This window comes from Trachemys scripta, chromosome 1, assembly GCF_013100865.1.
Source record: "Trachemys scripta elegans isolate TJP31775 chromosome 1, CAS_Tse_1.0, whole genome shotgun sequence".
NCBI classification, from domain to species: Eukaryota; Metazoa; Chordata; order Testudines; family Emydidae; genus Trachemys; species Trachemys scripta.
Genome location: NC_048298.1, coordinates 268164135 through 268308313, shown reverse-complemented (window position 1 = coordinate 268308313; position 144179 = coordinate 268164135). Strand labels below are relative to the sequence as shown.

Sequence of the window (144179 nt, the reverse complement as noted above, 5' to 3'; positions counted from 1 at the left end):
CTTTGATGAAGGCTTCACACACCATGCTAGTAAACATTTAAGAGTTACTATGGCTCAGGGGAAGCCAGCATTTTGTGAAATGGTTAGCATTGTTTTAAGGTTTTTCACATTTGGTTCTTATAGCACAAAACACACTCACTATATTTGAAAGTCCAGCTTTAATGAAGACACTGACTATGTGCTCTTGGGATCTGAGATGGCAGCAGACTGATCAGCTTTAGAGACAGAAAGGTATTAGCTGCATTCAATTATTAAAGTGAGTATTGTCTAAACTAGTTCAAGGTTTTATTTCCCCATGAGGAAGGACCCTAGGAGTCAAGGGAAACTAGTTCTATTCCCAACCCTGGTGCTGACTCTAGGACTATAGGCAAGCTAATAGAATGAGGCTAAGAAATTCAACAGTCTGTAAAAAGGGAATTACATCTGCACGCTTTAAGCTCCTCAGACCCTTTGTGACAGTGAATTATTATTTCAACTGTTATCTGAAAACAAAAGATGAAACACCCCAACTTTGTTAGTTGCTGAATACCCTAATGAACATAGTAAAAAACAGGTCAGTGCATTTGTACTCCAAATATGCTTTTCTTCCCAGATATGTTTGTAGACCATTAAAGAAACACTTCCACAACAATCACTTCTAGCTCCATTACATGCCTCAGCATAGGTGACTTAAGTACAGTGTAACAGTCATCAGCATTTGAACAATGAGTTTGTCTTTAGAGGCAGAGACTGACATTTGGGGGTGGGCTTCTACATACCCTTTGTTTTCACACACATACTCTTCCCACACTTACTGCATTTTTGAAGTTACCCCACAGGGGACTCCAACAGAAGAGAATTGTTCCTATACTGCTTGTTTTACTATTATTCCTATGCTGCTGGCTTTATCTAGACAGGGAAATTGACTGGTAAAGCTATTGCAGAATAGCTCCTCCTGTGCACACTGTATTCCAGAATAAGTCACTTTATTCCCAAATAATTACTCCTCTTTTTGAGCAATCACTCTGTAATAGTGTCTCCGCAGCGGGACATATGGGGAGCTATTGCAGAATAGCTCATTCCACAATAGGTATTTAAATAATTTCTCCATCTAAACAAGGTCATAAGGACACATCAGCAGGCGAACAAACAGGTGACTGAGAAACAGAAATAAAGAGAAAGGTAGAGAAACAAATGGAGATAGGGGTTCTAATTCCTTGTTCAGCCATAGATCTCCTTCAAGATCTTGGGGAAAGATTTTCTTCATGCCTCCATTCCCTCATAGGACTTCTATCCTTCACAGGTGTGTTGCCAGGCTAATATTAACTCTTTACAAAGCACTTTTAAGAACTTTGCATGGGATGTGGCATAGAAGTACTAAAAAGACAGAGGTAGATGAAAGCAGTGGGGAAGATGTCCCACTATTCTAGTGGTAGCTCATAACCACAACCAAGTTTGATCCCTGCTGCTTGCACCAGCAATGGGAGAGGGAGGGTTGTCAGAGTTCTGCAGAGGCAGTGTGCATAGCTCTGGAGGTTAATAAAAGAAAGCTATGCTTTCAGTTAGCTAGTGGAGTTGCTGAAGGAGTAGCACAGAGAGGCTCTGAAGGAAACAGCTTCCAGTTCACTCCTCCAAAGGAAAAGTCACTATTATGAAGAAGAAAAGAGAGGGAAAAGTAACAGATCCTGGCAGCAACCACTACAATTGAAGAGAATTAAAGCATGAACAACAGCTCTCAAACTAACAGGTGGGGGAGAACGCTGAAATGAGAAGAGGCTAAAAAATACATATAAAGTAATGAATAAAGGGAAAACTAGACATTTACAGAAAGAAATTTTTAAAAAGTGCTTAGAAAAGTGTATGCAAGTGTCTTGGATACTAATCTCCTTAGTCATTTGGAATGGCTGATTTCTCTCCTCTTTTTTAAGTCATACATGGTAAAGGGAAGGGAAAATCCCACTGAAGTTAACAAGATGAATTGTAAGGAAGCATTCCCCAAATAGTCAGCTATTTTGCACTTCATGTTTTTATTTAAAACAACATTAACGGGGGGGTGGGGAGGGAGAGAATGTATAAAGCTTTGAAGCTCCAAACTGAGAGAAGTTAAAACTATATCAATGTTTTATTTATTTTGCAGCTAAGATTAGCAGGCTTTGGATCAGGTTGTTGGGAGGTGTTTACCCTTCCCCTCTTTCTTTTGAGCGGGGGGGGGGAGGGAAGGAGGGTGCATCAATGTGAGAGTACAAGACAAATCACACTGAGGTGGTGTTATTCTTTATCAGCTGTAGTTGATAAAGGATAAGTTAATTAACAAGAAAAGTTCCACCATTAATTTGCCAACAAGCAGAACACTTTATACTAAATACTTGCTCAGTTGAGATGACTACCATAAACTGATACATTTCCCCCCTAATCTGTATTATCCTTCATAGCTTTATAGGTATCATACTCAAACATGGGATACCAGAGCAAGTAGATATTTAAAAACTTACATTAGGGAAAGCTCTTCTTCTGTTTCTGGTTACAAACTGAAATATAGCATAAGCTTCCATCTTATTCACGAGGATAAATAAATGTAGACAGGCTCCTTTTTATGGAAGTTTACTTTTACAGAGCATGCCCAGTAGGTTCTCCATGGTCTTCTGTGGGAATGCTGGTACTGGACAGACCCTAAAAGAGGTGGAGCTAGGGTCCTATATATACAGCACCAGGCAGCAAGTCCCATGTCAGTGTAAAGGTAATATGTGAAATAAGAGAAATTGATGTTTTGGTTAAAGGAAGACTTATGAAAAGGAAGATCCTTAGAGTTGTTTAGCTATTAATTTTTCTTTCTGTATGCTGTGTATTTTTACATTTGTTGTATGTAGTTTTCTAGATACTAGAGTTATATCAGAAACAACCTGACCTGCAAGCTTATTACTTAGTGTATTTAGTCTTCATGCTTATGTTACAAAAACACAAAACTACTGTTGTTTTTGTGGATTTTACTGAGGTTTCCTTCTTAATGTTTGGATGACTGCAAGTGAGAGAACTTATTTTGCTTCCTCAGATTTTTGTGCAGATGCCACCTGATGCAGTAAACTACTTCATAGTAATTGGTCCTTAAGTTTGCATGAAATAATTTGCAGTATAAGGGCCCACCATTGTCCCTAGAGATGGACTAAAACTAGTGTTAGGTGTGAAAGTCCTAAATCCATGTCTCTCTTAAAAACACTAATTCTTACTATCTTTAAAAATGAGTGTGTCTAAACTCTGAATAATACTTGCTCATCTGTAAGAATTGGTGTTCATGCTCTGGTTCTTTATGACTTCTTGTTTTATTTCTCCATATCACCCTAAATTGCCTCCAGCTTCTACAGTCAAGGTTACAAGAACTCCAGTGTCTTAGCTGGTTAGACTGCTCTGAAAAAGCCTCTGTTGACAATGAATTTATTTAACAGTTTTAGTCATGTTATCCAAGACTTTGCTTGGCCTTTTATCTAGTTGCTTATGAGACATGATTTGTAATATTGCATATATGTTTGTTCTCTGTTTTGGCTGGTCATTGGAGCCTTTTGGCTCCAGACTTTTTAAATAGGGGTCTCTCAAGGGAAGGGCCAGTCTTAAATTTTTGCTTGTGTGTGACCCCCCTGAAGAATTATTTTCTTAAATGTACTTTTAATCAGCGTTCATTGGTTTGATATGATTGTTAGTATTGTTAAAACACTGTTTTGTGCCTGTAATAACTGCACTGCATAAACTTGAGTGATAATGAAAAAACTCAACTTCTAACAGCCTAAAAGTTAGAATAACTCTAGTTTGCCTTTTTCCCAAAGGTACAATGTTTAGACCAGGGATCGGCAATGTTTGGCACGCGGCTCACCAGGGTAAGCACTCTGGCGGGCCGGGCCAGTTTATTTACCTGCTGACACGGCAGGTTCGGCCGATCGCGGCCCCCACTGGCCACGGTTCACCGTCTTGGGCCAATGGGGGTGGCGGGAAGCCGTGGCCAGCACATCCCTCGCCTGCGCCGCTTCCCACCGCCCCCATTGGCCTGGGACGGCAAACCGCGGCCCCTTGGCCGAACCTGCCACGTCAGCAGGTAAATAAACTGGCCCGGGGTGCTTACCCTGGCGAGCCGTGTGCCAAACATTGCCAACCCCTAGTTTAGACAAACTGATTTAATCCCCATCTTGATACATAAGACCCCAATCATGCAAACAGTTTGTGGCATGCTCATATTTACTACCATAAGCAGTCCCAATTATTTCAATAGTCTCTTGTCTTGACTTCCATGTCAGGAAATAGGTGGTCACTGATTTATACTTGTTTGTATTATAATAGTTTAGGTAATAAAAAATGGACACTTCAGGGTTAAAGAGAGAACCAGGCCTAAGATTTGATCATTAGCTTACAGAAATTTTACATAGAAAAATCTGGCTTTGGAAAATTGAACAACTATGGAACAGAATTGGTAAATGTGGTGTGGTGTTTTTTTTTTTTTTTTTTTTACGATAAATTAAGTATGTATAAGCAAATTGTTGAAGTCAGACTTTAAAAAAAAAAAGTAACACTACTGTTTTGATTTTTTCAGAATTGTTGACTACCACAAACCCTATGAGTCAATGGAAACTGGTGCAAGTCTTTATTTAAAAAAAAAAAAAAAAAAAAAAAAAAAGACTGTATTATTTTGTTTAAAGAGTTTATTCTAACATCAAGCAAGAGATGGGAAAATTTTAATCACTTTCAATCAAAAAGGCAGGCTACAGCTTTGACACTTCAAATACAAATTCAAGTTTCCATAACCTACAGTAACTCTAAATAAGGATAGTTCTGGCTCTAGTCTCATTCAATTTTAGACAGCAGTTTCTGAAATGGATTCTCTCAATTTAGAGGGAAAGAAAATTATGTAGTCCTGATGGAAATGGGCTTGATTTCTTCTGGGGAAGGGAGAAGGCTTTTTGTTATCTCCTATTATTTTTGCTCCACTTAGTTTCTGTCAGGTTCTTCCAACTACTGAAAGATCCACCTTTAGGATCCTGCAATGAGCTTGTGACCCCCAGAACCTCTCAATGCCAATGGGCAAAGGGTGGATTCACTGTTCTAGAACAGCAACTCTTATCAGACCTGACAAGCTCATGCACATAACATTGCTCTCATGGCATTTATCCACAAGGAGGGTCATATAAGATCTTAAATGAAAGCCAAGAGCATGCTGGTCATTAATATCATTGCACAATGTATGTACAGATGTATGAAAATATATCCTGAGAATCTATATCAAGGTACGAATCACCAGGAGAGACAGATTTTCTCTCAGGCTAGTAGTGTTTGTCCATACAGTGAACTGACATGTAAATTAAGCATTGTATTGTTTCACAATGGGCCTCTGATCACTGTTTTGAACTGAATGCCAATAACGATTCTCTCACAGGGATGTGAAGTCAACATGAAAAACAAGCAATGGAGGAGAAGAGATGTATCTGGAGGTGCACTTAAAAGGTTTGCTGGACTATAATTGGGGGACAGGACATTTTGGGATCCATTTACCAAAAAAAAAACAACCACCCTTGAAGGGCATGGGTTGTCTATGAGTGCTTGGATCCTGGTTTTGACTGAAGACCAGTACCTCTGTCAAAGAATACTTGGGAAAAACTCTACTTTATTAAATAAGAAAGGTAACCACTGATAAGTATAGACCCAGGATTGTGTTTTGGTTTATGGGTGTAATCATTTGTTTCCATGTATTATCCGTACTCACTATCTCTTAAATCTTAACCTTTGATGATAGACTTACAATTGTTTCAATATAAATATATTTGTGCTGTGATATTAAAAAGGTCCTGAGTTGTACCAGTGAAGCTGTGAATACACTGTTCCTTTGGGGACAGCTTACCTGGTAATTTGTGAGTGTGCAGTGACAGGATACTGCAGGGGGACACTTCAGAGGCGCTCATGGGTAGGGATGCCCCTAGTGTTAACCTGCAAGACGATCTTAGGGCTGGTATAAGCCCAGTGAAGACTGCTTGAGTGACTGTGACAGTGTTAGGGAGCTCATACTTAGCTGCCACAATAAAGGTTCCCTTTTTCTGGAGACAAGGTGGTAATATGGTGACAAAGTCCGGGCACCCCAGGAAAGCACCATAGAGCTCTGTTTGCCCCAATATACAGCCACACTGGCTTCACTGGGTCCTACTACTCTAACTACAACCTTAAAAATGCAAAGAAAATCAAAATTGCTCTGCTGTATTGTAAAAGATCCTGTTTCAAATACTGACCCCTAACAGCTAGTCTAAATGACCTTTGAACTTAAAATGATAAACTATGGAGATGTAACTCAGATTTGTTTCCTAGAAATTCACTGAAAATCTTGGGATATTTTCTAGTATTCAACCACTAGATTTAATATCAGAGGGGTAGCCGTGTTAGTCTGGATCTGTAAAAAGCGACAAAGAGTCCTGTGGCACCTTATAGACTAACAGACGTACTGGAGCATAAGCTTTGGTGGGTGAATACCCACTTCATCAGATGCATGTGGGTATCCAATACGTCTGTTAGTCTATAAGGTGCCACAGGACTCTGTAGATTTAATAGTGTACTGAACTGCTCCACTTCAGCACTGATAGGTACCTGCCACATTACTTCATAGAGATGAAGTGCCAATTTATATTAAAATCGTATGCATGCTTGCGTCAGCAATGGATCATCTAAGAGTTGATTTTACTTGTCAATTACTCTTAAAGAGCAGCTATATTCTGAAAAATGGTTCTGTAAAAATAGCATGAGTTGACTCTCTGTAATTTCAATATGGAATGTACTCTTCTTACAAATCAGGCTGTTACTTCTAATTGCTAATCCTGCAAACTCAACCTGGGATTTAAAAGTCAAGTTGTGGTGTTCCTGGCTTTTACATTTTATTAAAAAGAAAAATCTGCAGGCAAACTTCTGCTTTAAATTATATCTGTACAGCCCTCTGGTCACCAATTCTACCTTCAGTCACGTATTTATTATCTGTGTTACTACTGCAGCACCCAGGAGCCTAGTCATGGTCCAGGACCCCATTGTCCTATGTGCTGTACAAAAAGGACAAAAAAAAAAAAATCAGTCCCTGCCCCAAAGAGCTCACAGACGAGTAGTACGAGGAAACAATGAGACAATATTAGTAAGCATGATAGGCTGTGGTCTCAGCACCCCAACCATTGTCAAGGAGAGTTTTGAAGGAGGATAATGAGGTAGCTTTGCAGATGTTTGTAGGAAGCACCCCACAAGCATGGGGGGGGAAAAGCATTAAGATACTGTTTGAAAATTTAATAAATGGATGTGATCATTGACAGCTTGATAACGAATGAGAGATGATCAGTGGAGTGGGGATAGACCATGAAAGGCAGTGAAAGTGAAGGCAAATAGCTGATGTTTGATGTGATATAGAAAGTGTAATTAGAGTAGAATTAGGCCTTGCTATTTGAATTCAGCTAATTCTGCTGATCTGTGCGGGAGAACTGACTCCAACTCACTCTCCCACAGCCTTTTTGGCTCTTTGTTGGCTAACTGGAGTAAAATAAAAAAGTATATTTGTTTTTGTCACTAAATAAGCACATAGGGCTCTAAATACAAACCGGGAGCAGATCAGTTGACTGAACTGGTGCTATTTTTCCATGGTCACTTCCTCCAAAGTAAAACCACATTTTCAGGTTTCCATGATCTCCACCAGCTAGCCTCCTGAATAAATGCAGCAGTTGTGAGTTGGAGCGTTGGAATATAATTTAAACCAACTGTTTCTATCAGTGTCCTGTAGTTGTTAAAGACCTGATCAGTGTGACCTTAACTTCCATCTGTGAGACAGTACTGTAGTTGATCAGGGCCTGGAATGGAACTCCTAGACCCAGGATTCTATACCCCGATCTCTTTCACTTGATGTCAGACCTGGAACAGGTCAAATCCTGCTTCCCCGTTCAGTAAAAATAAGGAGTGAAATTTCTTGTGTTCTCAGGCTACATTTTTTTTGTTTTTAAAGCACGTTAGGATCCTTAAGTCTTCTGTCAACCTAGCTACCGCCTCTCGGGGAGATGGATTACCTACAATAGTGGGAGAATCCCTCCTATCGGCATAGTGTATCTATACTGAAGCACTACAATGATGCAGCTGTGCCACTGTAGCGGTTTAAGTGTATATATACCCTTAAATGAGAGATGCTATGGTATAAAAGTAAAGTTTTAAGCTTGTGGTTTAAATCATTGATTTATGTATTGCAGTGTGTTTAGGAGGTTTCCATATCTATCAGCAATACAACATACTGTAAATCACAAGCCATCGTGGTCAGGTTACCGCTATAAATGAAAATGTCTTAGGCAGTGGTAATTGGAAAAGCCACACTCTCTCTAGCTCAGTTACCTGAATCTGGCCCAGGTGGGGAGGGACAAAGTAATTCTCATTGCAGATTTGCTCATCAACATGAAAGAAGCTGATCTCAGTCAAGTTTTTTGTGGATAAATATTTACATCTCTCCTTTTCCTCTGAGCCTCAACTCAGAGGCCACGGACTGAATGAAGTTAGAGAGAATGTCAGTTCACCTCTTTATCAGATTTGAGGTACTGTGGGGTAATGTAGGAAACCTGATACAGCTGCTGACATTCTACCGATTCTGTGGACAGAGGATTTCAATCTCTAGAACTACAGCATCTTTTTAGGAGCACAGAGTTTATTTGAAAATGAGGGTCTTGTACGGAATGGATATTTACCTCGCAGCATTTTGTGATTAAAAGTGAAGAGTACAGGGAAAAATAAACATTCCTGGTTTTTGTTTTGGGGTAACTAATAAAATGCACATCTTGATTTGAACTTCTTCAGTAAGTTACATGGTACACCTCTACCTCGATAGAACGCTGTCCTCAGGAGCCAAAAAAATCTTACCGCGTTATAGGTGAAACCGCGTTATATCGAACTTGCTTTGATCCGCCGGAGTGCGCAGCCCCGCCTCCCCGGAGCACTGTTTTACCGCGTTATATCAGAATTCGTGTTATATCGGGGTAGAGGTGTACTTTGCATTATAAAATACTTGTTAGCTAACTAGTTTTGAGAGCTACTTTTAAAAAATATTTCTTAATCTAGTATAAGAAATGTATTGGCGTAAACTCCTTTCAACAAGTAGTCTTCACAGTTGCAGAGATTGAATAGGGAGAAAGCTTTTTACAATTTTATCCTGCAAAACACTAACAGCATGTATTCACATCCAAGCCCAGATTTTTTCAGAAAACTGGTTGTTTCTGAACAAATAGCCAAAAATTCACTGTAGAGATCCATTTCCCTTAATTGCAGTTTAAACATAGTTATGTTATTTTTCCAGGAACTAATTTCAATATAATATTGCTAAAGTATTGTGTGTCATCTTGTAGCTGTATGCAGGAACTTAAGTTGCAGCACACAACTAAATATAGAAGCGAATTGAGTATAAATAACTTAAATGGAATTATTTTACCAGAATCATCTTGCATACTGGGTATGTCTCAATTTGTGCTTCTTTGATTTAAAAAGAAGGCATTCTTTACATTTATTTAGCTTAGGTTTTATCTAGCAGGAAGATGTTCTGATGGTTCTTGAACTTGTGAAATGACAAGTGAAAGCCAAAAAAATGAGAGAGGAAGAGATCTGTACCAGATGCAGAAAAGTTACACCAGTTTAACAAAAAAAAATTTTTTAAAAGATTCTGTTAAACTTTTGCAATTCTAAGGCCTAAAACTTTGATTTTTTTAAAAAACACAGATTTAACTTCAAACAGGTAAAATTTTGGAGAAAGGAAATCTTATTCAAAGAATCCATGCCTTGCCCCTTCAATGAGGGTGGGAGAGCTAACATATATCTCTTGACACTGAAAGCTCTGCCAGGCAAGCCCAGACTTGGAAATATTAAGAATTTTAAGGTTGCTTTGGTCTCAGAACAAAATGAGCCTAAGCCTATTTTTTTAATCTTTTGCATGTCATCGTTTTAAATTAGACATCTCAAAAGAACTTTACAATGACCTAATCAATGTTTTTCCACGGCAAACTGAATTACCAACAATTTAGAGACATTTTAAACTAGATCTACAGGGACTATCAAAATTGTGCATGCACTGGTTTGCAGGGCTCCTTGAGAATTTTTTTTTTTTTTTTAAGCAAACACACTGATACGTTGAAGAAACCATAAATTACATGGACTTGTACATATACTGGTAATATGAAAAAGGCAGACTAAATTTTGGTCCTCCTAGTGTTCAGTCAGTCTTTTAAAGCACCAAACCGGTACAAAATAAATATGTCACAGGATCATGGCATCTAACTTGTAGCTATGATGGAGGAAACACTTTCATTTTAATCCTTTATCACAGATTTACAACCTGGGGCAGGCGATGAGTGTTTGAGCTGAAACTTTTCTTTTTTTGTTCTTTCCCTGAAGGTGGTGAAATTTTGTCCTTGATCTAATTGCCTAATTTGAGATTTCTGCTTAAAAATGGTTTTGCCTATTTAAAAAGGTGTGCTGTTTTTATGCTAACTCAAACAGCTTTTTAAAATATAATTCTCTATACTTAGTTCTCAATGCTTTTGACTTCTGAAGAAATGTGGCTTAGAAATAAGTGCACTTGCTGACCAATTGTATGTTGTGATCTTATTGCTTGTGTGTGTGGTGGGGGGGGGGGGAGGGATTTTCACCTTTTACATGAGAAAATTTCAAAATTAGAACTTTTCGACCAGTTCTATTTCTTACTGTTACTCTTCTTCACGTTCCTCCCATTTTTCTCCTATTTTTACACTAATTTAGTGCATCTTATTTTAAAATTACATTGAGTTTACAATGGGACCCTTATCCTGACTGGGAGTATAGCGAGCTACCACGATGTAAACAATCAAAATGAAAAAAATTCCTTCAACCTCTGGACTTCTCTGGTGTACATGAAAGGGTATTCCAATAAATGGCTGTGTTTTTTCAGTATTTTTCTGTTTCCTAATTAATGGATGTTTAAAATTTCAAATATAGCAATACATTAATAGTCCCTGCACCTTTCTTTTGTTTTGTTTTAAACTAAAGTTTGTAGTATACTCCTGGAAATTCCACACTGAAATTGTCTCTGATGACTGAGTAATTATGTTTGCATAACTTTTTCCAGCATTTCTTATGGAACAAACTATTATGGCTTTTAACATTCTACTTATGTAGTACCTTATGGTCTTAATCCTATGACAAGTTGTGCTTGATTGGTCTCCTGCACCTGTGCTGAACCCCAGTGGTACTCTGTGTATGCACAGCAGTCCACTCACATGGAGTTCTTTGGAAGATCAAATGCTTAGTGTGTGTTTGTGTGTGTTGCTATTATTTGATTTAAAAAATAAATGCAGTTTATGCCCAAAGGAGTTTTTATTCTAAAGATGTACCATGCCAAGCTTGCCATTCCAAAACATCTCTATCTATTCATCATCTTAATTGATAATTGTTGCTATGCAACCAGCAGACATGCAACAATGGTAGGGTGGAGGGGATTTAAAAAAAAAATTCCTCATCAAATCATTGTAATGAGGCAAATCAAATTTCAGAACTAAAAACACTTACTTTAAACTCCAAAGCAATTTTTAAAAATATTTCTCCTCTTACACTAGGCTTTATGTACCAAGTTTTGGCCAACAGCAGATTTTTATAGCCGATTCAGGAGCCCTCAGAAATAGAAGTAAAAACCAAATGCTGGGAAACTCTTAAGGGTAAACAGAATTTTTATAAACACGTGAATACACAACAGGCAGAATTAAAGGGGATTTAAAAAAAAAAAAAACAAACAAACTACACAACGAATGGATTCTCCATCACACTATAAATTCCCTAATTGGGCAGCTCCGTAGTTGTTGATTTCTCACTCACAGGCTTCTTAGCATACAATGGACCCGTGACAAGTGTAGCATCAAGAGAGCTCAAATGGAGGCTGCTTGATGAAGAGAAGGGAAGAAAGGCGAGTGAGGTTTTAGGTAATACTGATTACAGTGCTCATACTTTCTTCTTAAATGTTCTGTTTGATAGAATATTTTAAGTCTTTATTAGTAACAGAAGTACCAAAATAGTCACATTTTCTTTTAAAGTCTTTTATTCATATTTGGTGCCAATGAAACCAGTTACTACAATATCCATCAGAACCAAACAAGATAAATATGCAAATTTCAGAAGGGAGGCAATATAGAGTGAAATGATTATGAAAAACTATACAAATAGGTGGATTCTGAAATTGATCATCTGAAAATATTTTTTAAAAATATTTATTAATGGCCATAAGCACATAGCTGTCTTGGGACTAGAAGAATGAAGAACCCTCAGTTGTGGGCCATGACTCTATGCTGATGGGTATGGCTAATGGAGAGAGACTGAAGTCAGCTGGAGCCCATCAGTCTGTCCCTTTCAAAAACTCCAGGCTAAAATCCTGGAAGACAAGCTGTCAGTTGCTGGGAGTGTCTTGAAAGTCAAGACAGACTACAGAGAAATCTTAAATGAGAGATTTTGGGTTCCTTTATATTTTTTCAAATCCTGCTGAAAAGGAATTTAGGACTTACTTTGATTCCCTCTTTTCAGGGTTGTGCTCAGCTTTTCTTAATCATGAGACAAGTGAATTTTGGGAACTCTCTATTTCTGAAGAGGAAACTTTGGGAACGTCACTATTAATGACACACACAACTTATATTTGTTTGGGTTTTTTTGTTTTCCCATATTGGTTTGCTGGGGATTCTTTTCATATGCAGAGCCATTCACCCACTAGACTAATGCATTAAGTAAGGAGGAAAGAATAGTAATTTGTACTTATGTAAATTACATCTACTGGAAGCTAGTACAGAGTAACTGAAGATATCAATACATTTAGCAAAGGTTCTATCGAAATACTGCTCTTCCATGAAAGAGCCTACTCCCTTGTCCCAACCTTAACTCAAATGACAGTTTCTAATGAGGAAGCAGAGTGCTCAGTTTCAGAAATACACTGAATCACCCAACAAGCTTCTATAATTTGAAATGGGGAGTCTGAAGTTTTTCCTACACTGAAAGGGTTTCTAAAATGTCAAATTCTGTAGCACATCAATGTGCTACTTTATCATCAAGACAATTAATTAATTTTTGATTGTTAATTCTCTATGGTCTATTCTTTAGATTAATATCTGAAATGCAATTTCAATAATCTGCTCTATAGAAAAGGAGCTTGCTGTGTGAGAAAGTGAGGAGATGCATGTTTTACTGCAAGAATTTCTCCACCCACTGCTATAATGGAAGTATTTAGAATATTGCTTTTCAAATTCCAGAATAATGCAATCCCAGACAATAGTGGGATACAAAAACTAAACATGCCACATGTATAGGATATAGCTGCATAGGTTCAACCACACACAAGCTAGTGTCTCCCTAAAACTAGAATGACTAGAGATTCATCTTTACTATGCTAATCTCCAGACTATGCTGCACTATCTAGGCATATCTGATGAGAGAGGAATTGAATTCAATTTCACCACTGAATGTTCATTTTGTTAGTTTAAATTTGATTTTTTTAGGCATAGTTCAATGCTGTAATTGTAGAGGTTTGTAAGAAACTTCACTCAAAGACCCGAATAGCTTAATTAGAGCTGTTGGGCAAATCATGTTTTTTAAAAGCCCAAGACTAAAATTGGCTGTAGTCTATTGTGTACTGGAGGAGTCAGCTGTGTACATATTAACATAGTCAAGCTAAACTCTAAATATTGCATTAGAAATCCACTGAATGACTCAGAACTAGAATATGGACCATTTTATCTGTTCATTGTTCAAATTCAGCCTTAGTTACTAGTAAGTAAAAGCTATTAGATTCTGACTGCTCTGTAACGTGTGTGAAAATAGTGACTGGTCTCACATTTGATAGTGTACATATACTCACTTCAAACACTGCTGGCAGTTCAAGTAGGAAAAAGACTGAATGTAGAGATGACTAAATTGCCCTCTCACCACTACGGGTGATCACTCAAAGTCTGAACTGAAATATTTTTACAAGTTTAAATTGGAAACTTTGCATGGCTGCTACCTATGACAACCTGTGTTGTGGATAAATGGAGGCTTTAAGATCTGGCAGTCCAGCTCCTTTCACAAGAACTAAATTTAACTTTTTAAAAGATATAGGTATATACACATGCACACACCTGCTTTTTAGTATATATTAGGCTAAATTCTAGGGAGCTAAACTATATAGACTTGTTTTATATTTAAAAATATACTAAACACAATCTTTTCCTTTCTGACCCTCTGTTTGCAGCATGGAAAACTTTTCCAGTCACATTGGAAGGATTTAAAAATGAAGTTTGTAATGTAAATGCTAATAATCTTATGTAAAATTGCATTTAATATAATTATTTAAAATTTGTTTTGCCTTGAATGTAAAATTAAGATGCTTTGGTAACAGTAGCGATGCATTGTCTAGTAAACCTGCCAGCATATAAAATTTAACAGCTCTACTGTTGCAGAAAATAGTGTGTGTGTGTGTGTGTGTGTGTGTGTGTGTGTGTGTGTGTAAGTAAAGAGAACTGGGGGACACGATCTTACACATTTAAAATATCCAAATATCCTCCGAGCCCTCAACATGAAATCAGGTGAATGGGGACCCTTGCATCTGGCGCTCATCATCAAACCCATATCGCCTACTTTTTGTTCATAGCTGAATTTTTAACTAGGGCCTTCAACAATGGCTCTTTAGAGGACCTCACCCAATTTACATGCAAGTTTTCTTGACTGCATAGAACAAGTGCTGAGATTACTTTGCCTTTGATCCATAGTCGTAGGCCACAGCTTGAGTTACAGCTTCACTAGGGATGACACAAAGACGTATGGTGTTGAAACTTGCTCTACAACATGGAACATTTGCCTGTCCTACAAGGTCCTCAGCCATCTACTCCTTGTTCAGCAACAAGCCAGAAGGCACTTTACCCTCCCCCTCTCTGGAGATGTTCTCACCTGGTACAAAAGCCTCCATTCTTGGAGCCTCTCCTATCCATTTGGACAGTTTTTCTTTCCCAGTCAATCTTCATGGTCTGTCACTCGCGGTGGCTTGCTGTCTGCAGAAGCTATAAGCTGTCTTGGCTGAAAGCCATCGTTATTAAGTGTGAGGTGGTCACTGCTTGAGGTGTCTGCAGAGACCATGAAGCCTTTACCTGAAAGAGTATTACTGGAAACAATACTTCTTAATAATGACATGGGAGCGGTGCTATCTGCTCAATGTTTACAGAAGATTGGAAGCAGCTCCTCCCTGATGTACATCGGTAATTAACATGAGGGAACTGTAAGATTGCCTCCATCACCCATGTTTAGGTGGTGTGTGTTCAGATGACAGTTCTTTCTGCTGCCTGCTAGTTCAAAAAACAGAATCTAATCACGGATAAGTGAAACTTGGTAGCTGGGAGTCACTGATACTGAAAGGCTTTGCCTCTTGCATGAAAAACAATGTGGCTTTTATTCCCTTTTTTTCTGTTCATCTTCAGAACAGTTAACTCTGAATGAGGTATACAACGACATTTAATCCCCAACTCTTCTTTATCCAAAGGATGTTTACATATATTGCTTTCCCACAGTTGGGCACACATATCTAATCCTCTAGGCTTTGGCAAAGGTAAATTGCTACTTTCCTTTTCTTGCAGAAAGAGGACAGCTTCTGTGAACCAATGCCCCAGGAGAGAAGCCAAAAAGATAAATCACACTTCCTTCTAATCTGCCCTACTGTCTTCCCACAGGACCCTTGCCTCATTCAGTACACAGGATGGATATTGCTCCCTTAATTAACCTATTCAGTATTTTGGTTTGTTCTCACTGTTCAGTGTGTGGCCCCTAGGCCTTATTTACTGCACACTACTCACACACTGTTCTGAAAAAAATAATTTTCTCATTTCCTTTTCAATGTCACTAATTACTATTGTTCACAAATATGAATTTCCATGAGATGTGAGGTGGTATTACCCCTATTTGTACAGATATGGAAGTAAGGCACAGAGATTATGGTCAAAATTATCCATTAAGTTTGGGTGCCCAATTTGAGATACCTAGGACCGGATTTCTAAGCGTACTTAGCATTATACAGCACTTCATATATACAAAGAACAGCTCCCATTGACTTCAGATGCAGTTGTAAGTGTTAAGCACTTCTGAAAAGTCTGGTTTAAATGACTTGCCTACCATCACATAGGAAATCTTTGGCAGAGGCGGGGATAGAATCCAATTCTCCAGGGCAGCATTCTACTGCCTTAATAATTAAGCCATCCTTTCTCCTCCTACACTCCCCTGCCTCAGTCACTACACACCTTCTACAAGCTGTTGAGGGTTCTCTACTTAGTGTTCCCTGATTTCTACCCTATGACCTTCACTCCCATCCCTGTTTTTTTTCCATTTGTTGTCCTCACAAATCAGCTGTAGTCTGGGTTTGACCCCATTAGCTGATGTAGGGGAGCTTTAGTTTTGGGCAGGTGTAGACTTGCCTGCCCCAATACTACAAAGAATACATACCTTCTCCAAGCTGCCAGGGATTCTCTCCATGTTCCCTCTGGGTTCCCTGATTTTCTCCCTTTGACCTTCACTCCCGACCCTGTTTTTTCCATTTGTCCCTATTTATTATTTGTGGTTTGGGTTCAATGTTCCCTTCCACTCATTTGAGGGGGAGGGCCTTTAGGTTTGGGCAGTCTTAGGCCTGCTATCTCCTGGCAAATACAATAGGTACACACCTTCTACAACAAATGAAGCAGGTGTCCTATAGACAGTTCTCTTTCACTACATAATCTTGATTCATCCCCAGCATATGTCAATCCTGTGCACTGAGGCAGTGGTCATGTAATTAACAGCACAAGTACAAGGGAACTTATCTGGATTCCTGGCATTTCTTAATTTGAGTATGTTGAGATTGCAAACTCAAGCTCTTAACAGCTGTGTGTGTATATGTGTTTAATTAGTTACAGAATATGGAGGAAGTGAAACACAGGAAAAATTTTGTCTAGCTAAAGTTTTATTTCCATGAATGTTACATCTTTGACTCTTCTCTGCTTGTTTTGCAATGAGGAAAGGGATTTTCAGTACAAGAGAGCATGACAATGTTGGTATAATCAACATGAACAAAATCAAAATATAGAACATACTACTTGTGTGTCTGATCTCAAAAGCTACTAAAACTGTACAATATCATTGTATACAAAGACACATTTCACAATGAAGAGCCCAATTCAAGATTAGGCCCAAAATTAGATCATTGACCACTGCAGGCAAGTCAGTTGCTCATTGCCAGGAATGAGCAAGGTGTTCATAGCATCAGATAAATCATCAATTAACAGCATTTTTTTGGAATATTTTTCATAATTAGTTGAATGCAGGACTACATAATTAAGTGAAACACATTTCTTATTCAGTCGGGGAGAATGATTCAAGAAGTGTCCCCAACTAAACCATGTTTCAGAACAGCTGATAAATGGATAAAAACATGAAAACAGAGATCGATCTTCATGTAGACTCCTAAAAAGTTTTGCCTAAGGGAATTAAAACTGGCAATAGCATGTCTTATGCTTTTGTAAGACTCATCTAATCACAGTAAGCTCATGTGGAAGTTCATCTTTTTAAAATTATTCCTCAGCAAAATTCTAGCTTTAAGTCTGATCCTGCAAGCCTTATTCGCATGTGTAACCCAACTGAACATCAATGGGACTAGTTGTGCAAGTAAAGCTTGACAGCACAGGCGCTGACTTTTGTTTTTGCCAGTGGGTGCTCCTCTCCGCCTTGTCCCTCTCCATGTGAGCAGTGGGTGAGGTTTTGGGGGGAAGAGGCCAAGCAGGGGCAGGGCCTTGGGGCAGAACAGGGAGTAGGGCCATGGTCCGGGCACTTGGGCCCACAAAAGCAGCTGTTCATAGGATACAGTAAGTGGATTTAAATACAGAAGAGTTTGAGTATGCGTTTCAAATAATTCTAGGTAAAGAATGCGCCTAGGTTTGTATTAACATGCTTAAAAAATCCTGGGGTGTACACGTAAGGAGATCTGTGCAATGATTTAGTAACCTTCTGCTACATTGAAGTAAACTGAAACAATAATCAGAACACTTTTAAGGATAAGTATTTTGAATTTGTAGCAAGTTGACCAGAAGAGGAAAAAAGAAAAAGTTAAACTTCAGCTGCTTTTAAATGAGCAAGGCAAAATTAAAATGTCTTCTGAAATAAATTCTCAGGCCTTGACATTGAAAATCAAATCAAACTTGCTTTTTAATGTCAAGGAACAAGTCTGCACAACTAAGCTGTGTTGGCTTTAGGGTATGTAGCTGATCCAATTAAACTTTCCAAAGATTAAGAGTATAGTTATCTTCGTTTGCTTTTACACAGCAGTTCAATGAAGGTTCTGGGAAGCAAAAGCAAAACAAACTAGATAACCAAGGAAACCACCCGATCGTTCAATTACATTCATGCAATAACTGGTATCTTTTAGCACCTCTTAAGTAATTTATTATTGGCTCACTACCAGTGTTTGCCAATTGCAGTAAAGGATGTAACAAGTAATTTGTTCACATTTCCTCCTCTGCAGAAGGTGGCTTAATATCAGATTTTTTTCCATGAAGTAGAAGTATTTTACTTACTTTCTTTCCAGAGTAAAAGCAAGATGGAAGTTACCATTGTTTTCACTTTGTAATAAGTTATGAATGGCTGTATGGAGGGAAACTAAATTTCAGTTATCTGCTTTGCATAATGTTGACTTAAAATTAAGTCTAAAAGTAACTTAAAGTCATGTGATTAACTAAACCAAAAGTGGTATAGCCTGACCAATACTTTTTTAAAAAATGTACATTGGACTTTGAATATTAAGAGATTTTTAAACACATTAATAGAGCATCTTTTTCTCTATTAGAATTGAAATTCACCATGACTGTGTGCGTAAGCTTTTTACACACAGTTTAGTAAACATATACTTCAACTATCATTCAATTCAATATTCAATATACAGCTGTTACCAAATCTCTGATAAAAAGCAAGGTCAATAATAAGAAAAGGAAAGAGGACAGCAGTCTATAGTCTCAAGGTTATGCTTCTCCAAAATATGAAAGCTTACACTGGGAATTTGAAAATAAGCTAAATCTTAAATTGATGCTTTCAGATAAGCCTTACTACACAAATCACAACTGTTCAACCCCTGGGGGTTCACGAACCCCAGTTTGGGAACCACTGGTTTATGAATAAGGGTTTCTTTTTTAAAAGATAGATTTGTTTAAAATGTCTGGCTTTGTAAAAACATATAGCCTGATTTTTGCAGTCAAAACTTCAATGAGAGTCATTCAGCTTTCCCTGCAGAAGGACTGCAGGGCTGAGCCCTATGAAGTGAACTAACATTACTATAAATAGAGGCAAGAGCTTGGCTACTGTTAACTAGCATTTTGGGGGGGGGTAAATCCTGCCAAAATAGAGAGTGAACTGATGGTTTCACTAGGAGCAACACATCATGCTTTTTTTGAATTCTTCATGAAAACATACACATGGAGTTTGCAAACATTTGCAACGAATATGTGTGTAATATGAAGCAACTTTGAGGAAACTTATTTAAAATGATTGAGAGACAGAGCAAGCCATAGTGGTTAATACATGGGATGGGGGTTCAGGAGAACTGGGTTTACATCCTGGCACTTAGTCTCTGTGTGCTTCATTTTCCCCATCTGTACAATGTGAGAGGAGGGAGGTAAAAACAATGCCCACGTTTTACAGGGCTGTTGTGAGCTTTACAAACAATGAGTTAAAGTCCTTTGATACCTTTTGATGGAAGGTACTCCAGAAAATGAAGTGTTGTGAGGTATAAGGAGCAGTTCTATAGATAACCTAGAAAAACAGGCCAGAGCAAGGCAAACCAACTTGTTCTTTACTTAGAAATATTTCTGCATTATACTCAGGAGTATTGAGAAATATGGACTCCTGCCCAGAAGAGTAAATGTGTGCTTCTGGTATTGCTCACTGAAAATAAATGTTTGCCTGCATGCATTCAGCTCCAGTTCTGCATTTCATCTACATCACTTATCTCATCCTTTTTCTTTTATTCTTCATTGAGGATGACAGTGGGACATTGAAATCCCCAACATTCTACGGTTGACTGTACTTATCTTATGCATCTCTCTATTCAGATTGTTAGGGTGCTTTTGGAGACAGATTAATACAGTAGTATAAAATACCCTATTGTTAAAAAATTTGCATGTAGTGAAAAGTATTGGTCTAATCTGTATTAAAAATGTGTTTAATGCGCTAAATCTGAAATCAAACCAATATATAAATCCTAGTCTTAAACTCTTTACTTTCATTCTTGTTCTTTTCAGCATTTAAAAGCATATAGCTTCTTGATGTTCCAGCCTAAATCCGTCCTCCCCACCCCAAAGTGACTGGTGACTCTGGGTGCTGCAGTTGGAGTGCCCATCTTGACACATTAAAGGGGCCTGATTTTTTTTTTTTTTTTTTCCCCCCTTCTTCAGAGGGTGGGTACTCAGCACTTTCTGAAAATGTAAGCCTCAGACAGGCTGTGTAGATCTGGATTATTACTTCTCACATCCCCAGCAAAGCACTATGACAATGCATGATGCGCCCCAAAAAATCCCATTTTGGAATTGCTGCAATTAAACCTAAATACCCTGGTTAAAGTTTGAAATTTCACCCAAATGATTTCCTAATAGGATTTGTGCATTTTGTCCAATTTATTTAGACAAATTTGAAGAAGCCTTTTAAAACTGATTTTATGTAAAAATCCCTTCTGATACTTGATTGTATGTAGTTAATCCTGCTGCTGTGAAAACTATCAACATCGTGCTGCACATTCTTTTTGCACTGTGTTTACATACACAGTATGCCATCAGCTGAAAACTACAAATTTTGGCAATAATTTGATCGAGTACCAACATGTTTGCTTAGCATTTCAAAAAATTCAAAATACTCATTTGAATCCCAGAAACAGTTAATTGTCTTCATCATGGAAATACAGTACTAACCTTGTGTGCATATGCTCAGCACAGGACGTATTCATTTACATTGGATAAGCACATTCTGCCAATATGCTTTTTGGTATTGAATTTGCTACATGTTGCACCCTGTCAGTGATAATTTTGAGGTATGCTTGCATCAGATTTAATGCATTTGAATAGGGTTAGGTTACTGAATATGTGAAAAGTTCTACAGTTTGTATGAAATGAAAACCCAGGACTTTCTAAATTGCATTGAATGGTTAGTCCATGCTTTTTAGTTGTGCAGATATTTCTCTTTCATCTGTAATTGGGAGCTAAAGCTGTACATAATTTGTTCTAGATAGTCATTGCCACCATCATGACCACACTGTGGTGGGCTAATTTTATGGAACCAAAGTATGGATTTCATATTTTCCTATTCCAGGAGTGAAGCTAAATTTACTTTGGCATACTTTGATTAGGGGGTTCTGCACCTCACTCCAAAGACAGTTCGTGCATGTTGTACTGGATCAAAACTTGCCCTTCTTGTGGAGGAGTGGTTGGTTGCAGGGCTGGCTCCAGGGTTTTGGCTGCCCCAAGCAGCCAAAAAAAAAAAAAAAAAGCGGGAGTGAGGGACCGTCCGCCGAATTGCCACTGAATAGCTGGACCTGCCGCCCCCCTCCGGAGTGGCCACCCCAAGCACCTGCTTGCCAAGCTGGTGCCTGGAGCTGGCCCTGGTTGGTTGTTTAGGATGAAGCTATTTTAAAAAAAAAAAAAAAAATTACAGTCCAAGCCTTCTATTGAGGTTTAGTTGTTTTCTGGGTTCCTCTACGGACTGCCCCGTCTACACTCTGTGACCTCTCTAGAAAGCCACTCAGGTGGGGTCAGAAGCCAGCTGCAACAGTGTATCAGGAGAATCCATTTACCACTTTTCAGCAGGATCACCAGGGACTAACGGGGTGGGATTTTCAGGCACATTCTATCAGCCTGTTATAGGTCAGTTATTAATCCTAGAATAGCCTGCTGTGTGATGGAATAGGGTATTCTAGAACTGTTTTAGTAAAATAACCTGTAACCTTTTGTTGTAATGATATGCCTATTTAAAAATGTCTAACCATCTACCAATTTCTGTGGCACTCTACTTAATAAGTAGTTTGATATCAAAGGTCTGAGAGATTCCTGATTAACTGAATCTGAACATGCCACTCAGTGCTTTCTGGAACTGTGCAGAGAATCTAAGAACGTATGTGTCTCAATCTTGCAACTGTTGGAATGCAGATGGGCCTGCTCTGTTTTCAAAGTGAGCAGTTGGTACACATGGCAAAGACATTTCAACTGAATGCTATATCTGGTTCCTGAACTCTAGCTATGAGGACGCATGATGAAACCAAACACCTGGAAGCTAACAGAAACATTATTGTAAAGGTAACAGGGAGCATTGTGTTGAGAATTTCAAGTAATCCACAAACATGAAGAACACTATTGATGAGTGTGCAAAGCAGAAGGAACCATGAAAGTGGATTCTCTGGAAGCTTGTAAAGTTCATATTGTTATGGGCAAATGATGTGGTGATTTGAGGTCAAGCCAGTTTATATTATGGAGAATTTGAGATTCAGGAGACTGAGAGCTTATCAATTCTACTCCCACGCATTTTTTAGATAATGAGTTAACCTGAAGGTGAATAAGGCTGGAGACCACAAGCTGCTACCCATTATCTTTTATAAAGACAAATCTCCATGCAAACATTCATGGTCATTAAGAAATTGATTGCCCACTGTAAGTATTTTTACTAGCATCATCAAGCTCTGTTGCTTACACATGGAAATAGGTCATGTACATTTATGGTGCTTGAGATGTCAGAGGGCAAGTTAGAAGTTTTGGTGTGGTTGGAGGGATTTTACAGTTTTCTTATGGCATGTCTGCAGAACACTCGGAATCTTTTTCAATCTTGTTATTCAGGTATGGGTACCAAATACTTGACTGCTTACTGTGCAAAATATAGTTGGTTTGTCATCCTCTCTTTTCCCCACCCATCTAGTTCATCCACCTTTTTGCTTTTGTCACAACCCAAGATGGTACGCTGAAAAAAAAAAAAAAAAAAAAAGATTTGTGATAAAATGAGTTGGCAACACTATGCCTAGTGAGCCCACTCAGGGTGTCATTGTGCTAGGTGTGGCAGATAAACAGTGTTACAGGGGGTTCTCGGGAAAAAATTCCCTAATGGCGGACAGAGTTGTCCTTAGGGACCCCAGGCAGCACGGGACCAGCAGCCCGGAGCCCCTGGACTTCCAAGAGCTAAGCAGTTCAAAGCAAGCATATCTGTCACACTGAGGAGATTTAAACTTCAAGACTCCTTATAAGAAATGGATATGTTTTACTGTTTTTAAAATTAAATAGGCAGCTAATCTTGTTTTTAAAATTATTATGAAGAACAAGTTTAAGCTTTGTTGTAACATGTGTTGTTTGCCTGGACTGCTCAAGACCTGAATGCTTGTGTAGGAAGAACTCTTTGAGCTGGCTTCTTAAATACCTTCATGCTGTTTCATATCTGATACTCCTTGATGAAACATAGGAGCCTTGTCTTATAACAGGCTTATTCAAAGTGATAAGCTATGAAAGTGAGATCTTGGAAGAATGTTGCCCTTTTCATAATGTAATAAAAATACTGTAATGATAAATAGTAATTTATAATAAATAGTGTGTAATAAGCATGTCATAAAAACAAATTTTATATTTCCAAGATCACTGCTTTTATAGTTTATACTCAGGTAAAAGAGAAAATCCCTGGAAATATTCATTTTTAAGAGGGGGTTCGCGAGACTTGACATTTTAGTGAAAGGGGTTCACAGGTTGTTAAAGTTTGGGAACCACTGTCATAAACCTAAGCCAAAAAGTAACATCTTACAATAGCAAAATAATTATTTAGATGGAACTGACAGAGCAGTACTTTCTCCTGAAAAGAAAAAAATAAATACAGGATCCGGTTATGAATTATTAGGTCCTACAATATAGGATAGCCCAATAGGCCACTATCTAAGGCCATGTGTACACTTGGAGCACTTTGCCAGTATACGAATATTGATATAATATACTGGATGCAGCTATGTCAGCACAGCTGCACTTTTTGCTGATATAGTAACACCCCTTCCCCCCCCGCATGAGTGAAACAAATTATGCTGGCAAAAAGTGCAGCTTTGCTGGTATAGTTGCATCTATGCTAGGGGCTTCTGCTGGCCCAGCTATGTCAGTCAGAAATCCAACCTGTTCACATCCCTCACCAACACAGCTATGTCAACAGAAGTCTGTAGTATAGTCGTGGCTCAAAAGAAGTTCACATGGAAACACAGTTCTGGCTGCTCACCTGTGAACTGATATCTTAACACTTTTAGATTATCACAGTGGTATTCAGTGCAACTTTGAGTTAATTTATGTAGTTGGGAATAGTAGTCCTCAGAATCCACACTCAATACTCTCTCTCTAATCCTGATGCCAGTAATAATGAATATAAAATTTACCTCCCAGGCTGTGTCTACACTTACGGTGGCATTTAGAATCCAGGCACTACACATGCAGCTACACACCACAATGAAAAGCTCTGGCAGCAGGAAAAGCCTCTGGCAGTTCCCTGCTGCTGGAGCCTTTGCCTGCTGCCAGAGCCTTTCACTGTGGCAGGGAAAGGCTCCGACAGCAGGGAGGCAGTGGGAAGCCATACTGCTAAGAATAACAGTGTAGCATGGGAGCCACTACTTGAGTGTGTAGAGAGCCATGTAGAGTATACATCCTGTGATTCAGGTGTGTAGGGCTCTCTACTTGCCTAAGCCATGTCTCACCATCTACACGGCTATTTATACCCATGTTAGCAAGACGTGCAGTATCCGTAACCTTATATGTTGCGGTAAGTTAGAGATAGCCCCCGACTAAGGCCCTGATACCACAAAATCATGTGCATAGGTTGACCCCAGTGCCTGCCTGGAGCCAAGTGGACTTCAACCGGGCCCCAAATGGGCGCTGAGGTCTGCCTGCACAAATCAACTTCCAGGACCAGCGCCCGTATCTGTATGTTACTCAAATGTCATATGTGAAAGTTTATGTAGCTAGAATTTCTCATATGCCTTTGTCTCTTCCTACTCTAGCAGCAGACTGACCAAAAGAAAGAAAGGAAATGTCAGGCACATGTAACTATTGTTCCTTTCTAGCAAATACAGTTCTTCAGGTCTCATCTAATTTCTCCTTTTGTTTAAAAGTCATATTGTAATTAAGGGTCACTTACAGCTTATAAGTATAACTCTGAATCCAATGCAAGAAGTGAGCTCTAATCAAACATTATTCATTGTATATGACACATCTTTAAACCTACCAAAGTTTCATGATGTTACTACATGTTTAGTGTAGCATTAAAGAAAATAACCCACAGAGCACTAACTATTCCCAGAGAGGTCCTGGGAGAATTTTTTTTAAAAAAAAATGTATATAACAGGAAACCCCAAATCAACGTCACTGAGTACATGAAGTGCAATTAACATCAGCATTAAAAAAATAGAACAAATATTTATTCAAATCCTGCTAGAAACAGATATGAACTATTTTGAAAAGCATCACTAGTATACCCTAGAGAATAACAGTTCTATTTCTCATTAAATGTTTTTTAGACACTTTACAGATCACTCTTTATACAACATGGCTTTAAAAATTTCTGATTCCATGTGTTATTGAGCACAGGGTAATGAGGTTTGTTTCATTTTTTACTTAGCATGAAGTTGGTTGGTCAGATAGAAACAAATTGCATGGCTAGAAAATAAAACCCACTGTTAAATAAAGTAACCAAAAAAAGGAAGCCTTGAAGCCATACCCGGGATGGAGAGCAGAATTCTTTTTTTAATATTCCAGTTTTACCTAAAGTAGCAGCTTGTAGATTTTTTTTCATACTGGTCTATAACTCAGTGAGGTTTTTCTTTCACGACTATTTAAAATTAATTTAGTGCTTATGAAAAGTGCCAAATAACCAGCCCTAAAGACTGAAGTCTTATTTATCTTCACCAGATACAGTATGGGCAGAACAACGAAGCCTTTACCAAGCTACCCTTCCAACGTTCCCTAATACAGACCAGGAGGGATCATTACCAAACCTAGGTCTAAACTAGCTTTTTTTTTTTTTTTTTTTTTAAATAAATAAAGAGAAATCATATCATGGACACTATGCCAAAGCAACCAAGGAATTAGCTGCAATGAAGACACTTTGGCATTAGGAAGTGGGCTAAAGCCACCAATTTATTTCATACAGCACCAACAAGCTGAAGTGTGGAATGATTTTTGGTTACTAGGCAAGATTTGAACATGGTACTTAAAGTTGAGAGGCCCTGCATCCACTGATTTTAATTCTTTCATTTGTCCTTTGTTGCATCAGTTAAAGTAGTGTACACCACTGTACAGTACTTAACATTATGGGGCCCCTATCTTGGTTGGGGTCTCCAGGCACTACTGCAATATGCTTCTGCTGTATCTATTTGTATGGGACACTAAGGGAAGGAGTGTGGTATAAGAACCTAAATAGAAAAGAAAAATGACTCATTTCATTTTACCTTTTGTGTAGTATGAAGTTAATTCAGATAACTGAGACTACTCTTAAAAAACACTGCATTACTTATTCCCTGTGTAGATCAACCATCTTCACCAGTATTCATGTTCTTTAAAGCTGTTTCAGAACAATACAATAAATGATGACAGGTGAAGCCATATGTTGTACATAAGACAAATGAAAAGCCATCTTGCAGCAGGATAACAACATTACCTTCCTTCCTTGTTTCTGAACTTGAATGAATATCAGAAGTGACAAAACAGCAGCTTGACCAGGAGCAGTGCTATGAGATAACTGTCAAACCATGCAAAATAATTCAGTATGATCAAGTCTTCTTTGGCAGCCCAAAGCAGTGATCATAACAAATTGCATCTAATGAGCCACTCCTCACTTTGCAGAATTCACCACTTTACATAAAGATAAAATGGGGGAGGACCACAGGAGAGGAAAATGGAAACAAGTACTGTATATGAAAAAGGGAAAAAAGGGAAATAAGTATAAATAGCATGCACTAGAAGCTACTCTATCTGCTAGGGCCAACAGATGTGCAAGTAGGGTGGTGGGATGAGGGAGCTGTAGAGGAAGTTAAGAAGTCATGCTCTGATTCTGCAGGGATGGTGGGTAATGAAATATACCCTCTTTCATACCCTTCAGTGACCACTGGCCAGTGGCATTTCAGACAGATTTTTACCATATTTAAATCCAGGCTGTTACCTATGCCAGTACAAGTTTTTTAAACACTTTGCCCCATCTGCACAGACTGGCCAAACCTTGCTACAAAATATTCCTTTAAACTGAAGAGGTCTTCTAATGTGTAAAAAAAAAAAAAAAAAAAAAAGCCAGTGTAGATGGAGCCTCCTCCTCAGGAGGAGGCCAAATAATAGTGTACACAGAGCTAATGAACCTACACTATCTTTCTTCAGATGGCTCTATTTTCTAGTAATTTATATTACCTTTAACCACCTTCCAGGAGCATTTGATCATTCTACCAAGTCTTACCTATGATGTTATCCCTTTTTTCCTTTTTAAATATAAGAAGTCTTCTTTTCAGTGACCCTCCTTCCCTTCCGACTGACAATTAGATGTTAGTGGGGAATTGGAGAGGGGAAAATGACAACTGATGATGGCAGCAGAGGGGAGCTGGCTTTAAACATTTTCCTTTCTTGTGCAAGCTGTCAGTAGACATACCAGGTTAGATAGCAGTAGGAGCAGCTGGGATCTTATGTGAGGATTTTTAAATATTTTGTTTAACCACCTTTTTGGTATTTCCCCCATTTTTCTGTCAATGACAAAGGTGACTAAGGCCACGATCTTTAGCCATAGGGACTCTAAAACTGGACTCCTAAATCCATATGTAGGCATCTGCCTGATTTTCAAAAGTAATTAATTCAATACTTTTGAAAGTCAAGCAGGTACATAAATATGGATTCAGAAGCCTAACTTTATGTTCCAATATTGAAAATCTTAACCAAACCTTTTTTTTCCAAACATAAAAATAGTTTGCCACCAGACTGTCACTTCACTCTACAACGGAGGCTCTCTCTCTAGTTAAACACATGCTTTTTTATTTCTGACAGGCTGCAATCAAAATGTTGTCTGGCAACAGAACAATTTTTCACTCTGCCATAAGCCTCCAGTGTTCATGTTTTGTAGTAAAGGTTCTCAACTTCTCTTCTTGCATCTTCCCCGAACCCAACACACCTGAAAAAAACCCTTCCAATTTTGTCAGTGAAAGCAAAGTTAGGGTGAGGAGCACCAGGGAGGCCACACCATTAGTATGACAGACCTCTTCTTTCCCCCAACCCCTGTCCCAAGCACACTCTGGGTGTGTTGACAATGCAGCTGGAAGGTGTAATTCCCAGCTCAGGCAGGCATACAAGCTCTAGCTCTACTTGAGATAGTGTGCTAAAAAATAGCAGTGTGACCATGGCAGCCTGGGAGATGCAGCTCAGACTAGCCACCTGAGTATGTGCCTATCATTTCAGATAGGGTGGTACTTAGGCACCTGTCCCAATCCACTGCCCATGCCATCACGGCCACACTGCTAATTTTTAGTGCTCTAGGTCAAGCAGAACTAGCATGTGTACATCTGCAAGAGCTGGGAATTACAACTCCCCGCTGCAGACAAAGCCTATGTGGCTTCTCACAGTCTACTCAACAGTTCAACTATACATCTTACTTCAGGAAGAGCCCTTCAAAGCCAAGAACAACCTGTTTGTCATGTGTACAAAATCTAAATCCAGCTTCCAAAATTCAACATTAATACTAACCTGTGCAACATTCAGTCTCACTTGATGTGAACTTACTTTCCAGGTATTTGCTTTGATGCAAGCCATAGGATGTTTTAAGGCAAGGATACAGAAATCAAAGTGACAACATACAAAAAAATTCTAAATTTAAGGGTCTTTTTCCAATATAATTACAGCTTCATGTTTATTTGTTTTGATAAGAAATGTCAGGGTAAAGGCCTCCTGGGGTTAAGATAAAAGCAAAGGTTTTGTCCTGACATTTAGTTTCTCAGCATGGGCCATCTTACAGAATTGTTCTAGTGCAGTGCCGTTTTTTTTTTTTTTTTAAATTCTATCAGACAACTAACATACATCTGAAGTGGTCTACCATTTTATCTACAGCCTGTACAGCGATTACAGAGCAAGGATCTGGGTTACAAGTTGGCTGCCTTAGGCCCCTGACTTTGCCAGCCTACCCATTATAGTTCTTATCTCACCCTTACTTTATAGGCAAAATGCTCCATTATTTCTGCTTTGCCTTAGGCCAGTCTACTCCCATTAACTCACAGCAGTAACAGAACAACAGAACACTGAAGCTACTGATCACGCTACACTATACAGAGGGCTGTACAATGGAAAATTTCCTTCTTCCCAGCTGATATGGTCCTTGGGTTATATTTGAAATGCTGGAGAGGTGCTCACTTTGATCACTCTTCACAAGGATTTTTAAATGAAACCTAAAATGTATGGTAACATTTTTTAAAATGTCAGCTAAGTACTTGTCTAAGAAGGAACGCCATTGTTGTGCAAAAGTCTTCACTAATAACTATCACTCATAACAATCAGATTGTTTACAAATCAATTGTATTTGGTACTATACAAGTTACCGGTCTTGTTCATGTTTCATGAAGAAAATGGAAGTTCTACTTCATCATGTGAAATAGCAAATCAGACCCTGAACCTTTTCCTAAGGAAGAGGAATGTGACTTAGAAAATTTAAGATGATTGTCATATACCATTAAGATTTATATTCAGACTCCACATCTAAAATAAATGTGCCTGCTTTGTATATTTCATTTTATGAGCTCAGGTGGGGCTTGAAAACTTTGCTGATCAATTTAAGGTTTTCCTAGATAATGAAAAGAGGGAAGTAGGGGTTAAACCATCAATTTCTGCAGATTCTAGATTCCATTCATTTTGTTTTTTTGAAAGCTTCTAGTTTCAGTAGTTGCGAAGAAAACATTCTAAATATAAAGTGAGACAGTGCTGTTATCTTAAATACTCAGACTCCATGCCTCCTAAATTATTCCCAAGCGAAAGCTGTGTGAAACTAACAACTCTGCTATTCAGTAGCCAGCATTGAAATGAACAAGAATCCTAGTCTATTTCAGTCAGCTGTTGCTTTGGAAAGTTATGAGCAGTAGCAAGAACTGCAGCTCTTCTGAAAGAGAAGAGAAGAGCAGCAGATTTTTTCCTTCCCAAGCCCATCAATCAGAAAGTTCTGGGACTCTTCCCCCTCCCATTTCCAGCAGCCCGAGAGTAAAATACTGAGACCCTGCACAGAGGCCAGGGACAGAAACCCTGTAAAAATCTCAGTATTCACTGTCATGCTGACAGCAAAGAACTTCTGGACTAGGCTTCTTGCTAGAGTACTATCCCCGAATCCAGGTAGAGCCCTCCCTCCACCCCCCTATTTTTCAGATCTGCCTAAGACTAGTAGGTGTTTCAAATAACACCCAGTGACATTTTTCAATATCTATCTTTAAATTTTCAGCCGTGTAAATAACCTTGCCAGATCTCTGCTGCAGTATAGAACTGGCCTTTACGGAACAGGTGCTTATGGCAACATTTGTTACAAAAATAAAAGGAAGGAGAAAGAAAGAAATTGTACTAGTGGTACTGTACTTCTGAAATGGGATTCTGTGAGTTGGGGAAAAAAAAAACTTCACTGCCAGAACTGGGTGAAACTGGCAAAAAAACAAAAACAAAACAAAAACCTTAACATGTGATTGTGCACCCTGAAATTTAATTTGTTTGTGTGGAATTTCTGGACCATTGGTGCAGGTGAAAAATCTAAAAAGGCTACATATTCAAATATACACTCTTTTGAACATTCTACTGTGAGTGACAGCTGTTTGTTACAACACGGGGATGTGTGCCTGCACCTCAGAGAGGCTGCATGATCTAACTAGTGGACTGAGCAACAGGCTGAGAGCCACTAGCTTCAATGTTCTGTTCCCAGATCTGTCATTGTTTGGTCTTAACTACAATACTAAGCACTGCCCTCTTGAAAGTCAAAAATTACTATTTTACCTTTACCGTTCATAGAAAATTGGTTACTTGACTACACTAGTGGAAAGACTACACTACACTCTGACTCCCTTCCTCCACTCCAGAGTAACTTGACCTGTTGTTCCCACTAACAGTCAAACATTTACCGCAAAAGCAAAGAAGTCTTGAAACAGGAGCATAAAAAACTGTTTAAGGTAACATACACCATAAATACCACACAGCTCAACTACTCCAGGGAACTGTGGTTGTATATTCTACCATCTTCTGAGAATATCCTTGCAGTTTCTCAATTGTAGAACTTGTAATTCTAGGAGGAACACTGTGCTTTTCCAGGTCAGCAACTCACACCTCATTCTGTTCGCTCAGAGCTAAGGGTTAACTGTTTAAGACCTGCACACACTTGGCAAATAACATGTTAGCCCAATCTCTCCCACTGGCAACAGAACTGGGGAGGGAGACAGCTTTCTGCCTGATCTCTGTCACAGCAGACTGAAGCAATTAACGTGCTTGGAGTCCCACAAATCATAAGGCTGGCCCTGCATCTATGCCAGTTAGTTTTATTCTTGGTCTTCAATGCCAATACTAAGTTACCTCCAACTCCAATGAGTTATTTTTCATTAAGTGATAACTTATAAAAAAAATCTTACTTCTAGGATATATCTTAAGATACATTGTCAAAAGTGAATAGGTGTTTTATAGTAAAACTTGTTTCTGTTAATAACTTCCTCCCAAAGTATCCATTCTAATTCCCTAAAGTAAGAGTGCTTTGCCTAAATATATATTTATTTGTTTATTTATTTAATTCTGTGTTTTCTTCTGTGGAGGGCAGTGGAGAATCTATAGAGAATGATCAATAAAAAGTAGCATCCAAAATGAGAATGAAAGAAATAAGATCCACTGATACAAGGAAAAATACTGAATGGATATTTTACAACCCCCTCCTGTCCCCGTTATTTCCCCTCTGTCCCTGTAATAATAGGACCAGTATGGACCTATATAGGAGAGGCACTTAATGATTCTGATTTAGCATTCACTCAAGTCAAAGGGAATCTTTCTGTTGACTCCGATGGGTGCTGCATCAAGCCCTGTATATGCATTAGTATCATATATACACCTACACTACTCCACATTAACTACTTTAATCTTCAAAAAGAACAGGAGTACTTGTGGCACCTTAGAGACTAACAAATGTATTAGAGCATAAGCGAAGTGGGCTGTAGTCCACGAAAGCTTATGCTCTAATACATTTGTTAGTCTCTAAGGTGCCACAAGTACTCCTGTTCTTTTTGCGGATACAGACTAACACGGCTGCTACTCTGATACCTACTTTAATCTTGAGCACTGAATTTGCTGAAACCCAAGTTAGTATTCTAGAACCTTGGCAGTCAGTTGTTTTACACTCCTCTTTCTCTCACCCCCTTGCTCCCTTCACCTCAAAATAATCTGTTCAGTAAATCTAGATGTGTTGATTAAATGACTTTGATAGACTCTAGTGCATATAACCAGTCATATTCCCTCCACCCCCATATATCTGTGTAAATCTCTGGGGGAGCTGCTCATGTTGCTCAAATAAAATACTATCACTGAAAGACTGCTTTCCTGCCATTACCATATTAACATAATTATTGGCCCTGCTCATCAAGGTTGCTGTTCCCCACATGATCAACATAGCCAGTAGAAAGGAGTCCTCTGTGCATTAGATGCAACAACCAAAGCCTCCTACAGACAGGGCCGGTGCAACCATTTAGGCAAACTAGGCAGCCGCCTAGGGCGCCTAGTGGTTGGGGGCGCCTAAAAGCCCGCTCAGGTGAGGAGGTGGAGTGGAGGTGAGCTGGGGCAGGCTCCCCAGGCGGGGTTAGCTTTCGGGGGGGGGAGGGGGATCTCCCCAGGTGGGGTTAGCTGACGCGGGGGTGGGGGGGAGCTCCACAGGCAGGAGGGGGTGGAGGGCTCCCCGGGTGGCGGGCTGGGTTAGCTACTGCCGGGGGATGGGGTTAGCTGGGTGAGAGGGGGGCACAAGGTGGAAGGTTCGCGCAAAACTTCCTTGCACCGGTGCCCTGCCTACAGAGCCTGCAAAAATACATACTTTTCGCTAGCTCTTTCAGTTGGCACCCATTCAACAATGTTCCCGCCAGATATAACTTCTTTTAGAACACTCCTGAATGTGCCTGGCACAGCCAGGTGTCCTTACCATGACTTGAAAGTGAAATATGGCCCTGTTGGGGTTTATGGTGGCTATTCGGATTGTTTCTAATGGCTATGCCACATTAAGGACAATTTAATACATTAAATATTTTTACTTCTCTTCAGAAGCAATTGCTGTGGTTACCACAATGATGTTACGTGATCATGAATGAGACCAGGTGGTCCAAGAGAAGGAAAAGGTGGAGATGGGGGTACACTCTTTGCATATCCTCATTATGAAAAGGTTGAGAAGCCCTGAACTAGCTCATGAGCATGCAGTACATTATGGAATAAAGTAGATACAAAGTGTTCTCCCAACCACCCACAACATTATGAAGCCTACTGCTCACCTCTGTATTAATACCCCCCAGGGTGAGCTTGGTGTAAGAACCTGAACTATGATTCACACACACACCAAAACGCAGAGTTAACCAGAAGCTTTTGTGAACAGTCTGATATTCTTTCCACTTTAGACACCGAAGCCTTTGAAGAGACCCTCTACCCACAGCCCCCTGGAAAACCTCCCTTTTCCTAGTCCCCTCTATTGACCCCAGGAACACCACTCATAATACCACTGCCTAGATCTCAAAGCGCTTTGCAAAGAAGCCATCTCCATACCCTCCTTTTCTCTATTATCCTCTTCAACAATCCAAGTGCCCATATACTAGTGGCCCCTGAAGGATCCCCATGTCTATAGTCTCTGAAAAGCAGCCTCTTTATTCCCCACCACCACTGGGAGGGGGGGAATCTATATATCACCTACGTTCCCATCACCCTATTGTCCCCCGAGAAGCTTCCTACTCTGGGCAGCCCCAGCACTTGCCTGGTTGGGGTCAGTGGCCCGGAACACGTGGCAGGCCACCTGCGACTCGGGGTTGTCGGGCTGCGCCTTGATCAGGTAGGCGAAGTAGGTGAGGTCGTGGCTGTTGTGGATGAAGCGGGAGATGTGCTGCGCCTTGTGCTCGAAGATGAAGACGGCCGGGTTGGCGCTGCCCGGGCTGCCGCTGGAGGTGGCGGGGACGCAGCGGAGGTTCGGGGAGCCCAGGAGCAGCAGCACCTCCCGGGCGGGCACCGAGTTACCCAGGGGTCCGCTAGGGTCCTGCCTCTGGCTGCGCCTGCGGATCTCGGCCATCAGCCAGGGGAGCATGGGCAGCGTGGTCCGTCTGTCCAGGCAGGACCAACCCACATACCACAGCTTGAAGCGTTTCTCCCCCATCGCCCTCCCCCCGGCCTGAGGCTGCGGCTCCGGCTCCAAGGGGTGAGGGAGCGGCTCGTCCTGGCCCTTCTTCTCCATGCTAAGTCCCCAGGCAGCAGCCGGGGGGTGCAACGTGCTACGGAACAGCCTCCAGACGCTGACCCGGGCAAAGGGAGAGCGGCCCCCAGGTGCAGTCAGAGGGGCCTAGGCAGGCACAGCTGATCCGGGGAGCGGGGACCCCCTAACCGTGCATCCTGCTCGGCTCACCCCGTTGCACTCGCGGGAGCTGCTACTGCCCCTCAGCCTTCCTACGCCTGAACTCGCGGCTGTCACACCCCCTCCGCCCCGCCTGGGCTGCTGCTGCTGCAAGGTCCCCGGCGAGACCCGCTCTGCAGGCAGCGACGCGAGCAAGCAAGCGCTATTTCTCGCTGCTGTCCCGCCGCCACCGCCTGGCTGGTGCAAAGCCTCCGCCTCCCTCCCCAGCCATGCGGGGTCAGCACCAGTACGAGCGCAGGGGAAGGGAGGAGACTAATTCTCCCTCTTCCTAGTGGCTCTGGCGGCGGAGGGAGGGAGCTACGCTCCAGCCGGGGCTCTCCACTCGCAACCCCAGCCAAGGAGGCGGGAACTCGCCCGCCCCAGAGTCAAAACAAAACCAAACGTGGCCTGTCCACTCCCACCCCGCCGCCGCCTCCTGGCGCTGCGCTTCCGCCCGCCCCGCCAGGTGTAAGAGCAGGCTCCGCTCCGGGTCCGAGCGCGCCCTTCCTGCTTCTGCACATGCTCGCGCTCCGCGGGCAGCCCAATGAGCATGTGAGAAGGGCCTGCACATACCCACCAGGAAGGAGAAGCTGCTGCAACCCACAGGAGCAGGATGGGAAGGGAGGGACAGGGAAGAGATCAGTAGGAGGGGGGAGGAGCTGAGCTGTGAGGGAACGGAGCAGATCTGAGAAGTTGCAGGGAATAGAAGAGAAAGATTATAAAAAGATGTATAGGCTTTAAAATCTGGATCTCTATTTCCAATACTGGAACCGAAAACATCGAGAGCGATAGAAAAAGTATAATTAGATTCAAGCCCCAATGCGGCAAGCTGAGCTATTCGGGAGGATCCCTGAGCCCTTATTGATCAAGGCCGTGCTAACTATCTCCTTGTGCCTGAACAGTCTCTCTCCCTCCCCCCCCCCCCCTTAATGCGACTAATTGTTTTGTTTGCAGTATTGTTGTAAGACTTTCCTTTGCACATCCCACACAGTAAGAAAAATATTTTGCTGCAAAAACGAACTCAGCCAGTAAAGAACGGTACATAATACAACAGCATCTCACTGTTGAGTGATTTTTCAGGTTTTCAGATTTTTTTTCTTATTTTCATTTTTGCGAGTGTTGGATTTTTTAGGCTTAATTTTCTTGTTATAATGATACCTCTTTTGATGTCAAATTTGCCACCTACTGCAAATGTTTATTATTATTTTTTACTTGAAGACACATATGGACAATTCCTTTTCAATCCCATACCACCCATGTTCATGACACTTAAATATTTTTCTTGACTATTTCCTTTTGTACACATTTGTGGCATCAAATAGCAATAGCTTCAAGCCCTAGTTAGTTCATAGTAATATAGTGTAATGGTTATCATCTTGACCAACACAGTTGCTTGAACCAGGAACTTCTGGAGCTGAAAGCTTAAGTGTTTACAACTTGAGCTGAAGAAGCAGTCTTTAGTGCTGGGGAATTCAACAGCCTTACATCCTCTGTGACTCAAGGACATGTAACACACATTGAGCAGTGGATTATTATTTATCATTTGTATTACTATAGTGGCTAGGAGCCCTAGTCAAGGACCCCTTTGTGCTAGGCACTGTACAAACAGAACAAAAAACAGCCCCTGCCACAAAGGGTTTGGAGTCTATAAGACAGGAGACAACAAATTAATACAGCTAGAAGGGAATACAAGGGAACTATGAAACAATATTGAACAGAACTACAGCTAATCAGAAAGGGAGAAGGCAGTGCTAATAACATATATCAGAGGCGTAACTGTGTTAGGCTGGATCCACAAAAACGAGGAGTCCGGTGGCACCTTAAAGACTAACAGATTTATTTGGGCATCAGCTTTCGTGGGTAAAAAACCCCACTTCTTCAGATGCATGGAGTGAAAATTACAGATGCAGGCATAAATATACTGACACATGAAGAGAAGGGAGTTATCTTACAAGTGGAAAACCAGTGTTAACAAGGCCAATTCAGAGTGGATGTGGTCCACTCCCAATAATTGATGAGGATGTGTCAATACCAGGAATAGGGAAATTGCTTTTGTAGTGAGCCAGCTACTCCCAGTCCCTATTCAAGACCAAATTAATAGTGTTAAATTTGCAAATGACATATGAATCTAACAACATATGAATCTCATTATTAAAATATAATTCCAAAAGTGGCTGAGATTGGAAAACGTGCCTCCTCCAAGCAGCAGCAGCAGCAGATCCTACCTCCAAGAAGCAAGAAGGTTTTTCAATTGGGAAAGGAGAAACTGCAAATCATTATTGTTTACTGGTTTTCCCAACAAAATAACATTTTGTATTTTAGATACAATTATAGATAGGGTGTGCCTTTCGTCTCCTAAGGACATGCTCCAGTTTTATGGAATGTTTCTTTAAAACAGATGGTGAAGACATGAGGAAAACTAAAAATATGTGAAACTTGAGACTGAAATTCTGGGGTTTATTCGAGCGAGAGAGAGTGTGTGCGTCTCTCTCTCTCTCTCGGTACAGCACCTGTAAAATAGCCAGAGATTTCTCTTTTTATTACTGTTACTGTCCACTTATGTAAAGCTATTTGGTTTAATGTTTCATTTGGTTGACTTGCTTAATGTGATGTTAGATTTGGTTATTTTGATCCACCCAATTTATTTTTAGTGCTAAATTCTTTATAAACTTATATATATTTACATAAACGTTAATACTTTTGAGATAATTAAGTTCTCAACCTTTAATCCAGCTACCATAAAGTTTCAGTTTTCAAAGCCAGTCCTCTCTCGTCTCAACTTCATTCTTTTAGCATCTAGCCAGGCCCTTTCCTGGGCTTCACCATTGAATGTTTAGATGGTGCAGCCAGTGATGCAATGTTGAGTGACAGGTACCACTTAATAAACCTGTCTCTCCAGGAGACGCTCCAACGGCTTCAGGCAGAGGAGTGCCTATAGGTTGAGTAGTAGAACCCCTGGGGGAAGGAAATGTCCCCAGAAAAGCAGATGAGCCTGAATTTTGTTGGCCAACGGTATCCACTCTATTGGGACCATACCCAGCCAAAGACAAGGTGCAGCTGCGGATGCAATAAGGTGGGTGCTTTCTTCAACTCAGAGCAGTGTTCCGGCTAGAAACTGCAGCAGGCCTTGTCCTTTGTCTTGCAATTGGAATTCTATAATTCTTGCCGAGAGAGAAGGTGGAGGGCCTATAGCAACCCCTTCCTTCTTTGTTTTGTCTAGGCGTGTGCGTCGGGGGTCCGTGTTCAACAGTTGCTCATTTAGGTGGAGAAGGACCCAGGTGTTCAGCTGTGGCTCAGATCTACAACCAGTCCTATTTAGGGATGGCCTGCTTGCCCCAATCTGGGGAAGACACGAGGAATGGTGAGTTAAAAAAGCTCCCTTCCAACTTCTTTCCAGGCTCTAAACTAATCAGTGCTTGCAGACTAGAACTGGAAGATTCTGAACTTCAGAAAACAGCCATAACTGATAGAGAACTACATCAATTGGACATTGATATTGCAGCCCACAGTGAGACAAGGCTTTCAGAAATTGAATCAGAGAAATTATCACTTCTATTCTTCTGGGAAACCTGACAATGAACCAAGGATACATGATGTTGGATGTGCTGTCAAGAAGTCTGTCCTCAGTGCATGTGCCCTCCTCACCTATCAATGAGAGGATCGTGCAGCTGGATACAAACACAAACTCAAGAACCTGTCTCTTCTGTCCATTTATGGCCCAACACTTGATTATTCCAAATAGCAAAAAGATTAGTTTTATTCTCAGCTGGAACAAATAATTAAGAATGTTTTTTCTGGGGACAGACTCGCCCCCATGGATAAGGATTGGGAGCACAGGGGACACATCATTAGTCAATACAGCACAGATAGCCTCAACAAAAATGGCCAGCAGTCCTTGAGCTTTGTGCCTATTGTGAGCGGATAGTCTTGAACACCTATTTTGCTGGCAGGTGGCAGCAGCCGCAGAAAGGTCACATAGAGGCACCCTCACTCAGCACATTGGCATCAGCTTGACCTCATCCGTCACAGAAACATTTGCCAAGTATTGCATGTTTGATCAATGCATAGTGCTGATCGTGACAAGGATCATGCTCTTTTTGGGGCCAAGCTCCAACTGCATCTTAAAAAGATCTATTATGCAAAGCGAAAAGGTAAATCTTGCCTCAACATCACTAACATGAAGGATTCTGATACTTGTGCAAAGTTTCAATCTGCGCACAAGCTTGTTTTTGAAAATGATCCACCTGATTCCCCTGATTTTGACATCTTGTGGGAAAATTTTAAGAATAAGACAGTGGCTACTGCCAAGGATGTCTTTGGCACAACAAAGAAAAAATATCTTGATTGGTTTGCAGCATCTGAACATCTGCTGCTCCCACTTATAGAAAAGAAAAAGCAAACTCACCTAACTTTACTTCAACAACCACCTAAGACCAGAACTCTCAAGTTTAAAGAGGCTAAGGCTGAGGTTCAGAAAACCACCAAAGAAAGTGCCCAGCAGTATTGGCAAGACCTGTGCAGAAAGATTCAGATCTGCTTTGAAATAGGGGACCATTGTGCTACCTATAATGGAATTAAAGAGGCCCTTGGTTCATCTTGTAAAAAGACTGCAAACTTGAAAGCGAAAGATGGTACCATATTAACTGACAGGCAAAAATTACTTGACTGATGGACTGAGCATTACAAAGACCTCTACTCAAAGGATGTCATTATCTGTGACACTGCCTTAGGGCAAATCTACATGTACACTGCTACATCGGCTCAGCTGCACTGATGCAGCTGTACATCTGGTGAAGATGCTGTATGCCGACAGGAGAGCATCTCCCGCTGACATAGCGCTGGTGTGGACAGCACAAAACTTGTCGCTTGACTGTGTGTGCGTGTGAGTAAGTTATGTTGACTTAAGCTGGAGTGTAGACTTGCCCTTAGTTGCCATTCCCCAGTCTAGGCCTGGCACCTTGATGATGCTTTCACCAAAGCAATAATCACCAGCTTCCCACAATATAGGAGCTGGACCAAATACCAACTCTTGAAGGTGTAGAGAAGACTATGAAAGAGATTACGCCTGGGAAAACAACAGGCATGACCGAATCCCCTGCTGTCTTTAGGAGCTCCGGAGGTAGGAAGCTTGCAAGTCACATCTATGTGCTTTTCTGCGCCTGTTGGGAAGAAAGCCATATACCCCAGGATCTGAAAGATGCAGAGATAATTACTCTTGTGATGCTGGGCCAAAAAGGTTTAAGCAACTTGCAGGCTAATTGACCCTGATTCAACCTTTAGTGACATATTAGTAGATGTTTTGTGTGTTTACATGTATATTGTTAAGAGGTTAACAATGTAACCAAACAGTTCCTGTCTATAGCTGTATTCTGTTAATTCAGAGATCAAAAGCAGATGATAACATTTAAATGTACTGATATCACTGTCTTAATTTCTCTTTGAAGTGGACAGCAAATCACCTGCATATTGTGGGAGATATGCAATTGTCTTATGTTAATCCATGTAGCTAATTACCAGTGATGCTTAGAAAATAGGTTACTTCAAAAGCCTACTGTGCACCCAAGGACTGGTGCTGTCAAGAGGCTGCAAACATCTCTATAAAAACTTCATGTGATTTGATTCTTTCAGATCTGCTTAAGCTTTATTTGGGGGAAATTTGAGTCATAAGACAGATCTCTAGTCCCATCTGGAGTTTCTACTTCAGATGGGAAAATTCAATATCTTCCATTCTTTGTAGTGATATTGATCCCAGGAAGTGAGATACAAGGCAGGTGAGGTAATATCTTTTATTGGAGCAACTTCATTTAGACACCATTAAGATGTCTGTCTTCTTTCTGTTTAATGAAGCAAATAAGTTCTGATGATAAATAAAAAGATTCAGCCAATCCCTCATTAACTCAATATGCTAGGTCTTCACATGACACTACATCAGCCATCTCCAGGCATCAGTCTTAGATTTCCACTTCCTCAGAACCACTCTCACAGAACTTGATCTTGCAAGGTGCTGAGAAACTGCAGTCTGACTGACTTAAATAGGACCAAGCCTTAGCCAGCAATGGTTATGTTTTTAGCTGCATTTTTAAGTGTGGAAAAAAGTATTAAATAAGAACAACTAGACAAAGATGTTTGTTTATACTCCTATATTTTATGTATTACCATAATACACCTTTGACCAGAATACCTTAATTCTGTGATCTGTCCATTGATAATAATTGGGATATCTCCTTATCTATCACCCATCTAGAAAATAGCATCATCCCTCAACTTACATGTATTCCAGAGTCCAATTATTTATTTGCATTATTTTGAACTACATCAATTTCATTTTTAGACTCAGCTGTTACTTGAAGGTAACCCAAGATCCTGGACATTTTTTTCATTGAACTTTTTATTAAATTCAGCATCTGATCTTGTTCTAAGAGACTGATAGGCTGTCTAACTTTGGCAATGATTATTCCAGTATCATAGAGTAAGCCTGTGCTCCCAGTCAGGGCATTAGACATGAATTGTGTTGCTGGAGAAAACTGTAGTGCCTTTTCTGCAGTTCTGACAAGGCAGATTTTTAATCAATATGTGAAACATTACTAGCAAAATAAAATCAATCATGTTGAAGATGGGTATCACTATTATGATTTAAGAAATGAGTACAAGTGTTGAAATTATACTTATATCAGCACTCCACAAGTCAGTATACTCAGTTTATCATTTGAACCACTCAACATACATTTGTTCAAAATAAACAGGATGAAAAATGAACCTGATGGAACTTTTATTGCACAACTGACACTAATCTTGCATGATAACATTATGATTTGTTCTGCCAACAAGAACCATTCCAAAGGAGATTTAGGGGAACAGGAATGACCAAAAATTATAAACCACAAGTAATTATCTTTGGCTGAGGATTTTACAAGTCTCTAAAGCCCCAGGGATCCCAGTTAGGATTTCTATGTTCAGTGTATACACAATCAATTTAAAATAACACTAATGAAAACAGATGGTTATCACATTCAAATATTAAATGTTTGCTTCAAGGAGGCATTTAATTTAAGCAGCAACAATGTTTTCTACCATTATTTAGTCAAAGATGACCCCATGAGCCACATTAACTGCGCAGACTTTGAGGCCACCAAAGATGAATATTAGCTTTTGTTTACAAAAGAAAGTTTTAGTAAATACAGCCTTAAAAATGTAAACCAATGCAAGTTAATTATAAGGGCTTAAAGGAACAAGTAGCTAGACTATTTCTGCAGTAGGAGGGTGAGGAGGACCAAAACATCTCCCACTCCACAGACACCCACCATACATAATATGAGTCATTTATGTTTAGAGTAGATTCCAGAGAGTCTTCCCACTAACTCTCCCGAAAATGTTTAGCCTGGCCTTGTGCATGCAGCTGTGATCCTGGTGGATCTGCTAGGTCTGTGGAGTGGGAATGTGGTGAAATGCTGTTTTGCAGTCCCTTCCTCCAAAAAAAAAAAAAAAAAAAAAAAAAAGCTAAGATTAGCTTTGCTTGTTAAAATTTTCAGCCCTCTCTGCAGGGGTGTAACCAGGTGAAGGGGGGGAAGGGGGAAGGTGCCACCAGCTGCAGTGCTTTTACTGACGGGGTGGTGCTCCGGGTCAAACATTGGGAAAAATTCTAAAAAGTAACCTGTTAGACTGAGGAATAGTCTCCCAGAAGAAACAAGGAGCACTAAGACAGACATTTATAAATAGTGTGATACCTTCTTTCAAACACCAGTGTCCCCACTGTTAACATCAACTTTGCCAAATAGTAGCAGAAATTGTGGACCCCTACAGAACAATTTCCCAGTGGAGGAGAAATCAATGACATGGAGTCTGGGTATATTCCAAAACTTGCTTTATTTGTGTCTGCACACTAGTCTTGTAACAGGTAATTACGAACAGCATCAGGCAATCAATCCCTTCTTCCAGAAATCTCAGCCCAACCCCACTCAGCTTCCCAAGAAGCTAGTCTATCTCAGGAAATGCCTCCATCCTATAAAGAATAAAGCAGAGTGAACTCTCCATTGTCTGCTACAGCATCTCTCAAAGGACTACTGCACTGCAACACCAGCACCACAGTACTTATTCAAAGACTCATCCGTTTACGTAAGAAACATTTCTCACACTATGTGTAGCAGCACCACCTAGTGACTGCTACCATAACATGATGCAAGCATATGCAACATTATGATGTAGCACCACAGCAAGTGGACTAAAACTAGTGGTTTTCCCCCCCATTTTTTTTTTTAAATCAAAAAGTGTATTAAAAACATTGCTTCAAAATGGTATGCTATTTAACTGGACCTTTGCACATACAGTATGAAGTTAATAAAATATTTCCATTTTACATTACAACGTGCTACTGTGTATATCAGGGATCGGCAACCTTTGGCATGTGGCTCGCCAGGGTAACATCCTGGCAGGCCGAGCCGAGCCAGTTTGTTTACCTGCCGCGTCCGCAGGTTCGGCCAACTGCGGCTCCCACCAGCTGCGGTTTGCTGCTCCAGGCCAATGGGGGCTGCGAGAAGCGGCAGCCAGCACATCCCTCAGCCTGCGCCGCTTCCCGCCACTCTCACTGGCCTGAAGCCGCGAACCGCGGCCAGTGGGAGCTGCGATCGGCCGAACCTGTGGACGCGGCAGGTAAACAAACCGGCCCAGCCCACCAGGGGGCTTACCCTGGCGAGCCACGTGCCAAAGGTTGCCGACCCGTTCTATATGCTTAAGCTTTTTGAGATCAGGCCTCTCGCTTAGATGCCTAAATAAAGATTTAGACTTTAGACACCCATTTTTGAAAATCTTACCTACTGTAATTTAAGAAGGGAATGTAGAATTGGACAGTAAGAAGTCTCATTAAAAAAGGGGGGAAATGGAACTAGTTATTCTGAAATTCAGAGGTAGTTTCTTTTAAAGTGTCTTTAATAAGAAAAATAAGGGAAGATTGACCGTTAGGAAGTAAGAACTTCCAAAACGTAAACTTTTTATAAGGAACAGGTAAGGGAATATAAACCAGTGTGTCCAGATAACACACATCCAGGATTATGCTCATTAGCCAATAGCCTAATTGAACCATAGACTATTTTTTAAAAAGTCCTGGAGAACAAAGGATTTTTCAAAAGACTGAAGAAGAAGTGGTGTCAATCTGCTAAAGAGAGAAAGTGATCCTAGAAGTTACCCTCCACAAAGTTTTACCTCAATCCCTCAAAGTAACCTGAAACATATTTAAAACATGATAAAAATCTGAATTTCTAGTCACTTAGAGTCAAAAATACTAAGTAGATTAACTTCCTTAAGAACAAGTCTTCCCAGACATGATTGCTTTTTTATTTAAGAGAATGTGTGGTAGCAACACAGATTTCACTTATTTTGCTTTTAGTAAAATATGTGGTAGATCTCATGACATTTGACTCAAAATTAAATCAAATTGATTAGGATACAATTACCACATGGATTGAAAACGGCTGAAGGACTGTAAATAAAAGGTAATAACAGGCAGTTCAAGTCCCCCCCTCTGCCTGAGGAGAAGGGATTTGAACAGGAATTGCCACCGCTCCGGTGAGTGCTTTAACTACTGGACTGTAGAGTGATTCTCACTCTCCGTAGCCTAATGACTATTTAATTATTAAATGATTTAATTGAAATAGAACAATTTCAATAGGAAAGACTGAGAGGGACCCACATCAGAATATCCCACAATCCAGTAATTAAAGCACCACAGATCCCAGTTTAAATTCCTTCTCTTCATCAGCAAAGTACCTTTATGGATCCAGGCCCTACTAGCTGAAGTTACAGTGGCTAACCAGAAGAACTCTGCACTCCTATGCAAAAGATTAAAAACCGTCCTTCATATTAGTATCAGGAAGGAGAAATTAAAGAGAACTAGAACGGTTAGAAAATATGAGCAGAAAAGTTTATCAAACTTGGAGAATAAAATACAAGCTAGTACTTCTGAAGAAAAATAATCCAGAAGTCATTCAAGCAGCAGGAGAAACCTGGAAAGAGGAAATCTAAAAAAAAGCCAGGAGCGATTTCAAACATAACTATCTGTTCACAATGCAATTTAGAAAGAAAGGCAATGCAATTTTGGGGACCTTGACTAAGACCAAATGGAGCCATATTTTTGCTTTGGCCAGGACTGGATGAAACTGGGACATGCACAGAAGCAAGTGGGCAGAAGGGTAATCTAGGCCTTAATGCAGATGTTATTTGGAAAAATATCCTCACTGTCCAATAAAAGTTTCCAAGTGTGGTAGTGCTGTGAAGACAGAACATTGTTTACTTTCTTTACAACAGCAATGTTTCTCTTCCTCCACCCAACCACATTTCTTTCAATAGTCTTTGACTTCCTGTTTCTTGCATAAGACTGATATTCCCTGCCCTCCCATACAAAACATTAAAGTCAGACAAGAGTTGAGCAATGATAATGTGGTCTTTTATTCAAGTCCAATTAAAAAATAATAAATCTTTAAATGCAGACCCTGTTAATTTAGGTCTCCTATGCCTCTCCCTTTTCCAGCGGTGCTGTCTTAGTTGCCGGGGGGGGGGGGGGGGAGGAGGATGTGCTCGACTCTGCTCTGCCTCAGGTCCCACCCCATGCTTCCCCCAAGCCCCAACCTTTTTGTCCCCCACTCCTACTCCTCCCTTCAAGCACCTCCTGCACACCCCTGAACAGCTGCTCATGGTGGGCAGGAGGCGCCTAGAGGGAGGGAGAGGCACTGGTTGTTGGGGCCTGCCGGCAGGTGGGAAGCACGGGGATGGTGGGGGGGGGGGAGAAGAGAAGCTTATTGGGGGTGCTGCTGGTAGGTGCGGCACACCCACTATTTTTTTTCCCCCATGGGTGCTCCAGTCCTGAAGCACCCATAGTGTCTGTGCCTATATCATTTTCCAAGCTCATATAGTGCATTTCCAACATATTTATTTCTCAGTGGTGTAAATAATCCCTGTAGTCTTTGTAATTCAGCTTTGAATTCCTCCATTCCCCTAATCATTTCAGTGTGAGATCAGCAAGATAAACAGATGGAAGAATTTGGCAAGTTTTACCTAATTCAGTATAGAAAGAAGTTTAGTTAAAAGACTACCTGTCTTTTGTTCTATTAAAAAAAATTAAGTATTTGTGTCAAGGGAATCAAGATAGACTTTCATGCAACAAATTTAAATAACCACTGTCATGAACAAATATAGACCACTTTTAAATTTGTTAGCCAAATATTTAATAACTTTTAGTTTGTAAACATACAAAAATATGCATGGTATAGAAATCTGTATTAAAATGGAAAGTAATATTAAAGACAAGATGGGATTACTTATTCTGGTACAAATCTGGTTCCACAGACACAATAGTAAAAAGTTGTTTTTGTCTAACTTGCCAGTATCACTATTCCACATAATTCAATTTCTAAAAAATTTTAGTTGAGTATTTAATTGCTCCATCGTTTAATGCTGTAATTTTTACAGATGACTGAATAAAACATCTGGGATTTGCCTCAATAGCCAACTTTCAATCACCATCTATTTAAAACAAGATAAATCAAAAAGGTGTTCATTGAGATTTATCAGAACAGTCATACCAAACTCAGGCTTCTGGGGTTCTTCCAGCAAGTTTCAATACCCTGGCATGCAGGGACATTTCACAAAGTATTCATTAATGTTTCTGGCATTATGGTCTCAGGTTGCCATAACGTGACAGTTTTAGACTCAGACTTTAAGGTCAGAAGGAACAATCATGACCATCTAATCTGACCTGCACATTGCAGGACATAGAACTTCATCCACCCACTCCTGAACTATAACCTCTAAACTCTGGCTGAGTTACTGAAGTCCTTAAATCATGGTTTAAAGACTTCAAGTTATAGAGAATTCCTTATTTACACTAATTTAAACCTGCAAGTCACCCATGGCCCATGCTGCAGAGAGTGAAAAAACCCCAGGGTCTGTGTCAATTTGACCCAGGGGGAAAATTCCTTTCCAACCCCAAATATGGCGATCAGTTGACCCTGCATTTGTAGGCAAGACCCACTAGTCAGATACCTGGGAAAGAATTCTCTGTAATAACTCAGAGCCCGCCCTATCTAGTGTCCCAAATTCAGCTGTTGGGGATTTTTGCTACTGGCAGTTGCCGATGGGCCACATGCCATTGTGGGCAATTTCATCATCCCATCCCCTCCATAAATTTATCAAGCTCAGCCTTGAAGCCTGTTAGGTTTTTTGCTCCCACTACTCCTCTTGGAAGGTTATTCCAGAGGCTACTCCTCTGATGGTTAGAAACCTTCGCCTAATTTTGAGCCTAAAGTTGTTGGCCAGTTTATATCCATTTGTTCTTGTGTCAACATTGGCTGAATAACTCTTCTCTCTCCCTGGTATTTATCCCTGCAATGTACTTATAGAAAGCAATCATATCTCCCTCAGCCTCCTTTTGGTTAAGCTAAACAAGCCAATCTCCGAGTCTCCTTCTCAAGGCAGGTTTTCCATTCCTCTGATCATCCTAGTAGCCCTTCTCTGCATCTGTTCCAGTTTGAACTCAACTCTTTCTTAAACATGGGAGACCAGAATTGCACATGGTATTCCCAGTGATGTCTCACCAGTGCCTTGTATAATGGTACTAACACTTCCCTGTCTCTACTGGAAATAGGGTTACTGCAAATTGCTCCAACTGCACAGGTCTGCCATATTGTGAAGAGAGGTAAACAGAACTGGTAACCAAAACTCTCAATCTTCACTTAAAGAAGCTGCTATTAATGCTAGTTTAACGTTTCTAGACAAAAAGGCATCAATAACCAAAGTGTCTTTTCTCCACACATGTTCCAATGTCAGCACAAACATTATCAGCTATACAAAGTCTGACTAGAGTTTGTAACAGCAATTGAAGTATCAAGTGTCGAACCACAAATTTTGGGGTCCAACTTGTTATTTGTTTTTTATTTTACTTTTCTGTCACCTATGCACATGTCTAAGAACAGTCCCCAAAACTCTTAAATGCGGTCACCTAAAAAAACAAAATAGGTTCTAATTACAAGCACCAATTTAGGCTCTTCTAGAAATCCTCTGACTGACCATGTGATGAGACACTCTGTACCATCTCCCTGAAGGCTCATAAAAAGTGGACTTTGTAGTATGCCCAGGCTGAGACACCCAGGCTCTGGCAGAATGAGGAAGGAAGTACATTCTAGAGGCCATGCCCTCTCCCAGAGAATGTTCTGCAAGCAGCCTCCTCTCATTTTCAGAGAAATCAAGTGCCACTTGTGCACGCCTACTGATCTGAACTGCACAGACAGTCCCTCAAGTAAGGTTCCAGGTCCTAAACTATTTAGTTTTAAAGGTTAAACCTATCATCTTCCAGTTCATCTGGAATCCGGTGCAACTCTGAGTATTGGTGCTGTGCTCCCCACATTATGCTCAAAGGGGCAGACACACACTGCACAGCCTTGAGTTTGAATGGTTCCAGAGTGCACCCACAACACAGAGTGCATTTCAAACATATTGTCCTGAGGTGACAAAAGGCAGGGATCACGATAGCAAAAGCTGCATCAGAAAGAAGAGCATGAACTCTTTAGCTATATATATATATATATACACACATCTTCTTTCTATATAGAATATACACACACACACCTTCTTTCTGATGCAGCTTTTATATATATATTATATATATGGCACTGCTACTTGATCTTCTAAAAGCAGCTCTTGTTACAACCACCTTCAATATTGTGAAACTAGGTCAAATGGTGGATGCAGCCCCTCTGTCAGTAGCACATAGATGACTGTTGCCAATTTTTTCCCCATTGCTTGCCTCAGCCTATTTTCATCTAGTCTCATCATCAAGACAAAGCCTGAGTCAGATAGCCCTCATCCATTCTGTTTTCATACAGGACTTATTTGCTCCACTGCACAAGCAAAGCATGATCTGATCTGAACACCAGCAGCATACTTATTATGTCAGAATATTTTGTTTTCAGTATGTCTAATTCTATTTAGTTGTAATCTTCCATTTTAAATTATTCAGTTTATATGAAGACACTCAAAAATGGAAACCTGGATTATTCCGTATTTGAAGTTACCCTTATTCTTGATCACAGATAACCACTAAGTCAGAATCTTACTGTTGACTGACAAGGACAACTGGTCTCTGGACAGACAGCAATGCAGTCCTGTGCACTCCTACCAGAGAAAGTACTGCAGCTAAGAGACTGTCAGACTCTTAATATTGTCGTAAATGATGTGTTTAGCTCAGGCTGACCTTAAGTTTCCATTTCTTGACTTCGAATTTCCAGTTCAAAAGACCAAGTGATGCAACTGCATCAAGCTTCCAGTTTAATTAGGAAACAAAATCTGCTGATCAGAATAATAAGGAAATGCCACAAGTTTAAAGTTGGATTTACTATAGAACATACATAAGCAACAAAATAATGTGCTATCAACTGTATCTATTTGCTTCAAAAGTATTTTTTGAACACATGTTCACTTTTTTAAAATGTAAACTTCCCTACAAATTCTGCTTAGTCAATGTTATTAGTTCTGTGCAGGGAAGTTTTTAGGTCTCTGTTACTAGAGATATTTACTGCAATAGGAGATGGTAAATCCAGATTTATGGAAATATTTCAGTGATACTAATCTTACACTGAAGTAACAATCATTTATTAATAGAATGATGGAAGATGTTCTCCAATAATTAACAAAAGGGAGTAAATATTAGGCTTCCAACCTACTTGATATAACGAATTTATCAGTTCGGTGAGGACACTATTCTTCATGGCTAACAATATGCTTGCTGACTGTAATTTTATGTACTCTACATAGCTAATGATATAATTGATTCCATGTGCACATCAATGGCATGATTTTATAGAGAAAAGTGTAAACATGGGGTTTACACTTCTTCCAGTAGTTTGCTCAGTTAGCATTTTCATGGGTGTTTCCACATTGCAGAGTTTATATACAGTACGTAGCTTCCGCTATTGAACAGTAGGAAAAGTCTGAGGTTGTGACATGTCCTTAGCTACGTAGCTCTATTCAGCCAGAAGATTGTGCTAAATACACTTTTACTCAGATTGCCACCTTGCAAGAGTTTGTTCTTTCATATATTTAGAAGAAAAGTTACATAAAAAAAAGCTTTCAGTGTGATCCAAAAAAAAGGAAGCTATTGGAAAATATTCTGATAAGACCATGAGAATACATACCTTCCTTAAACATTGACACAATTACTTGTGCAAGATGGGAAGGCTTATGTGGATCAAGTAAAGTGTGTCTTTGAAGTATTTAAACTGTTTCAAGAACAGCTGCTATTTCCTTGAAATGTCTGAAGAAGTCCTGAAAAAGAAGAGGCAATATTAAACTGCACTTTAACAATTTGCATTGTAGTTAAAGCCACCAACTTCATGCTGGAATTTTGTCCCTATGTTTACAAGTAGCACCCAAGATTATAGTATCTGTAATATGAGAACTTTATTCCACTTTGCTTTATGCATTAGTCAGCACTTTGTGTAAAGTCACTTTCACTATAGTCTAATGCCATATTTGTGTGGTTTTGTCTGATGCCTTTGGGAACAGGAGAGAAAAAATATTTTTTAAAAGTAGAAAAATGTGGTTGTAAGACCACAGAAATTGGCAGGAGTAGTACCTGAAAGTACTTTTATTCCCAAGTTTGAAATAACCTAGATATTCAGTTTGCAGTGTCCCTTTCACATAGCAATTGAACAGCAAGATATTAAATAGTTTCCAATCTACAGAACTGAGAAACTAGTGGATCTATATTCAGAAAAATCACCAGTCATCCCTTGCCTTTTTAATACATTTTTCACTAATGGGTTTATCTATCATTAGGCTTGTAGAAGTTTAGTTTCAAAACAAAGGGGGATGCAATGACCCTTTAACATAATTGAACTCTGATAGCTAAACAAAAGCTCTCACCACCACCCCCAAGTTTGCAACTGTAAGCAAAGGAATTAAGGACCAGCCACAGTATGATTGCTGTGTGTGGGAGTGGGGGGGGGTAATAGTATAATTGGACTAGTGTGCAGGTATGCTGTGACTGAACAGAAGATATAGCACTAGTAGAACACAGTGGGGCACCAGAGCTGGAACATTTTTTTTTGGGGGGGGGGGGGGGAAGAACCACCAGTATCATTACTGCTATTAAACCAAAATAAAACCATCCTTTAATGGCTGTTACAGTAGGTCCACAAATGCCAGCAAAAAAAAAGTGTACACAATATTTCATGGGAAGAGCCAAGATTTTTTGCACTTTAGAGGAACAAAATCAACTTGACCAGTCATTTAAGAACAATGTTTCAAGTATTACACCTGCCAATTTTTGTGGCTTTACAGCCACATTTTTTTACTACTATGTTATTTGGTTGTTGTGTGAAAGACTCTCACAATAAAGCAAGAGAATATGACTGACTACCTGATTATATGGGAGACCACAGTGAAACCAACTACACATATGCTGTTACCAAATACACAAAGTAAACAAACCAAGCAGACACCTTACCCCTCGCCCCCCCGTCCTTGTTTTTTTTCCATTTATAGCATTAGTAACAAAAACCAACACATCCCCCTACCTCAGAGTGAAGTGCTATTTTTTAAATGGCATTGTTCCTAGTGATTTGTGGTACTTTTTTACTTTTATGAATGTAAGCTTGTAAAATGTAAGCTATATATTCACACTGAGAGGTTGCTCTGTTCAACATTAGGAAGTCCCTTGCAGCAAGCTCAACAAGTGGAAGTCTACTTTCACCTCTCAGTGTTTACTGCATGGGCAAGGGAGAGCAGGAGGACAAGAGACTTAATTAGCGGCTGCTGTCAAAAATGGTTCCAAAAGTTAGTGTACGTTCAGCTATGATGATTCAAGTGATTTGGAGATCCATGTTTATTTTGAAAAAGCTAGAAGAGTTGCACAATTTAAATTTTATTTTTTTATAATTAAATGATAATTCCACTTCTTGAGGAATATGTACAAGTCAGTTTTGTTTAAATTTGGGACCATCTCTCCAGATTAAACTCTCTTAAAGAGCAGCTAATCCTCTGCCTCTTTAAGTACCATAAAAGAAACCAGAAAACTCTTATTAGGCCCAAGACTAAAGAAATGCAAAACAATTTTTAAGGTTAAGGATTTATCATACACTAGGTCCTTACCCATTTGACCCTGGCCACTTTAGATGATCTCATAGAACCCTCCAAACTCCCAGCAACCTGGTTGTTGGCATGGACTATTGCTCTAAGCATTAAGGATTTTTTTTTCCCCTGAACGTTTTGTTTTAGGCTTTAATTCAAATTTCAGTTTTTAAGGCTGGAGCAGTCCCACAGACCTCTTGGGCTTCAAACACACTCAGTGACTGCAGGAGAGGCAGCTGGGTAGCAAACCAGACAGAACATCAAGTGAGTTAACATACTAAGAGATCTCGTAGTCTTTGGTTACAATTTTACTCATTGAAATGGGATGGTTCTGATAAGGACAAAGCAATTTTAAACTTGGAATTCTTAAGTGAGAGTTCTTATTAAATTAACAATGTTTGGGTTCAGTTGCTTAAGCAAACAGATTTTTAATCTGAAACATATGTAGACATCTCATCTTTCCATTAGTACATACGTAATTAAATGTCACAGAAATGTGCTGTCCTACATGTAAACATTTGCATTTCTATTAAGAAAGCAGAGTTGTATGCAACTCGTTTTGAGAAATATGAAACTGGATTACAAACCTGGAACTGTGGGATTGTCATTTCAAAAGACTTGCTCATTATCTGGCCCGAAGGCTCTGCCACTTTTAGTGTCATTGTAACGTAAGGGTACTTAAGAGACCTACAGCTGTCAGAGCTCACTGCCATTCCCAGTTTCCATTGAATATCTATAATCTGCAGAAAAGAAAGAGCAATCAAACTGTTTTTAAACACTTCCAATCAATCCTGCTGTCACTATACTATACTCAGGGTACACAGAGGTCTTCCAGGGGGTACATCAACTCATTTAAACATTTACCTAGTTTTACAACAGACTATATAAAAAGCACTAGCAAGACAGTATAAACTAAAATTTCATACAGACAATGACTTGATTATACTGCTCTATATACTATACACCAAAATACAAGTACAATGTTTTTGTAAATAAATCTTCTCCTTGGGCTGCCACCTTGACTTGGTGGAGAAGCTTGCATATACTTAAGACCCTAAGAGTGATGGTGTTGGGAGTCCTGTACTCCTGGTGGGGTCATTCATTGCAGTAAGGTCGAAGGCAAGGTACCAGACAAAGTGCAGCCCAACTCAACACAACCCAGTATAAGACCTCAATGGCAGAGCAGGCAGATGAAGCAAGATCACTCCTCAATGGCTGCAATAAAGGAGAAACCCCCAGTTGTCTTGGACTTCTTTGCCACCAGACACAGATGCCTCTTCTGCCAAGATCTGTGTGGCTGTTGGTGCACAATGACTCCCCCATCACGCACAGAGTATGTTTCTGAAAGAAGTATTCTTAGCTAACTCTAGACTACCTCCTAAATTCTTGATGAAGCCATGAAGATTACAAAGAATGCAGCCATAGCAAAAAGGTTTCATATAGGCATTAGTACAGGGTCTTGTGTCTCTCATCAGGGACTTAGGCATGATATTACCTTGATTTTCTTTATCAATTAAAGATGGGTGGGTAAAATCCTCCTGCCATGAAAAATTGCACTGGCAGCAGAAAATCTGCATTGAGGAGTCAGAATTACTGTTTTCTGATTTTTGTGCATGCAAGTCCATAACATGACCTTAGCAGTTTATATAAAGATCCTGCATAAGTATTAACGTAAGAATTCATATCAGAATGTTTTGCATAAGTACATGAATGTCAGACTCTTATTGTGCTATACACTAAGTAATAACAAATGTTATTAAAACTCACGGAAGTTAAACTATTAGAGCTCCGTTTTAACTCACCAACAACTATGAGAAGCGTAGTTTGAACAGACTTTGTCACTTTTAATTGTATGAATATCCAAACAACACTTTTTTGTAATTAAAAGTGCCAAGTGTGTTTAAAGCCAGTCACTTCTTTCAAGGTATAACATATATATTTTAATTAAAACCAATATACAACTTCAAGTAGAAATCTATTTATGTTGTCAGAATGAAAATGCAGTATTAACAGAAGTCTTCTAAACTTGTTGGAAAAATATTTAAACCACCTAGCTCTATATGTTTCTTAAGCATTTGTAACTATTTATAAGTATTATGGGGAAACTAATATTAGCCAGGTCTAATATCACAATGTGCAGGCATCCAACAGTCCATTAAATATATTATTTGCCACTTTTGCAGCAGCATCCACCATGAAGTAGACATTTTTGGAAAGTTAATGCTATTGAATCAGAAATCTGAGCTAGTTACCTGTCCCACTGTTGCCATATTTCTAGCATCTTCTGACATAATGATAGATTTACCCTGTTCATTCCATATATGGCGAATAACCTGAACGGCATGTTTTGGCAGCATACTGATTGCATTACCCAGACCAGTGGAGAGTTCTTCTGCAGACAGGTTGTTTTTGGCCGCTGTGCTGTAGATAGATTTAAAAAAAAAAAAATTGTAGGTTTTTGTAAGAATGATGTTCAAGAAATCCAGGGTTGTTTGTTTTTAAACAAGGCAAACATTTCCATTAGTTTTCTCTGTTCATGAATAATATTTTACATTGTAGTAACCGTGTAATGCAACCTACACACTCTTTTTGCAAAGAATTTTACTTCATCTCCCCCAAAGTAAACTGTTCTAAGAATTTGCATGCAAGGTCCCCACAAGGGAGCAATTTCCTCTCGTTTATGTATACCCCATATATTTTTAATATGCATAAATATTCTAAGTGGAAAAAAAGATTTTTTGTTTCTGATTTATGAATGAATTAAAAAAAAAACGAGTTAATACAAGTTTTCGAGCTCCTTTAGATCCCCTGACTTACTCAAAGTCAAAATTTTCTGGCTCCTCAGCCTTAATTTATACCCTTCCACCTTTTATGACCCCCCCCCTTTTTTATTTTATTCTATAAAGAAAGAATAAAATTAAAAGAAATGTAGGGAGGATGGGTTCTTGCTTACCCAAATAAAAAGGAAACAACATTAATTATCTTTGCCAGGTCAGCAACTTTCATTTCAACTCCAGCTGTTTGAAATCTCTGGAAACAGAATGGTTGAACACAAACAAATGTAAGTCTTATAAACATTCTATAATTCAGGTGACATGTAATATACAATGAATGTAAGTGATTTGCTTTTGGATGACCACTAATCATAAAAACTTACCTGGCATAGTTCTACTGTATTTACACCTGGGATCTGACAGTGAAGATGCTGAATAATTCGCTCACACTACAAAAAAAAAAAAAAAAAAAAAAAGTTACACGAACAGCCAATCACTAGTAAAGTTATTAAAATATCATGCTTTAAAAATATCTGTACAGAGGGTGTAGTCATGTGGTTTCAATACACCGTGGCCAAGGGAACAAGCCTATTGTGGCAATATACAAATAGTCTGCTACACCACTTTACATATATACTGAGTGAAGAGGAAAAGGATGTATTAAGTTAGTGGCGGCTGCTAAAACTATATTTACATACCATCAAACTCACAAGAGTGAAAATACATGTTCAAAATTTTTAAACCACTAACCTGCCTGCTTTGCACGGTTTACAACACAGAGCTGCGGCTAAGTGATACAATCCAGCACTAAGGGTTCATTTTTCATGATTTAATAGAAAACATGAAATGGATTGTTTGCCAGGCTAGCTGTTCCTGTGTTCCTCAAAAGCAAAATCAGTATTTTGTAAAAATACAAAATTGACTCAGTCTCACTAATCACTAGAGGATGTGGTCCACTTACGTAAAGGTGGGGGACATTACTATTATCCTATCAGGGAAATTTGCACTCAAACAGCGAGTAACATAACCATCACTTCAAACATTTTACACTACACAAAAGCATAAGAACTAAATATAGAAATATTACTTACTAGCTCAGCAAATAGATCCTTAGGTATTAGTTTAATAATATCAGCAGTACTGCCAAAATCTAAAAAATATAAACATTATTAATTAGCTGTAAGCCCTTAAATTAAAAAAAATCCTCTCAGTTCATGGGAAGAATCTCAGGTCAGCCCCTCTGCATTGACAGTGTTTGCATTTTAAACAAGATCTTCGGTCAAGATACCATCATAGGACCTAATCACATCAGCCACACTATCAGAAGCTCGTTCACCTGCACATCTACCAATGTGATATATGTCAGCAATGCCCCTCTGCCATGTACATTGGCCAAACTGGACAGTCTCTACGGAAAAGAATACATGGACACAAATCAAGAATTAACACATTCAAAAACCAGTTGGAGAACACTTCAATCTCCCTGGCCACTCGATTACAGACCTAAAAGTCGCACTATTACAACAAAAAAACATCAAAAACAGACTCCAACGAGAGACTGCTGAATTGGAATTAATTTGCAAATTGGACACCATTAAATTAGGTTTGAATAAAGACTGGGCTTGGATGGGCCATTACACAAAGTAAAACTATTTCCCCATGCTTATCCCCCCCACCCCGTTCCTCACATCTCCTTGTCAATCGCTGGAAATGGGCCATTTTCATTACCACTACAAACAGTTCTTTTTCTCTCTTCCTGATAATAGCTCACCTTAACTGATCACTCTCCTTATAGTGTGTATGGTAACACCCATTCTTTCATGTTCTCTGTGCACGTGTATATATATCTTCCTATTGTATTTTCCACTACATGCATCCGATGAAGTGGGCTGTAGCCCACGAAAGCTTATGCTCAAATAAATTTGTTAGTCTCTAAGGTGCCACAAGTACCCCTGTTCTTTTTGCGGATACAGACTAACATGGCTGCTACTCTGAAACCGGTCAAGATACAGGAGTTTATCGCCAGATTTCTGCTTCAGGAACAAAAACTACCCCTAATCAAAAATACCTACTGACAGCATTAAAGGCAAAATTTAATAATAAGTGACTCCATTGAAACAGAGATTTTAAGGTCAGAAAGAACCATTATGCTCTCTAGATTGACTTCCTGCATAACTCTCATAACATTATCATACCTTGTATTTGAGCTACAGCACTTTTTTTTTAAAAAATGTCAGTCCTGATTGAAAGATTGAGAATTTACCACCTCGCTAGATAAGTTGCTCGAATGATTAATTACACTCACTGTTAAAAATCTGAATCCAGAATTATTCGGTTTCTTCAAATAAGTGATAGCCACATAATGTCAAGCTCGGAGATAGTCTCGTGTGTGTATGTGTGTGTGTGAGTGTACACACAAAACTCCAGCCCCATCTCCACCTTGTGCCCCACCCAACTCCCCCTCCATATACCACTCTAACTCCCTCCCCGTTGCCCCATATAGTATCCCACAGCCCTCTGCTCCCCTTCCCTTTTGCCCCACCAACTCCTCCCTCCCGACACGCATCCCATCAATCTCTTCCCAGCCCCCAATACCACCTCCACCCATCCACGTGCCCCACCAGCCCCTCCCTCTCACCAAGGGGCTCCAGGGACCGCGCACCCACCACGGCAGCTCTGGCAGCCATCCTTCCGCCAGCCACCCGGGGACCCCGCCAGACTGCTTCCGCTAACAACACCCGCGAGCGGCCACCCTCATTGGTTAGCACCTACAGACCCACCCTGCGCACCTCCGCCGTCCAATCATCAGTCACCTTCCGCCACACTTCGCGCTTATCGGCTGCTGGGCCCGTGCTCCGCCCCGCTCCCGAGCTCTCATTGGTTGCTCGTTATGGCGTTAAAATCAAGCGCAAGGGGGTGGGGTCGCCATCAACCACGCGCCTCCGGAGGAGGGGATCGCGCGGAGCTAAGACTCCGGGGCGCTTGTCTGGCAGCTGCTCGTGTGTGTCTAGCTCAGCCTGTCTCGCGGGGCGCCTGACCTGGGTCTCCTCGCGGGCTCCCACCCTGTGTCCTTCGCCCTTGATCTGTGAAGTCTTCCGTTTCTGGCGGCGTCCCGGGGTGAAAGGGCATTTCTTCCCACACACGTTTAAACCTGTTGTATGAGACTCCAGATTTCACTCAATACAGTCACTAAATCAAAAGGGCTCCGAGAGGGACGTACTACTTACAAGACATATGCTACATGTAGGGGCTGTTGCCGAGCTCCGTCCTGCAGCAGAACAATTTATTCATCTTGCTGTGGTGTGGCAGCATGGTGTTCTGGTCCTGCACTACACGTGCAACGCGACGCTGTGTCACAGTCAAATCACAGCGCCGTTTGATGCACCGGGAGGCATGTTGGTGTCACGAAGCTGCATCAGTGTCAAACCGATTTTGGGACCCTTAAAATATGTCACACCTGGCCTACAGGATATGCGGAAGACCTGCCCAATTCAGTACAGTATTCCCCAAACCAAGATAGGTCAGAACCCTGGTTATCTCCTCGAAACTATATGTCTAATATATGGAATAATCTGACATTAGATATTCCTCGTGATGCAGGTTTTATAGGTGTTCCATTCGCAATTTGCTTTTAATATTACCGTATTACCATGATCTCAAAATAATTAATTTGAGATGATTTGTTCATATTGAAAATGAACTGATTGGTAAAACTGTAAAAGGCTGGCAGTGCTGGTTAATCTGCATCCCACAGTTTTGCATCATATTTAACTAAAGCCCGGTTTAGTCAAACTAGATATAATATTTTGCAACCCCAGTCCTAGGTTTGTAATTATTGTGCAACATGATATGCTTGTTTATTGTTATTAATAAGAAGCACTATACATATATGGGTCAGATTCCTGTTTGGTCTTGCCATCTCCCTTCCCAATTATATAATTATTTGTGTTTATGTTATAGGAAGGTGGAGATTACACACCTCCATAATCTCATGGTTATCAAAACACCTGCATTGTGCAATTCAGGAAGGTTCTCTAATTCATTTTAAACCCATTTGGTCATTGGCTCAGATTGCTGATCCCCATTTTTAGTTCAGAACTCTTTATTCTAACTGTGGCTAGGAGTCCTGTGTCCTCTGAAGTTTGTTATTCACTGTTGCTGAGTGAGAAGGATGAAATCACTTGTTCTTAAATCAGAAAGAACCCCAAGTAGATGCTCTGCTCTCTTTGGTAGAGACAGACTGGGATGTGAGTTTTTGCTGATGCTTCCTGTTGCCAAGCGAACAGGGGAAGCAAGTGAAGATGTGTCCTTGATTCTTTCTATTTATTTCCCTCTCACAAGACTAACAAGCCTGGGAAGAAGCTCAATGCCTAGCTTCCTGCCCTAGCCATCCACTTCATTTGATCCCACTATCTTTGCGTACCAGACATCACCTTTGAATTCAAAGTCAATGAGATTAATTCAGTGAATAAAATTAAGCATGTGTGTAAATCTTGGAAAGATCGAGGTGTAAAATGACCAAAAAACAAAAAGGGAAAGGTGTACAACATGTGAGCAGAGAGATGACAGATTCATGTTATGCTTTGTTCTATGTGTTTATTTTTAATACATAAATATGTTTTATTTCTGGTACAAACACTTAGTTTTAGGTTTTTGGGGTGAACACTCTGGTTGAAGATCAGGGAGAGAAAGGGAGTGTTCAAATAAGAAAGGGATCTGTGTGTGTATATATGTGTGGTTCTGTGAGGGCATCAGTCATTGGGTTTGTGTGGGGGTGTCAGTCACTGGGATCTATGTCAGGGATCGGCAACCTTTCAGAAGTGGTGTGCCGAGTCTTAATTTATTCACTCTAATTTAAGGTTTCGCGTGCCAGTAATACATTTCAATGTTTTTAGAAGGTCTCTTTCTATAAGTCTATAATATATAACTAAACTATTGTTGTATGTAAATAAGGTTTTTTAAATGTTTAAGAAGCTTCATTTAAAATTAAATTAAAATGCAGAGCCCCTCAGACCAGTGGCCAGGACCCGGGCAGTGTGAGTGCCACTGAAAATCAGCTCGCATGGTGCCTTTGGCACGCGTGCCATAGGTTGCCTACCCCTGGTCTATATGTATGGATATGTGTGGTTCTGAGTAGGTCAGTCTCTGGAGTGCTTGTATGGAGGATGTCAGTCACTGGGGTGGTTCTTTGTGGGTGTCAGTCAAGGTCTGTCTGTGTGTGTAGGAACGTGTGTGGTTGTGGTGAGGGTGTCAAGCACTGCTGTCTCTGTGTATCTGAATGTAAGTCGGTTTTTGGGTGTGTCAGTCTCTGGGGTCTGTGTGTGGCTGAATATATGTAGTTCTGGAGATGTCAGGCTATCCGTCTATGGGGTGACTGAGGGGGGTGTCAGTCTCTGGGTCTGTGTACGTATGGGGTGGGGGAAGAGGCTGTGAGGCGTTGCCTGTCTGTCTCCCCGCTGCGGGCTGCGCTGGGATGGAGGGGGTGCTTTGCGGGGTCACCGCGCCACCTGCCCGCGAGTAACGTCGCTCGCTGGCTTGGGCTCTCGGCTTCGCTCCCCCTGCTGGGCCTGGCCGAGCCGCCGAGGGGAGCCCGCTGCCGCGGCGGGATAGAACAGAGCCCTCCAGCGGCCACGGTCCGCTCCAGCCGGCGTCGCGCACCGCCAGCGGGGCAGGAGAGGCGGGCTGACTCCGGCAGCGGCCCCGCCCCTGCCTTGGCGGGAGAGTCCATGTTCCGAGAGATGGGGGGGGGACTTGGAGGATTGGTCGGGCGACGAGCCCTCTTCCCCGGCCTGGCCGGCGCCGTGTCCGCCCCTCTCGCCAGGCTGCGGCCCTGGGCCGGCGCCGCCCACTCCGGAGCCGGGGGAGGAGGGTGATGTTCCCTTCCCCGCTCGCTGTGGTGCGGTCCCGGGGCGGGGCGGGGCGGAGTGGCAGCGGCGTGAGGCGCTGTCAGTGTCGGGTCCTGCAGCTCCGCGGAAGGAAGCGCCCAGAGCCCGCAGCATGGAGTCGCACCGCTGGCTGCCCCTGGAGGCCAATCCCGACGTGAGTGCTCGAGGCGGGGCGAAGGGAGCGACGGGGGGTAGGGGAAGTATGGGGAGAAGGGGACGGGGCTGGGGGATTATTGGGGGAGTGACTGGGGACTCGGAGACAATAGGGGGAAGGGGCTACGGGGTCAGGTGACAGGCGGGGGGTGATGAGGGAGGAGACAGTGACTGGGTGGGGGGCTGGAGCTATGGGGAGGGGATGATTATAGGGCACAGAGGGGACTTTGGTGGCTGTAACTGGGCTGGTGTGACAACTTACTCTCTTTTTTTCTGTTTTCTTTTCAGGTCATTAACCAGGTGAGCAGCTTTGTTTCATATAATAACCAGCTCCTTCCCCCCTCCACCACTCCCTTTACCATCACACCCAACTCCTCTCGCTTCCCTGTAATTAAAGGACCGTACCCCCTTCACAGCCCCAACAAAGCCTATTTTACTCCCATGTCCTTTTGGTGGGGCCTCCCATAGCCCATTTGACCCTGGTGGAGTTTCTGAAGAAGTGCAAACATTTTATTTCTCTGTGAGACAGTCCTAAGAGTAAAAAAGAACAGGAGTACTTGTGGCACCTTAGAGACTAACACATTTATTTGAGCATAAGCTTTTGTGGGCTACAGCCCACTTCTTTGGATGCATCGAAAGAATGTAGCCCACGAAAGCTTATGATCAAATAAATTTGTTAGTCTCTAAGGTGCCACAAGTACTCCTGTTATTTTTGCGGTTACAGACTAACATGGCTGCTACTCTGAAACCAGTCCGAAGAGTGCAAATAAGATAGGATTTTTTTTAAATGGGGAAGAAGTGAATTAATTATCAGGGTGTTTCCCACTGTTTATACATCAGTGTACATATTTGGGTCCTAATTCTGGGCTTGGTTGGATGTGCACTTCTGCATTAATGTACAATCCAAGAGGTAGCGCATGCAGATCCAATTGCAGAACTGGAGACATAGTCAAATTTTGCTCTGAAAAATGTATGTGAAAATGACATTGTTTAAAAAATCCATGTGTACCTTGCTTCTTATTCGGTCATATTTGCTCATTTTAGTGTTGGAAATAAGTTGTTGGTTAGGTTTTTTTATTCTGATTTCTCTTGTAGAACCAACACAGCTAAAGTGAGCTCTGTTCTACCTCATGCATCAGTAGAATGACTGGCTAAGTTCTGTTTGTAGGGCCACCTACATAGCCCTTAGTTGCAGCTGTGAATTCCTTAATAAAAGCAATAGGCTTGCCAAAGGCAGCATTTGGCTTGTATACATCTTTTGCTACTAATGATTGTGTTTGATATAGAAAACATAGCTTGACTTTTGCAGAGCAGAATCACATTTTTAAAATTAGTGGGATGCTGAAGTCCTATTACTCTGTGAAATAATCCATTGTGTGCCCTGAGTTGATCATGTACTTGCTCCTTATGTGTGTAGAATGTTTATTTTAAGAAAGTCCATGATAATGAAGTTAATTTATTGGAAGATGCAGGATAAGGAAGGTGGCTACTAGATCATTTTTTCTGGTTATTTCCACTTTCCCTATTAATCAGTGTAATTCAGCAGTTTCTATGCCAATGCTTTAATTTCAGTGCAATGACTTGACAAAAATAGTTTTAAACTAAAATGTCTGAGACTGCACCAGATGTTCTCTGCTTTTCCCCAGGCTTCTGGAATCTTACAACTTATGTTACAAAACCTGAAATAAACTACAAACTGGATAGCTGGACTGAATAGTCCTTTTGACAGCCAAGTTAAGTATCTGGTTACTTTTCAGTTAGAAAGAAAAAGGTGAAAATGAGACAATAGAAGCTTAAAGTTTATTAATTTTTAACAACTCATAACTATAATAATCACAAGCAAAAATGAAAGAGAAACTTAAACATGGTATAGTTTGGGACTAGCTAGCAGTGATAGGATGAAACTGAGGGAAAATTAGTGACATTTTTCAAAATGTAAGAATTATGCCATCTTGTATTAAACACTTAATTTGGCTTTTGCACATTTTAAAAAAACTAGCAATGTCTGAAAATGAATTTCTTCCATGTGAAGACTAACTAATGGAGACATCTGTTTTCCTTTGTAATCAACGGAAGAGCACTCAACTTGAACTTTCTTTTAGGAGTTTCAAAATTTAAAATATTGGTGGTATACATAGCTTTGTTTTAAACTACTTTTGTTTTTGATTACTTCATAGGCAGGGGAGATCTGTGAGGTATGAAGGATACATACTTCCCACTCGAAGTGCTCCTCTCCCTTTCTCTTAGCCAAGAAGGGAGGTTTACTTATCATTCATCTGCTCTTTATTCTAATTGAAAGAAATTCATTAAGTAGGGAGGAATAACAAAAACAAGGTACAACTTGAATGTACCAATCTTATCTTGCATTATTAATCTTATTAGCTTGTTTTCAGGATTCCTGCTAGATAAATTTGCTTCATTTTTGATGAGTTTTGAGTTAGAATTAGGTGAGAAGGGGAAAGAAAACTTTCTTTTCATTAGGTGTGGTGATGGTGAAAGGGACTGTGTGCAGGAAGGTGAAAATGGTTAATAGGAATGTAGATTCTTGAGGGTTCATATCTACCATAATCTATAATTCTTGTAACTTATAAAATAAAAACATTTTACTTAAAATAAATTCTGCATTTACCAATACGCTAAGTACATATGGAATGTTTCCTAAAAAATGCTCAGAGCGACATGTTTTTCCCACTGAAATGAAAGCGAAGGAAGGTCTAGTCACTGGGTGAGTGGTAGCTTCTATGAAGTAAACTCAATCTATTTTCATAGAAATATTAATTTAGGATACATTTAATATTGTGGATACTGGTCTGTGTGAGTGTGTATATAAATTTGAATGTGTCTAATATGATAGAAAAGCGGGGTTTGAAAGCAATTATACTTAATATCAGGAGACTTCCAAATAACGAAATGAAATAACTGTGGAATACTTTTTATACAGAAGTGCTGGAATTCATACCATACTGGAAAAAATCACTAGATAATATAGTACATTGACTAACCCTACATTGGCAGAGAAATGGACTAGATGACTTAACTATTCAGAAGGTTAGAAATGAAAAAATACATAAGTTGCATTTGCAAAGACTGTAGAATTTTTTTTTAATCTGATTTTCAGCCTAATGACTGAAAGAACTGAACAGATAATTTAATTTGTTAGGCACGCTGGATTTTCTAGATAGAATTGTGTTGTTCACACAGCAATCTGGTGCTAATTAATTGTTCATTTCTTAGAACACAAATATTTTCCTTGCTTTCTCTATTTCAGTTTTCCATATTTCAATGAACTAATTCAAATAAAGAAAACATTGTGTGCCTCTTTAGAAGATGCAGCTTTAGATAAATTAGATTTACTGCTTAAACAGTTTCTGCAGCTATGTGTCTGGAATTCTCACCTCTTCGGGGGTTGAAGTTTATTTACAATTTGTATAGCAAACCTGCATTCTTAGAACAATTCAGCTCCACCTCTGAAACTGATCATGAATGGCATGATTAGTAGATGCTACTATGGGGGGGGTATCTTCTTTTTTACGAATATAACTCTGTACAAGAATAGGGTGTTACCCATGTAATTGGACAGCAGTTAATCATATGCTGCTTACCTAAAATTCCTTTTCAGTTTCAAATAAAGTTGAATTTTACTTTCTTAAAGGCTGGGGGAATTCAGAACCCAACCTGGTTAATTATTGCTGCGGAGCGACTCATGTTATTCCATAGGATGTAAGGATGAGGATGCTTGTAGGCAGCCATAAAGTTCGTAAAGTGCCCTGTGATCCTTCAGAATGATAGATATTTTATGTCTATAACTATGGTGTACATTTTTGGCATTGATTTATTATATTTATATAATTATTGAAATCTATAAGCATAAATTTAAAGGACACTACTCAGTTACTAGAATATTTTTGGAACACACTGTTGTGTGGTTTTGTTTAACTTTAATGCTGTTGCTTACATAAGTGGTTAAGCAATATAATAATGTCCATTAAATATGAAGAATAACATTCACTTAATTTTACCATAATGTAAAAATAAAGAATCTGCACACTTTAAGCAAAGCCATGTTTTTGCTTTAACAAGTTTTGAGGAGATGTTGGTAATCATTTTAACCAATCGAAATTCATTTCAATAAGTAACTAAAAAGAGAGAAATCTATTAAATCAAGCTAATTTCAATCACTTTTAATATAAATCCACCCTTGCTTTATACTCCACATAATATTGCTTTCTCAGTGCCTTGTAAATCAGAGGTATTTTGTCATGTGAATTAAACTATTGAGACTGTTACAGATGAACATGTCACAGTTACAGGCTATGGGATCCAACGTAATGACTGTCAATTTCTCCTCCCGTATGGACAGGTTGCTGCACTGTGCAGTTTGTGAAAACGTTGTATTATAGCGGTGTTAGGAGCTACCAGTTTCTGAAATGCTTATTTAAATTGACATCTTGTTCCTTGCACTATCTATAATGTGTAGGTATTGGATTATCTATTTAAAAGATTGGAGATCAGATGGTAGGAGGTACCTTCTTTGGCTTTGAAGATAATATTCCATAACGGCAATCACCTGATGGCATATCACCACCAACTAGTGCTATACTTCAGAGATGCAATTCAGTACAATCAGAGCTCTGTGCTTACATTGCTGGACCTCTCTAAAGCCTTTACCACAATGGACCACAAGTTACTGCTAACCCACTTATATGTCATATAAGGAATAGATGGCCCAGCACTACAGTGGCTCCACTTGTACTTCTCTAGCAGAACTTGGAGACTGGTGATGAGGTAATCCTCCCCTCTGAAAGCCCTCACCTGCAAGATCCAATATGGATCTATACTATCCTTGCTTCTCTTAATATCTGCGTAAGACCTCTGGCAAAGATTACACATCCTGGGCTCAGCTGCCAAAGCTATGCTGATGATACTACTCAAAGTTGATGACACTGTACTCAGTAGTTATCAATAAATGGTTGACTGTCAAACTTGGAGGATGTATAAAGTGGGATCCTGCAGGGATCTGTCCTGGGTCCTGTACTAGTCAATATTTTCATTAATGACTTTGATAATGGAGGAGAATATACTTCTAAAACATGCAGGTAATACCAAGTTAGGTGTTGAAAGCACTTTGAATTCTAATCCTGTCGTCCACAATGTTCTTGGAAAATTGGAGAATTGGTCTGAAATCAATAAGATGAAATTCAGCATAGACAAGTGTAAAGTACTGCGTTTATGAAGGAAAAATCAAATGCAAAAACTGTCTAACCAGCAGTACTACAGAAAAGAGGGTTTAATGGATCATAAATTGAATATGAGCCAACAAGGTGGTGTTGCAAAAAAAGCAAATATCATTCTGGGGTGTATTAAAAGGAGTGGCTTAGGCAAGGTGTGGGAGGTAATTATTCCTCTCTTCTTGGTATTAATGAGTGACTTTAGCTAAGTACTGTGTCCAGTTTTGGACACATGCTTTAAGAAAGATTGCACTAATTGGAGTGTCCAGAGGAGAGCAACAAAAAGATTTAGAAAACATGATCTATGAGGAAAGGTTAAAAAAACTGGGCATGTTTAATCTTAAGAAAAGAGGACTGGAGGGTTGTGAGAAACTTAACAATTTTCTGCAGTATCCTGAGTGAACTTTATTGAATTAGGTTACAGCTTATTGAATTAATTTTAACAACTTTGGAGTTCATTGTATTAAAATGCAATTGTGTATGTGTTGTTGTGGAACTGTGTGTATTTCCATGGAAAGGGTAAATAGTAGAACAACTGGGGGTGATTAGGTAAATTCACTCCAGTTGTAACATCTTAAGAGAAGCCACCTGTTGGAAAGTTATGCATATACTAGTTCAAACTGGATTCTCCAGGGACCAACAGACAAAGAAAGGGTTTTTGGATAAATAACCTGGTTTTAAACTGGCTGAAGGCCTTGTTCCTGATCCAGCAATTGGACAGGACCCCTGGTCCACAGAGGGTCACAATCCTTTGGGCAGGTTTTGAAAGGATTGGGCATGCCAGAATTTGTTAAGGTTAGAGTTAATTCTGGGATGCTTATTAGCATGTGTGTTGGTTTTTATTGTTTTTAAGATGTTTTCTCTGTTATGTTTTTTACCTGAAGAATAAAGTGTGCTTGCATAGGAAGTGCTGCATAGTAACTTATATCTGTTGCCAGTCACCCCCCCTCTCAATGTGGAAAGGAAATATTCAACAGCTTTTTGCCCCAAGTTATGACTCCCACACTCTGGTTTGTGATAAAGCAAAAACAAATTTATTAGCTACAAAAAATAGATTTTAAGTGATTATAAGGGTTAGCAAACAGATCAAAGCAGATTACCTAGCAAATAAACAAGAATGCAATCTAGGCTTAATATACTAAAGAGATTGGATATGAGTAGCAAATTCTCACCCTAATTGTTGGTTCATGCAGGCTGCAGGCTCTTAAGGGGAAAGCTGCAATTGACTGCATCTTAAAAACCCCAGGTGTTCCTTTCACAGGCTAAAATTCCCTGTTAGCTTGGGTCCAGCACTCCTCCCCTTCCCCAGTTCAGTCCTTGTTCCTCAGGTGTTTCCAAGAGTCTCTTTAGGGCAGAGAGTTAGTGAAGAACCATGATCATGTCATTCCTCTGCCTTAAATAGCTTTTGCATATGGTGGGAACCCTTTGTCTCCAAGCTTGGTTCCCACACCTTTCAGTGGAAAAACACTGGTATTCTAGGATGGAGTCCAGTACCAGGTGATCTGGTCACATGCCCCTGTAGCATCATAGAAGCCATGACTCAGAGGCTTTTTGTAGCATCCTCAGGAAAGCTCCATGGTGGGAGATTAGCTTCTTCTAAGACCTATTGTTCTCCCTAATAGTCCATTGACTTGAATGGGCCCTTGCCAGCCAGCCAGCCATCCACACTGACAGTCTTTTGCCTAGTGGGCATTCCCCAGGTGTAAAAACATTTGTTATAGATATATAGACAATATTTCTAACTTCAGATACCAAAATGATGCACGCATACAAGTAGGATAATCATATTCAGTAAATCGTAACCTTTTTCATGATATCTGATTCCTTATCTTGCACAAAATACATCATAATTATTCCATACTCCTATCACAATAATATTACTATAAAAATATGGAGTGTAATGTCACATGTCACAGTGACCTCTTAAGGTCCCTTTCAGACATCAGTTCATAGAAATTTAGGGATCTTATTCTAAACTATTGCTATCACCACCACTACTAAAATGTCAGAAAACTTACAGCTCTTGGATGAAGAACGGCTGGCTCAAGCTGAACTCAGGCAAGACTGAAGTGATGCTGTCTGGAAAGGGGAAAAACGTTATCCTCACCTTCCTTTGAAGATGTGCAGCCCCTATTCATCAAAGTGGTGTGAATGCTAAGGATTCCTGTTTGACTACTTTCTAAATTTGGATGACTAGGAAGTATTGGTAGGTAGAAACGTACTGCTAACCCCATTTTACAGATGGAGAACTGAGATAACGAGACTGAGGGCCAGATTTTTTTAAGATACTTAGGTGACTAAAGATGCACATACACATTTCAAGTGATTTGCCCAAGGTCAGCTGGGAAGTCTGTTGTAGAGCAGGGATTTAAACCTGGGTCTCCTGAGTTTGGGGCAGCACCTTTACTGTTGGACCATTCTTTGTCTACCCATGAATTATCCTTCCTCTAGATCTGTGTGTAGGCATGAAGGAGGCAGAACAAATTCCAATGGCTGGAAGTTGAAGCTAGACAAATTAGACTAGAAATAAGGCACAAATTGTTTTAACTAGATGTTCATAATGGTTCCTTCCACTCCTGTCACTTTAAGTTTGTGAAGGGGACTATTTCACAGTCCCTCACAGTTTGTGGCAGAATTTAGAATGAATCTTTTAGGAAATTGATCCATCTGAAGTAATTGAAATGTTAACTCATTTTGCTAAGTATGAATTTATTTACCTTTGAAGCTGCTGCAGTAATGTAGCAGTAGTCTCTTTTGCATGCTTAACATTCTGGCTTTTGTTCTGCCTTTTTTTTTGCTTTCACTTACCTTTTGTTTCTATTTCCTTGTTTCCACTTAGTTGTTGTTCGACAGTCTCTCTTACAGATATGACTAGACTAACAGTCTGACTCTCATGCAAAACTAGCACTCATCTTAGTGAATGGCATACAGTATAAAGAAAAGCCAGTGTCTCCCTCGTACAAACAAGTGAAACTGCTTACTGTACCAGATTACACTGTAGCATGGCAGAGAAGATGGTATTTTTTACTGCTCTAAATTTCTTGGATGAAAGGAGCTGTAGGTGCTGCATGTGTTTGTAAAACAGAATTCTGTTAGTCTTAAAGGTGCCACAGAACCCTCTGTTGCTTTTTACAGATTCAGACTAACACGGCTACCCCTCTGATACTTGACACCATGTTTTTATAGTACATAGTAAATAACGCACAGCCCATTGACAGCTTATTTGGAAAGGTAGGCTGAACAGAACCAGGTCCATTATACATGATGGTCTAGATTATTGAGACAGCCCTTCTGTGCTTGACAGAAGGATGGTATTGAGGAATATGTGACTTTATGCTCTAATCTTCAATCCTGGAGTCGTCATGCCAGTTCCAAGACTCAATATAGAGCAGCCTCAGGGCAGCTGCAAATTATGCCCATTTGTAACAGCCTCAAAGTGTTGTTACAACTGCCAGGGATTAGCTGGACATAGAACCTCCCTAGCCCCAACTCCTGTGCTGGGAAAGGGGAGAGAGAAGGAGCCATTCTGCTGGCTTTGTGCTTGCTAGTGATTTCCCCCCACACTGAGAGTCTGCAGGTTAGGTCACTTTTCCATTTGCTTGGTGCAGTGCCATAAAACAGGCAGAATGAAGGCCAGGATCTGGTCCAGTGTAGCTGTACCTCAGCACATTAAGTATTAATTGTGAATCTTGCTGGACGTATATTCCAGAAGTAGCTCTCCAATTGCGAAGAGGCAGGGAGTTGGTATCTCTTTAAAGAGTGATGCTGCTTTTACTCAGTGATGAAACTGACACAACTGGAAGTATGAGTATTGTGAAAACCTTTCCATTTGTTGATGCAAGTGAAAAGCTTGCAGTTTTCTCATTGATCCTCCATTGCCATTTTAAATGTACTTTCAGTTCTAATTAGGCTATTCTTTCTGTACATTTTCATGAGGTCCTGAAGCATAGTTTTCAAGCACTATTTAAATGTTTTGGTACCTCTGAATTCTTTAAAACAGCTTTTAAAAAAATTATACTATTGGAGTAGTTTCTTACCTGATCATTTCCTCTCTGCTAGCAGTGTCTCCCATAATTCTGCTCCCCCTGGATGTCTTCCTAGCCAAGGGATAGTATTTAATTTTGGTAGTTATGCTTGTAGGCCATAGTCTATTGTACATAATTTATGGGTTGGCATTGAAGCTTTTGTTACTAATTATATTGTATGAGTTTGTACACAACTTTGGAATGAATCATGTGGTAGCAGGCTGGAGAAGAGTGTGTGGGTAGCACAGGGTGTGCTACAGCTTTGAACTGTCTCCAGAAACTACAGGGAGGAGGGCAATCGCCCATGTGTATCAGAATTGTGGGAGATTCAGCTAGCAGAAAGGAAATTATAATGTAAGACATTTACCATTCTTATGTATCCAGTACATTTAAGGTAGTTTAATTATATTTTTAAATTCTGTTTTTGCCTATTGAAGTTCAATTTCATCCAAATAAAGATTGACACAGATTATTAATCTAGTAAATAAAAATACATCATGCATCACTTAATTAAAATGTAAGAATTAAGAATCTTAAATGTGTATAAGCGATATAATTGCTTTAAACATGTATAAATACACACTAATCTCCTGGTTTTAAAAAAAAAAAATACCAAATTCAGAGTAAAGGCTAGAAGTAATTGCAAATCAAGTAGTCTAAGATAATGCTTTAAAGGTTACCAACCAATGAGAATTACCCTTTCTCTAGGAGCATAACTAAAACATCCAAATGCAAAGTAAGACTAAAATTGATGATTTAAACCAAGGTTTCCTGATTGTTGATTTAAATCATGATTAAAATCAATTATTTAAATCATTTTTACTTTAATCAATCCACTATGTCTAGATCCTTGTATACTTCCTTTTTAACTCTGAATCTGATCTCCACTTAACTTATAATGAGAGTTTTGGCTAATAGTTCTGCACTGTGAGATGGCAAGTGAGGAGAATATTGGGAATAAAATGTTCAAAATGGCTACATGTCTAAACTTCCCAAATCAGTGGGTGTAAATGACAGCTGTTAAAAGAAAATGTAATAAACTAAAAATGGTTGGAAGTATTTCATTGCTTTTCCTTCCTTCCTCCCATACATCCTTACAAATACGTTTAGTCTTGTGCATTCTGTTTCTCCAAGGGATAACAATCTTCTTTTATATCTTCAAACATTGGTAATGGGTACCCTGGGCTTCCTTTAATGAAAGACACCCACCATGCCTCTCATCCAATGCAAGACTAATTTTAATCAGTATTTAAGTGAGTTTTCTAATTTATTTCAAATAATCAAGGAATGACTACAGTAATAAAAATACTCATACTTTTTTGCGGGGGGTACTTTTCATTGTAAACATCCCAGCCAACATCCTTGAGCAAAAAAAGTAGGTCAGATTTGAATAAATCTACATAAGTGTACATACCTTTTAATTGATCTAAATAAATTTGCATAAATATATATGTACCCAGTGGGGGCACCATGCTAGGGAGGAGAGGGCAAAGAGATGTTTTTAATTTTGTCTCCCCCTTCCTGTTAGTGAAAGGGAATGATGTAGGATTCTCAACTGGAAAGACAAGAACCCCTGTTAGAGGCAGGTTCAGCTTCCTTTTTTTTTTAATGGCTAGGCGAGCAGTGGGTCATGATCCAAAAGCATTTTTTCTGTTGTAATGTGTGGTCGTGGTATGGGAAAGGTTGAGTACCACTGATCTAGAATCTAGTGAATAGTTCTGAAGAAACAAACTGAGAACTATATAAACAACAAGGAGTCTGGTGGCACCTTAAAGACTAACAGATTTATTTGGGCATAAGCTTTCGTGAGTAAAAACCTCACTTCTTCGGATGCATAGAGTGAAAGTTACAGATGCAGGCATTATATACTGACACATGGAGAGCAGGGAGTTACTTCACAAGTGGAGAACCAGTGTTGACAGAGCCAATTCAATCAGGGTGGATGTAGTCCACTCCCAATAATAGATGAGGAGGTGTCAATTCCAGGAGAGGAAAAGCTGCTTCTGTAGTGAGCCAGCCACTCCCAGTCCCTATTCAAGCCCAGATTAATGGTGTTGAATTTGCAAATGAATTTTAGTTCTGCTGTTTCTCTTTGAAGTCTGTTTCTGAAGTTTTTTTGTTCAATGATAGTGACTTTTAAATCTGTAATAGAATGACCAGGGAGATTGAAGTGTTCACTTACTGGCTTATGTATGTTACCATTCCTGATGTCCGATTTGTGTCCATTTATTCTTTTGCGGAGGGACTGTCCGGTTTGGCCAATGTACATGGCAGAGGGGCATTGCTGGCACATGATGGCATATATGACATTAGTGGATGTGCAGGTGAATGAGCCCCTGATGGTGTGGCTGATGTGGTTGGGTCCTGTGATGCTGTTTCCAGAGTAGATATGGGGACAGAGTAGGCAACGAGGTTTGCTACAGGGATAGGTTCCTGGGTTGATGTTTCTGTGGTGTGGTGTGTAGTTGCTGGTGAGTATTTGCTTCAGGTTGGGGGGTTGTCTGTAAGCGAGGACTGGCCTGCCTCCCAAGGTCTGTGAGAGTGAGGGATCATTTTCTAGGATAGGTTGTAGATCGTGGATAATGTGCTGGAGAGGTTTTAGCTGGGGGCTGTATGTGATGGCCAGTGGTGTTCTGTTATTGTCCTTGTTGGGCTTGTCCTGCAGTAGGTGATTTCTGGGTACCCGTCTTGCTCTGTCAATCTGTTTCCTCACTTCCCCAGGTGGGTATTGTAGTTTTACGAATGCTTGATAAAGATCTTGTAGGTGTTTGTCTCTGTCTGAGGGGTTGGAGCAAATTCGGTTGTATCTTAGGGCTTGGCTGTAGACAATGGATCGTGTGATGTGTCTTGGATGGAAGCTGGAGGCATGTAGGTACGTATAGCGGTCAGTAGGTTTCCGGTATAGGGTGGTGTTTATGTGACCATCAATTATTTGTATTGTAGTGTCCAGGAAGTGGATCTCTTGTGTGGACTGGTCCAGGCTGAGGTTGATGGTGGGGTGGAAATTGTTGAAGTCCAGGTGGAATTCTTCAAGGGCCTCCTTTCGTGGGTCCATATGATGAAGATATCATCAATATAGCGCAAGTAGAGGAGGGGCATTAGGGGATGAGAGCTGAGGAAGCGTTGTTCTAAGTCTCCACTTGTGAAGTAACTCCCTGCTCTCCATGTGTCAGTATATAATGCCTGCATCTGTAACTTTCACTCTATGCATCCGAAGAAGTGAGGTTTTTACTCACGAAAGCTTATGCCCAAATAAATCTGTTAGTCTTTAAGGTGCCACCAGACTCCTTGTTGTTTTTGTAGATACAGACTAACACGGCTACCCCCTGATACTTGACACCATGCAAGGCACTAAATTTAGCCGTATGGAGTGGAAATCCATCAACCTCAACAAAAAACTTGCACAGATACAGACAGACATCATCTTCCTCTCCAAATGCAAACAGATGACATCATACCAAAAGGACTGAAGGTAAAAAATCCATTGCAATCAACATACTACACTGAGTATGGTGAGAGACTGTGCCACACACTCTCAAAGAAACTGAGGAACCACCTGATCAGCATCCTGTACAGCAGACAGGAGAAGATCAAGAATGAGCTCTCAGAACTGGAGACTCTCATACAATACCAGCCTTCTACACAAACTTCCACGTGGCTGGACTTTACAAAAATGAGACAAGCCATTTACAATGCACACTTCACTTCTCTACAGAGGAAAAAGGACTGTAAGCTATCTAAACTAATACCTGCCACTGTGGGCTATAAAAATGGTACCCTTAACTCATCTAACAACATTGTCAATCTTTCCAACCACACTCTTAGCCCAGCAGAAGAGTCTGTCCTATCTCGGGGACTCTCTTTCTGTCCCACCGTCCCCACGAACATGATACAGTTCTGCGGTGATCTGGAAGCCTACTTTCGTCGTCTCCGACTCAAGGAATATTTTCAACGCACCACTGAACAGTGCACTGACCCACAGGAACCCTCCTACCAACACTACAAGAAGAAGAACTCTGCGTGGACTCCTCCTGACGGTCGAAATGACAGACTGGACCTGTACATAGAGTGTTTCCGCAGACGTGCACAGGCTGAAATTGTGGACAAACAACATCACTTGTCCCATAACCTCAGCCGTACAGAACGCAATGCCATCCACAGCCTCAGAAACAACTCTGACATTATCATCAAAGGAGCTGACAAAGGAGGTGCTGTAGTCATAATGAACAGGTCAGATTATGAACAGGAGGCTGCCAGGCAACTCTCCAAGACCACATTCTACAGGCCACTATCCTCTGATCCCACTGAGGAATACCAAAAGAAACTACACCATCTGCTCAAGAAACTCCCAGCTACAGTACGGGAACAAATCTACATGGACACACCTGCAGAACCCCGACCAGGGGTATTCTATCTGCTACCCAAGATCCATAAACCCGGAAACCCTGGACGCCCCATCATCTCAGGCATTGGCACTCTGACAGCAGGATTATCTGGCTATTTGGACTCTCTCCTCAGACCCTATGCTACCAGCACTCCCAGCTATCTTCGAGACACCACCGACTTCCTGAGGAAACTACAATGCATTGATGTTCTTCCTGAAAACACCATCCTGGCCACCATGGATGTAGAAGCACTTTACACCAATATTCCACATGAGGATGGACTACAAGCTGTCAGGAACAGTATCCCTGATGAGGCCACAGCAAGCCTGGTGGCTGAGCTTTGTGACTTTGTCCTCACCCACAACCACTTCAGATTTGGGGACAACTTATACCTTCAAGTCAGTGGCACTGCTATGGGTACTCGCATGGCCCCACAGTATGCCAACATTTTTATGGCTGACTTAGAACAACGCTTCCTCAGCTCTCGTCCCCTAATGCCCCTCCTCTACTTGCGCTATATTGATGATATCTTCATCATATGGACCCACGGAAAGGAGGCCCTTGAAGAATTCCACCTGGACTTCAACAATTTCCACCCCACCATCAACCTCAGCCTGGACCAGTCCACACAAGAGATCCACTTCCTGGACACTACAATACAAATAATTGATGGTCACATAAACACCACCCTATACCGGAAACCTACTGACCGCTATACGTACCTACATGCCTCCAGCTTCCATCCAAGACACATCACACGATCCATTGTCTACAGCCAAGCCCTAAGATACAACCGAATTTGCTCCAACCCCTCAGACAGAGACAAACACCTACAAGATCTTTATCAAGCATTCGTAAAACTACAATACCCACCTGGGGAAGTGAGGAAACAGATTGACAGAGCAAGACGGGTACCCAGAAATCACCTACTGCAGGACAAGCCCAACAAGGACAATAACAGAACACCACTGGCCATCACATACAGCCCCCAGCTAAAACCTCTCCAGCACATTATCCATGATCTACAACCTATCCTAGAAAATGATCCCTCACTCTCACAGACCTTGGGAGGCAGGCCAGTCCTCGCTTACAGACAACCCCCCAACCTGAAGCAAATACTCACCAGCAACTACACACCACACCACAGAAACATCAACCCAGGAACCTATCCCTGTAGCAAACCTCGTTGCCTACTCTGTCCCCATATCTACTCTGGAAACAGCATCACAGGACCCAACCACATCAGCCACACCATCAGGGGCTCATTCACCTGCACATCCACTAATGTCATATATGCCATCATGTGCCAGCAATGCCCCTCTGCCATGTACATTGGCCAAACCGGACAGTCCCTCCGCAAAAGAATAAATGGACACAAATCGGACATCAGGAATGGTAACATACATAAGCCAGTAAGTGAACACTTCAATCTCCCTGGTCATTCTATTACAGATTTAAAAGTCACTATCATTGAACAAAAAAACTTCAGAAACAGACTTCAAAGAGAAACAGCAGAACTAAAATTCATTTGCAAATTCAACACCATTAATCTGGGCTTGAATAGGGACTGGGAGTGGCTGGCTCACTACAGAAGCAGCTTTTCCTCTCCTGGAATTGACACCTCCTCATCTATTATTGGGAGTGGACTACATCCACCCTGATTGAATTGGCTCTGTCAACACTGGTTCTCCACTTGTGAAGTAACTCCCTGCTCTCCATGTGTCAGTATATAATGCCTGCATCTGTAACTTTCACTCTATGCATCCGAAGAAGTGAGGTTTTTACTCACGAAAGCTTATGCCCAAATAAATCTGTTAGTCTTTAAGGTGCCACCAGACTCCTTGTTGTTTTTGTAGATACAGACTAACACAGCTACCCCCTGATACTTGAGAACTATATAAACTGCATTGTTATGGCCTGGCTTTCATTAATCTCTGTCTAGGTAAAATGGGTACTTTATGATGGGTGTCATAGGGTTATTTTTATTATATATCATCCTTCTTGCAAAAGAACACCTTTAAAGTGTACTCTGTAAAATGTTCAAACATTAATCTCTTTAGTGAAGAAGGTCCTCTTAGGGGTCAGATTGCTCAAATCAAGTGACTGTAAATGAGTTACGTGCCTATTAACACTCAATATGGTATACTTTGCAAAATGCATGGGCGGGGACGGGGTTTCTTAAATCCATGCACTCAACTTTCATCTATTACAGATCCATGTGCTCCTCTGGGATCTTCCTTGTCTCAGTGACTAAAATACAACTTGAAAAATTGTTGACTTGACCATCCACTTTTCCCCACTCCATATGGCTGTTTAAATATAGGGAAAACTGTTTATACTATAACAATGGCTCTTCAGTATATCTTGATTAGCAAAGCATTATACTTTTTCAGTTTGTCAGTCAGTCATTACAATTTAACCTCACTTCATCCTCCTGTTTACCTCTCGACTATCTTGATCTGCCCAAAGTCTATTAAAGTGTATTTAACTTCACAGGTGATCAAAACGTGCTTCTAGTAGATGAATTATTTATTAACAAATCTGTTTAATACTGTGCATTTTTCTTTTCATTACTAGTTTCTCAAACAGTTAGGTATACATCCTGACTGGCAATTTGTAGATGTGTATGGTATGGATCCAGAACTACTTAGCATGGTGCCAAGACCTGTTTGTGCGGTGCTACTTCTCTTCCCAGTAACAGAAAAGGTAAATATTTACTAACGATACTTAGTCATTCAAAATCAGTAGATCAGTCAAAATGCCCCATCATACATAATATGAAATCTGTAATTCTCTACGTCAGTGAAATAGGTAATGAGACTAAAAAAACCAACAAGCTTTCTTCAAAGTTCCTCTGGTTTGTGATACGTTCTGTTCTTGTCAAAATAAGATTATTAAACAAAACTACAATTGCAGAAGTATTAACAATAAATGTATAAACAAAGGAAATCTGATGTTGCTCTCAGTCAGCGATAGATGTGAATGATATTTTAAAGGATTTTGAGATCTTCTCTTAATGGAACTGCAATATTTATTTTTGTTCTTTTAACATTTATACCACATTAAGGCATGAACAAAGTGGTAAGATGGGATACGGAAAATGTGGACAATATCAAACAGCCATTTATAAAATATATATTGATAATGCAGTCCGAGCTTTAATTACTGTCTAGAGAAGCCTGTAACTCCAACATAGCTTTCATTTCTTGGACAGACTGGGGATGTTTGTTACTGAGGCAGAATTGGGGATCATCTTTGTTTTTGATTTGTATTTTTTTGTCAAGAGGGGTTAAAGCAGGGGTGGGCCAACTTTTTGGCCCGAGGGCCACATCGGGGAATAGAAATTGTATGGAGGGTCATGAATGCTCACGAAATTGGGGTTGAGGTGCAGGAGGGGGTGGGGGCTCTGGGGTGGAGCTGGGGATGAGGAGTTTGGGGTGTAGGAGGGTGCTCTGGGCTGGGACAGAGGTCAGGAGGGGATCAGGGCTGGGGCAGGGGTGCGGGAAGGGGTTCAGGTTCTGGCTGGGGGTGTGGGCTCTGGGGTGGGGCTGTTGGTTTTTCCACTGGGTTTATTTGGGTTGGGGAAAAGAACAATAAGCTCCCTAAACTGAACTTTTGTCCCAATGTCTTAACTCTCTTATCCTGGGGAATGGGGTAATCCATTATTAAAATGCTGTTATGGTGTCATATCAATGGACTACTTGTGGCTAGTTTGAGTACTGTACCCATAAGTGTGCAAAGGACATGAGTCCTAGAAAGATCTCTCTTATGGCTTGTGTTTGTCACTTTTTTCACTCTACTATAATTTAATCTTAATTTGTTCAGGTTTTCAGGAAAAATACTGCTAAGATATGTGTATGACATTCTGGGGACCAGTCCAGACCAGTGAGGTGTTGCCTCATCACCTGCCCTGCAACCTTGGGTGCCTTAGAATGCTTTGCTGCTGTAACTACCAACCTGGGCCACTCACAAACAGCATGCAGGTCACACCTTGAGTGTCTGTGTGTGATGGGGCACTCACCTTTTCCAAATGCCTCCTTTGGCTGGTTGTGGAGCTGCAATTATCTTGGTACCCTGTAGGTTGGTTCAGTGGCTCAGCCCTCTGACTAAGTCTCACAATCAACAACCCAGGGACCCTACAAGCAGCAGTTGCACACTGCTCTCTTTAACTCTGACTGCTGTTTTCCCTGGGCTTCTTCCCACTGGGTCTCTTCCCTTTTAGGATTACTGTTCTCAGGTCCACTCTCTCCTTTCAAAAAGCAAAATGCAGCTTCTGGTTATCTTGCAAGCTTCTGTGGCCAGAGCAAAGCACCCTTTCTTCCTTCAGGTCCCACCTGGGAACTGACCTACTCAGGCCCTGCAGTCTTTTATCTGAGCCTGCTGGGCTCTGATTGGCTGCTTTCCTGCAGCTTTTCTAGGCAGGCCTGGAGGACCCTGGGGCAGGGTATGGTAGGACCACTAGGCGTACAGCAGAGGGCCTCAGAGGGCCTGATGCACACTGTGTATAACTGTAGCCTTCCAGCACACTCCAGTCATGCACTGGCTTCCACCAGCCTTGGTTACCACTTGCAGGGTAACACCAACACACTCCCAGTCCTAAATTCCCCCCCCAAACATGTGTTCTGCACTGTCCAGCCCTTTCCTGCACAGTTCCTATGTTCCCTTACAGGGGCAACAGACCTAAAATAATATTGAACAGTTTGCTACTTGAAATGGAGTTACCCAGACAACTCAGTTTGAATACAACACTAGATTAGTTTTTATAAAAGAAAAGACAAGTTTTATTTAACTACAAAGAGATTTTAAGCAAGTACAAATATAAGGCATTAAAGTAAGAAATGGCTACAAGAGAAAAAAATAGAACACTGTCTAGTAACTAAAACTTAATAAACTAGACTTGGTTCAAGGAGAAATCTTTACCACATGATCCCAGTAACAGGGCTGATCAAATTATCAGGTCAGAACCCTTTCCAAAGGTCTGGGTTTTTTTTGTCGTCTTCAGCGAAAGGGCGAGAAAGGAGGATAGAGAATGAACACCCGGGGTGTTTTTGCCTCTCCATTTTATAATCCATTCACCCTTGAAATGCCTTTTCCTGAGGGTTACTCTTAAATACACGTTCCGTCCAGCTGTGAGGATGCAGACATGAGGTCTCCTAGTGAAAGATCTTGTTTGTTAAAATGCAAATCGATCCATTCCTACCCCTCTTCACTGCCAAAGAATGGCTACTTGACTAGTGATCGCCAGTCAGCTTTGACCCCTGGCTAGAGTCGTCAGTTTGTCCTTTGTCTTTGAGAAACTGGTTTACCCACTCCCCAGATTTGCCTGGTTAAACACCTTGAATCATAATTTCAGCTTATGTTCATAACTCTACATATAATGTTGCTACATATATTTCACCATGATATAATTGTCCAGCGAGTTGTTAGTTTTCAAATGATACCTTACAAAGCATATTTTGTACAAAAATTATTACAGTAGTGTATAAGGTATGAATACAGAGCTGCATTCAGTCAGTGTGCATTGTGGTATATATTAGTGTGACTCCTTTTTGAGCCATTCTACTTTTGCAAATGGGTGCTTCTTGTTGTCAGATCCTTTCCTTATTTTCTGATACTTCCACATCTCTCAATCTCCAGCCCTTACATCAGTACTAGTTCTTTGACAGAGGGGGACTGAATAAGCCTCTTTTTAGAACTGTTAATGTGCCTCACAATTAGTGCTGCATAGCTTGCCTGGGTAGTCTGGAATGCTTACAGCAGAGCAGGCATTCTTTCCTTCTTGAAGGCCAACCTGGCTGCAATGTGTATTACTCCTAACCTCTGCTGGCCAATTCAGTGAGTAACAATGCCCAGAAATTGAATATGCCTTAATAGCAGTATTGCTAGTACCAACAAGTAGTTTTGTAATCCCATAAATGTATTTTTGTAGTGTTCTGCTTAAAGAAATGTAATGGATTTTTTTGCAGCAGCATTGCTGTAAAAAAGTGCACAATAGAGCATTTTAAGGACATGTATAATGCAGATATGGCTATTTGCTAAGAGATTTATAACTACATCGCTACCTCGATATAACGCTACCCAATATAACATGAATTCGGATATAACGCTGTAAAGCAGTGCTCTACGGAGGCGGGGATGCGCACTCCGGTGGATCAAAGCAAGTTCAATATAACGCGGTTTCACCTATAACGTGGTAAGATTTTTTGGCTCCCGAGGACAGCGTTATATCGAGGTAGAGGTGTATTATTTATTATAACCCTTTTTATTTCTGTGATTAATCAAGGAATTAAAGGAGGGAAGCATAGTATTTCTAGAGTGTACAACATTCCAGCAGTAGATAAGAGAATGGAATGTTCTATAATTGACAAAACCAGCTGTCTAGTGCTTTCAGGTTTGCTGTGCTGACTGATAAAAAATCAGTCATCAGGGCAGCATATTGAAAAGGTGGAAAGACTTAAAATCAGGGCACACCTTCATTCTTGTAGTCCGGATTGTCTATCTGAAAACCTGTCTACTGTGTTCTACTTGCAAGCAGCTGTTTCTGGTTTATTTGTCTTACCAGTTTTTGTAAAAGCACAGTGTATTTCTTGTATACTTATTTATTGGTAAACTTCTCCACAGCAGAGTAGATCACACCAAGAAATGAAACCATACAGTAATATGTGTATACTGGGCTGAACATCAGCAAAAAAACCTCCCACTTCCATAGTTGTAGAGTATTTTCAAAGCAAAACAAGCTTTTGCTCCTAAGGGTAGCTTCTTTTCAGCAGAAATCCGGGAACTTGTACTGAGACCCAGAGTTTGCTTCATTGACTCTGAGGGGCTCTCAGCAGCTCCAATTCCCTCAACAGTGTCTTTCCGTCTGAATGGAAGGAAGCTGCTTATATCCTTTCCCAGACAGCTTTGGTAGAGCGACCTACAAACGCCAGCAGACCTTGAACTAAGACTTCCAGTGGTTCCCTGCAAAGGGGAATCCACCCAGGAGCTCCATCATCATACTCTAAACAGCAGAAGCAATGGTCTGGATATACTTCCTTCCTAAAACCATTTCTTCACTCCTTATTGGCTACCTTCTTTATCCCAAAGGTCTCTACAGTAGTTGACAAACTCTGGAATCCTCTTGTGCACCCCAGGATGCTTCCCTCACCAGTAGACCCTGTTAAAACATGAATACATGTGTAAATTTAATAATTTTCAGATTACACAGCCAAATTGTGTGTCATGGAATAAACTGAACAGAATAAACAAAATTGTCGTATTATTATTATGGCCTCAGAAGGCCCATTTGCAAAGTTATCAGTACCACTCAAAAACATATAAATGACTCAACTTTTTCCAGAAAAAATAAGACTATATTGAAGCTTCTACAATGCTTCATTTCTTTCCCTTTTAGCGTAGTTATTTATTGTACTCCAGTTTGCTTGCCATAGATCTAAAGCTTCCGTTACCTTCTGGATTGCAGGGAGACATAGGAGACTATGGTAAAGGGGACTGTTCTAGCTCATCAATCTTCGTTTTTGAACATTCTTAGCATAGCACTAGATGGCACAACAAGTTAAATGATTCAGAATATTGGATAAAAGACACTGATGTTTGGCTGGTGACAAGATACTGATTTAGGACTTGACTCGCAGATTTATACAAGTGAATAATCTCAGGTACATCAGTAAGACTAGTCATGTGGATAAAGGCTGCAATTCCTTACTTATTCTGTTCTGCTTCCTTCTGTTTCAAACTGCAGTACTATTACATTTTAATGGAGCTTTGATTTTTCATGGGAAATTTGAAATAGTTCTACATGCAAGACGCTTTTGATTTTCTGTTCCAGTATGAAACATTCAGAACAGAAGAGGAAGAGAGAATAAAAGCCCAGGGACAAAATGTCAGATCATCAGTATATTTCATGAAGCAAACCATCAACAATGCTTGTGGAACAATTGGACTTATTCATGCTATTGCAAACAATAGAGATAAAATGAACTTCGGTAAATCTTTTCTCTTAATATACTTAATATAATTTTTAGAGGGTAGGTGGCGCAGTACTCCTTTCATAGCGTTGACTCTACTTGAAAATTCTTTAAAAGACACAAGTAGAAATTCGCCATTAGTCTTCTTGTCTTAATTATACAGCAGCAATACAACACAGACTTCTGTTAATTGGTAGTCATTAAGAATTTTTAGTAATACAAAGGACACTAATACAGCACATAGTTAAATGAATAAAATATAACTCCAAATTCAAAGTAGCAGATCCATATTAATATTTCACACCATAATAAGAGTCTGGTGACTTTAAATTGTTTTGTCGTTGTATGCAGTGGAATAGAATATGTTGCATTACAGGCTTAAGTCTCCTTTCTGGATGTCAATAGACTGTATGCCTTGTGTACAAGCTTTTTGACAATGTAATGTTTAATATTAGTCTAGGAAAAAATAATACAAATCAGAATTGTTCCTTTTTATTTCTTCATGTTGTAACCTTTCAGTTTTCATCTAATTTTCTAAGTTGCTGAGAACAGAAAGAGGAATTGAATGATTTATTAATTTATTATTTATTTATTTTTAAGAATCAGATTCTACACTGAAAAAATTCCTGGAGGAATCGTTACCTATGAGTCCTGAAGAGAGAGCCAAATATTTAGAAACCTATGAAGTGAGTATCTTTTTTTTATTTTGTTTTTTTTCTCCCTCTTTTTAATATAGTAGAATTGTTAGCAGAAATAGTCTTGCATCTAAGCCCTGATCCAGCAAACACTGATGTGCTTAAATAGTCCCATTGTTGTAAATGGGGCTGCTTACGTGTTTAAAGTTAAGCGTGTGCTGAAGTGCTTTGCTAGATTGAGACATGAATGCTTTATTGTAAATGTTGTTTGCTACTAGTGGGGAATTAGTAATCTCACTAACACATGGACGACTTTTTTAACAACTGTTATTTGATTTTCACTTTGCATGAAACAGAATTACAGTTTTAAAAAACTCTTAACACTTTTTTAAAATACTTTAAAAAAAAATTGAGATCTTGAGTATATAGCACAACTTTACTCTGCTTTGATGTAAACTTCCATAACCTACAAGTTAAAATGAAGAAAGTGGAATGAGTCTTTAAATACCTGCTATTTTAAGAAATGATTTTTTTTTGTTTGAAGTCTAATTAAACATATGTTCTAATTTCAGGCTATTCGTGTTACTCATGAATCCAGTGCCCATGAAGGTCAGACTGAGGTATTCCATTTTTTTAATTTTGTTTATTTTATGAACATAATACTTTGACACAATGTTTCAAGTAATTTGATTTTCAACCATTATCATATTTTCTTTATTTCATGTAGGATCTACCCTAGAATGAAAGTTGCCAGCCTCAAATGTTCAAAAATCATGACTGGATTAAAAATAATGAGATTTTTTTTCTTTTAGTTGGGGTTTTTTATTTCCCGTTAGGTTTCTGAGCCATTAGGGTGCCTTGGGTCACATTTTCAAGCTTTTCTCCATAGCCAAGAAAGTCTGGTAACTTAATTTTTTAGTGAAAACAGAGATTCTCCTGTAAGCACATGGAGTTGGGGTTTTAAGAAAAATACCAAATATTATAAAACTTTTAATAAAATCACAAGAGTTGATAACATTGTACTTTGCATGTTTTGTGTCAACAGAAAATTAACTCTGACGTTAACTTTATAAACAAGATATAAGTTAGTCATTGAAGCTGAACAAATGGCTGACACTTTTTTATAACTTTCTTTTTTATACAAGACAAAACTACTTAATGTTGGGAATACAAATCAGCAAATGTTAACACCTCATGAACATGGGTGTGATGTTGCTTGTGTACAGACAACTTCAGTTAAGCTCTAAAATCTATGCTATAAACTTTGTTTTACAACATTTTAAAATTATCCAGTCATTTTCAAGTTTGTGGGCGAGAGACTTGTATATGCTTCTCAGTCAGTATTAGAATACACCCCTGTGTAAAAAGCAGGTCTGTGTTATCTCTGGCAAATCTCAAGTTTTTCTTCACTGTGCATTCTCCAAGTCATTAAATGTTGTACTAAGCCTGGAAACCTAAATATAGTTTGGAGTAATGGCAGCATCTGTATAGATTTTTAATACATGCATTTTTTTTGTCTTGTCTGGACTAGGTGGAGGTTGGGAAATAGGGATTAAAATGGACGATTTTGTTAGCTAGGAAAAGGTAGAGAAATGGCTCGAGTTTTATGCATCTAGGAGGCAGTTGAAGCTTCTGGCAGATAAATCTTTCTCTCTTTGCTGACAAATGGTAATTTGCACCTGTCTTGGAGCTCATTTGTATTAATCTCAAAAAGAAAACACTGTGCCAATTTACATTTGGTTCGTGTTTGGAAGAGTATCTTCACAGCCAATGGCTACAAAGTTAGCTACTTTTTAAGTGAAGCCTTAGGTTTTGGAGCACAAAACTTTAAAAAGGGATAGATTCTCCTGTCACTAAGGGGGAAAAACATAGGCTTTAAGACTAACTTCAGCATAATAATATTAATCTAGCATAAGGTAGCTTTCTACCTACTCCCTAAGTTCCCTTGTGGTCACTGAGCAACATCTGAACTAGTCTGTCTACCAGTATTTTTCCCTAAGCCACGTTCATTAGCAGGGGAATCCATACTTTAGATGTTAGTGGTCCTTTTAGTTATTTTCCAGATCAGTACATGCTTTCCTAGATGTGCGGTAACAGTCTATGCAGAGCAAATTTTACCTTAAATCTCTTATGACCTTGCTAGTGTCTCTGTATTCTAAGACCTTAGAATACTTCACAACAGGTCTCAAGGAGCCTCTGTCTGGGGACAGATTGAGGCATAGGGACTATATGCCCATGGCTAGGACTCTGATTCGCAGGATTGCATCACTCTCATCTTTTATTTAAGAAAAGTACACTCTCTGGCCCTCATCTTTGAAAACAAAAGATTGAAAATGTCACCCAAATGTAACCAATGCAGTGATGTCTGCAGATTCAGTCAGACAGCTTGGAACATCTCTAAGAGGAGTGAACTGGTTTCAATACAAGCAAAAGCAGGAAGTACTAGTAAAGTACAACATCCAAAATTATAGGTGGAAAAACATTTTTTGTTCCCAACTACTTAAAAATAGGATATTAGAACATGCTTACTGAGAAGTGGGTACAGAGTGGATTGCCTGTAGCAGTAGCAGCAAAGGTTTTGTTTTTCAGGTATAGGGAAATAAAGGTTTCCTGGGTTACATGGCAGACTTTTGCAGAGTAACCAGACTTCTGAATTCAGACTTATGGGAAAACCATCAATTCTTTCTAAATAATGGTTTTCATTAATAAAGTATCTTTCATTACAGTTTTTTGGGAGGATGAAAAAACTGTGCCAGATGTTTGACACAAATGAGCAAAAAAACTTGTTTAAAATCTGTTGCCACCACCTTACTTCATCAAATTCAAAAAACAACTTTCCAAAGCAGAGAAGAAGATTCAGACTGACTCCTGAAATAACTTTACTGGAACAGATATGATTAAGTAATAAGCTGGTGGCTGTCCACAGAGCTTGTCTAACCTAAGTAAAAGCGGGCTGTAGAACCCTGCAGCACTTCTAGTATAAGCTCTAGGAAACCTGTATGTGTAATATATGGAAAATTTTTGTAGAAGACTGAATTCTTAAAATAACTGTAAAACAGGAGCTTTGGTTACCTCGCTACTGTACCCTCAAAGAAAAATTAAGTTGACTTTGGCACAAGCAGCATTGCCTAAAGAATGATATGACGATGCTTTGGATTAGAAAAGCGTATATTTGCAGCTAAATATCACATTACCTTCTCCTGTATCTCTAGGCAATGATATAGAACAGGGGTCGGCAACCTCTGGCACGCGGCTTGCCAGGGTAAGCACCTTGGCGGGCCGGGCCAGTTTGTTTACCTGCTGCGTTGACAGGTTCGGCCGATCGCGGCTCCCACTGGCCATGGTTTGCCATCCCAGGCCAATGGGGGCTGTGGGAAGCGGCGCGGGCGAGGGATGTGCTGGCTGTGTTGCTCAGTGCTTCTGCAACTACTTCGTGCTGGGGGGTAGGGAGAAGGAGGCAGAGGGCTCCGGCATTGCCTCCTGCCAGGCACTGCCCTCCACAGCTCCCATTGGCTGGAAACAGGGAACCGCGGCCAATGGGAGCTTCGTGGGAGGTACCTAGAAGAGTGGCAAGAGCCGCACAAGCAGGGAAGCCTGAGCCCCTCCTCCTCCTCCCCCAGGGGTTGCAGGGACACGGTTCCAGCTGCTTCCTGGAACGGAGCAGCATGGAGCCGGGCCAAGGCAGGCAGGGAGCCTGCCCTGGCCCCAGTGAGCGCCACTGCCACCCCAGAACCGCTCTAGGTAAGCGGCACCAGGCTGGCGCTCACACCCTGAATCCTCCTGCACCCCCAACTCCCTTCCCTGAGCCCCGCCACATCCCACACCCCGCCTGCACCCCAGCTCCCTGCCACATCCCACACCCCAGCTCCCTGCCCTGAGCCCCCTGCCACATCCCACACCCCTCCTGCACCCCAACTCCCTGCCCTGAGCCCCTGCCGCATCCCGCACCCCTCCTGCACTCTCTGCCCTGAGCCACCTGCTGCACCCTGCATCCCTGCTGCACCCCTCTTGTACCCCACACACCAGCTCCCTGCCCTGAGCACCCTGCACACCTCCTGCACCTCAACTCCCTGCCCTCAGCCCCCGCTGCACCCTTTCTGCACCCCCTGGGGGCAGCGTTGGGGTGGGGACTTCAGGGAAGGGATTGGAATGGGGCAGGGAAGGGGTGGGACAGGGGCAGGGCCTAATTGGAAGGGGTGGAGTGGGGGCAGGGCCAGAGGCAGCGGGGGGCGGGCAGTGATGCGGCCCTCGGGCCAATACACTAGTCCTCATGCAGCCCTCGGGGTCATCTGAGTTTGAGACCCCTGATCTAGTAATCGAGTACATCAGGGCTCTGCACTAAGCCCCTTTTTGTTCACATTGATGCTTGCTGCACTTACAGAAAACATCCAGAGAGTGGCACCCTAGTGTATGCTTTTTGCAGATTGATGTGCTCATGGGGGAGAGCAAAGAGGAAGGGGAAGAAGATTTAAAGATATGGAGGAGTGTACTTGAGAGAAATGACCTGAAAATCAGAAATAGAACAGAGTATATGGTTTGTAGATACAGCTTTGTTGCCTTCCTGCAAGGGATCACTGAAAGTCTGGAGGGGCAGCCACTATCAAAGTTACGAAGCTCAAGTACCTAGTTTTGATAGTACAGCTGAACCCAACAACAAACTAATAAGCAGAGAGGCATGTACTAAATGGAGAGAAATGAGCGAAATCATCTTTAATAGAATGCCTATCAAATTGAAAAATAAGATCTACAGGATGGTAATTAGGTTTGTACTTTTGTATAGCTCCAAACGCTGGGCACTGATGAAGAGGCAGGAGCAAATCTTGAATACAGTGGAAATGAAAAGGTTAAGATGGATGCTTGGAGATACAAGGATAAACCATGTTAGGAACAAACGAATTAGGGGAAGTGTGAAGATGATACCAATTATAGAAAAGCTGAGGGAATCCAAACTTACGTGGTTTGGGCATGTGAAAAGAAGATCAGAAGAATATATAGGAAACAGGATGTTAATCTTAGAAGTAGAGGGTAGGAGAAGGGCTGGAGGACCCAAACTGGATAGATGGATGTTATACAAAAGGATTTGATTAGCTGCAAAGTTTCTGACAAACTGCTTCAAGAAAAACTGGAATGGAAAAGGATTCAGAGCCAGCCCCATATCCGTGAAACTAAGGCGAGGAGGAAAAGAGAAGACGATGACAGTGGGAAAATATACCCTAGTATACCATCTGTTATGGAAGTATAGAAATAATCTCCTACTGTTTGACATTGTACCACTTCTGGTTTTCTTGTATGCTTCCTACTTCTGGCTACCAGGTGACCGCTTCAACTACAGCTGTGCATGTTTGTCTAAGAAAGATGAGACCCTTGAACTGAGTAATTCTAGAATTGTTGTACCCTGGTTGCTGTGTAGCAGTATAACTGCCACCCCTTCTAGTGGCAACACATAACTTATTATTTCCATTGCAACTTGACAAACAATTCTGGCAATGAGAAATTTAATTTTGGAAAATCAAAATGAACTGCTGCTTTTAGTTTCTCGTAAATTGAGAGAATTGGTCTCAAATTCACAGTTCACTTATGGATTCAGCATTGTGACTAGGACTGATACTTTTTTAGAGAGATTGGAGTTGTAGTAACTCTGAAGTCTCTTGAAAACCCGTAAGTTGGAATCGTAGTTCAGCTGGACTTCTTCCTTATCTTGAACCATGACTGCAAACCCTAGGCTATAAGAAGTTGTTTAGCATGCCATCAGAACTGTAAACTTGCTTGGAATTTAACATGCTCAGGCTTCGATTGTGATCACTGTGGTTAGCCTTGGCAATGGTAAACTGAAGAGTGAAGACGTTCTGTTTTCAACTGTTGTAAAATTTAGGCTTTCCAAGATCTTTGGTTTCCTGGGTCATTATGATTTATTGGTTGAGAAATAACATGAAGGAGCTTGCCATTATCTTTTTCCATGGAGCGTATAATGGTATTTTGTGTATTTTGACATATAGCCCACGTTGGTGGTTTTTTTGGCCAGGAACCCATGTGACCTCCTTAAGGAATGGTTTTTGCAGCTTCTCCAAGGTTCCAGTGATACTATTGCTGCCATTATAACTATGGGTCATAATAGTGTTTTTTACAAGTTTTAATACTCCAAAACATACTCTGTAAAGGAAAGGAAATTTTAAACATTGTATAACATGACCAAAGTATTCTTAGATATAAATTCTTTTTTCACTTTCTATCTTACATTTTTACTGAAAGGTTGGGTATACATCTTCTCTATACAAGAAATATATTTACAATTACTTTCACTCAAACTCTGATTCATTGTGTTCCACTGTCCCTTGCATCACAGTGGAGTATTTGAGAGAGAGAGAAAGATGTCCGGTCCAACTCTGATACTCCCAGTTGCAGTACTGGAAGGAATACAAGTAACTATTCATTATTGTAATAAAAATATGCTAGTATTGAGCTAGCACCCCACTCCGCCATCCCAGCGCCCCCTCCCGCACCCTGAACTCATCATTTCTGGTCCCACCCTGGAGCCTGCACTCCCAACCAGAGTCCTAACCCCCTCCTACAGCCAGCTCCAATTTTGTGAGCATTCATGGCCCGCCATACAATTTCTATTCCTAGATGTGGCTCTCAGGCCAGGAATTTTGCCCACTCCTGCCATAGAACCTCAGCCACTTCAGGAGGATTCCAGATTGATTTGACTGAAATAACTTTTAACAAAGTTTACAATGGAGGTGAATTAAAAATGGAAGGGTATTTAGGACTTTAATCTGGACACTACTTATTTTCAAGGCCCTATGCCTGAGGCCATTTTCTGGCTAAATAGTACTCTCAGGCGCTTTTCAAAATATGCTTACCTCAATTATGGATTGGATTGTAAATTGCAGGGAAATACACTGTAAAAAAAAAAAAAAAATCTGTTTAACAGTTACAGAGCCTGTAAGTAATTCAGGCCAAAAACTTCACTTGTTGGAGGGATGCCTTCTAAATTGTAGAGATGTTGGATTTTAAATCTGCTATTCTTAAGTACCAACCTGTAATATTTCCTTCTGCCATTACTAGCAGCTGTTCAGTAAGCAGATAAAGCACAGGTCAGCTAACAAATCTTCTTCCCAGCAATATTGTGGAATCATATGAAGCATCTGTCGTTCAGAGAACTTGCATTTAATTGTATACATCATATTTATTGTGCAGTATTATTCTAGTATAATTCTTACGTTTCACTTCTCAAATATGATCATCAGCATTTAAGTGAATTTTCCTTTTGGGAATAAAAACCTTATTCTGATTTTTGTGTTAATAAAGTTGGAGGCAACTTAATATAAATCTTGTTGACATTTAGGTGGTAGTATTATGTTTGAAACATTTTACAGTGTGTTCCTATATTAACATTTATACTTATTCAATAAGTCTATATATACACAATCTGAAATTAAAATTCAATTTTTATTCCAAATTTCTCATCCGTGCTATAACATAGATGGTATCAGTTCCTGTGATAATTCTGGAGTTTATTTGCCACAGATAATAAGTACGCCAGCTTTTTTTGTCATTTTAATTTGTAGTTTCATGAAGGATTTTAACCCTCTAGAATTTTCAGCATTTTGCAGTAAGGTACTTCAACTACAAATCCTTTCATCTTGTGTAATTTCATAGCCCAAGAGTCTCCCTTTTCCCTTATTCTTGCTGATTGCTATTATGGGCCTTGGTAGAGGATACCATCTAAAGCTGTGTTTGTGGTTTCCAAGTCTCCAATTAAAATGGAAATGTCATACTTAATCGAATCCTTAATGAATATGCATAATCTCTAAATATAGAGGTGTTCTGGAATAGCAACAGTCAAAATAATCTGTATTGGCTCTTTCTATTAAACATTAGAGTGCTCAGATCATTTAAATAGTAGATGGAATTTAAAAATATCAGACCTTGTACAAATATTTTAAAAGATACTTATGCATTGAATTAAGTGACTGCAGAAAGTAATCTTCTTAATCAAATACTGGCAATCTGCCTTCTATGGATTTCCTAATACCTAATAATCTGGACATCACTCTTGTCTAATTACTATTAAAAAAAAAAAACAAAACCTTAAACTTTTCTTTGATAAGTCAAAGAAATTCAAGAGGCAAGTTGATCATGATAATGAAGTCCGAATACAAGGAGAAGAGATCTCATACTAGAGGGCTCTTTAATATAGCAGACAAATGCATAAAAAGATCTAGTGGCTGGAAATTGAAATTAGAAAAAAATGAAACTGGAAATAAAATGTAAATTGAGTAACAGTTTACCAGGGGATAAGGTATCTATCACTTGTTGTCTTTAAATCAAGATTAGGTACATATCTTTCTCAAAGATGCACAGACTGTTTGGCATTAAGGATGAATTACTTAGTGAAATTCTATGGACTGTTATTCAGGAAGGGTGATTATATGGCCTTAGGAGTTCATTGTCCCTTACAGACTGGAAAAAAGGCAAGACGTGAGGGATGTGCTTTAATTAGACTGTACTTTTATTAATTTAACTCATTTGGGAATTATCCAGCAGTAATTCAGACAGCACACATCCTCATATCTTCCACTGCACCCAGAGGGTCTGAATGGCTGCACAGCGACTTCCAGCAGGTGGAAGGGGATGCCAGATAGAAGGGTTGAGCCCTGAGAGTGTGCTTCGGAGACCCCAAGATTGGGGCAGCATTTGGGCTTGAAATACTCCTGGGATCCAGAGTGGCAGGGGCTTGGATTCCCCTTACAGTAGTCAAAGTGGGAGGCCAGTAAGCGGTGCTCCTTAAAATCTGTGATATCTGGTCTGTCAGCAGAGCCAGCCTTAGTGGTGGGTGATGCTGGCGATTGCTCAGGAGGCCATGATTGGGGGGTAAGCAATGGTGTCCCTAGCCTCTGTTTGTCAGAGGGTGGAGATGGATGGCAGGAGAGAGATCACTTGATCATTACCTGTTAGGTTCACTCCCTCTGGGCCACTGTCGGTAGACAGGATACTGGGCTAGATGGACCTTTGGTCTGACCCAGTACGGCTGTTCTTATGTTCACTGTCCAGGTGTTGCAAGCTGGCGGGCTGGGGCGGCTGGAGCGGGGGTGAATGCAGGCAGTGCTTAATTTATAATGAAAGAGGTGCTGCGGCCCGAGAGCAGTGGCTGCTGGCCAGGCACCCAGCTCTGAAGGCAGGGCCACAGCCAGCAGCAGCGCAGAAGTAAGGGTGGCATGGTATGTGGTATTGTCACTCTTAGTTCTGTGCTGCTGGTGGCAGCTGTTGGCCGAGAGACTAGAGGTGCTGGGGCTATGAACTACAAGCCTAGGTGTGGTGGGGCTAAGTCTCAGCAAGCCCTGGCACAAATTAAGCACTAAGTGCGAGCAAGCCCGGGGTTGGAGCCCCTGGCCAGCCGAGTGGGGGGTGGGCCATATTGCCTGGAGCTGATAGCCTGGTGGGCAGGCACACGCAGGAGGGCTTGCCCCTGCAGAGCCCCAGGTCCCACCCTTTCCATGGGCAAGGCTGGGGGCTGCACACTTGCTCTCCTCCTGGTAGGTTGTCAGGGGGTGTATGGCCCGGGGAGCCTTTGGACTCAGAAACTCCTCCTTGTGCAGCCCTTCTGGGCTCCAGGGCCAGGAGCTGGTCCTTGCACCCTGTGCCCCACGCTGCTGTTCTCAAACACAAAGAAAGGGCGCCAAAATACAAGTTTGCCCAGGGTGCTAGTCTTCCTAAGGCTGGCCCTGTCTGTCGGGAACCAGATTCCCTATGGAATGAGTCCCTGCACCAGACACCTACCACCTGTTAATTTGCAACTGCTTAGACTGTGTCAGTGACTGGGACATGGGCAGTCTTAGCGGTTAGAGTAGGAGTCCACGCTGAGGGCAAGGACTGGTAACTTGGAGCGAGGCAAGGCAGGAGCAGGGCTGGGAACAAGCAAGCGCAGGAGCTACCACAGCCATGGGTGAATGCTTAGAGCTGCCACTAAACTGCTGCTGGGCTTAAGAGCTACTCTCCTGATTCTTCCAATCAATCACAGGGTGTAGGCAATCTGGCAGCCTACTACATCCCTACTGCACTCACTAGGTTGCCCAGAGACTGGCTCTGCTGCAGGCCCTGCTTCCTGACAAACTATGCCTCCCAACTTACTTAGCTAGATCCTGGAGCTGCTTTGGGAGGGTGAAAATAATACCACTCAAGCCAATCTGGCGGTGAGAGAAAAATTAGTTTCCAGTTCCAGAAAAGTCAACAAATATGATGCCTACAGCCAGCCACAAAAACTTAGTCCTACTTTGATCCCATGGGTAGGAGGGTAAGAACTGCTGATTTGGGCATGAGAGCACATTAACCTCTACCTGGTGCACAGGGAGATAATGGCTTACATGAGTCCCTCTGACAAGCCCCCAGCTCAGGTGATGTCCTCCCCTACCATCTCAAAGGAAGGGGAATCCTTAAAGGAGCCATGACCCCATTCTTTCCACTGGACCAGAAAAAATTCCTTTGCCTTTATAGTTTCCCATGTTGCATTCTGGCCTTAAAACCTATTCAGAAACACTTACCTGAATTTATTCATAATGTTCTTAAAACAAAAAAAGGAACAACTGGAACACTCCGAAATAGGTGCCAGTCATTGAGAATGATAAATTATGAAGGGAAAAATTCCTGCTCCTTGATCAAAACTCCTTTTGTCTTAAGTCTTACCTTACTTAGACTGTAGGATTTAATAAAAGGTGTATTTTAAAATAATAGTAAATGAAGGAAAAAAGATAGAAGGTCATAATTGAGTCATGTAACTTGCCTAAATGGAATACTTGGCTAAGAATGGTTTTATATAAACTTTTGATTTACGCTAGCAGATTTAATAAGTTGTATGTAAATTCAGCATCCCTTATGTGGGTTGGCATTACCAGTGTTGTCTTGGCAGCTTTTATGCTATCAAAATACTACACTCTATTTTTTTCAGAGCAAAAATATACATACTGTAAGGCAATTTCCTGTCAACTGTGTTTACCCAGCCAAAACTAAATTCCTACCCCATAATTTTTAAAGCTTTTTGTTGTTGTGTTGCTAGGTAAACAATTACTGTATTTGCAGCTTCAAGAAAGAAAACACAAACCTCTATTACCAAAATAGGCAAGAGATTTGCAGAATTGAAAAACCTCATAGTCTGAGTGGGCATTCCATTGTGTAGGGAGGGCACTGAGGTCTGACATGCCAAACCACTAGATATTGAGATCTTGATCAGCAGACCCATGCCTCCACATGTAGGTCCATTGACTTTGGAGGGCTCTGCAGGAGTCGTTCCTCAGGATTTGATTAGAGATTTTGAGTATTTTGATGTGTGTGTTCTGAAGCTTTGAGGTCCTTCTGATATGTTATAAACATTTGAAGTATTTTCCTAACTCAGCAGTAGTCTTTCCTCTCAATACCTGTTCAGCATGAAGAGATGAGAAACTACAGTAGTGTAACTGAAGCATAGCAGCCATCAGCTCCTGCGAACTTCTCTCACCCCACAAAACTTGTCTGATCCTGCTGTTGGATTGTATCAATTCCCTCTTCCTATAGCTGGCTATACATTCTCCTTTCCTGTAGAGCTGCTAACATCTAGGGCCTGATCCAAAACACATTAAAGTTATAACTTTTGGATCAGGCTCTAAAGACAAGGAGCATATTACAAACCTCTACATGACCCTTCACCATGGCCCAGATGCTAAAAATCCCATGACATCCCAGGTATACTCATCTCTGAGTGAGTGAGGTTTGCAGTTGTTCTTGTCCTTGTTCTTATTCAGGAAGAATCTATTTGATTGCCTCTTGCTCTGTCCTAAGTGTATAAGGCAGTGTGTATGGCACAGAAATTTACTGGACCCTCCTTTTGTGGGGAAGTCACAGAATGAATATAGACAAAAAAGGCAAAATGGCAGGTGGAAAGTTGTAAAAGCAGAAGGCAACATTGATATGGATTTGTGATACGGGATATAAGCATCAACTTGACACAAAGGTAAATTTCTATTTTGCAGCTATTTGCATAACTAGTTAATCACATTACACATTGGGCCTTTGTAATTCATTAGAACTGTTTAACACTTTGTACTGTATTGAATATACGCTTATTGACTATATCTTGTGGAATTACATCTTCTGTTCTGCATACATACATATTCTGTAAAATGAGAGACAGTTGTGCTTGAGTCACTTTGTTATTGCTTCTGTGGTCTTTGTGCTAGCAGCAACTATTTGAATCATTTAGTCCTAGTGCTTCCAAAGATATGAAAGAACAGAACAGAGATTTCAACTTACGTTAATGGCAGTACTGCCATTGACCTACTTTAAAAGAATAAGGGGAACATGTATCAAGTTGCATACCTTACCCCCCGTAAGCCTTTCCAATTGCTATCCTTCTACACTAGGAATGTACCAGTATGGAAACTCTGGGTTGCGCTGCAATGATGACTTGATCCACTTTTAATCAGAACTGTACCATACGGTTTTCTTCTAAATTACATGAAAACCTGACTTTTGGGCTGCGTATATGAGGACAGGATATATCCTTTTGTGTCTTCTAATCTCTCCCAGAAGAAGTAGATATGATTTCAATCACCTTCCTCCTTTCTTCCAGCAATCGATCTAGGATACATTTGTTAAACTTGTCTTCATTTTATGAAGTTTATTGGGTGTGAATAACTCAACTGTTATACCGAGTTCATATCTGTCTAGCGGGGAACTTCTTCAGATTTGAACCATATCTTTTGTTAATTTCCATTTTTTGTTGTCATATTATTGTTCAAATACAGCCCATTCCTAGGCATGAAGCTTCCATGCCGATGCTTATTAAAGCAATACACAATACAGAAAGTCAGAGACTTTGCAGTAGCCTAAACCCTAGATATGTTAATTCAAGTTTAAGTGAGTTAAGTATTTTGTTTAATATTTATGAAGTCGTCCTCGTCCTTGCTGTCCTTACCATCATTGTCATTGCAACCTCAGTTTAGCCTGTGCAGAACGAAGCCTTCACCATTGTGTCGCTCTGCATCTCTCTCCTAGGTCAAACATAACCATGTAGGTCCTGCACAGGCTACCAATCCATCAATCCGTCTTCATTGTTGGCAGCCATTGATACGCCTTCCTGTTGGGCTCCGTTCTGTTGTAAGTGTAGTCCATCTTCAGTCTCTACACATCTGTTGTTTTTGTCTCTTAACCATCCTTAGGGCTCTTTTCCCTGTGGAACAGCAAGCATGTATCAGTCCATGCTTTGCCTCCTAAGCTTTTTTGGGGGGGAAGGTTTTTTTTTTTTAACTTTAAAGATAATTTGGCATTTGTGAGCTATTTTTCCAAGTATACAAGAAGCTTGCCCTTTATGGAACTGCTTGTTCTTCCATAAGCTCCTCTTCAAACCTCTGTAATCTTTACCTCATCTTTATGGTCTTTCAGTTGGTTCTGCTAAACGCACTTCTTAGCAGCTTCTAATTCTTTGCCATACAGTGTGATTTCCCCTTCCTATGGTTTTATATCCTGAGCCCATTTTCCTTCTTCTTTTCAGTTTTGAGCCTTGCTTCACAATCCTTTGTGTTTCAGCAAAGATTAAATGTCTCCTGTAGTTCTGAGGTGGCTTAGATACTTTCTCCCTTGAGATCCTATTATTTTAGCTGCAAAGTTTGTAAAATTCACCTTTTGGTTGAAGATTAAAATGTTCTGTAAGATGGTGGTTCCTTATCAAATATTATGCTTCAGCTTTTTTCTCTTCATTCAGGAGGCTTGAATATTCATACACTAATTGTTCAATCTATATTTGTTTATTTAGTATGCAACATTTTTAGATAGTTGACTGAACTCTCAGAAGCACTAAATTGAAATAGAATGATGGAGTGGAAATTCACAAAAATAAAGTCTACTACTTTCCAACGTGTGAAAGATACATATCCTGAGATGGATGCTACCAAGTTACAACTGGGATAGCTATCTTTCTGTTTCAACCAGTATAATCACATTGCTATCACACTGCTAGAAATTTGCATTTGATTTATGTGGATTCTGACTAAACTGAAATAATTCTGACTGTGAGCCAACTGTAAACTAAATAATTCCCCAGTCTGAATAGGGATATGGAAATCTTTGTTGTTGGCACAAACATATTCACCTACAAAATACTTCCATTTCTTTTAGTGTATTTATTTTGTTCATTATGATTTATATACCTCAATGTTGAGACCCTTCCCCATGTACCTTTCCATTTACTTGGAGAACTACTCTTCAGATGTTTTATTTTATTCTGTTACATAGATAGGGAGTAACTCAGACTGTTGCAAATCAGTGTTTGGGAACTTTATGAAACTTTCTAGATTTTTATATTCAGGGCTTTATCTGGTTTGTAACAAATAAAATTTGAGAACATTATTCAGTGGAAAACACACAAATTAAAGGAAAAGAGGTTATATCACCCTTGGCCTTCTCATTAGCATTGGTAAATCTGTGCCATTCATCTGTCTTAATATTCAGTGAGGAATATTTTTGGTTGTTTTTAAGTTTATTTCTGTATATTTAGAACACTTTGCCTAAAAGTTGCTAGTGAATATTTGTATATTCCCCCTCCCCCCCAATAAACGTAGAACAAGTGAAATCAAGGATGCAATTAAAGTCATTTCTAGTGCAACTAGTACAGTACATTGAGCCTAAATGTTTTTGGATAAACAGTGTTCACTCTTTGTGGACATGGGGAATCCAACCATCTATTTAATTTACTTGGGCGGGGACACAAACACACACTGGTCCAACACTCCTGTCTCAATGTTCTTAAATTGTAACTTCACTCAGAAAATTAAATTAGTGACTTTTGACATGATCATATCTGTCATGAAAATTAAACAGTGAACCGATTTTGAATCCATTGCTCATTAACTTCAGCTCACTTCTGGATCCTTTAGATTTTTCTCTTTTCTTCTTGGCAGGTTCTCGTTTTAATCTGACAGGAGAGATTCAACTTGCATGTCCTGTAAGAGGTAGAATTTATTATTAAAAACAACTCAGTGGTAGTCCTTGAACAAGGTGTCAGACACCTTTCCTGAGCCAGACAATTGTCTGGAATGCAGTACAATAGGCTTCCACCGCTCTGTCTCCTTTCTTCCCTTCACTTCAAAACTCATTATGTGTGCCACAATTGTTACCTGAAGTTCAGTTCCTTCAACTCCATGCTGAGTACCCTCATCTCTGGCTTCTGTCCTCTGTTTCATTCTAAATGTATTAATCAAGGCTTCTGATTGCCTCTTTTGCTTGGAGCGGTGTATCAGAATCTCTAACATTCTTGTCCTCTTGGACCTCTTCATTGACTTTGACATGGTTGATCAAACTCTCCTTGTCATCTTGTCCTCCCTTCTCTATTGTGATAGCACCACTACTAGCAAACTAATTCTGTTGTTAAACATCTTTTTGGGTGGTGGTGGGGAGAGTCTTCCCTCTCCCACTCAGTGGGGGTTCATCAGAGCTTTCTCTTGTTCATCCACCTTTCTAAGTCATTGTAGCGGAGTGGACACCCGCTCCTGCCCTGAAGGGCTTGAAATCAGCCCTAAAAGAGGGCTGCAGTGGTAAAAGCTGCCCTGGAGAGGGCTGCAGCTCTAAAAACTGGGCTGATTGGGGAAGTGGCCGCAGCTGGGCAACACCCCAATCAGGCCACCGCTAACCTGTATAAAAAGGCTGAGAGCCAGGAGCTCAGAAGTCTCTCCCTACGTTCAGGGAGAGAAGGGCCTGGCTGCAGGGAGCTTACCTAAGTGCCTAGAGTGTAGCAGGACTGGGGAAAGGCCAAGGGAGCCAGGGAGCTCCGGCCTAGGAAAGCCCCAAGCTCCAGGCCTGGTAAGGCCTATTAGGTACCGGGTTGCAGGGGACAGCCCATGGGTAGGCAGAGGCAGCAGGTCCGAACCCCTTTTCCTGTGATGAGTGGCTGATACTGCAGTCTGCCCCAGTGAACGGAGACTGGGCAGTAGCCAAGACTGAGGCAAAGTGGGGATAGTGGGTGGGGGTCCCCTGGGAGGGGGAGATCCAGAACTGTGGGGGTACTGCCAGGGGGCAGCACCCAGAGAAAGGGGCACCGGGGTCCTGGGAGGAACATGGGGCCAGTGGCAAGGCGGATCACTGGCCTGCAGAAGGCGCTCCAAGGCTGGGAGAGCTAATTACCGAGGACAACCAGCAGGAGGCGCCGCAGGGGTGAATCCCGCACTGTTACAGTCATCTTGTCTGTTAACATCTTCTGTCAACTATGTGCTCACTGCTAACAAATTAACCTTTCCTCTCTGACTTCTCCCTCTTTAAGAAATCTTACATTTCGTTCTGTTGTTCTAACATAAGAATGGCCATACTGGGTTAGACCAATGGTACATGTAGCCCAGTATCCTGTTTTCTAACAGTGACTGATGACAAATTCTTTCCAGAGACTGAACAGAATAGGGCAATTATCAAATGATCCATTCCCAGCTTCTGGCAGTCAGCGGTTTAGGGACAACTAGAGAATGGTGTTGCATCCCTTACTATCTTGCATCCCTTACTACCTTAATCACTGGTGGACATATGCTCCATGAACTTACCTAATTCTTTTTTAACTCAGTTATGCTTTTGACATTCACAACATCTCCTGGCATGAGTTCCACAGGTTGACTGTGCATAGCATGAAGAAGTACTTTCTGCTGCCTGTTGATTTTGTTGGGTGACACTAGGTTCTTGTGTTGTTGTGAAGGTAAAAACTTCCTTATTCACTTTCTTCACATCATTCATGATTTTATAGACTATTGTATCTCCCCTTAATCATCCCTTTTCTAAGGTGAACAGTCCCAGTCTTTTTAATTTCTCCTTGTATAGAAGCTGTTCCATACCCCTAATCATTTTTGTTCCCTTTCTGTACCTTTTCCAATGCTAATATATCAGACCTGTATACAGTATTCAAGGTGTGGGTGTACCATGGATTTATATAATGGCATTATTATATTTTCTGTCCTATTCTCTATCCCGTTCCTAACATTCTATTAGCTTTATTTTTGACTGCCGCTGCACATTGAGCAGATGTTTTCAGAGAACTATCCATGATGACTCCAGTCGTCTGATTTAAGTGATAGACTACATATTACAGTTAGTAGTTCTGCAGATTCATATTTGAGTTCCTTCAGAACTCTTGGATGAATACCATCTCGTTTTGGTAACTTATTACTGTATAACTTACTTATTTTTTCCAAAGTCATCTCTATTGACACCTCAATCTGGGACATTTCCTCAGGTCTTTCACCTAAAAGGAATGTCTCAGGTGTGGGAATCTCCTTCACATTCTCTGCGGTGAGGACAGATGCAAAGAATTGACTTAGCATCTCTGCAACAGTCTTGACTTCCTTGAGTGTTTCTTTAGCACCTCAGTCATTCAGTGGACCCCCACTGATTGTTTGGCAAGCTTCCTGCTTCTGATATACTTAAAAAACGTGTTACTGTTGTTTTTTGTCAATATTGCTAGTTGCTCCTAATTCTTTTTTGGCCTGCCTTATAATAATTGATTTGCCAGAGTTTATGCTCATTTATATTTTCCTCTGTAGGATTTGACTTTCAATTTTTAAAGGATGCCTTTTTGCCTCTAAACACCTCTTTTACTCTACTGTTCAGCTATGGTGGCATTTTTTTGGTCCTCTTACTGTTTTTTTTATTTTATTTTTTTAATTTGGGGCATGCATTTAGTTTGCGCCTCTATTATGGTGTTTTAAAATAGTCTCCATGCAGTTTGCAGGCATTTCACTCTTGTGACTGTTCCTTTTAATTTCCATTTTAACTAGCGTCCTCATTTTTGTGTAGTTTTCCTTTTTGAAGTTAAATGCTACTGTGGTGGGTTTCTTTAGTATATTCCTCCCTACAAGGATGTTAAATTTAATTACATTCCAGTTGCTGTTAGCAACTTCCTGGATATCTATTGGAAGTCTTGCTACCAACAGTCTTTATTCTCATTGTTTAACACACTGTCTTTCTTCCAGTTACTATAGCCTATTACCAGGGGTTCACCTCTGACTCTACAGAACCGGGCAGGTTCTACAATGTTGTCCAAGAACCAGTCTTCTCTTTCCATATTGCTAAAACTTAGGCCATTATCTCCTGCTTTGTGATCTCCCTGACATTCCACAATCCCCTTTGAAGTCTTTTCCATATATGGAACATTTGTCCTGAGCTGGTCCACAAGGCTGTTACCCTCATGCAACTCCCCCAAGAGACATATACTCCCGCCAAGGAGTTAGACAACTAATAAAGATTAGGCAAAGGAGCCAGTTGGAAATCTGCTGTATCATGATAATAAACAACCTTGCTTGTATATTCTGTCCCTTTTGCTTCATCCTTCTGGTATGTCTGTTGTCCTTATAATTTATAAGCTCTTTAGGATAGGGACAGTCTTCTCTTTTTTTAATCTTATTTTTCAGAACTTTAGCATATCCATACAGACATACTCAAATACAGTGACAAAGAAAATATAACAGGAATATGGATTTAACAATAACTCAGTATGAAATATTCATAGATAAATACTCCTGAGTGTTATAAGAAATAATTCCCTAACAACTCCCCTGTGCCTCCCCCCAAAAAATCAGAAGCACAAACTGATTCCAGGTAGACTGGAATGCGCTCATTAAACTCTAACTGTCTTAATAGTTGGATCTTGTGCCTCTATCAACTGTCAGTTTTTCCATGAAGATGGTGTTGAATGTGGGGATTGTAGCAGATTTCTATTTTTGTAAAATGACTCTCTTGGCCACTGTAAGTGCTGCGACAATCCATTTCCTGGCATTACTTGAACATGATCTTCTAGAATGCCCAAAACATAGAGACTTGTCATAGGGTAGAAGTTTCCCCTGATCACCTTAGAGCACCACACACTTCCTTCCAAAATGCAGATATACTTTGACATTCAAAGACTATATGAGACAAGTTTGCATTGGAGCTGTCGCATTTCCAACATGTACTATGAGAAGTCCAACTTTATGCAGTCACTCAGCAGTCCAATAATCTCTATTTAGAAGTTTCTTCTGAAAGAAATACAAAAACAGAGAAGTTGATGTTCTGCATATGTTGTATCAGATATTGTCCCACATGTCAGAGGAAATGGAGATGTTTAGCTCCTTCTCCTATTTTTCTTTTATGATATAGTCAGCAGGATAAATAAGGAGTTCAGCCATTTTTATGCGTTACTTATAAAATGTATTTGGCTAACACATTTTTTAAGGTGCACTTCAAGTGAAGTGTTATTTATGGCCTGCCAACAATTCCTCAGCTCCTTTATAATTTTGAGTGAAAAGGAACTGTCTTCTAATGTGTCTGTACTAAAGATATTTTGGATTCTACTGTGATACTAATGAGAATATATTGGTATGTCTCTTACTCACTTTTTAAATGTATGGATAACCTGCGATTTGTAATTTACAATTAGGAAGAAGACCTGGTCAAACAGTGTCTTAAGGTTTGAAATTCTTATTTAAAGAACTCTTTCATTGATGGAAAACAATAACTTTCTCTTTAACCTGGTGATAAAATTACTGAGATGCATCAGGTTTCCTAGGCCATGAGTTTTTTGTGCATGTCTGAGAAAAACATTTATGTTGTGAGAGAATTAATTTTCTATTGAACCACAGCTTTTGGAGATCGGAGGATGTAGCAGGAGAAAAAAATAGAAGTTTTGGAGTCAGAATAAAAGCTGAAGTTGCCCACTCTGATGTGATGTAATTGAGAGGGAAGTCCAGGAGGCTAAGAAATGGGAATTACTGTTGAGGTTGAGGGACAGTCAAGTAGATTACATCAACTTGTTAGAGAAAAGTCAGAGAGTTGAGTGTAGTAGTTTTGGGGGGCAAAAGAGTGGGGGAATGGAATGCAGAGAAGATGAAATATGGGGAAACATGTCAAATAGGTTAACTCCCTGTAAGGCAGAAAGTTCTCAGGGAGCACAAGTCAAGAAATTTCACAGACCAGGAATCTGTTGGTGAAGACTAGAGGAAGAATTGGAGAAGAATTAGTATGGGAAGTTGAGGGAGAGTAACAGAAGTTAATGGACACTCACCTGAGACCAGAGACTCTGTGTCCTGGCCTCTAAGAAGACATTGTATCCAGGTTTTTGGGACTTGGATTCCCTGTAAACCTAGCAGTATGGTGGCCTGCTCTCTCCCCTGGTGTCTTGAAGAGGAAGCAGCAGTTGGCAGAATGAAGAACTGCACTTTAGTTAAACCCAGTAGTTGAGTGGCAGACACTACTGATTTGGTCAGTTTAAAGTCATAGAGCTATAGGCCAGAAGTCACCATTAGATCATCTGATCTGACCTCCTCTTCATCACAGGCCACCAACACCGCCCAACATCCACGCACTAAACCCAACAACTGAAATAAGACCAAAGTATTACAACTCTCCGGAGACTAAACTATTATGGACCACAGGCAAAGAAGAGACGGCACCAAGATGCACCAGTGCTTGGTTTTCCCTGTCTTGGCTGGGAAATTATTGAATGAGATATAGGCTGATAATCGTAGCAAATGACCCACATGCTGCAGAAGAAGGCGAAAACTGCCCAAGGTCACTGCCAATCTGATATGGGGGACAGTTCCTTCCTGACCCCAAATACGGCAGTCAGTCAGACTCTGAGTACGTGAGCAAGAACTAGCTAGCCAGCCAACCACCTGAGAGAGATTGGTGCCACCTCAGAGCCCTGGTCCATCCCATCAATGTCCTATCTCAAGCCATGGCCATCCCTGATGCTTCAGAGGAAGGAGATTACAAAAATAAACTCCCAGAGCACGTTGTGGGGGAAATCCCTTCCTCACCCTTGCTGGTGGCCAGCTGAATTCCTGAAGCATGAGCTTTAGGAACATAAGACACAAACCAGAAGAGAGTACCAATCCTCTGTCATACAATTGCACTTATAAATTTGTCTAGCTCTCTTACAACTAAACAAACTGTTTTGCCCCCACGACTCCTATTGGGAGACTGTTCCAGAACCTCACCCCGCTGATGGTTAGCATTTACTTCTAATTTCCAGCCTGAATTTGTTCATGACCAGTTTATATCCATTTGTTCTTGTGCCAACATTGCCCTTTAGCTTAAATAGTTATTCACCATCCCTGTTATTTACCCCTCCAATGTGTATATATAGAGAGTAGTTGTATCACCTCTCATCACTTATACAGGTATCCTTGAAAGGTAATAGCACTGGTGACATTTCTTGTGAACATTGTTATCATCTTGTTCATCATTTGATCTGTGTTGAAAGTGCCTGGATTACCATAGTTTTCATTGCGTTGCATGTACACAGTTCTGTGCAGGGAATATAGTTCTAACTACAGACCCAATTGATTGTGCAGTGTCCCCTACTGGTACAGGCATTAATAAGGTGTTGTAGAAGCTCAGATACCATTGGGCCCTTGAAGAATACAGGAAGTAATTAGTCACCCACATTTTTCCATCCCTGTTGCAATGGTGATCCAATATCAGGTTTACCTGTGTGGAAAGACATCCAAATCTTTTTTGCCAAAAGATGTTCCTTTAATATGACCTTAAAAACTGGCCTCACATGGTGGGAGTTGGGCTAGTGACTTGTTCTTTTTGATGGTGAGATTGAAGTGCAAAGCAATTCAGGTTCCTGTGGGCCTCCTTTTCTTTCTTGCTCTGATAATACAGAGCTGCCACCAATTTCCTTGCTGCAGAAACTGCAGTTTCTCCCACTTTGGCAAGATCTCCTAAGCAGTAAGCTCCTTTTGTTTTAACAACATTTAACACGGATTCCCCCCCTTTCCCCAATACCAAATAAGGATGATCATGTCACATGCTGTTAATGTGTGTACAGCAGGAAGTATGTTGCAGAAGTCAGGAGTGAGTGTGTCACAAATTGCATGCACAGGTATGAAGCAATGCTTGTCAGTTGTGCTGGTCTTGGTGCCTGTTTCAATCCAACAGGTTATGTCTATGTTCCATTTTTGGAAATAGGTGAACAGCATAAGTGTCGGGTGACCTAACTACTATGGTTCCTTTGACACCAAGAGACCCTGAATCATCCTTGTGTCCACTTCCTCCTGAGTACTGTATAAGTCTTGGGCTTCTTCAGCACCCCTACTGGGGTTGGACTTTGCTAATTTCCTTTGGAAAACCTCCAGCAAGAGGGGTGTTTGTGCTGTGTGTACTCCTATGCTCTCAGGTGCATTTTGAACCATATATTCAGAGGAATTTACAAGTGACTGCTTGTTGGATGCCACGTTTAAAAACTCTTTCCATGAAGTCCACCAATCACCTGGCATTTCTTACATCCAATTTCCGATCCTGTCCAGCACTGTCTTTTTCATCAGTTTTCAGAGTTACTGTTGTGATACCTCTCAAAAACTTCAGTTACAGAATTAGGTTTGCCAGATCCCTTTAGGACCTGCCTCTAGTACTCAGCAGCCAATTCACTGAATGTGTGGAATTTGTCTCCAGCCATAATTTGTATGACAGCCATGGCACTTATGATGTACACTATCGTTTCTTTGTTGCATGCTCTTAGCTCATATATTCTTTCAGCTTAAGCCTCCAGCTGCTGCACTAATTCAGCTTTGCCTGTTCTGGTCATTGTTTCATGAGCATGGAAGAGGGACATAGGCACAGGTCCCATTGGGTGACTAATAACAGTCAACACTGAAACATCATCTCTGGATTTTGCTAATGAAAGGGCTCTCCAGAAAACAGTTTCTGGACTGATAGCTGCTGTGATTGTCCTTCCTCTCCCTTGCCAGACTTAAATTTGGTCGTCTTGGCCATGTTAGCAAATGTTTCGATGCCAGATTTCTTGACTGGGCTGAAAAAGTCACATGTCTCATCATAATCAAGCGCACCTCTCACAAATCTCCCCATTTGTTCTTCACCAACATTTGCTATTTTCAGTAGAGACTCTTGTACATTTACTACATCCAGTCCAGTAAATATGTCAATAAGCACCTCTGCATGTGATTCAGGGTCTAATGAGTTTGTCAGATTGTTGATGACATGGTTGGTAAGAGCTATAACATGCTTTTCATCCCTCTTCATTGCAGAGGCGTGGACTTTGTCTTCACTATTTCTTTTTATGTCACGTCTTTCTGTCATAGCTTTTGCATATTCATAACATGAAGCTGTGTATTGCCATCTCTAACGCTAATACTGACCTGTGCACAAGTGTCACTAAAAAACTCATTTCTAGAATAGCTCAAAGGCTAGTACTGCATTCATAGGCAATTAGAAATTAAAACAGGTTACCAGGCAGACTAGATGGTACATAGTACGTACATATTCTTACAAATGAAGAAGCATTATGTTAGGAATTCACGTAGATTTATATCTACCCACTGTGCAGTACAAACTACTGGTGCACAGTCTTCAGTGTGAATCTGATCTGGTCAGCAAATTTCAACTGAAAATATAGAAAACTATTATCACTTGTGAGATACTTTGACAATTAAGAATATAAGATGTGAAAACATTTCATGTTAATATACTGCAAACAGTTGATATTTGCCATTTTTGCCACATGCCAAATAGCTTCATTTCGGGAATGGCGGGGGGAGGGAGGGGGGAATCTTGCCCATGCAAAAACAATAAAAATATTTTAATACATTGTTGTTCGGTAGTTTTGACCAACAAATACCACACTAAGGTGTTGAAATTAACTGAAATCATAAAAAGTGTAGTTGTCATGTTCGTTTTTCTGGAACTGTGTGCAAAAAATGACTTTTTTTTTTTTTTTTTAATTTTGGATACTATCGTTTCACCTTTTCCACAGGCTTATGGCACCAACTGACAGCTCCACATCATACTTAATCAAAATGTACATAAAATAAGCTTTTAAATGATATATGATGTGGATTTATATATGATGGGTACATTAAATTCCAAAAATATGACCCTTTTTGGGGAATTGCCACATGCCTACAGACTTTGAAATGACTAGTGGCTTCCAGCCACCAGAATTCAGTAATAGTGGCAGTAGTTTGAGGCTTTGGAGCAGAGGGAAATTTGAGAAGATAGTCTCCCCCTCCTCCCCCCAACTCCCAGTGCCTCGAAGAAGCTAGAGTTGCATGTTTTAAGGAATAAAATTGTTCAGACATAATAATTTTAATCTACAGCCAATAGAAAATGACTAAAATATAATATTACATTTAAAACAAAACTACATTAACAGAATACTGAAGTTGCAGAATCAATTCCTCAAAAGTTAGCAATTAAGAATTGCCAGAATTAAGGTTACCTGTGCAACTTTAATTCAGCCCTCTTTTGAGTATGCATTATGATACAATCTTTAATTACAAAAACATATATTTTCCACAGGACCTCTGCCTCTTTCATCACACAGGATGGTCGGGGCTCAGGGAATGAATCAGGTGTACATAATAAATAAGGCTGTTGTCTGTAGGATCCCTGCCTCCATATGTTGCAGAAGTTAGACATGAATGGGGCTGGGATTGCAGGAAGAGGAAGGATGGTCTCATGAATAAAGTAGTTGGTTGTTCCCCCAGATCATGGAGTTCTGCCTGTCCCTCTGGCACAGAGTTCTTGTATGATGGTAGGCATATCACTGAAACCAAATTTTTCACAAGTGGTCAGGAATTGTGTTCCCCCAACTTTCTGGTGCTCCACTTGAGACCCTGGAGTCTGATTTGCAGAAGTGCTGAGCACACAAAGCACTTTAAGTTTGGTAATGGGAACTGGTACATTTAACATATAAAGTGCTATATAAAATAATAAATACTTAGAAAAATTAGGGCTTAGTCACCTAGATATCTCAAAATGGAAACTCAAGTCAAAATTAGGGGATATGACAACTTTGGCCTTAATCTCTCTGTGCTTCAGTTTCCCCATCTTTAAAACAGGAATAATATCACCTTGATATTGGTGGTGTGAAGATACATTTATTCAAATTCTTATATTTAAGTTAAACTGTATAATTGCTTAAATAAATGTGGTAAGATATAGTATGTCCTCCTGGTTAGCAGAAAGCACCAAATTTAGTGTAAAAGCTATATTTAGTTGCATATCAACATGTCTGATAGGTTGGTTCTCATTGGTCAGTAACCAATCTTTAGGAAAATAACTAAAAAATACAAATGGAAAAAAAAATAAAATAAACTACTTAAATGAAAGTTGTCTTATTGTTGATTTAAATCACTTCACTTTAAATCAATCCAACATGGTTTTTAGGGCTTCTTGGCTACCAGTCCCCTCCTTTTATAGGTCATATACTTCCTATATTGGGGGATTATATTTTTAGTATCATAAAAAAATTGGTGTTCATAATATTATACTGTACTCTTTGTTTTCTCACAGGCACCAAGCATAGATGAAAAAGTAGATCTTCACTTTATTGCGTTAGTTAACGTAGGCGGTCATCTCTATGAATTAGGTAAGAACACTTTATTTCATTGCTGTGGAAACAGGTCAGTGTGGTGATCTTGTCAGTTATAATCAAGAATGTTACCATTAAAGTTACAATAGATTGTTTGACTTTGGTTTAAGATAGGTTCAAGTTCTGTTAGCTGTATTATCACTATTTCTTGTGTTTCTGCCAAAAATAATTAAACATTCTTCCTGTTGATTTCTTCCTCTCCCCCCCCCCCCCCCAATAAAAGAAGGTTATGTAATCAGGGCCGGATTAACTTTTTCTGGGCCCAGTGCCAAACATATTTTGGTCCCCCATGGGGCAAGGTGCAGGGGGGAGGAATGCAGTCTCCAGAGTGAAGGGCGGGCTGGGGCAATGAGGCACAGTGCGGCAGGAGCAGCCCCCTGCTGCTGTCTCCCTCGGGAGCGGGCTTGGGAGGGGGGAAGGGGCGGAGTGGGGGAGGGGCTGAGTTAGGGGTGGGGGCAGGGGATCGGGCTGGCCGGGGCCCCTTCTGACTCTGGGCCTGGCGCCATGGTAAACCTGGTACTATATGTAAAATGAAGATACTATAAAGGGCAGGATACAAACTACCGTTGCTGGAAACTAGTCTGACTCAACAAAATTATGGTCCTAATCAGGAAAATACTTTTACTTCAGTTCCGTTTTTTTTTTTGGGGGGGGGGGGGGAATGGGGTAGGGGAGTGCGGGGGGGTTGGCTACTTTGATGAATGTCATTGAATTATTTATTATTTTCTTTGATTTTTTTTTTCATGCTGAACAGTTCAAATTATAAATTCTAGCTAGAGCCAAGTTACTGAATACAAGTATAGTCAGAATCAAAACATGCTGTGTGAAGGATAGCATACCAATAGATATTAATGATCTGTAATTCATTCATCGCAGGGTGATTTTAAAAAGTTTGCTTCATATTAAATAGGTAATACTTCATTTGCATCTGAGCATTAGCTTCTGCATCTGAATTATTTTTGACTATTTGTTTCTGTGCAGGTTGAGCAGCACTAAATTCTGCTCAGATATTCTATAATGCTCTGAGTCTAAAGCATGTTGCTGGGCAACCAGATTTTGCTGTAGACACTTTTGAAAACTAGTTGAAGCAGTTTTAAATAGGTTAGGATAAAAATTTCAAATCAGACAGACATCTTCCCAGTATAATACTCCAATATAGTATAGTGAGAGTATGCTTGCCATATTTCATCTGACTGCTTAACTTTTTAAAAACATATTCCTAATGAAGCAAGGATCTCACACATTTTTAATAGTTTGGAGGCAAATGTAGTATAAAGGGCATGTTCTGAATCAATATGAAGGTGAACTTAAGAATCCTTACCGTCAGCTGCACCTCATGAATGATGTACATTGTTCTCCATAAAGTGTGATTTATGAGCTTATATTTTAGATGCTAGTGACTTACACTAAATAGTGGGGTAAAAGCTGTACGATGCAGCACAGATAACTTTTGGCTTTAAATTTCAAAATATGATTTTTAAAATAATGAACTGCCCATTGTTTTAAACTCTCCTCTCTGAAGTTTTGTGTCAGTGTCCATGTTGCTTTTATATTTTATTGTGTCATTTACATGAGTTTAAATGATTATCAGCTTTGCATATTGTACATGCCCTAAGAATAACTAAGTAGGAGGAGATGAACTTTAAGGTATGCTTGAATTAAAAATATGTGTAAGATGTTGATGGTACAGTTACACAATAGAATGCTAACACCACTTCCTTTACAAATACATAAATAACATCTTTACAATAACCCTTTCCTGTACCACCATAAGAGATTAAAGATGTATTTTCCCTTTTTCTTATTTCTCTAAATTATAATAATCTGTAACTCTTCTCTTGTTCAACTAACTTATGGAAGTTCCTAAAACCTGTAATACTTGTGATTCCTATAAATCTGTTCAGATAATTCTGGCTGATTCATCAGCTTTAGCCACAGTGGTGAATATTTGGACCCTGGCAGGCAGAAAGCTATGGAGTGCCACATGAACATAAATGCTCACACTACTGCCATCAAAAACATGCTATTCATAGATAAATTCAAATGCTTGTGTGCCAAAATGCATGTAAGAATTCAGTCAAAAACACAGCTTGCGAAATACAGTGATATTCAATTCTGTTTTCTGGAATGTGCTGAGGATTTTATCTTAAAGTTGCAGCTTCAGTCATTTCTGCTATGTACAAGAGGTTAGTCATTAAAGATCAAAAATGCTCTAACATATTGTATTTCATAAGAGCCTACTTAGGTTTTTTAGGTTAATTATAGGTTAGAAGTACTGCCAAGTTCAAGGAAATTATGGCAGACTTCTAAAAAATTATTTGAGAACTAAAGAGAATTTGGCCTGGCAAGCTCAGTAGGCCACTGCTGCGGCTGGAGAAGAATTTCATGCTTTAACACATGTTTTGACATTCACAGTTTTTCATAAATAGCTTGAAATATTTGCATAGTAAGCAACAAATGAAAATATTTGTTGAGAAATACCACACTTATTGGACACTGTTACACATCACAATTGCAGGTTAACTTTACCTCTGTCCCCTCCAGGGTCTCCTCAAGGGCACCCTTTAGCTGTCACCTCTCATTGTGAGTGGGGACCCGTGTTCTTCTGCCTCAGGATCAGAGTTTCAGATTATAGTCCCCAGTTCACTGTGCTTATCCCAGCAGGCCTGACTTTAATCCAGAGCCTGCAGATCTCCTCTCTTCCAGGAGCCATGATAATATTTACCAGTGGTTTCACAAAGCACAGTACATTTACTTAGGTTTTCTTTGTAATGCTGTTGTCCTATCATAAAACAATAAATGGTCTGTATGCATGCTAAGCTTACCATGTCACCCATCTTCCACATGGAGCCCCTAGGAGGTTTCATAGTCCTTCAAACCCTTCCAGCAGGATTTTGCCCTCTTGATTAAAGTCGGTCAGTTCATGGATCAAGTGACTGTTATTCTGAGTAAGTTCAGGATGACTCTATATCATTTTTCCTTCTTGGTTTACTTGCTCTTAGGCCCACTCAAAACCAGTGTATACAATGGTACAATATACACAGTTGTCTATCTGTCTCAGGATTTGCGGTAATTCTCACCCAGGGATTTTAGTTCCTGCAGGAAGTTCTGTAGCCCACCCCTATTGAGGCAGAATACAATCCCTAGTTCACAGAGATACACATACCATTTTATAGATATAAAACTCTTTGAAACTACCCCACTTTCAAGGTCTCATATGTTGCATCTTCCACACTGGACGAGAAAGAAAGTTCCTTTCATCCCTGCTAGGTAACAATACAAACTGAGCCATGCATTCTTTCATAAAAAATAAATCCGAATTTTCCCAGTTCTGCACAATACAGTTAAAGGAAAAAATTGAAAACTTTTGTAGCCCACTTCTTCTGGCATAGTGCTAAACTAGTATTGTGAATCATGCCTACATTAAATGATCAGTATTAACTTTACTATATTTCTGTGTCTTATATATCCTGCTCTTAATTGAGTGTAATATTTCAGTTACATATTAATTACTTGACCTTTAACCCCTTCAGAATTGGTGGGTTTGGAGTTCCTTTTTTAGTGCTCACCCCAGAAACCCTAGTTTCACTTGTCAGATTATAAATTTGCATTCTCCTTTGAAATGACTGTGCACATATTCATTCCACTTCAAGTGTATGTGCACCTAGTGGAGACTTTTACCAGCAGTACCACTAGGTGGTTGGGGGGAGGGATAGCTCAGTGGTTTGAGCATTGGCCTGCTAAACCACGGTTGTGAGCTCAATCCATGAGGGGGCCACTTGGGGATCTAGGGCAAAATCAGTACTTGGTCCTGCTAGTGAAGGCAGGGGGCTGGACTCTATGACCTTTCAAGATCCCTTCCAGTTCTAGGAGATGGGATATCTCCATTATTTATTATTATAATTAATTATTATTATTATGCTTGCTCTCCTCTTACACTGAGCCGAGAACATAAAAATAATGTGTCTGCCACCTCCCTCTCAACTCCTTCTCACTGCCCATGTTGAGAACTGGAGCTCTTCATAGTTTTTGCTTTGGTTCTCCAGCTTTAAATCTTTAGTTCATATCGTTCGTATAGTTAGCCTTAGAATACTTAGTATAGTCAGTAATAATTTTAGGTAGTCTGGGGCTAAAAATCACTAACCTTTAAGCAGTGTGCCACATGCAGGGCCATTATCCCTGTCATGGATAGGCACAGAAGCTGCTTAATTCCTCTTGGAGAGAGGTATGTGAGGGATAGATGCCCTCTTTGTACCTCCTTCCCTTTATTAGTCCTCTGTTAGGACTAAAAAACAGGAATTTCTGCCTCAAATTTCACCTCATGAAGGAAACTGTGTCCCTCCTCAGAACCAGGCTCCCATCACAAGATGATAGACTCTGAAACTATGAGAAATGCTTGTCCAGCAGCTTCAACTTTGAAGCGTAAATTTGGAGAGAAGCATCACTTTTCCTCCTTCCTGATGACCTCTTTAAAGCAATCCAAGCATTCTGACTTGGACAAACAGTCAATGTTTTGATCTTCTCTGCACAACAAAGCTTAAGTCCTCTGGTGCTGAGTTGAGGCCTTTGCATAAGCACAGATGCTCACTGGCTCCATCTGAGGTGGCACTGTCAACTCTGGCTCCTCTGGGGTTGTTGAAACTGATGCCTACATCTTTGCTGTGTCCTTTGGCTCCACTGGAAGAGCACCTGGCTGTTTTGGTGTTTTCAACTCCATAAGCCTACCTTTCCATAAGGGATCTCCTTTGTGTCCCATTACCTGACTCTCCGTTGCTGAACCTGGATTTGGTCACTGTCAGCACTGTTGATGTGTGGTATTCTGCCAATGTACTCTACAGTACCTTATGCCAACCGCTGGCACCAATTATGACTTTGGCATTCCAATCACCTCGTCGTTCAGCTTTTTCTGACCAGATGGTCTTCCTGATATCAATGTTCCCCCTCTCCCCCCCCCAAGACCTCAAGGGTGAATGCTCCTCCCTTTTCAGATGAGTCCTACATCTCCTCATTAGACTCTGAGCCTGAGAGGCCTGTATTCCCATCAGAGTCTTTTCATTCACTTCATAGACCTTGTCCAGGGACATGAGGCAGAAGAAACAGGACTGGTACTCTTATAAAGAGTACTGTATCCTCCATGACTCTACAGGTCTTTGGCTGTTCCAAAGGAGTCTAGACCTCCATTGGAGTTACAGTCCAACAGGAGATCTCGGTCTCCATGCAGGAAACCTCTAGAGAGGCTCTTTCCGCCATCCCTCGGTTGGCTGTACTGGATCCTATGGAGGAATCCCTAGATGTGCCCTCCTGTCCCCATATTTCATCCTCTTCCTTGGACAAAGCCATCACCCTGGAGTCAGATATTCCCTTCTCCAGAGGGCTTTAAAGTCTTTTAGGAAAGAGTTGCCCTTCTCATTAATGAAGCCCAGCTGAACACCCTCTGGCAAACCCCAGTCCCTATACCACCTACAATAAAGCAGTTTATTGCCTGACCAACATTCCCTGAACATGCGGACTTGCAAACCTGCATGAGGTCAGTCGAGGTCTGCAGGTCCATCCACCAGTCCACTGTGCAGAGGGGTTCCCTTTCTGTACTCATAAATAACTGACTCTGGCTACAGACGTGTCTACCAGAGCTGGGGAACCCATCTTAGTCAACTTTGAGCACAAGCTCTCTGTACACTCCAGGAGGTCTCATTCCACATAAATATGTGGACCTCAGAGCTGTTTATCAGGCCTACAAGATGTTTATGTCCACCACCAAGAACCAGGTGATACAAGTTTTACAGACAATGCAGCTGCCATGTTTTATCTGAACAGGCAGGGAGGTGCAAGGTCATCTCAGCTATGCCAGAAAGCCATCCACCTATGGAATTTATGTATCTGAAATGTCTCCCTGAGGTTATTCCATTTTCTAGGAATGAGAAACACAATTGCAGATTCCTTCAGCAGGATTTTCATAGATCAACACAAGTAGTCAATCAGAAAGGACGTTCTCCAGATCTTCTACCAGCGGGAGTTCCCAATAATAGACTTTTTCGCAACCAACCTGGACCACAAGTGCAGGATATTTTGTCCAGGACAGGCTGCAGCCCATATTCCATCACAGATGCTGTCCTCCTCCCCTGATCAAGTCATCTCCTATATGCATTCCAAGCAGTTCTCTTGTTCCCAAGGTGCTTAGGAAACTGAAAAGAGACAAAGTAGGGTTAATCCTACTGGAACCAGTCTCACCGAGGCAGTACTGGTTCATTGATCTACATCAATTTTCAGTCAGATCACTGATAACTTTGCCCCCAGTCTCAGAACCAGGACAAGTCTCTGCATCCAATCTTTTCACCTCATGTTATGGATGAACTTTGGTTGAATGCTCACAAGAGATTGTGCTCCCGAGATCTTCAGGTTGTCTAGATGAGCAGCAGAAAAGAATCCACTAGAGCGACATATATACGGAAGTGGAGAAGGGGCTCTATTTGGGCACAATTTCAACATTTACTGACCCGTTACAGAGAGATCTCACATGTATTGGACTATTTGTTACACTTGAAATCTTCTGGCCTATGGCCTATCAGTTAGTTCTGTGAGAGTCCACTTGGCAACAGTATCTGCTCTGGACGAGTTTTCCATCTTCCAGATTTTCTTAAAAAGTTTTGTCCAATGTCTACCCACATGTGTCTGATCCAGTACCTTTATGGAATCTTAACCCAGTCTTCTCTAGACTAGTGGGTTCTTCCTTTGAACCTAGGATGACAGCCTCACCATCCCTAGTGTCTATGAAGATGGCATTCCTAATAGCAATCACCTCTGCAAAGGAGAGTTTGGGAACTTTATGCTCTCTTAGCTGCTCTTCCTTTCACAGTTTTTCATAAAAACACAATTTCTCATAAGCCATACTCTGTTTGTCAAAAGCAGTTTCAGCTTTCAACCTGAATCAAACCATTCGTCTTGTGGTGCTATTTCCAAAAATCTCGCTCTTCCGAAGCGGAAGAGAAGCTCCACACCTTAGATATTCACAGAGCTCCAGCATTCTGTCTGGATTGCACTAAGTCCTTCGGAGCCTCTCTCCCAGGCTTATTGTAGCCTACAATGGGAGAGTTAGGGGCCAAACAGTAACAGCTCAACAAATTTTTCACTGGGTTTCTGACTGCATTAAGCTGTGCTACAGCTTTCCTAAGATCTCCTCCTCCTTCTCTCAGGACAATAGCTCGCTTTACTAAAGCTCAATCTACTTCATCAGCTTTTCTGAGCAACATCCCTGTAAAGGATATCTGCAAAGCAGCAATACCTTTTTCCAGACATTACCATCACTCAAGCCTTTGGTGGTGCTACAGTCTGTTTCAGGTGATCCAATGTCTCGTCACCTGTAAGGGAACTGCTGATGAGTCATCTAAGTGGAATGTATATATGCACAATCAGTTGAAGGAGAATAAATGGTTACTTACCTGTATAGTAACTGTTGTTCTTAGAGATGTATAGTAACATATACATTCCATGATCCTTCCACTTCCCTGTTATTTCAGACATTATATATACAGAAGTGTGAAGGAATGGAGAGAGAGGCAGTAAACATGCCCCCTTTATGTCCTTGACTCAGCACATGAAGAGAGCAGGGGTGCATTGTGTGCATATACACCTGAAGTGGAATGTATATGTGCACAACACATCTCAAAGAACAACAGTTTCTGTACAGGTAAGTAACTATTTAGTGCATTTAGCAAAAAAAAAAAAAACTACATTTTTTTCAAAGAGCTATTTGGAAAACCCAAATAACTTAAACATTACCAGTGACAAAATAATTAGAACTCAAGGTTTCCTCTTGGCCTGAAAGTTTTTTTTTTTTTTTTTTTTTTTTTTTTAAATCTATGTTCAACTAAAAAGTGTTTTATTATTTACTGTCACTAATTCTTTGTAATACTGTAATCCTATTGAAATACTTGGTGTAGAGGGGAAAGTGCTGAATAGTTGGGAATTACAATTAGTTTATGAAAAATTGAGCTGATCTTGGTGGCATGCTCTCATATGAGGAGGGAATTATTTAATGCTTTGGGTTTATGTTCTTGTCTGAGAAAATGACAAGCTTTTCAGTTTTCGTTTTACAATTATATTTTGTATAATTGCTTGTATTCCGACAGATGGGCGCAAACCTTTTCCAATAAACCATGGACAAACTAGTGATGACACTTTTTTAGAGGTAGGAATAGAAAAATCCTTTAAGTTTTTGTGCAACTTGAACTTTATGCACTTCCTTTATGCACTTCTAGTTGGGTGAGGGAAGTGATAAGAAGAAAAGGCCTTTGATTAGTTCTCAACCAGGAGTATTTTAGAATACCTATGCCGTTCTTCTGTATGTAACAGAACATTTTAATATGGCAGACGAGCTGCTTGAGCAGAAATCTTGTACGGGTACCATGCCCATAGATCAGGTTGCTTTTTCTCCCATGTTGAGGTGTTCCTATGCTTCTGCTGCTCTCAAACCATGCATACGTGATGGGGGAGTCCTGAAACGACCAGTCTCTGAGGACTTTTGGGTGAAGGAATATTATTTTTCTTCCCTTTATAATTTGAGAGATGCCATGCTAACAAAGGGTGCACTCTCTTCCAGCATTTATAGTCTTTGCCCTTGTTCTCAACCCCCAAAATTTGTATTCTACCTATTCCCTTCTAACCTCTTTTGTCTTAAACATACTTGCTCATTGCTGATTTAATGTGCTACTCCTGTGGGGAATTCTGCACCACAAAATTAATAATTCTGTGCACAGTACTTTAAAATTCTGAGCGATTCTGCATATTTTGTGAAAATAACACAATATAATCATGCCAATTTCAATTATTTTGGTAATTTATTTCAAAATACCTGTCAGCAAGTATGTCTGTAACAGTACAGATGACAAAAATGATTCAGGAAATATTTTTTGAAAAACAGATTCCTTACTATCCATATTAATACAGAACTTTGAGTAATTCATTTAAACCACACTACAGAAATGTATTTCCCACACCCATCAGAAGCAGTGTAAAGGCTTGGGGTAGTTAATGGTAATGGAGGAGATGAGGGAGAGGGGAAAAGCCTGGGAGTGAACCTGAAAGATTGTTGGGCATGGGTAGGAGAAATATGGAACAGTTTCCTTTGGATGGGGTAGGGATTGTTAGGGACTTGAGGAGTCTCCCCCATGCAGATTCTGGCTGACCGTAAGCCTCTCCCATTCAGTCAGGCACATCTGCTCCTGTCCCCATGTAGCCCTGCACTCCCCTATGCCCCTTCCCCATGTGGCCCTAGATCCTCCTTCCCATTCAGCGCCTGGCTCAATGCTGTCACCCCACTAGCTCCTGAGCCCACGCCCCAGTCTATCTCCCCACTAGCACTTTTGAACCCCAGTCTGTGACACCCTCCCCCCCCCAGCAGCCCCATGTACCCCACTCTGCCTCCTAACCTGGCTCCATGGGCAGGCTGCTGTGACAAATGCCAGTCAGCTGGCTGTTCTGGCACCACAGCGGCCTCTGGTGGGTCAAAGGTGGAACTGCAGCACGTCTTGGGCAGATTGCATTTTCTGCTGGGGGAAAAAAATTCTGCGCCAACATGAATTATGTGCATTGTCACAGAATTCCCCCCGGAGTAATGTGCCAGGAGTTGTTTGACTGAAAAATGGATCCAAAGGGAATGCATTTTATTTAAGAGAATAAACTTTTCTCATACAAAAGTAATGCCAGTTGAGGCAGAGGTAGCACCATTACTCCTGGGGGAATTCTGTTTCAAAAAATTAAAAATTCTGTGCGAGAAAATTAAAAGTTCTACACACACATTTTAAAATTCTGATCAATTCTGCATATTATATTTATCAAAATAACATAATATAATCATGCCAGTTTCAATTATTTTGGTAATTTATTTCAAAATACCTGTCAGCAAGTATGTCTGTAACAATAGACACACACACACACAAATTCCCCCAGGAGTAGAGAGTTAAAGAAACCCCTACGACAACCCAGTTCTGCTTCTCTGCCTCCTCTCCCCCAGAGCCCAGACGAGGGGCCAGACACACCCCCTTCCACCCAGAGCCCAGCCATGGGGCCCTCCCTGGCCCAGACACGCATCCCCTACCCCTAGAGGCCAGCCCCCAGACATTCACAGAGCCTACTCTCCTAGACCCTAGGGATCCAGATGGAGAAACAGCCTGATGATGCTGGGTCCCAGACTTGCATGGAGTTTCCTGTGCACCACTGCCTCTTTCCTTCAGGGGGTACTGGGAACTGCAGCTGCTGGGAATCCTCCAGCTCCCACCCTCTCCCCCCTCATCCTTGTCTTCTATTTGTGACCTGGGCTCTGCTGGGTCCAGTGGCCTCTAGCGGTGGCTAACATCTCTGCAGCCCATTTCTGTGGGGGGAAAAGAAAATTCTGCACACGCAACATTAATTTCTGCAAAATTCTGCATTGCGCAGTGGTGCAGAATTCCCCCAGGAGTACACCATGCATAGAGATCTAAAATTTATGATCACTTTACATAACCTTTGGGGACGCAAGAGGCAGGAGACACACAGGCTGCTTTCTTTAAGCTGTCCAAAGCCACTTTTTCTTAAATTACACACTGTGTGTGTGAAATGAGTGCGTATTCTCCTCTTTTATTCCTTCACATGCCTCATATTTTCTAACAAAAATAACAAGCACTGTGTGGTGCACTCTCAGTCTAGATTAGACACAGGAGTTATTTACAGTCTTCCACTTTCCCAACATATAAAGCTGGTGATGTTGCTTAAGAGTTCAGTGACATCTTTAGGTGAAGGAGAAAAGTTTCTGAATGCAGCAGTACTACTAAAGGCAAACGTCCAGAGAGAATTATCCAACTGCCTCAACTTTTGAAATGTAACCCATAATGTTCCAGACTGTTAGATGCAACAACTTACATTGGGCACAGCAAGTAATATTTAGCAATGTCAACTCAGATCAGAAATTAATTCCAGTTCAGTTTGACACATTGGTAAAGTTTGTGCAGAAAGTGAAAGAATCACGAGGGACATAACTGCTGTAAATCATAGTTACAATACTGTATTTAATTCATGTGCTGACTGCTTTTTTGTTTTTAGTAATAGTGTGTTTTATATAATTAGTAATTGTGTGTTTTCATATCTTATTTTTTAAATAGGCTGCAGTAGAAGTTTGCAAGAAGTTCATGGAACGTGACCCAGAAGAATTAAGATTTAATGCAATTGCTCTGTCTGCAGCTTAATTATCCCATTTGGAAAAGCTGCACCACTAATATATTGTAACAAAATAAAAATATTGCCATATATTATGTATGACTTTTGATACTTTCACTAACATGTTGATGAATTTGAGCATATGGTGGATTAAATCTTGAATTAGTCTTTACTGCATCTTGTTGCTTGTTCCTGTATCTTACATATACACACCAAAGATCTTTCATGCACTTGACTTTCATATTTCCTTTTAGTTATTCTGAATTATTCCCTATGATATTTCTTCCCAGTTCATCAACTGAGTAAAGAGTAGATAACCAGAAGACCAGAATTGAATGCATGAATTCAGACACATTTCAGGGAGTACATTGTACGTTGATGAACAACAATAGAGATGCAAAATGTTGGGCTCTTGGTTTTTTAAACTGTTTTCTGATGATAAATTAATATAAAAATAAATTAACATTAATACACTTAAAGAACTTATTCAGGTCAGTCAGAAAACCAAAAAGTAGTTTTCATTAAAATATTTATAAATGCAAAGAGATTGAAGAGACTTATTCTATAAAGTTACCATCAGTTAGTAGCCGTAGCTGTTTTTCTCTGGAGAGTGACTGTGAAATGCTCAGGGAGATTAGAGAGGCTATTAAAATAAAAACTCAATAATAATAATGGGGGATTTCAATTATCCTCATATTGACTGGGTACATGTCACCTCAGGGCAGGATGCAGAGATAAAGTTTCTTGACACTTTAAATGACTGCTTGGAGCATCTTGTCCTGGAACCCATCAGAAGAGAGGCAATTCTTGATTTAGTTCTAAGTGGAGCATAGGATCTGGTCCAAGAGGTGAATCTAGCTGAAATGCTTGGTAATAGTGACCATAATATATTTAAATTTAATATCCCTGTGGCAGGAAAAACACCACAGCGGCCCAACACTGGAGCATTTAATTTCAGAAAGGGGAACTACACAAAAATGAGGAGGTTAAACACAAATTAAAGGGTACAGTGCCAAAAGTGAAATCTCTGTAAGCTGCGTGGAAACTTTTTAAAGACATCATAATAGAGGCTCAACTTAAATATATACCCCAAATTAAAAAACATAGTAAGAGAACCAAAAAAGCCACGGTGGCTAAACAACAAAGTAAAAGAAGCAATGAGAAGCAAAAAGGCATCCTTTAAAAAGTGGAAGTTAAATCCTAGTGAGGAAAATAGAAAGGAGCTTAAACACTGGCAAATGAAATGTAAAAAATACACTTTGGAAAGCCAAAAAAGAATTTGAGGAACAGTTAGCCAAAGACTGAAAAAAAAAAATAGCAATTTTTTTTTTAAGTACATCAGAAGCAGGAAGCCTGCTGAACAACCAGTGGGGCCACTGGATGATCGAGGTGCTAAAGGAGCACTCAAGGATGATAAGGCCATTGGGAGAAACTAAATGAATTCTTTGCATCGGTCTTCACGGCTGAAGATGTGAGGGAGATTCCCAAACCTGAGCCATTCTTTATAGGTGATAGATCTGAGGAACTATCCCAAATTGAGGTATCCTTAGAGGAGGTTTTGGAACAAATTGAGAAATTAAACAATAATAAGTCACCAGGACCAGATGGTATTCACCCAGGAGTTCTGAAGGAACTCAAATGTGAAATTGCAGAACTACTAACTGTACTCAGTAACCTATCATTTAAATCAGCTTCTGTACCAGATGACTGGAGGATAGCTAATGTGACGCCAATTTTTAAAAAGGGCTCCAGACGTGATCCTGGCAATTACAGGCCTGTAAGCCTGATTTCAGTACCAGGCAAACTGGTTGAAACTATAATAAAGAACAATATTGATGATTGATGATTATGTCATCTATATATTGACATATAGATGAACATAATTTGTTGAGGAAGAGTCAACATGGTTTTTGTAAAGGGAAATCATGCCTCACCAATCTCCTAGAATTCTTTGAGGGGGTCAACAAGCCTGTGGACCAAGGGGATCTAGTGAATATAGTGTACTTAGATTTTCAGAAAGCCTTTGACAATAAGAGGGAAGGTGCTCTCATGGATTGGTAACTGGTTAAAAGATAGGAAACAAAGGCTAGGTATAAATGGTCAGTTTTCAGAACGGAGAGTGGTGTCCCCCAGGGGTCTGTTCTGGGACCAGGCCTATTCAATGTATTCATAAATGATCTGGAAAAAGGGGTAAACAGTGAGGTGGCAAAATTTGTAGATGATACAAAATTACTAATGATAGTTAAGACCAAGGCAGACTGCAAAGAGCTACAAAACTTAGCATGTCCAGATTTTGGTACATTTTCACAGGGATGGCAAAAGGCATATCTGACAACAGGGTGACTGCCCCTCACCAGCTTTCAATTCCATGTTCCAAAACATGAAGCTGTTTATTAGAGCATCTCAACAAAACAATTTTTAACATTGTCAAGATGTATTTTCCCTAATCTCATTCTTGAAAATGGCATTGAAAGGCCTTAGAGTTCTCTCCATAGGCATGTCCTCGCATGTCTTGTTGAGTCATAAGATGTAGTCCCTGACCCTTTCAATGGGTTCATTGTACAGTTGATGTCTCTTGATAGGCCATCAAGCAGGCTAGGCAGTGCTGATACCAATCTGTCCGGGGGTGTCACCCAGATGCACAGCACAAGTTTGGAACTACAGACCTACCATACATATTTATAATTTACAATACAAAGATCATACAAACATGATTATCATACTTGGGAAGTATAACACTTTTGCAGATACCTTACATGGCACATCTGACACAACTCATTGCAATTTTACAGTAGGGGTATTCATAATATCCTAAAGTGTTCCCCAGATTCCATACAGGGTCATACTGCCATCCTCTCCAAATGTGGAAACATACCATACAAATGTAGCTGACAAGGCAAACTTTACAAATACTTGTATTCGTCCCAATGCAAGTCTGCTTACTCTACTGCAGTGGTTCCCGAACTTTAACAACCTGTGAACCCCTTTCACTAAAATGACAAGTCTCACAAACCCCCTCCTAAAAATGAATATTTCCAGGGATTTTCTCCTTTACCTGAGTATAAATTATAAAAGCAGTGATCTTGGAAATATAAAATTTGTTTTTATGACATGCTTATTACACACTATTTATTAATTATTATTTATCATTACAGTATTTTATTACATTATGAAAATGGCAACACTGTTCCAAGATCTCACTTTCATAGCTTGTATGACTTTGAATAAGCCTGTTATAAAACAAGGTACCTATGTTTCATCAAGGAGTATCAGATGTGAAACAGCATAAAGGTATTTAAGAATCCAACTCAAAGAGTTCCTCCTACACAAGCAATCAGGTCTTGAGCAGTCCAGCAAACAACGCACGTTACAACAAAGCTTAAACTTGTTCTTCATAATAATTTAAAAAACAGTACTAGCTGCCTATTTAATTTTAAAAACAGCAAAAAATATCCACTTCCATTTCCATTTCTTATAAGGAGTCTTGAAGTTTAAATCTCCTCAGTGTGATAGATATGCTTACTTTGATCTGCTTAGCTCTTGGAAGTCCAGGGCTCCGGGCTGCTGGCCCCGTGCTGCCCGGGGTCCCTAGGGACAGCTCTGTCCACCATTAGGGAATTCTTCCCCCGAGAACCCCCTGTAACATTTCGTGAACCCCCAGGGGTTCATGAACCCCAGTTTGGGAACCACTGCTCTACTGCAAGTGACTCCAGCCTCGCCCTTTTTTAGATTCTCCTTATTGGAACTACTGAATGTCAGATATTAGATCAATGTGTCTAGAAGACTGTGGAAAGGCAAAGGCTTCCTTGTAGTTGTAGTATCATCTTCATTGCTTATTATCCCTAGTTCCTTTTTGAACATACATTTCATGCAAATTGTGACATACCAGGGTATAATCTAGATTAATGAGCAGCTGTGTCACCTCTGCCCTGCATCTTTGCATGCCTTGCAATGCCTTGCTGAAGTAGCTCCCACTTCGGTCATTCACAAACACCTTCCAGCATGCAAGCCATACCCTGAGTATCTGTGAAACTGAAGCCTGCCAGCCACAGTTGGGTTACAGTCTGGCTCTCACCAGCCTTGGTTATACTGCAGGGTGACCCCAACACACACCTGGTCCTGTATTGCCCATCCCTCTCCTGGACAATACAAAGTGTTAGGTATGTTATTTCTGTAAAAATAATATGCCAACTTATTTCAAATATTTTTTCAGATACTTCAATTTAAATATATTGGATTAGATAAAACAGTAAAACAGGTTTATTAACTCCAAAGAGAGAAATTTTAAGTGAGTACAATGAGGCATAAAAGTCAGAAATGGTAACAAGAAAAATAAAACAACTCGTGTTTAAACTGTTAAATTCAAAGCAAAGTTTTCTCACTACATGCTTTCAGTAGTCTTACTGACCAAACTTCATAGGTCAGGACCCCTTTTCCCAGAGCCCAACAAAGGTTCAATGAATGCAATGGGCAGGGAGAGAGAAGAAGGTCCCTCGGGCTGTTTGTCCCTCCTTTTTATAGTTTAATTCCCTCTCGAAAAACGTTTCCAGCTGGGTGCCAGGAGACAAAATGTCTGTGTGGAAGGATGTTCCATGCTGCTTTTTATCACCTGTTTGAGCTTCCTTTGTTTCCCTTCTTGCTTGATTACTCTGTTTACTGCTTAAATGCAAATTAAGCAGGCCACCCATTCCATTGTTTAAGACAGACCTGTTTGCCAACCTCAGTTTGGAACACGTGTTAACCCCATACAGCAGAATCTTATAACTTCATATACAATGTTGCCACACATATTTTATCAGGATGATACCGATCAGCAAATTATGAGTTTTCAAATGATACCTTACAAGGCAAATGTGACGTAGTGCCCAGAGGGGCCACACTGAGAATGCTTATTTAGGGCAAACTGCAAGCAATAGGGCAGACAATCCCAAAATATTGGTGGTTTATTCTATAATTAGATTCACCAAGTCAGTAACCAAACAGCTTCTGTATTACCACACTGGTTACCAAGAATCCAAACTACAGTCCCCTTTAAGCAATCCAGCTTTTAGCTCCCATCCAGACAGCAAGTTTAGTAGAGTGAAATATTATTAAAAATCTTATTCAGCATACTTAAAGTTCTACCAAATTCAAGGGACCGGACACATTGCCCACCAAGTCAATGAATATTTCAGATCTTACCCAAATACATGCTTACAGCCAATTCTTATGAATAGGGCTGTCAAGTGATTAAAAAATTATTTGTGATTAATCACACAATTAATTGCACTATTAATAATAAAATACCATTTATTTAACTATTTTGGATGTTTTCGACATTTTCAAATATATTGATTTCAATTACAATACATTATACAAAGTGTTGAGTGCTCACTTTATATTTATTTTTATTACAAATATTTGCACTGCAAAAAAAAAAGAAATAGTATTTTTCAATTCATCTAATACAAATACTCTAGTGCAATCTTTCTCATGAAAGTTGAACTTACAAAGGTAGAATTATGTACCAAAAAACTGCATTCAAAAATAAAACAAATGTAAAATTTTAGACCCTGCAAGTCCACTCAGTGCTACTTGTTCAGCTAATCGCTCAGACAAACAAGTTTGTTTACATTTGCAAGAGACAATGTTGCATACTTCTTGTTTACAATGTCACCTGAAAGTGAGAACAGGTGTTCTCATGGCATTGTTGTAGCCGGTGTCGCAAGATATTTACGTGCCAGATGTGCTAAAGATTCATATGTCCCTTCATGCTTCAACCACCATTTCAGGGGATATGCGTCCATGCTGATGAAGGGTTCTGCTTGATAACAATCCAAAGCAGTGCGGACCGATGCATGTTCATTTTCATTATCTGAGTCAGATGCTACCAGCAGAAGGTTGATTTTCTTTTTTGGTGGTTTGAGTTCTGTAGTTTCCGCATCAGAGTGTTGCTCTTTTAAGACTTCTGAAAGCATGCTCCACACCTCGTCCCTCTCAGATTTTGAAAGGCACTTCAGATTCTTAAACCTTGTGTTGAGTNTGGGTTACAGTCTGGCTCTCACCAGCCTTGGTTATACTGCAGGGTGACCCCAACACACACCTGGTCCTGTATTGCCCATCCCTCTCCTGGACAATACAAAGTGTTAGGTATGTTATTTCTGTAAAAATAATATGCCAACTTATTTCAAATATTTTTTCAGATACTTCAATTTAAATATATTGGATTAGATAAAACAGTAAAACAGGTTTATTAACTCCAAAGAGAGAAATTTTAAGTGAGTACAATGAGGCATAAAAGTCAGAAATGGTAACAAGAAAAATAAAACAACTCGTGTTTAAACTGTTAAATTCAAAGCAAAGTTTTCTCACTACATGCTTTCAGTAGTCTTACTGACCAAACTTCATAGGTCAGGACCCCTTTTCCCAGAGCCCAACAAAGGTTCAATGAATGCAATGGGCAGGGAGAGAGAAGAAGGTCCCTCGGGCTGTTTGTCCCTCCTTTTTATAGTTTAATTCCCTCTCGAAAAACGTTTCCAGCTGGGTGCCAGGAGACAAAATGTCTGTGTGGAAGGATGTTCCATGCTGCTTTTTATCACCTGTTTGAGCTTCATTTGTTTCCCTTCTTGCTTGATTACTCTGTTTACTGCTTAAATGCAAATTAAGCAGGCCACCCATTCCATTGTTTAAGACAGACCTGTTTGCCAACCTCAGTTTGGAACACGTGTTAACCCCATACAGCAGAATCTTATAACTTCATATACAATGTTGCCACACATATTTTATCAGGATGATACCGATCAGCAAATTATGAGTTTTCAAATGATACCTTACAAGGCAAATGTGACGTAGTGCCCAGAGGGGCCACACTGAGAATGCTTATTTAGGGCAAACTGCAAGCAATAGGGCAGACAATCCCAAAATATTGGTGGTTTATTCTATAATTAGATTCACCAAGTCAGTAACCAAACAGCTTCTGTATTACCACACTGGTTACCAAGAATCCAAACTACAGTCCCCTTTAAGCAATCCAGCTTTTAGCTCCCATCCAGACAGCAAGTTTAGTAGAGTGAAATATTATTAAAAATCTTATTCAGCATACTTAAAGTTCTACCAAATTCAAGGGACCGGACACATTGCCCACCAAGTCAATGAATATTTCAGATCTTACCCAAATACATGCTTACAGCCAATTCTTATGAATAGGGCTGTCAAGTGATTAAAAAATTATTTGTGATTAATCACACAATTAATTGCACTATTAATAATAAAATACCATTTATTTAACTATTTTGGATGTTTTCGACATTTTCAAATATATTGATTTCAATTACAATACATTATACAAAGTGTAGAGTGCTCACTTTATATTTATTTTTATTACAAATATTTGCACTGCAAAAAAAAAAGAAATAGTATTTTTCAATTCATCTAATACAAATACTCTAGTGCAATCTTTCTCATGAAAGTTGAACTTACAAAGGTAGAATTATGTACCAAAAAACTGCATTCAAAAATAAAACAAATGTAAAATTTTAGACCCTGCAAGTCCACTCAGTGCTACTTGTTCAGCTAATCGCTCAGACAAACAAGTTTGTTTATATTTGCAGGAGACAATGTTGCACACTTCTTGTTTACAATGTCACCTGAAAGTGAGAACAGGTGTTCTCATGGCATTGTTGTAGCCGGTGTCGCAAGATATTTACGTGCCAGATGTGCTAAAGATTCATATGTCCCTTCATGCTTCAACCACCATTTCAGGGGATATGCGTCCATGCTGATGAAGGGTTCTGCTTGATAACAATCCAAAGCAGTGCGGACCGATGCATGTTCATTTTCATTATCTGAGTCAGATGCTACCAGCAGAAGGCTGATTTTCTTTTTTGGTGGTTTGAGTTCTGTAGTTTCCGCATCAGAATGTTGCTCTTTTAAGACTTCTGAAAGCATGCTCCACACCTCGTCCCTCTCAGATTTTGAAAGGCACTTCAGATTCTTAAACCTTGTGTTGAGTGCTGTAGCTATCTTTAGAAATCTCCCATTGGTACCTTTTTTGCATTTTGTCAAATTTGCAGTGAAAGTGTTTTTAAAATGAACAGTGTGCTGGGTCATCATCCAAGACTGCTATAACATGAAATATATGGCAGAGTGGGGGACATACAATTCTCCCCCAAGGAGTTCAGCCACAAATTTAATTAACACATTTTTTTTAACGAGCATCATGAACATGGAAGCATGCCCTCTGGAATGGTGGTCAAAGCATGAAGGAGCATACAAATATTTAACATTTGTGGCACGTAAAAACCTTGCAATGCCAGCTACAAAAGTGCCATGCAAATGCCTGTACTGACTTTCTGGTGATGTAAATAAGAAAAGGGCAGCATTATCTCCTGTAAATGTGAACAAAATTGTTTGGCTTAGCGATTGGCTGAATAAGAAGTAGGATTGAGTGGACTTGTAGGCTCTAAAGTTTTACATTGTTTTGTTTTTGAGTGCAGTTATGTAATAAAAAAAATCTACATTTGTAAGTTGCACTTTCACAACAAAGAGATTGCACTACAGTACTTGTATGACGTGAATTGAAAAATATTATTTCTTCTGTTTATCATTTTACAATGCAAATATTTGTAATAAAAATCATATACATTTTGATTTCAATTACAACACAGAATGCAATATATATGAAAATGTACAAAAATACCCAAAATATTTAATACATTTCAATTGGTATTCTATTGTTAAACCGTGCAATTAAAACTGTGATTAATCACAATTAATTTTTTGAGTTAATCGCATGAGTTAACTGAAATTAATCAACAGCCCCACTTATTAACTAAATCTAAGATTTATTCATTAAAAGAAAGAAGAGAGTTGCTATGGTTCAAAGATCAATATACCTACAGATATGAGTAAAGTTCTTAGGTCAGTTTCATAGCAGATATGGTGAGGCTGCTGATTTGTAAAAGTCTTTCTGGAATCAGTTTAAAAGGTTATAATCCAATAGGTAGTCCATGTGCAGAATTGGTTCAAATTCTTCCATGAGAATTTCAGGGTGAATCTAGAGTAACCTGGAGAACTCAGTCTGGTTACTTAGACTTCCCCTGTCAAAGTTTACGTAGATCTGAGATAAAGAGGATCAGGCCGGAATCGTTCTTTATGGTTGCAGCCAGCCATCGTCAGAGCAGGGCCTGTCTTGGATGAAGAATAGGTAATGTATATTGTTGCTTTGAAGCTAATCTCTGTTTCCTATGCATACATAGGTAACTAGTTGTATTCATTAGCATACAGCAATTAACCATTTAAACAGTTCACGGGTAGTTTACCATGTGGAGTTACACATTTCAAAGAGAAATTAGGACAATAATATTATTACACCACAAGTTCCATCTAAATGATAATATCCCTTTTGGATCTTTGAATCAATAGAATATAGTCATGAAGCACTATGAGACAGGAACAGAACTTTAGCATCTACAAGCTAATTAGATCACATTGTTAAACTTCTAACAAAATATAGGTAAATGTAGATAACTACAATTAGCGTCTACCCTTTCATTCTCTAACAATATAAGCAAACCTATTATAGTTTCTATTCCACTTCACATGTCTTTGATAACTAGCTGCAAGGAATGGCCCTGTTTATCATTGCAATACCTCCTGTTAAGCTGGTATGGGTCATTCACTGCTTGACCAGTCTGTCATTGTCACAGCATACTTTGTACAAAGATTATTACAATAGTGTAGGGTGTGAATACAGGGGTACATTCTGTCACAGTGTGGCATCATCTTCATTGTTTATTACCCCTAGTTCCATCCTGAACATACATTTCACTCAGATTGTGAAAGAAAACTGCTTTGCATTTTTCATTGGTAGTGGAATCTGAAATGGCTACCTACCATAGGCAGAAGTCATGCTACAGAAATGTGTCACACAGCACAAGTGCATAATGATTCTAGCTGTAATGGTACAAAGCCCCTACTCCATGAAATTGCTTCACATAAGAGAACTATCAGGAGTATCAACTCTGTAATCACCATGTGTGACATATTTCTAGTGGGTGACAATACATTATCTGAATCCATACATAGATTACTACCTCTCATTTCATTGTCCAGAGCCAATGGTAAGTTTGAAATTAAACAATTTGGACTTTCAGCTTCGATTCCTGCAACAGCTCTGTAATATTTGTACCTTTTTCCTCCTGTACCATAATTTTTGCATTTTGCTACATGTAATGTAACTGGAAGAGACATATCAGTAATAATTGTAAATATTACAGTAACCAAAACAACACAAGCATGTGAACTTCCCTTTAGAAAGCCAAAATTCTGAGTGTAGAAAATTTGAAGATGGTTCAGCAAACCTAGAGAATACTCTTGTGTTGGAATTTGTTCCATGAATCAATGTCCCTAAATTCTGCCACATTGCTTGTAGCAACTTCACCCTTAAGGTGTTTAGGGCCACTGCTGCTATTACCCTAAAGCTTGTTTCTGACCTGATGCCTGAGTGAAGCTATTTCTACTGAGTTCAGTGTGGCACAGGTGAAGTGTAGGAACCATTTGTTCTCCTTTTACTGCTTGCTGCAACAAAAGATGTTCCTAGGGCTTGAAACAACTGAGTTTCTGGCTAGGTATTATTCTGGTCCTTTGGGTAAAGAAGGTATACCTCTAGATGGCATTACCTAGTTGATTCCACTCATTCCTGAAGCACCCTGTTGTATCCTATCTGTTAGTTGCTGAAACCATAATCTTACCCTATGTTTTAAGTCACCTTTGCCTCAAGAGCCTTTGTCCTATTAGTGTGGCATCAATGCCAGTTTCTTTCACTATTCAAAATCTCAGCGTATATAAACTGCTATTGCCCTGTGTTCCCCATGTGTGATGACTGGGATGGAACTGCTTTACCTCTTAAAATGGCAACCTAGTTGTTCTGTGGTGAGTGTTCTTGGGGGAGTGTACTGTGGCACTCTCCCAAAAAGTTGCTTGGGCGATATGGGCAAAGGTAGCATGTCTGGTTTGCCAGCAAAGAGAAAGTGTCCAACATGCAGTATAAAAGGCAGCTTGATCCAAAAGACTGTCAAACTGGTCTTTTATTGAGTGAGAATTTCAATAAAGAAAAGAAATCTTTTAGAAAATGAACAGATGCAGGTACTTGTATTTGGTTTACATGGTGCAAATTATCTGTCGTCCCACTACAGACCTCTTGCTGTTCACCCAGCTTGAAATGAGGGAAAGTGACACATCAGGTACTTGTTTATTAATGCCCCATTTTCTACCAGCTACCCTGTTACCATCATAAAAAGCCTCTGTGAGAAATGTTGCCTGTGCATCTAAAACCTTGATCTAGTTTACAGCCATAGATCAAATACATTTTGTGGAGCAGCCAAAATTACATTTATAATTATGATCTGTGAATTAGGACAATTTGCTAACTTTAGTGAAGTTGTACCAATGCTAGTCAAACAGAAGCATGAATAGGTATGCTAAAAATCCAATTTGTGTATCATAGATTTGAATGTAAGGGATCAGATTTCACAGTAGATATATTAGAAAGAAGCTCATAATAGCTTGAGGCAGGCAATTTGATTTTTTTCAATATGCAACTGATTGAAATCCAAGTACGCTTTTTACAAGCAAACATATTTCAGTCAAAATTGTTGGAATTTCTCTCTCTCCTAACAATAATATTGTGCGTCTAGTATGGATTTCATTTATGTATACTGCAAAAACTTTAATCTAAGGAAGTTTTACTGCTTTCAGACTAGCCATACTATCATGAGTTAGTCTATTTGTTAACAATTAATAGGAGCTGAGGATTCACAGTACTTTGTAAGATCTAGCTTTAAATGATTACTATTTATGCTTGGTTTACAACTGAGTTCTTAAATGTATTTAAATCTAAAACCTTGATGGATGTGCAACATTCTGTCAGCCACTGGCAAAATATGAATGAGATACAACACCAATTAAACTTTTTTGCATATAGAAAAACTATGTTAAAAAAGTGTAACTGAAAATTAAGTGCAAAAAATAGCATACATGTAATTTTAAGGTAATTTTAAATGTCAGGAAATTTCAAACAACGATTTCCCAAAAGATTGCACATTTTCTAATGGATACAGGGTTTCAAATAACACCACCATTCTACATACAGATCTCCCCTTTACCCAGATGAACATGTTTTCTGATACAATGGTAGATTTGCAAATTGCTGAACTGGAAATGAGCAGTTTGGTTTGATCCCCACACCAGCCTCCAGTTGGAGTGGCAAATGAATGTGCCTGCTCTCTATAGAAGAACAGTAGGGAAACTGCCCAGGGACATCTCTGGACATAGATCTAGCTAGAACAGTTGTATGTAGTTACCCCAGAGACCAGAGCACAGCACCCTAGAGAGCCAAATTCAGGAGCAAGTGGAAAGTCGAACTATAGAAGATTTTGGGAGAAGAGAGGAAAGATTATAGAATCACTGGGTCAGGAAACAGCAAGGAGAATATGTGGGCAGGACAGGGGAAGGTAGAGGGGCAAAATAGATCAATGGACATTATGACGTGTATTACTGTTGGCAGTATCAGCAGACTCCAATCACGGAGGATATGTTTACACTGCAATGAAAGACTGGGCTCCTTTTTGAGCTCGAGCCCAAACTCACCTTCTGTCTGTATACAATTCTGTCTGACTCAGGCCAGCAAGTGGCCACAGCTAGGGAGGGAGCTCAGAAGCCTGTGATATGGTGGCCTGATTCAGGTCTGCTTACTACAGTGTAGAGCAGGGGACGGCAATCTCTGGCATGGGGCTCGCCAGGGTAAGCCTCCTGGTGGGCCGGGCCAGTTTGTTTACCTGCTGCGTCCGCAGGTTTGGCCGATCGCGGCTCCCACTGTCCACGGTTCGCTGGTCCGGGCCAATTGGGGCAGCGGGAAGCAGCGGCCAGCACATCCCTCGGCCCGCGCCGCTTTCCGCTGCCCCAATTGGCCTGGACTGGCGAACTGTGAACAGTGGAAGCCGCGATCAGCCGAACCTGCGGACATGGCAGGTAAACAAAGTGGCCTGGCCCGCGTGCCAGAGGTTGCCGACCCCTGGTTTAGAGGCTGGAGCATGGGTTTGGGGCCTGGGTCCAGAAAGTCTAAACCTTAGGATCACCAATTAGTGTGGACACTCAAGCCCTGGGCTTTCCAGCCCAGGGTCCATGGGCTCAAGACCTACTAACCCCTACCTTACATTGCAGGGTACACATATCCTTAGTAGACACACCAAGCAAATTAACTCCCTTCTATCGCTTAAGGGGATTCCTATAGGTCAGGGTTGAAGCATAGTGGTGAAACTGTAGGGAAGCTTGCTACTGGAACATGCACCGTAATCATTGTGTGTATAAAATGAGCAGTTCAGACTCCAGTACAGAATTCAAATTCTACCTAATATAAGTAGCAAAAAGCCCTCCCCCTTCCTCAGATATCAATAGTTAAAACCCTCACCTCCACAACATTACACTAATGATTAAGTGTATGAAATATAACATAAATTAAAGAAATGGAAAATGTCTACTCAGGACCTGCTTAGGGGTAGATGGGCTGGGTGGTGCCCAGACCCTGCTCCAGAGGACTCCGTACACAGCGTTTGGTGCCTGAGTCCCACCTGACCACCAAGAGACAGCTGGGCTTACAGAGACAGTCGGCAGGCGAGCAGAGGCATCTGGAGAGGGCAAAGGAACCCGAGCTGCAGGGGGGCAGTTGGACAAACAGCCAGGTGACTCCTTTGGAACAGGGATGGCCTTCCTCCCCCTACTCCACTGCCTTGTGCAGCCACTGCTCCTGTTCCCCCACTTTCTCCTGGCCAAGCTGATCACTGGGAGCATCCTGTCTGCTGTGCAGAGCAGCAGGGGTGGAGGGGAGGGCTGATGTTGGGGTCTGCCCCTCCCCCCACCCATGTACGCGGTCTCCACTGAGCTGGATGGCAGGAGAGGGGGAACCTGTCTGTGTTGCTGCCTCTCTGGGTCTGGAGTGGGAGCTGCCAGTGGCTGCTGCTGTCTGAACAAGCCTTTACGCTCCTGACTCTGAGTGCTTTCTTAAAGACATAGCGTACTGACACACTCACTCAGGCACACACACACTGTCTCTCACATGCACACACACACAGGCACGTTCTCTCACACACTCCCCTCAACACACTCACATGCTCTCTCTCACCACTCCCCAACACACACTCTCTCAAAATGATGCTCACACACACGCACGCTCCCTCACACTTCCCCAACACTCACATACTCTGTTTCACATACACTCCCCCAAAACACACACACTCTCACACACAGTCTCCCTTGCACAATCCCCCCAACACACAATCCCTCTCACATGCACTTTTGTATTATTATTATTATTGTTGTTACTTCTTGGTACTTCCTTTCAAAATATGCAATGCACATATATTCTCTGTAATTTTATTCTTTCAAAGTTCATTAAGGATTACAGTACTGTTATTTTATTTTATTTTTTGACTGGTCTGTGCATTTCATAATTTTATTTCTCTCTTATGCTTAAATTTAATTATTTGAGTAGTGAGTTTAATTCTTTGAGTAGTGAGTTCTAAAATGCCTAACCTGTCCTGGCTGGAGTAATTATCATTATTACTTTTATTACCATATTGTGCTTTGTCATTCATTATTTAAAGTGGTACAACCTACTAATAGTATCCTTCTAGAATGTAAATTTAGCTTGTACAAACCTTAGCAGTGCCAGCTTAAAAATAAATTAGCTAAACACATAACTTTAGACACTAGGACAGGGGTGGGCAAATTACGGCCCGGGGGCCACATCCAGCCCTCCAGACATTTTAATCCAGCCCTCAAGCTTCCGCTGGGGAGCAGGATCCGAGGTCCCGCTGCTTCTGGGAGCTGCTTGAGGTAAGCGCTGCCCAGGGCCTGCACCCCTGACCCTCTCCCGTGCCCCAACCCCGATCCTCCTCCCACCCTCTGAACCCCTCGGTTCCAGCTCGGAGCACCCTCCTGCACCCCCAACCCCTCAGCCGCACCCCAGAGTCCCCTCCCACACCCTGAACTCCTCATTTCTGGCCACACCCCAGAGCCGCACCCCAACCCCCAATTTCATGAGCATTCATGGTCCGCCATACAATTTCCATACCCAGATGTGGCCCTTGGGCCAAAAACTTTGCCCACCCCTGTACTAGGAAGATGAAGGTTGCTTATTTTCAAATTGTACTTTTAGTTATATCTGTAAAATACCTTAAAATTTGTACAAAAATAAATGTGGTTCCAAGACTGATACTAATAGTAATGATGGAGTCAAACGTTAGTGAGTCACGTATATGATTGTGATCAGATAAATGCCAAAATAATTAGAAAAATAAATTCCCCCTTCTTAATAAAAGAGGGAAAAAATCCTTAATTGAGTATGTTAAAACTAAGTAAATGCGTTTTTAGTGGAGTGAAAAACAATTGATTGTTAAAGCTCCAGAACTGATACTTCAAGGCTTGGGATTGGGCTATCTTCCTGTATTATCTCCTGATTGTTCTAAATTTGCATATAAATTTAAAATATGGTTTAATTGGTGTTTGTATATGTATTTCCCCTTTCTTTCTATAGGAATTAGATACAGAGCTTTGGTCAGCTAATTTCTAAGATGTTATCTGCTAAAAAAACAGTTTTCAGGGGCTTAAGTAGCCCCTGGAATCACGGATAAAGTTGTCCCCCCAATCTGAAATGGCACCCCTGGTGAGCCAGGAGTGGCCACAGGGCTCCAGGAGAGCCATGGGCTCTGGCAAGATGCAGTTCCTACGTGCAGGCCAAGCAGCAGGAACCTCAAGTCACAGCAACAGTGCAGAAGTAATGGTAGCAATACACTATATACCATGCCACCTTACTTCTGCGCTGCTGCTGGCGGTGGTGTTGCCTTCAGAGCGGGGCGCCTACTCAGCAGCTACTACTCTCCAGCCACCCAGCCAGTGCTTAATTTATGCTGGGACTGAGCCCTGGCATCTCTTTCAATTCAAATTAAGCATTAGGGGGAGGCAGCAGGACCCAGAGGTGATTAGGAGCCATGGGGGCCAAGGGCAATGAGGGGGGTGCTCACGGAGTCTAGGGGCACCAAATTACAAATTCGCCCAGGGCACCATTTTCCCTAAGGCTGACCCTGTGTCCACTCTAACTGGAGGAGTTCAAAGAGTCGCTATGTATCAATGAGAGCTACAAGGGAAAAACCTCTCCATTTAAAAAGCAGGGGGTGGTGGTCCCAGGATACTGGAATCTTGCTTCTGGCATTTTTACTTGTGCCTTTAGAGACAATACAGGGAGTGACTGACATAGAGACAATACAGAATGCCTTCCCCTTCCCTTTGGACTGCCACAAAAGTCCTTACTCTCTCAGATTCAACAGGAACAATCATTGCAATCTGTATCCTAACCCTAGCTCAGCTCCCACTGGTGATAACTGACATGGGCCCTACGCATCTGCACTTTGGGCTTTTTGGAAGAGTGGATGAGGGTTTAACAGTAGCTAACAATTTAGCACCATTTCAAGCGAAAGGAATCCAAACAAAATAATCCGTGCTTGGAGCCCCGCCCGGCAGTGCTTGGGCTGGGTGGACTTTTTTTGGCCAAGGAGGCAATGGCACACCCCTGCTCTTAGGAAAGACCCCAGGGGTTCTGTGGCTCTCCAAGCCGCGCAAGGGAAGCTGATGTTCCTTTTAAGGACTTTAGGAGAAAGATGCGCCCTGTGCCTATAGTAAACTGGAGGGCACTCAGGGTCTCTCCACGTGGGCACTCGGCTGAAGGTGGGGGGAGGGAAGGCTACTTGCCGGGCTAGTTCGGGAGCTATCCCCGCTTCGCTCCGCTAGCCCGTTCCCTCTCCTCTCGGCGCGCAGAGGGGGCGCTACAGAGCACCGCAGGCGCGGCCCAGCCAAGGTGCCAAGGCGAGGCCGGCGCGTCCTTCGGGGGCGCTTCTTTTACCTGCCGCCAGGTGGGGTCGGGCCGCTGCGTCCCGGGAGAGGGAGGGACGCTCGGAGCCAGGGCGTGAAGAGCGGAGCCGCCAGACTGCGCTGCAGCGGGGGAGAGTCGGTCCGGGCGAGTAGCGGCAGGTAAGAGCCGCGCGGTTGGGAAAGCGAGAGCCGGGCGAGGTTCAGTCCCCGCTCGGCATTTGTGGGTGGCGAGCGGCGCCGGGTGGTGCAGCTGTCGGGAGCTATCCCCGGTGCGTGTCGGAGCCGCTAAGCGGGGCGCGGGTTGGGCGCACGCAGCCAGTCAGGGCCCCGCTGCTCCGGCTGTGGGGGGAGCCCCTCCGCGCCCCCCCTCCAGCTAGGCTGCAGCGGGGGAACTGGGCTGCGGCGGGCACGTCCCAGCCCCGGCCTTTCCGGACACTCATCCCGGGGCACGCGGAGCTGAACCCCTAACCCGGGCGTAGCGACTTCGTTCCCCCGCGGAGAGGAGGCGGCGGCTCGCGGCCCCAGGGCTGAAGCAGCTGCCAGAGGCTGGCTGACATGCTGGGGGTGCTGGCGACGGGGAGAGAAATGCGGTTCAACCAAATTTCCCGCCCCCCCCTCTCCGCCCCTCGCTTGGCTGCCTCGGGGTGACGCGGATTTGGTCTGGAGACAGCGGCTTCTTCAGATTGTTGTGGTTTTCGGAGCCTTCCCAAACTCCCGGGGAGGGGGCGGGGAGGAGCTGACGGGAGCGTTCAAAAGCCCTAGCGGAGCGCCGGAGGCTGTCTCCAGCTCCAGTCCCACCGGAGCGGCGGCGTTGCTGGGGGTTGCCACTGATCTCTCGCTTCCCCACCCCTTTTCTCTTGGTTCCCAGCCATGGAGGGGCGAGAAGATGCCGAGGGCAGCTGCGATGTAGCTTTTGCTGAAGCTCAGAGATGGGTGGAGGTGAGAGGATTTTTTTTTTAAATTGTCTTGAGTGGTTGCCTTGCTTTATACCTTGGGTCGTATACACTAGCTGCTAAACATTCCCCATAGACCTGGGGACTCCCCTTCGCTGATAAGGTGGCGTCCAGCGCTGATGGAGCTTAGGTGCTTGTAAACTTTAGCGTTTGTCGGTCTCTAACTGCTGGAGAAAGAAATGCCCACTGCTCTTCAAGGTGAAGGTATCCCTGCTCCCGGCCTTTCCACGCGGTTTGTTTGTTTTCCATTGATGCTGGCTGGGGCGTTTCAAAGGAAACAATAGGGTCCACATTCTTCTAGTAGAGAATCTGATGAGCTCAAAGCCTGGACGGGGGGAGAAGGCTGCATCTGTGGGCAGGACTGAGGTTGTCTGACCCACTTGGTTTGTGAGGGCTGCGAGTTCAGAGCAAGTAACTGAAGAGAAGCTACGCTGTAAACCGAAGGTGTGTGGGTTTTTTTTTTAATGTATTTCTTTTAGCGGGTAGTTGAGGGAAGCTTGGCCTACAAAAGGCTTGCTTACAAACTTTCTAACTTCATGAATAGTTGCAGTTTATTATAGGTAGAATGTGTTATTAAAAGCTTCCGTGTCTCATTACCATTTAAACTTTTTAAAAACAAAAACAAACCCTTCCATCAAAGGATACCAGGGCTTTACTCCTGTAATTACTATTTACGCTTTTTTCGTTCTTTTCCTGGGACAGCTTGATCTAATCACAGCACCCCCGCCCACCACCAGTCTCCCGGAAATTATGGATAACCTGTGTCTGTGTGAGTTGTAAACTCGGATTCTTGGTTAATAGAACTTGTTTATGTATAGACTGATACCAAGACTTCTCTAGCTTATGCCTGTGGTCACTGTGCAGAACAGTATGTAAAGGGTGGGTTGTTCAGCGGGTGATCTACAGTGTGCATATTGCCAGTGTGAATTACAGTGAGTAATGCGATTGGTGTAGTTTATCCCTGACATACAATTGCAAAGTATGTGTTTAAGGCAAGTTACTGTTTAAGATGAGTACACTAACTTTAGTGCATTTCTGTAAACTTTAGAGAGACTAATACTCTGGCTCCATCTTCAATCATTTTGTATGTTTATAAAGAACTCTAATTTTTTTAAGTGTATATAGCAACTTATAATTTTTTGACTGTACACATGCTTCAAAATACTTATTTTTAAAAACTAAATAGTCAAAGAAACACCTTTAATTTTTCCTTTGTTTACTTGTCAAGTCCTGGGTTCAGGGTTCTCTCTTTCCTGTTTGCAAATTGATGACATCCTAGTGCCTAAAAACTATGCAGGAGTTGCAGAGGATTATCAATTCAGGACATGGCAAGTAAATGAGATGGATTTTTTTTTAATTAATGTCTAGTTTGCATCAATTTAGGGGTTTAAAGTAATTTTTAAAGCACTTCTGTACTCCCGCTTTAAGAATAGTTATTTTAAAGTCAGTGCAGTTTATACTTAATTACATTAACTCACTTGAACAAAAGCATATTTGGAAACCTAACTTTTAAAAAAAATATATTTCCATTTAACATTGGATGGTCATACCAATTGAAAAAAGTCCTCTCTTCTACTGGTAGTAGCAAACAGAGAGGAGCAGCAAGTATGAAGTATTTGGTGGTACTTGCATAGTGTAAAAACAGAACTTTAAACTTCTATTTAGCTTGTGTGATGTAATATAAATATGCTTCGCTTCTGAATTATAAATTCTTTATTAATTTATTCTTTAGCACTTAGTAATCTGACCTGCCAGGATAACATTCAGATTTTAAAATATAACATGTTTTCAACCCCTTTATTATAAACTGTTTAAAAAATAAGTCATTTTATGTTCAGGGCAAATGTAAATTTAAATGTATTTGCTTTGAAATTTAAGCTTTGCTTTAAACCAGTTATAGTCTCTTTTGTTGTGTGTTGTTTTTAATTAAATCCCGTTACAAAAAATACACAGAAGTCACTTGGTACTAGTAACTTTGGCTATATCAGTTAACTTTTCGGGGCCAATATCTAAGAGAAAAGTTTCCTGATAAGATAAACTTTCAACAGTATTATGTTAATACTAGGGAACTTCAGTGTGCACCAGCAGGCCAGTTAGCATGCAACATGTTGTTGCACGTTAGAATTCACACCCATCTAGTGTGCATTGCTGCCCCTGTGTAGACAAGCCCTTAGATCTGAAACTTGTTGCCTTTGGTTAAGTTAACACTAACAATTCATTACTCTGTGAAATCCTAGTGAAAATACAGCAATATGAATCTATTAGACAGTAACATTTAAAAATAGATCAACCTTGGTGGATGCTATTGGGTGCTCTGCATTTCTGAAAATCAGGCAGGTTTCCAAATATGTATCCAGGAGCCTCTAGTTAGGCTTCTATTTTTGAAAATCTTGTCTACATCTTTAGCTCAACAATTTTCTTGCAGTTTAAACTTAGTTTCTTTGTTAGAAATGCTTGCTTTGAGGCATTTTTTTTCACTTTGCAAAGCGAAACCTTGTAACACTGGAGGAAGATGAAAGGATACACAAAGTAGCTAGTGTTTGTGTATCTTAAAGAAAACATTTTGTAAACTGCAGTTTATTGCCTTTTGCGGTGAGTCCTCCATTAGTTGAGATTTCAGTACTTATTCTTTTGGCATAATCTTTACATGATGAGGAGAAGAAGAAAGGAAAGTTGTTTAAAGTAGTGCTAATGCTAGTAAGGGGAAGAGGTCACTTTTGACTACGGAGAAACAGTACGTTCATTGAGAATGCAGGCCTTATCAGTAAAGGACATATATATTTCACCAAGAACAATTTTCAGTGAAATCTGGACAGAGTTCCATATTCTAAAGTATTTCTTTGCTGAGCACAGAATTCAATATTCCAGTAGGAGATTGATTAACCATTTTCAGAGAGAACATAAGAACAGCCATACTGGGTCAGACCAAAGGTCCATCCAGCCCAGTATCCTGTCTACTGACAGTGGCCAATGCCAGGTGCCCCAGAGGGAGTGAACTTAACAGGAAATGATCAAGTGATCTTTCTCCCGCCATCCATCTCCACCCTCTGACAAACAGAGGCTAGGGACACCATTCGTTACCCATCCTGGCTAATAGCCATTAATGGACTTAACCTCCATGAATTTATCTATCTAGTTCTTTTAAACCCCGTTATATCCTAGCCTTCACAACCTTCTCAGGCAAGGAGTTCCACAGGTTGACTGTGCGCTGGGTGAAGAAGAACTTCCTTTTATTTGTTTTAAAACTGCTACCCGTTAATTTCATTTGGTGACCCCTAGTTCTTATATTATGGAAACAAGTAAATAACTTTTCCTTATTCACTTTCTCCACACTACTCATGATTTTATATACCTCTATCATATCCCCCCTTAGTCTCCTCTTTTCCAAACTGAAAAATCCTAGCCTCTTTAATCTCTCCTCATATAGGACCCGTTCCAAACCCCTAATCATTTTAGTTGCCCTTTTCTGAACTTTTTCTAATACCAGGTATCTTTTTTGAGATCAGGAGACCATATCTATATGCAGTATTCAAGATGTTGGCGTACCATGGATTTATATAAGGGCAATAAGATATTCTCCGTCTTATTCTCTATCCGTTTTTTAATGATTCCTAACATCCTGTTTGCTTTTTTGACTGCTGCTGCACACTGTGTGGATGTCTTCAGAGAACTATCCATGATGACTCCAAGATCTCTTTCCTGATTAGTTGTAGCTAAATTAGCCCCCATCATATTGTATGTGTAGAGCTAGATGGTTTTTGGAGCCTCCTAATTTTTTCAGTGGCAGAGAATAGTTTGTATGAGCACAAAATGAAAACCATTTTCAGGCATCCTTATGCAGACAATTTTCTAAACCAGAGCACAGTAGAGCGTTCAGTTTATAGACCATCACAGCTGAGACCTCTGGAGTCCCCTGAATCTATACAATAACAGCCATTGCCAGTCACAACTATACAAAGTTTGGTTTTAATTTCACATCCTGGTTGGATAGGTGAGAGCCAATCATAGTTAGCATAAATTGCTGATGTGAGAAATACGATCTTCAAAATCAGAGGGGTAGCCCTGTTAGTCTGGATCTGTAAAAAGCAACAAAGAGTCCTGTGGCACCTTAAAGACTAACAAATGTATTGGAGCATAAGCATGCATCTGACGAAGTGGGCATTCACACACAAAGCTTATGCTCCAATACATCTGTTAGTCTTTAAGTGCCCCAGGACTCTTTGTTGCTTTTTAAATCTTCATAATATTATTACAATGGGGTAGAGGTATCTCTTCCCAAGGACAAGGTCATGCAGCAAGTCTGTGGTAAAGCCAGGAATAGTGTAGACCTCTGCTCTCTTAACATCCCGAGTTTTAACCACAAGACCATCCTTCCTCTCTTCTAACTAGGAAATCTGAATAGCTCTACTTCTCCTGTTGAACTTAGTATGGTTCCTGAGATGCCTGCTACTGTAAAGATAGTCTAAGGGATCAAAGGATTAGACTGAGTTTGATAGATGCAAGCTTAAAACTCTTTCCTTCCCCACTGCTTCAAGATGTGTGAGTAGACTACTTCCCTCCCCAACCTAAAGACTCTTTCTATTGAATCTGGGTGGAAAAAGATATCTACTTACCACCATAGATGGTAATGTCTGGGGTAGGGATAGGAAGTGAGCCTTTGGTCTGCCCCTCGAAGTTTTCAGAAGGAAGGGTGGTTCTGGATTGCTAATGACTCCACTAGAATACATGCAGGTAAAGCAGCAGAGATATCAATTGTCTTATAAAACTACCATTTTATTTGAGTTCCACATTTGAAATGAAACCAACTCTCCAGATGAACTTCTCAGTTTGAAATTGTTTGTTGAAACAGTTTGAATCCTAACCAGCAAAGGTCAAGTATTATTTGCCCTACGGGTCTCTAACTAGAATATAATGATTTTTTATAGTAGTAAATCTCAATTTGGCAGTAATCCATTCAGATCCTGTTTATGGGGGGAGTTTCTTAAAAGAACAAAGTTTCACTTTAGTGGCTTATGTGACCTGTAGATCTATGACACAACTTTGACTGATCCACTTAAGTGAACATAGAAGTTGGGTCAAGCAATGTTCAGCATTGCAAAATGTCAGGGGGCCTCTTGTGACCTATGTCTGTGGATTTTTGTCCCCCTTAATGAGTGGATCTAGAGTTCTAAAAATAGTTACACATTCTGAGAACCATTAACTGGGTTTGTTAGATGTATAGTCACCAAGAATGTTAGAGTTATAAGGAAGATCAGTTCTGTGCTACACTTCTTGTGCAAGAGTATTGCAATGTAGCAGTGATGTCAATTAGTGATCTAAAATTTTATTTTAGAGTACTTTTTATACTGCAGGTATCTTAAAACAAAATCCTACATATTTCATTTCAGTGTTAGTGGCAGAATGTTTCATCTTTAAGATTGGTCGTCTTTTAACGAGTAAGTTCTGAGTTAGTTAAAATAACCTTCCAATTTGGGCGTACTGTCGAAGGATTGAGTCCAATGAAATAGTCGTTTAACATGTGGTCACCAAATGACTTTGTTTGTGGACCTTGTTATAAAGCCAGTATGTCTACCGTATATTTTCATGGCTTCTGCCAGTGCAGTAAATGTATTTCCTGGGATGTATTTCCTGCATTTTCTGAAAGATCCTCCCTCCCTCATTCTTTTCAAGCATGGATCTAATATATACAGTCTGGTTCAACAGATGGGACAAATGAGTGTAGAGATGGTAGGCATTCCTGTCTCATTTCATTGCCTAGAGGAACGTGATCTGAGCAGACTATTAGTTACCTCAATTGTGCTAACCATAGTGAAAAGGTTTTGCCTGGCTCCAAATAAAGTATGCCCAGGTTGCATGTTGAAAGCCCATCAACGTCCTGAATGTTTTCAGAATGAAACTGTATAGTTGAAAAGTAAAATCTGTATGTTGTGCTGCCTGTACTATATCTATTATTGAGTAATTCTATGATCAAACCATAAAACCTGGGTGGGCTAGTTTCTGGAGACCTTTTTATAGCTGTGCTGTCAAGTCTTGGCTGGGTTCTGAATGCCTACATAAGGGATGGATTTAAGCCTCTATTAAGTAAAAGCATCAATATTTCATTTTTTGTGTGTGTAGACTCTTGGCCATGGGTACTTGCATGGAATAAATCTAAACTTATCCAATTAAGGCATGAACATGGACTGCCACTGCAAGATATACACTTTAAAGTAAATAGTGATGAAAATAAAATTTTAAAAGTAACTTTACTCTGATCTATTCAAAACTATGAAAGTGACTGTCAGGAATTTCATACAGCAGAGATGGTAAGAATATTTCAGAACATGATGGCTCAGCTCTTCTTACATTTAGCTGAAATTCTCTTTTCTCAGTAATGCAGTGTCACAGAGCTGTGTGTGTGTGGAAGTGTCAGGGAGAACTATTGGGATGGTAATTTTGTTGTTTGAGAATATAAAGGTATTTTAATGAATTGGTAAGTTTTTTTTTTTTTTTTTTTTTTTACACATTTTAGTCAGGATTTTGTATAATGTTTGTTGCTTGTCTTCACAGTTCTGTAATATGTGTGCATATAGAACTTTAGTTGAATTTGCAGTGCTTCTCAGTAGGTTTTGCAGACATGTATTTGTTTCTTTTATTCATGCCTTCGCATTTTTTGGTATTGCTCTGAAATCTTACCACCAGATGCTAACGTTCAGCATTTTTAGGAAGATTTCCTAAAGCTGCTGAATATCACTAGCTGTACATCTACACTTTCTAATATTTGGGATATGTAACATTCTTTCTTTAGTTGATCTTTTGGACTAGACTGATGTGTTTAGATTATTTACTTGTAGGTTTCTTTTGTTCTGAGTTAGTTAGCCAAGCTACCAGCTACAGTCAATCATGGAACTATTATTACTCCTCTGCTTCTGTGTTCTTGAACTGTGACCCGAACCTTTCATCAGCTTTGTGGGGCCACTTATATTTTCCTTCCACAGT

The 144179-nt window shown here is 40.6% G+C and overlaps 3 protein-coding genes across 7 annotated transcripts in view; 1 reads left to right on the top strand and 2 right to left on the bottom strand.

Annotated features, from left to right (window-relative positions):
* Positions 1-34885, bottom strand: part of TBC1D4 (TBC1 domain family member 4) — a 154710-nt gene extending 119825 nt beyond the window's left edge. Inside the window, exon 1 of one of the 2 annotated variants that reach the window (XM_034758343.1) lies at positions 33997-34885. In XM_034758343.1, coding sequence (XP_034614234.1) covers positions 33997-34467 — 471 coding nt within the window. In that variant the 5' untranslated portion in view covers positions 34468-34885. The remainder of the gene's footprint in view (positions 1-33996) is intronic. The other variant, XM_034758344.1, reaches the window with a different exon arrangement.
* A 7582-nt stretch (positions 34886-42467) lies between these two features.
* COMMD6 (COMM domain containing 6) lies at positions 42468-57251 on the bottom strand. Of its 2 annotated transcripts, XR_004644060.1 has the most exons (8): positions 57148-57251; positions 55601-55659; positions 54893-54958; positions 54689-54765; positions 53988-54156; positions 52323-52475; positions 49800-49929; positions 42468-42622 (listed from the first exon to the last, which is right to left on the bottom strand). XR_004644060.1 is itself a non-coding variant. In XM_034758342.1 (7 exons), exons 1-7 carry the CDS (start codon positions 57194-57196, stop codon positions 49879-49881), a joined length of 624 nt encoding a protein of 207 aa, XP_034614233.1. In that variant the 5' UTR covers positions 57197-57251; the 3' UTR covers positions 47128-49878. The 2 variants fall into 2 exon arrangements, 1 of the variants encoding a protein (XP_034614233.1); XM_034758342.1 differs by lacking the exon at positions 42468-42622 and having other exon boundaries at positions 47128-49929.
* A 3044-nt stretch (positions 57252-60295) lies between these two features.
* UCHL3 (ubiquitin C-terminal hydrolase L3) lies at positions 60296-119514 on the top strand. Of its 3 annotated transcripts, XM_034758340.1 has the most exons (10): positions 60296-60548; positions 60836-60847; positions 62194-62280; positions 76763-76891; positions 82014-82170; positions 82753-82838; positions 83360-83407; positions 108081-108156; positions 116286-116344; positions 119292-119514. In XM_034758340.1, exons 4-10 carry the CDS (start codon positions 76817-76819, stop codon positions 119373-119375), a joined length of 585 nt encoding a protein of 194 aa, XP_034614231.1. In that variant the 5' UTR covers positions 60296-60548; positions 60836-60847; positions 62194-62280; positions 76763-76816; the 3' UTR covers positions 119376-119514. The 3 variants fall into 3 exon arrangements, with proteins under 3 accessions (XP_034614231.1, XP_034614230.1, XP_034614232.1); XM_034758339.1 differs by lacking the exon at positions 62194-62280 and having other exon boundaries at positions 60298-60548; XM_034758341.1 differs by lacking the exons at positions 60296-60548; positions 62194-62280 and adding an exon at positions 67796-67981.
* The last annotated feature ends 24665 nt before the right edge of the window (positions 119515-144179 follow it).

Coding starts and splice junctions, on each gene's coding strand:
- UCHL3 (XM_034758339.1), top strand. CDS start 60,507: ATGGAGTCGCACCGCTGGCTGCCCCTGGAGGCCAATCCCGAC. Junction 82,839..83,359: donor AATATTTAGAAACCTATGAA/GTGAGTATCTTT, acceptor TTCTAATTTCAG/GCTATTCGTGTTACTCATGA. Junction 116,345..119,291: donor GTGATGACACTTTTTTAGAG/GTAGGAATAGAA, acceptor TTTTTTAAATAG/GCTGCAGTAGAAGTTTGCAA.
- COMMD6 (XM_034758342.1), bottom strand. CDS start 57,196: ATGGCTGCCAGAGCTGCCGTGGTGGGTGCGCGGTCCCTGGAGCCCCTT. Junction 55,660..57,147: donor GCGGTCCCTGGAGCCCCTTG/GTGAGAGGGAGG, acceptor TATATTTTTTAG/ATTTTGGCAGTACTGCTGAT. Junction 54,157..54,688: donor GTTGTTTCCTTTTTATTTGG/GTAAGCAAGAAC, acceptor ATCTATCTACAG/CACAGCGGCCAAAAACAACC.